This window comes from Artibeus jamaicensis, unplaced genomic scaffold (assembly GCF_021234435.1).
Source record: "Artibeus jamaicensis isolate MK-2021 breed Jamaican fruit bat unplaced genomic scaffold, CSHL_Jam_final scaffold_916, whole genome shotgun sequence".
In the NCBI taxonomy this organism is placed as follows: Eukaryota; Metazoa; Chordata; class Mammalia; order Chiroptera; family Phyllostomidae; genus Artibeus; species Artibeus jamaicensis.
The window spans coordinates 51622003-51766181 of record NW_026522059.1 but is presented as its reverse complement, the minus strand read 5'-3'; the positions used below and the strand labels follow the sequence as shown (position 1 = coordinate 51766181).

Sequence of the window (144179 nt, the reverse complement as noted above, 5' to 3'; positions counted from 1 at the left end):
CACTCCCTCTCCTCCCCACACCACCTTTCTCCTGGCCATCACCACACTATTGTCCACATCATAAATATTTTTTCCTTTTTTTCCGTTTTGCTCAATCTTTCCACTGCCCAGCCCTCCCCCACTGTGAACAGTCATCTTGCTCTCTATGAATCTGCTTCTACTTTGCTTGTTAGTTCATTTGTTCACTAGATTTCACATGAGTGAAATAATGTGGTACTTACCTTCCACTGACTGACATTTCATTTAGCATAATGCTCTCCAGGTCCATCCATGATCTAAAATGTTTAAGTATTAATTTTGCAAAATTTTAATTGAGTTTATTGGAGTGACAATGGTTAACAAAACCACATGGGTTTCAAGTATTACAACTCAACGAAACATCTGCATACTTCATTGTGCATCCATAACACAAAGTAGTCTCTTCCTTCCTCAATTATCTCCTCTTTGCCCACCTCTACCTACCTCCAGCCCCCTTCCTTCTGGCTATCATCATACTGTTGTCTGTGTCTACATGTTATACACAAACACACACATATACACACACGTGCGTGCACACACATTTGCTTAATCCCTTCATCACCTCCTTTTCACCACCCTTAATGCCCCCATCCCAGCCACCAGCCCTGAGTTTGCTCTGTGCATCTATGTATGGCATTTTTTAAATTGTCTAACATGAGCAATTTTGTAATAACTACATAAGGAAAAAGTTATAAATTGAGCCTCTGATAAAATTCACCTACAAACACCCCCACATTTATCAACTCAAACAACAACAAAAAAACCCCACACTTTCACGTACTTTAATATATACTATGGCTAAAAGGCTACTTATTTTAATCAAATAATGCATCATAAATGTTTCCTTATTTTTGATATAATTAGTTAAAACATTGTTGAGCTTTCTCTTGTGGTACATTGTAAAAGCACTGATTAAAATATTGAAATATAAAATTTTACTCATTGCATAGATACCACACTCACATCCAGACAAATGATGCTGCTTTGGAATATATGCACCTAGGTTGTTTGAACCACTTGATTACTTCTCAGCTTATAAAAGACAAAAATGATTAAGGCCTCTAACATGATATTAAGGATTAGGTCAAAAATGTTCAATAAAAGAACCTACTCCTATCTAAAAAAAAAAGAAAGAAAAACATGCATTCTGCATGTAAGAATACAGCATAATTCTTACTAAGTCCTTTATCCTCATCTCATCTAAAATTACAAAGAATGGAGAACCTCAGATAGTTTATTCAATTAAATTATAACATATTTTAAAAGTTATGTGTTATTAAAATTTAATAATATCTGTTTTTCTCAAAGTATGATCCTCAAACCACCTGTGTCAGAATTATCTGAGATGTGAATCAAAAATCCCATTTCCTAAATGTACCAGGAAATACTTGATACCCATAGTTTGGGCTCCTCTGCCATGTGACAATGTTTCTTTTGCCTCTGAGAATCTGGCCTTAAAAAACTGCCATAAGGAGCATGTGGTAGTACTATTCCAGTCTCAGGAGATAAATTCCAAAATAGGGAGAGAACAAAAGCTGGAAATGTTCTTTGATCTTTATATTTTGCTTTGGAGCATCTGTATACTTGGAACTTTGTTAAATTTTTGTTACAAAACATATATAATTCTCTTCTCAGTGCTGTTAAATAGAAAAGGTAGAGTTGCGATTTAAGGCAATTAATAGTTATAAAAGAGAGTAGCAGTTCCCTGCATCTATGGAAACTGCAGTTCACCTTTATAATAGTAAAATATAATAATTTTGAGTGGTTTTTAAATTGTTCTGCATAGATGAGAACTTCAAATTGGTGAAGGAGGGCCACACCTCATGTGAAAGTTCCTTTAAGAAGGACATAGCCTCAAAAAACTAAACTTGTGATATGTCTTTATGGTTGGATAGAAGAAATTATCTGAAAATAAAACCTAAATTTGTGTGAGATTTTTCTTTTAACATCTTATAATACCTAAATATAGTAGGAAAGTGGAAGATTGTGAGATGCAGAAACAGCGTCTACTAATAGTTTATCATATTATACATTTACCTTCTTTTTAAATGATATGAGCAATTTTAAAAATGAGTCAGTGGAGGTTCACATATTGGCTCATATATATATTACATTTTAAATGATGAAATCTTACTTATAATCCCCATATGATAAAACATAGGGCCCCTAAGAAAACTACACACACACACACACACACACACACACACGTACTCCTTTCCACACACACACACACACACACACATATGGAGAGAGAAAGAGAGAGAGAGAGATTTTGAGGAATTGGCTCATGTTATTGTGTGGGCTGGCAAGCACAAAATCTTCAAGATAGGCTATCAGGCAGAAGATTTGGGGGGAAATTTATATGGCGGTGCAAGTCCAAAGATACTCTGGAGTACAATTTCCTCTTTCTCATAGAACCTCAGTCTTTAATCTCTTAAATCCTTCAACTGACTAAATGAGGCCCACCCACATTATAAAGAATAATCTGTTTTACTTAAAAATCTACTGACTTAAATGTTAATCCTTTTTTGATAGTTTTTTTTATGATTTTAAATTTATTTATCTTTAGAGGGGAAGGGAAGGAGAGAAATATCAATGTACAGTTGCCTCTTGTGCATCCCCTCCTGGGAACTAACCTGCAACCCAGGCATGTGCCCTGACTGGGAATTGAACTGCAATCCTCTGGTTCACAGGCCTGCGCTCAATTGACTGAGCTATACCAGCCAGGGCTTAAATGTTAATCTTTAAAAAAAAAAAAAAAAAAAAAAACTTCCCAGCAATACCTAGACCAGTTATTTGGCCCAGTGGCCTAGCAACATTGAGCAAAGTTGACACATAAAATAACCATCATATATTTCAAAGTACCTTTTGATTTCTTCTTTGATCTCATTGTTAACACATTCATTATTTAGCCTTCATGTCTTTGTGAGGTTTTCAGTATTTTTCTTGAGACTTGTTTCTAGTTTTAAACCATGGTAGTCAGAGAACATGCTTGATGTGATTACAATCTCCTTAAATTTATTGAGTCTTGTTTTGTATACTGATGTGTGGTCTGTCCTAGAAAGTGTTCCATGTGCACTTGAAAAGAATGTATATTCTGATGCTTTGGGATGAAATGCTCTGAAAATATCAGTTAAATCCATCTCATCTAGTGTGTCATTTAAGACCGCAGTTTCCTTGATGATTTTCTATCTGCGAGATCTAGCCACTGGTGTCAATCAGGTGTTAAAATCTCTTTCTAAGGCCTTATTGCTGTCAATCTCTCCCTTTATGTCCATCCAAAGATTTGCTTTACATGTGTAGATGCTCCTATGTTGAGTATATAAATGTATGCAAGGGATATATCTTCTTCTTGGATTTCTTCCTTTATCATTTTGTAGGATCCTTTATTTCTCATACTATAGCCTCTTTTTAAAAGTCTATTTTGTTTGATATAAGTATAGTTATAGTAACGTTTTTCCATTTCCACTTGCATAAATATCTTTTCCATCCCTTTACTTTTATCTGTGTGTATCTTTCATTCTGAGATGGGTCTCTTGTAGGCAGCATATATATGTGGGTCTTGTTTCCTTATCCATTCGTCTACCCTATGTCTTTTGATTGGAGCATTTAAGCCATTTACATTTAAAGTATCTATTGATAGATATGTATTTATTTCCATTTTGTTCTTGTAGGTATATTTTTCTCCTTCCTCCTCCTCCTCCTTCTTCTTCCTCTCTTTCTCCTTCTTTCCTTTCCCCTTCCCCTTCCCCTTCCCCTTCTTCTTCTCCTTCCCCTTCTCCTTCTTCTCTTCTAGCAGGCCCATTTATTGTAATATTGGTTTGGTGGTAACAAACTCCTGTAGCTTTTTCTTGTTTGGAAAGTCCTTTATTTCTCCTTCAATTTTAAATGATAACCTTGCTGGATAAAGTAGTATAGGTTGTAGGTCCTTGCTTTCCATCACTTTGACTATTTCCCTGAAGTGTTTGTGTTAAGAAAATCAAATGACGGTTTTATGATGCTCCCTTGTAGGTATCTTTCTTTCTCTTGTGGCTTTTAAAATTCTCTCTTTGACTTTAAGCATTGCTATTTTAATTATGATGTGTCTTGGTTTGTGCTTCTTTTATTCCACATTATTTGGGACTCTCTATGCTTTCTGTATTTGTGTCTTTTTTCTTTACTAGGTTAGGTACATTTCCTCAGGTTTAGGGTCAGTATTTCTTCCAATTGGTTCTTGATCTTTTGCTCCCTCTTTTTTTTCTCTGGTATTTCTAGGATGCAGATGCGGCTATACTTCATGTTGTCCCAAAGTTCTCTTAAATTATCCTCATTTTTTAAAATTCTTTTTTCTCTTTGCTGCTCTAATTGGGTGTCTTTTTCTACCTTGTCTTCCAAATCACTGATTCATCCCTCTGCTTCATCCAACCTACTGTTTATATCTTTCTGTGAATTCTTCATCAGATATTGTACTATTCATTTCTGACTGGTACATTTTTATGGTTTCTTTAGTGTCATTTTCATGTTCAGCATTCTGATAACCATTGCTTGATCTCAATATCTGAAGAATTGCTTGCTTCCATATCATTTAGCTCCCTTACTGGAATTTGTTTCTATTCTTTTATTTGGGGCCTGTTTCTTTATCTATGCATTTTGGCTGTCTCTTTGTACTTATTTATATTTATTAGCTTGATGTTCTATGACCCCAGTCTTTGTGGGATGGCCTTAGGTATAGGTGTCCTGTGGGGCCCAGTGGTGCAGTCTTAGAGATCACCTGAGCTGTGTGCTCCAGGAATGTCCCTTGTGTGGGTTATGTGGGCCTTTCTGTTATAATTGAGTCTTAATTGCTATTGGCCCATTCATGGGGATTGAACCTCAGGATGACCAACTGTGAGGTTCAACACCCAACCACAGGCTATGAGCTGCTGTGCAGGTGCTGACAACATGAAGTAGAATTCACCTCAGAAGTTTTCAATGCTTTCCGAGATTTCTCTTTGGATATGCTTCTTGTAAAGCTTATTGGATCCTGCTTTGATGTTGTCTCAAGGTGGCCACTGGGGGTGTTGGTTGTGGGCCTCTTTGGAGAGACTCTGGTACGGCCTGATATAGGACACTGCCTGTGACTGGCCCTCGGCAAACTGTTTGGAGCTACATCAATCAACCATTTGTAGCTCCCTCTGCTGGGCCTGGGAGAATGCAGGAAACACCAAACTGTATACCAAGGCTGGCTTTTACCAGCACCAGGACTGGGAGCAAAAGTCCTAAAGCACCCCCCAAAAATTGTCTTCTATCAGCTCCCACAAGCCTCCACCTGCCAGCTGCCTTATAGGCTTAGTCATGGAAAGAGTCTCTGGGTATACTCCTCAATAAGGCATAACTCCACAGGGAAAAAAAGAGAGAGTACAGAGTGTGGGGCTGCTTTCCCTCAGGCAGATGCAGCATGGAGGGGAGTGCTGCATCCAAGAAAGTAGATGCTGTCTGTGGTATGAGAAATTTATTCAGCACAGGAATCCTGGTGGGTGTCCCTTCAGCTTACTCTCCAGAACCACAACCCCCAAATCATATTATTTGGTATAAAACTATACTACAAAGCCATGGTAATCAAAACAGCATGATACTGGCATAAAAACATACATAGATCAATGGAACACAGTAGAGAGCCCATTAATAAACACATGCCTTTATACTCAATATTTTACAAATGAAGCCAAAATATACAATGGGGTAAAGATACTCTATTCAATAAATAGTGTTGGGAATATAGGACAGGTTATGTGCAAAAAATGAAACTAGACCACCTTTTTACACTATACACAAGAAAACTCAAAATGAATTAAAAACCAGTATTAGAGTCATAACTATAAAATCTGAGAGGACACAATAGGCAGTAAAATCTCAAGCATTTCTTATAGCAACATTTTTTCCTGATATTTCTCCCCAGGCAGGGGAAACAAAAGAAAAAATAAATAACTGGGATTACATCAAACTAAGAAGTTTTTTCACAGCAAAGGAAACCATCATTAAAATGAAAAGACAATCCATTGGATGGTAGAACATATTCTCTGATACATCTGATAAGGGGTCAATATTCAAAATTTATGAAAACATAAAACTCAACAACAAACCCCTAAACTATCCAATTTTAAAATGGGTAAAGGACCTAAATAAACACTCCTCCAAAAGAACATACTGATGGCTGATTGGCATATGAAAAGATGTTCAACATCATTAATTATTTTAGAAATACAAATTAAAAACACAATGAGATATCACCTCATACCTGTCAGAAGGGCCGTCATTGATACAGGGTGCAGCCGGGGGGGGGGGGCAAGAAAGAGATTTGGAATGGTGTCCAGAATTCAAAGTGTATAGGAATATTGGAGAGACATATAAGATGTCCTCAAACACCCCCCCCAGGGGGAAGGGACGAATGGAGCAGGGCCATTGAGAGCTGTTTTGCATAGCAATAGTTTTGCAGCTAACCTCTGGAATGATTATTTAACATATCTATAACCTTAATTGGTTTCATAGATATGTTAAATAGGTGTGGCCAAGTTTGGAGCCAGGGAGAAGAGAAGGGCTTGGACCTAGGATGGAAACGAGGGGCTGTGCTCCAGAGTGAGGGTGCCACTGTGTGAGAGCTTGGAAAAGACTGGCTCCAGGACATGAGGTGAGAACTGCCCAGGTGAAAGGGAAAACCACGCAGCTTTGCCAGAATGGAGATCCCTGCAGCCAGGTGAAGATGAAAGCCACATGCTTTTGGTGGAGTGCGGACCCCTGCAGCTTTGGTAGAAGAGGCCCACGCAGCTTTGGGGTGCCCCCTTTGGCCGCGTGGCCTGGAAAGCAAGAGAGACTTTGACTGGAACTGGGTACAAAGAACTCTTGCCAGTGGACCATGAGAGGGTACCACAGTACTTTGGATTAACTAGAGAGAGATCCTGCCTGCACGGTGACACAGCTGATGGTGCCAGCGGCCTGCAACACAGACGTGTGCTCTTTTCCTGATTTACGGTACCCGGAGTTGGGACAGTGGGAGAAGGGGAGCCCTGTGTGTGTGTAGGTGTACACCCTAAAGGACTTTGATATTTTAGTGGAGGCATTAGGCCTGAATAGCATTAAATAAACATTTTGTTTCCTTTTCACAAATCTCTGGCATTGAGAGATGTCTTTCCAATTGGCGGCGGACAGAAGAGCCCAGTAGATATTAGTATTTTGTGTTTTGGGAGGGGCCCCTGTTGTATAGCAGTTTTGGGCATCCCTAGGTGGGTCAAATATTGTATTGCCCCTCCCTCGGACCTCTTGTTCGGTAACATTATCAATAAATCAACAAACAACAAGTGTCCATAAGGATGTGGAGGAAAGGGAACCCTCATGCACTGTTGGTGAATGCAGACTGGTACAGTCACTGTGGAAAACAGTTGAGAGTTGGTGGGGCAGCTCTACTTTGTTAGCCTTTCACATTCAGAAACTGGCTTCCTTTCATGCCATTGGCCTACTTCCCCTTGGGTATTGTTCACATCTGCCTGGCTGAAGCCAGATTATTATGGGAAAGGAAGCTGTGCCTTGCATATATACAGACACTGTGTTAAGGCCTCATCCCAGAAGGGCACAAATTACCACTGCTTATGTTTCACTAATCAACATTTAGTCATTTGACCAAATTTCACTGTGCAGCTTGTTGCAAAATGTAATCTGGACCTATGCCAGGAGGAAGAGAGAAAAGATTTTGTTACACGTCTCACCATCTTCACTAAGCCAGGCCGAGTCAGGCAGCACTCTAGCCTTCAGAAAATAGCAATGAGAGACAGAGGAAAAAAGTGCTGCTCTCCCCAGTTCACATTTTAGTAGGGTAAGGCTCACGAGTGCATAAATGGCACAATTTCACAAGGGATGAGTACTATAACATAAAATGGGGGCATGGTATAGAGAGTGACTGGGGCTGGGACAAGAAAGTTTCTCTGAGGAAGTGACGTTTCAGATGAGAAATAAGAGACAGCAAATGAGAGAGAATAAGATGTTAACTGCATAACATGTATTATGCTATATATCTATAAGAATTGTGATTATTAAGATTCAGGAGGGCAAATACACATAATTAGAAAATGAAGGCTTTCTGGATTACATAAAACAAAAATTAGGTATTTTACCTTCCTTACTGTGGAAGCAAGACAATACTAAAGATCTAATGAAATTTATTAATAGAAATTAAAATCTGGAGCAGTTAGGTGTGCAGACACTGAGAAATGCTTAATTTACCACTTGATGTTCAGTTATAAAGAAGCATTAGGCATTCAGTGCAGATAAAGCATGAAGTTAAGACCTGTTGAAGAGGGTCGACAGAATGCATAAAACACAGAGAAAAAAATCTGTTACACATAAGCCTAGCTGGCTGAAGTTTTTACTAGCTCTAACTGAAGAAATATTAAAAGCTAATTTAGGAAGCCACTTTAAGAACACTAATATGTGCTATTATTGATTTATTACATAAAAGTATGCATACCTGAAATATGAACTATGCAGTTCTCATTCTGTATTAATCCTTCTCATTAAATCCTTTTTATCATCTACATTTATAAAGTCCCAGGTTAAAGAACACTTCTAATGTAATTATAATAATAATTTTATTACAAATAATAAAAGTGATATCAATCTTGAGAACTCACAGAGAGTAGAAGCTGGAAAGGAAGAATTGAACATAGGGGAGTTAACACCATCATCTTACAAAGTGAGCAATCAAGGGTGACTATCTATGTTCACAGAGCAGGAAATGGAGGTTTATGTAAACTTTTCTAAAAATAGAAGATATGGGAGAAAAAAATAAATTCAAATGAAGAAAAAGAATAGAGCAGCAATAGTGAAGTAAGTGAATAATACCCATATTTATTATTGGAAAAGGATAATAATGTCTAAATATGATAATCAATAAATAGTAGTTTAGATAATAAACAGCAGCTTCACATGTCATTTTAGAATAACAACATAAGCACCACAAGAATTTTAAAAAGAATGTTCAGGAGTGGTGATTCTGGGGAGAGTAGGCCAGTGGTAAGGGAGGATGTGTTAAGTTCTACAGCAAGATTTGTTTTTTATTAACCATGACACACTTTACTTTGATACAATTTAAAAATATACATTTTTTAAAAGTCTTTCCAGACATCATTGTAAATAAATGTCTAGATTGGTGGAATGTGATAATAAACTATAAGTACTGTCCTATCGTTTAGATGCTCACAGCAGATAAGCAATACCCTTTGTGACACTGATTATTAATGTGCCCCCCCCCAAGAACAGCTTAGATCAGGATCACATGGGGCATGTATCACCAATCCTTGAGCTCAAGTCAGAACTATCGACTGAAATGAAGAGAGGGGAGGATGGTAAGAATCTGCATTTTCAACATTAGAGGCTCAAACCTTCTCCCATTCAAGAGTGAGTCAGAAAACTAATTATTTGGAGTATTTTTAAATAATGTATTTTATAAAAATATGAGGTGACAAAGCCACTTCTGTTTTGGATACATGATACTTCATAAGGCAACAATTTTTTAAAAATACAGAGTTTAGAGTGAATGCTTTATTCCATAGCTAGTAGAATCTGTAGCTCCTGGAGCCCCTGGGTTAGCAGTGAAATGAAAAATATGGCACTCAGAACTACATGGACAGTGACAGGAAGAAGTGACTCATTTCTAATCTGCAAGAGCAAGAGGAGCAACAGGTAAGGTCAAGAGATGACAAGAAAGAGAGTGGCACCAGGGCTCTAGCAAGTGGGCACCAGAGGCATTCACATTAGGACAAGTAAGATGAATATTTGGAAATGAGGTAGGATCTCCGGTTATTAAAATGGTAGAATCTGGGAGCGAAAGACTATTTCTTTTACCACAAGTATTTTTATTTAAAGTCTTTGATTGTCTTTGCTGGGGCTGATGTTGCTTGGGGAGGGGAAAGATATTCCATAAAGAAGGAGATGGTCAGTGTTTTATTCTTTTGCCCAGATACAGAAAATATTTTAAATGAAAGTCTGTAGTTTTAACAAACACGTATCGAACACAGTTTGTGATTCATTTAACCACAAGACAAAGAAGAGAATGTAGTTGGTCTCAAAGATTCAAGTTAGGAAAGCAAACAAGTAACCAGTTATGGAAGTGATGGGTAGGTAGTATGACTCTCTGAAAGAGTCAGGAAGGATGGTGTATTTAGAATGGAAAGTTTAAAGAGGACAGTGAATCGACCAGCAGACTCTGAAGCTACAAGCAGTTTAATATAACTGGAGAGATTGTGATGATAGAGAACTATGGAGAGGAAGACAATGGTTTCAGTGGTTCTTATCTAGGGAACTAACCAGAATCACCTTTTAAAAAACAAGAACTTTTTAAAAAATTAGGTCAGTGAAAATGAGGGAGTAGGAAACTCCAAGCACTTGTGGCTCCACAGAAACAAAAAATATCAAATGGGAACTGTCAGAACCAACTTTGCCAGAGCTCTGGAAAACAGCCTCAATGAAATGCTAAATGGAGGAAAAGCCAAATTAAAAATAATAAGAAAGCTTTGTGGCCCTGTTACTTGCCCTTGCCATGCTCCTCTCCATTTCAGCAATGGTTTTGAAAATGGCAGCCTGCATTCCCAGAGTAGAACCCTGGTCCCTCACTCTGAAGGAGCAGAGCAGGCCTTATTTGCAAAGAATGTATATATCTGTTCTAATCTGTCTAGGAGCTATTCGAAGAACTGACACAAGTATCTGTTTTGTTTCACTTCAGAACTCAGGTTAGAAAAGCAGCAGAAATCCCTTGAAAACATTGAAAGATAAACTAAAAACTTGTAGTCACCTAGAACAAAAGATTCAAGTTGAGGTGTGTAATAGAGTGCCAAAAACTAGGAGGAAAAGCTGGGGAATTTCATTATGAAATCAGAGAATTCAAAAGCTCATGCCCACTAGGAAATTAAGAAATTCATGCACATGCCCAAGACAGGATGTATGCTCACAAAATAAGTGAAAAAGACTTAAGTTTTCACTTCCAGCTGATTTCTGGGCTCAGTGCAGGTAGGAAGAGAATATGACAGTGTTGGAAAAGGCCTAAGTGTTGAAGGAGTATACTAGGACAGGACCGATATACACAGACTGGAAGAGGATTTTGTGGTTTGTTTGTTTCTTCTTTTTCTCCTTCATTTATCTTCTCTCCCTTCTTTTTCTTCTTCTTTGCTATTTTTTCTTGGTTCCTAGTGCTTAAGGAAAGCACTCTCAAAACTCTAGCTGAATGCAAGCAAAGAAACAGAGGCTTCAGAGACCACACATGATGAAGAATGCATATTTTACAAAAATATTGGGTTGGCCAAAAAGTTCATTTGTTTTTTTCCATAAGATATCTCTAGTAGTGCTTAAGCTATCTTTAACATCATTCAAAAGAATTTTGTTAGATTGTATTGTGACAACTGTCATGTCAGTGTGCACTTAAAAAATCATCAAAATTGGTGAATTTTTGTATAGTCATTTAAATATTGAAGATGAAAGAAAATAAGCAACATTTTCATATGTTATTCTTTATTGTTTCAAGAAAGGTAAAAAAGCAACACACACACAAAAAAGATTTGTGCAGTGTATGGAGAAGGTGCTGTGACTGACTGAAAGTGTCAAAAGTAGTTTTCAAAGTTTTGTGCTAGAGACTTCTAGCTGGATGATGTTCCACAGTCACATAGACCAGTTGAAATTGATAGCACTCAAACCAGGACATTAATTGAGAATAATTAATGTTGTACTATGTGGGAGATAGCTGACATACTTAAAATATCCAAATCAATAAAGTTATTGGTGAAAACGAAAAATGTGTCTTTTATTTTATGAAAAAAACCATATGGACTTTTTGGCCAACTAAATAGTTTAGAAGAAGTCACTAAATAATATAGTATAACAAAAAACAAATGCTGAGGAGAAGGAAAAAGTTGATTTGCATACTTCCTACATTATAATGTTCAAAATGTCCAGTTTCCTATAAGAAATTATGAGGCATGCAAGAAAATAAAAACAAGAAAGCATGGCACATTTACAGAAGAAATTAGCAGAAACTATCCCCAAGGGAGTATAGATTAGGACTTACTAGACAATAGCATTAAACCAACTGTCTTAAATTTGCTCAAAGATCCAAACCAGTAAAATGATGGTAGAGAAAGAATATCCATAGAAACATAGAAATTGTAAAAGAAACTAAATAGAAATTCTAAAGCTGAAAATATAATATCTGAAATGAAAATGAACTGTGAAATTTTCACTGGCCACTTTAAGTACCTCATGCCTCTAAATAAATATCCAAACAAGGAATTTACTCTACTGGCTGGAGTGATTGATTCTTACGACAAAGGAGAAACTGGGCTGATCTTGCATGATGAGGGTAAGGAAGAGTAAGTCTGGAATACATAAGATCCTTTAGAGCATTTCTTAGTACTACCATGATTTATGATTAAACTCAATGGAAAACTAGAGTAACCCAATACAAGCAGGAATACAAATGTCTCAGATCTTTCAAAAACAAAGGTTTTGGGTCACCCCACCTGCATCTCTGGAAATCCTTGTTGAATATAATGAGCAAACTAAACACAAATCAAACAAAAACAAAAAAAAGATTAAAAAATACTAACAAAAAAAAACAATGAAGTGGCAGTGGCAGTAAATGAAATAAAGAATAGAAAAACAATAGAATCAGGAACAAGACAAGGATGCCCGCTTTCACCAATCTGATTCAACATGGTACTGGAAGTCCTAGCCACAGTAATCAGATAAGAAAAAGAAATAAAAGGCATCCAAATTGAAAGGAGGAAGTGAAACTGTCATTGTTTGCAGATGACATGATAGTGTACATGGAAAATCCTATAGACTCCACCAAAAACTACTTCACCTAACAGATGAATTTGCCAAAACAGTCAGATACAAAGTCAATAGTCAGAAATCAAAGGCATTTTTATAAACCAACAGTGAAATATCAGAAACAGAAATCAGGAAAAAAATCCCATTTGATATAGCAACAAGAAAAATAAAATACCGAGAAAGAAATCTAACCAAGGAGGTAAAATACCTTTACTGAGAAAACTATACAGCACTGCAGAAAGAAATTAAGAAAGACACAAACAAATGGAAGCATGTACTATGCTCATGGATCAGAAGAATTAACATCATCAAAATGTCCATATTACCCATAGCAATTTATAGATTCAATGCAATCCCTATTAAAGTACCAATAGCATATTTCATAGATATAGAACAAACATTTCAGAAATTTATATGGAACTATAAATGGTGCTGAGTAGCTGTAGCAATTTTGAGAAAGAAGAACAAAGTATGAAGGATCATAATACCTGATATCAAACTGTATTACAAGGCCACTGTAATCAAAACAGACTAGTACTGGCATAAAAACAGGCACATAGACCAATGGAACAGAACAGAGAGCCCAGAAATAAACCCAAGTCTCTATAGTCAATTAATATTTGACAAAGGGGAAAGAAGCATAAATTGGAGTAAAAATTGCCTCTTCAACTGATGATGCTGGGAGATCTGGACAGCTACATGCAAAAAAATGAAACTTGATCACCAACTTACGCTATACACAAAAATAAATTCAAGGTGGATAAAAGACTTAAATATAAGTCATAACACCATAAAAGTCACAGAGGAGAACATAGGCAGGAAAATCTCAGATATTCCACACAGCAACACCTTCACTGATATGTCCCCTAAAGCAAGGGATATAAAGGAAAAAAAAAAAGACCTCATCAATTTAAAAAGCTTCTGCATGGGTAAATAAAACAGCACTAAAATGAAAAGAGAACAAACTATACAGGAATACATAACTGCCAATGATACTTCAAACAAGTGTTTGGTCTCCAAAACATATAAAGAACTCACATGACTCCACTCCAGGAAGATAAAAAACCCAATTAAAAAATGGACAAAAGACATGAACAGACACTTACTTATCCAAGGAGGACATATAGAGGCTTCAGAGACACATGCTCAGCATTACTAGCCATCAGAGAGATGTAAATTAAAACCACAATGAGACACCACCTCACACCAGTCACAATGGCCATCATAAACAAATCAAAAAACAAGTGTTGGAGAGGATGTGGAGAAAAGGGAACCCTAGTACACTGTTGGTGGGAAATGCAGACTGGTACAGCCACTAAGGAAAACGGTATGAACTTTTCTCAGAAAACTAAAAATGGAACTGCCTTTGACCCAGCAATTCCACCACTGAGATTATATACTAAGAGTTCTGAAACACCAATCCAAAAGAACCTATGCACCCGCAGTGTTCATTGCAGCATGATTTACAATAGCCAAGTGCTGGAAGCAACCTAAATGCCCATCAGCAAATGAGTGGATCAATAAACTATGGTACATTTAGACAATGAAATTGTACACAGCAGAGAGAAAGAAGGAGCTCCTACCCTTTGTTACAGCATGGATGGAGCTAGAGAGCATTATGCTAAGTGAAATAAGCCAGGCAGTGTGGGAAAAGTACCCATATGATCTCACCTTTAACTGCAGCATAATCAACAAAAGAAAAATGCAAAGAAAATATAACCAGAGACATTGAAATTAAGAACAATCTAGCAATAGCCAGAGTGGAGTGGGGAAGGGACAGAGGTGAGAAGGGTTTTCAGGAACTACTATAAAAGACACATGGACAAAACAAGGGGGAGGGTGGAAGCAAGGAAGGGAGGTGAGTTTGACTGGTCTGGGGGAGAGTCATGGGGGGGAAATGCAGGTAACTGTAACTGAACAACAACAAAATAATTAAAAAAAGAAAAACAATAGAATCAATACAACTAAAAATTCATTATTTGAAAACATCAACAACATTGAAAAACCTGTAGCCAGACTGACAATGAAATAAAAGAGTGAAGATGCAAATAATTAAAATCAGAAATGGAAGTACAGAATTCTTATGTCCTTACAGAAATAGAAAGGATAAGAGAATACTATAATCAAGTTATACTAATAAGCAGATAATCTGAATGAAATGAACAAATTTTTAGAAATACACAAATTACCTAAACTGAATCAGAAGGAAAAAGACTATCTAAGTTGACCCTATAACAAGTGAAGAAATTGAAATAGTAATCAAATATCTAATAACAAAGAAAAGTATACAGATAAATTGCTCTGTTGAATTCTACCATACGTTTAAACAATTAGCATCAATCCTTCTCAAACTCTTGCAAAAAATTAAGAGTAAGGAAAATTTTCTAACTCATTTTATGAAGCTGATATTATACTGATATCAAAGTCAGATAAAGACACCATAAGAAAATAAAAATAGACATTAACCCTTAAGAATATAAGTTTAAATTTTCTCAACAAAGGAAACAGAAAGCTGAATTTAGCAGCAAACAAAAATGATTATACACCAAGACAAAGTAAAATTTAACTCTGGAATACAAGGGTGGCTCAACATAAAAAAAATCAATCACTGTCATACACTACAGTAACAGAATAAAGAAAAACGCCCTAATGATCATCTCAATTGACACAAAAAATCATTTAACAAAAATCCAGCACCTTTCATGATTTAAAACCACTCAGGAAACTAGAAGCTTAAATGGGAATTTCTTCAACATGATAAAGAGCATTCATGAAAATCCATAGGTAACATTATAATTAATTTTAAAAGACTGAATCCTTTTCCACTAAGATCAGGAGTAATGAAGAATATGTACTCTAACCACTTGTAATCCACATAGTACTGGAAGTTTTAAGTAGCACAAGAAAAGAAAGGAAATAAATGCATACAAATCAAAGGGAAGAAATACACTGCCCTTATTTGCAGATAGCATGATACTCTATCAGGGGCATCCAACCTTTTGGCATCTCTGAGCCACACTGCAAGAAGAAGAGAGTCTTGGGCCACACATTACATATACAAACACTAATGAAAACCAGTGAGCAAAAAAAATTTTTTTCAGTAAATTTATGATTTTGTGTTGGGCTGCATTCATAGCCATCCTGGGCCCCATGTGACCCACCAGTTGGACATCCCTGCACATAAAAATCCCAAGAAATCTACTTACACACACAAAACTCCCCAAACTACTAAGTGAATTCAACAATGTCATAGGATACAAAATCAACATAAAAATGTCAACTGAATTTTATATACTAGCAATTAATATGTGGAAATCAAAATTAAAACTTTAATACAATTTATAATCATTCAAAAAATGAAATGAAAATTTCTGATCAAGACAGCGGCATAGGCAGACATGGCTCATCTCTTTGCACAACCACATCAAGTTACAATGAATGTATAGAAGAACCGTCACTCAGAATTGTCAGAAATTTAGTTGAATGGACATCTGATAACTGTTGAATTGGAGAGACCACACTCATCCAGACTGGTAGGAGTGGCAGAGATGCACAGTGGGCTGGTCCCTCACACATGTGTCGTGGATGAAAATTCACGAAGGATATCTTAGGAATAAGGAGTCCCAGCCTCACACAAGGCCCCCTAGCTTAGGGTTCCAGTGCCAGGAAGGTAAATCCCAACAACTTCTGGTTGCAAAATCCAGCAGGGATTGAGTCAGTGGAGGAAACTTCTGGAGCCCCAAGCAATTCCTCTTAAAGAATCCACACACAGACTCACCTAGTCAGACTCACTCCTGAGTGTCAACACCAAAGTAGAGCGTAAAAGGCACCACTGGCATACAGGGAGGAACTATAGTGTTGGCATCAAGGCAAGCAGAGCCATTGTCCCTTTTCTAAACCCTTGTCCCACAGAGTTGGTAAGCTCATGCCATATCTGAGACTCCATCTGGCTAATAGTGTTTGACCTGCTTTGAAGATCTCCAGAGACTTTTACCCACCCAATTTATGGGCTCACCCAAGGTGCTTTACCATTTGAATGCTGGTCTTTGCTCATGCTTTACAACTTCCTAAATCCTCTCAAACAAGCAACAGCTAGTTTCCATGAACCCCAGGCCCAACACTAGCAGCAGCCAGCCTGGATTCACAACTTGGCTCCACCTGGGAATCTCCATGCCCAGCACAAGCAGCAGCCATCTCAGATTGCTTTATAGCTTGGGCAGGGTGGCCCCAGGCAAAACACAAGTTGGGGCTGACCTTGGTCTGCACCACCAGGGAAAGCCCAGGGCCAGCACAGCCAGAGGACAGCTACAGACCACATCAGAACACCACCACCCTGCCACTGGACAGCTGATGCAGCCTCTCACAATAATGCCAGCTGGTAGACTGATACAGATAGGTTTCTAAAATACTTAGCAGGGGTAGCCTGTATTACAAGGGGCCCACCCTTTACAAGATAATTCCATTTTGGGGGGCTGTCTCCCCTCATATAGCAATGGTAAAAGTAAGCACATAAAATGTTTAATGTCACCATTATAAGAACAGCTAAAATAAACATAGTGACAGTAGTAAAGACTGGGGAGATGAGGAGAATATGGTTCTCTTATACATTGCTGGTGAGAATGTATAGCCACTCTTGGAAAACAGCTTGGGACACTTTTAACTGAAGAAGAAAACTGCACATACACTTACCATTCATGGCCCAGCAATTGCACTTCCAGGTAATAATACCAATGAAATGAAAGCTTGTGTCAAAAAAAAATCTGTACACAATTGTTCATAGTGGTGTTATTTGTCACAGCCCCTAGCTGAAAACAACTAAAGCATCCCTTAGTAAGTGACTAATTCATTTAACTGTGGTGCATCTATTTATACCATCTACTTGGCAATGAAAAGGGACAAACTATTGATATATGCAATAATTTGGGTGAATATCAAAGACATTATCCTAAGTGAAAAAGGACAATCTCAAATTGTTACCTATTGTGTGATTCCATTTTTATAACTTTCTTTATATGCAAAAATTATAGATATGGAAAACAGATTAGTGATTGTCAGGGATTAGGGTTAGTGAAGGGGGGGTAGGTGTGATTATAATTGGTGGCAGATGGGAGATGTTTGTGATGATAATATAGTTCTATGTTTTGAATGCAGCATGGGTTACAGGACTCTACACATGTAATAAAATTACATTGTTATACATTCAGAAGTGACGAGCTTCCCTAACCACCACCACTGCTACACATAAAAAAAAAATTAACAACTGCTCATGGAATAAAATAGCTCTGGGAAAGTTCCAGAGCACAGTTAAGAAGCTGCAGTAATCCAGTAGAGCATAAAAACCAATGATGGCCACATGGAAAAGTGAATAAAGAATTTTACTGGTATCAGCCCCATCCCCCAAACTGGCATAACTCACTCAATACTGAGAATGATCCCTTTAGTTGCAACTTCTCCCTGTGGGGAAAAGGAGAGTAGGAGGACCCCAGTAATTCTTGCCATTGCAGCAGACCCCCAAGCTTTTGCCACTGAGGAGCCCCTTAGTCTTTATGATGCTGATGAAAATCCCCCAAAACCATGCTGCTGTGCTGCATCTTCCCTAGCCAGAGCAGTCTCTGCACCTGCTGTCCCTGCCCAGATGAAGCCACCATAGAAACCCTCTTGCCAGGGCCAGAGCCTAGCCCTGGTACCACTGTGCTTCCTCCATAATCAGTGTGACCACATACATCCTCCAGAAACCAGTACTCCCATGGACCCTAAATTCTGGTGTCTCCTTATATTCCTGAAACTGGTGCTGGCCTGTGATGGTTGTATACCCCATCCAGCAAGCAACCTCATACCTACTGCAGAAAATGGTCTTTCCCCCACTAAACCCAGCCTGTGGTGAAGCCTGGAAGAGGAGACTGTGCCTTTGTTCCAACTCAAAGCTACAAGAAACACACACACACACACACACACACACACACACACACACACAACAACGACAACAAAGAAACATGACATTACCAAAGGAACCCAATAAATTTCCAGAACCAACTCCAAAGTAATGGAGATCTACAAATTACCTGATTAAATTTGAAATAAGTATGTTAAAGAAGCTCAGTGAGCTTAAGAGAACAATAAACAATACAATCAGTAAAGCAATACATTAACAAAATAAGGAAGTCTATAAAGAATTAGAAATCATAAAAAAAAGAGCCAAACAAAAATTCTGGTACAGAAGATTACAATGAATGAAATAAAAAATGCAACAGGGAGCTTCAACAGTAGACATGATCAAGCAGAAGAGTTATACATGAATATTGCACCAGTGTCAAATTTTTGGTTTTGATATAATATTATAAATACATAAAATATTAAAATGGGTAAAAGGGTACATGGGAACTTTTTGTATACTGTTGAAACCAGAAAAATAGAGGTTAAAATAGGGACTGCCTTAAAGAGATTTGGCCTGGAGAGAGAAACCACAAGGAAAGAACATAGGGAGTGGAGAAGGTGGAACTACAAAACCAATGGGGCTGAACAAGTAGAGGACCACCTGTTCAAGTGTCTAGATTAAAATTTTTCCATTACTCAAAACCCAGAAAGCTTAGGTCATGCTCGCGCCACCCGAGTAGCCAGTAGCTAACAGCCATATTTGCTTCTATACAATGCTTGCTTGCTCGCGTCTATAAAAAGACTTAGCTGTAAGCGCTTAGCGCGGCTCTCGTTTGCAGCTCTTATGAGCACCGTGTCTCCGGACACTCTGAGGGTCCGCCCCTGCGCAGGTTAAAACTTTGGCCAATAAAATAACATCTCTGAATCCTGAAAGTTTCTGACAATTTGTCTCTCGCGTTGGTGGATGCAACATATACCTTTGCAGTTTCTTGTGAATCTATAATTATTTCAAACTAAGAACTAGAAAAAAAAGGTTGAAATTATTGTTTGTCATTATTCAAATGACAAACTGATTAAGAATCTTAAAAGTACTTTGTATAATTTGGAGATTAAACCCTTGTCTGAGGTATCATTGGCAAATATGTTTTCCCATATAGTTGGTTCTCTTTTTATTTTAATACTGTTTTCTTTAGCCGTGCAAAAAGCTTTTACTTTTGATGAGATCCCAACTGTTTACTCTTCCCTTTATATCCCTGGCTTTAGGGGACATAGCAGTAAAAAAAGTTGCTGCGTGAAATATCTGAGATTTTCTTGCCAATGTTCTCCTCTAGGATTTTAATGGTGTCACGGCTTATATTTAGGTCTTTTATCCACCTTGAATTTATTTTGGTATATGGTGTAAGTTGGTGCTTACACAACTCTACTCCAAGAAGACAAGCAACCCAATTAAAAAGTGGGCAAAGGACTTGAACAGACATTTCTCCAAGGAGGACATACAAAAGATCCAGAGATATATGAAAAGATGCTCAATATTGCTAGCTATCAAAAAGATGCAAACTAAAACCACAATAAGATACCACTTTACATGGGTCAGAATGGCCATCATAAACACAAACAACAAGTGTTGGAGAGGTTGTGGAGAAGAGGGGACCCTAATCCATTGTTGGTGGGATTGCAGACTAATACAACCACTGTGGGAAACAGTATGGAATTTTCTCAGAAAAATAACAATGGACCTGATTTTTGACCCACCAATTCCACTGCTGGGATTATATCCTAAGAACCCTAAAACACCAATCCAAAAGAACCTATGCACCCCAATGTTCATAGCAGCACAATTTACAATAACCAAGAGCTGGAAGCAATCTAGGCGCCCATCTGTAAATGAATGGATCAAAAAATTATGGTACATATACACAATGGAATTCTATGCAGCAGAGAGAAAGAAGGAACTACTACCCTTTGCATCACCATGGATGGAACTGGAAAGCATTATGCTGAGTGAAATAAGCCAGGTGTTGAAAGACAAATACCATATGATCTCACCTTTAACAGGAAGCTAAACAACAAAACAAACAAGCAAGCAAAATAAAAAAAAAACCCACTGAAATAGAGAACAGGGGGGCAGTGACCAGAGGGGAGAGGGGAGGGAATTTCAGGGGAAAAAGAAGAAGGATTTATAGGAACTAGTATAAAGGACACATGGACAACAACTAAGAAGGATGGAAATGGGAGGGAGGTGGGGAGTACTGGGGGGATGGGCTGGGATGGGAGTAAAAGACAGAAAACTACTTGAACAATAATTAAATTAAAAATTTTTAAAAAAGAAAGAAAAAACCCCCCAAAGTATCTGAAAACATGTATTATAAAGTCATAGGGAACATTTAAAAACTTTATGGTAACATAATATGCTTTTCATTTGTTATTAGTATTTTCAAAAAAGAATCTTAAAAGTAAAAGAAATATATTGAAGGAATAAAGGATGGGGCAAATTAGGTTGACAGTTGTTAATATGGAAAATAATACAAGAATAAATAAGTAATAATACAAGAATAAGCCATGTTTTATGTACTCACAATTGTAAATTATTTTTGACTAACCCTGCATTTTCTCTTGTAAAACAATGGTAGTCTTCAGAAGAAAAATAACAAAAAATTGTAATAAAGCACAATGAAAACATGGGATGATTTTCAGAAAATGGTAGACTACGATGAAGCAACATCAATTTAAACATTTCTTTTTTAATGGTACAATATTTCTGCAGTGAGCAATATTTGCATAGTCATAGTAACAACTGGACTGAGATAGTAATCTTCTGGCATCATCAGACAACAGCCGGAAGATCCTTGGCAAGATTCCCAACATCACATTGAAGGTAGAAAAACAAAATAAATCAACACAAAGATCTGAAAATTTGGTAAGGACTGACGAAACGTGCAAAATAGCAGGATCCAGCCTAATTCACAGATCGATAACAAAACCGTGTATGTTACAGAGGTGAAAATAGCTCAACAACAATGGACAGGACTACAATCTAATAACCCGAAAGGGTATGCTATAGTTTTCTACTGAAACATAAAATTTCTCTCCATAGTGAAAACAAATGGTTAATTTTCACAATAGACATGCTAATAGACCATTAATGTATATGCATGAATTAGCTTATGGTTTTTACTTATGAGTACTATTTAAGTTAGGGGGCTATACAATATAAAACACACATATTTTATGAAGTGTGCATTTCTGTTTTATGACTTTTATTTTTATTGTCAATGTTCTCAAACTAAAAGATTGTGAATCATATTTTGATGTCATGTCTGCTATTGTGTTTCTTGTTTATTGATAAAACTTCAGATCCTGTTACCTTAACTGCAGAATGGGACTGGAGTTGTCAGAGAGGCACTGTTACCAAGATTGTGACTAAGCATGCATGTAGTGGCGAAGGAACTTATGTGCTCGTGTGAGAGGTTACTTTTCAGTTTCATAATACCAATTATAGTAGGCCCCTCTGTACTTGAATTCTTGTTCGAATATTTAATGGTCAGACTTTTCATGCTCACATTCTTTCCTTTTTCCTTTTTGGAAAGTGGGAGAAATTACCCAGACTTCTGCAGATAGAGTGAGCCATGTGAATAGTTTTGGCCAAGGAGATGTAGGCAGAAACGATGTCACTTCCAGGTTAGATCCTTTATTTGCTGGCATAAGACATTCTAGGAGCTCTCTTTTCTCACTGTAACAATTGTGGAACACATAGGTTAATATAGTGGTGTCTGGAATGCTAAACTAATTCGTGGAGAACAGCTACCTAGAATTTCACCTGATAAATGTTTATAGTTCTAAGCCACTGGAATTTTGTGTTATTTATTAGAACACTATAATGTAACTGATAATTGAATGAATTATGTATTGAGAAGCCATATAACTTATCATCCAAACCTGAACAATTTTGAGGGTAAACAGGTACACTATTAATATTCACAATAGAATAACATTTATAAACTGGGACTGTCCTGAGCAAACCAGGATGTATGGCCACCTTAAGTTTGTGGTAAGTAAATGTAAAAGTGTTCAGAACATCTGACCACCAGACAGCTCTTCAATAATATTTTATAGTGGCATGTTGGAATGGAGTTGAAACCACAGCAGACTGTACAAGTTTTAGATCATAAGTCATTATAGTCAAATTACCTTTTGAGTTTGATCTCATATTCTATGAAATCAATGAGAAATTTTAATTTGGATATTTTCAGGTTTTATCTCCAAGGTGATTTAAAAAATTCTGAGTTCTTATGTAAAGTTAAATCATTGAGGCTCTGCGGGCCATCAGTCATCAGTTCACAGTGATTACTGCTGAAATGCCCATTTTCCTGAAACTGGCATGGCCCCTTCACTTCTGGAAGTTCTACTGATTCCATTCTTGTTTTGCAGCATGGGAAGATGTGGTGAGGCGGGAAACTCCAAGTCTAAAAATCCAGCCTCTAAACAAACTGTGCATGCACTTCCTCTGAAGTTTTTCCCTTGCTTGAGGCACTGCTTAATAAACAGTTTAGTGTTTTATTTTTCTGCTCATTGGACCCAAGGTTGTCTGTTTCATCTCCATTATGGTGAGGCCCTCTGGGGTTGCTGTTGTGCAAGCAAGGTCCACTTTCTGCCCTGCCAATAACTTCATCTCTTCAGTAAGGCAAGGAACACATGGCTTGCCTATCTGCTAAAACAGATTATGGGAAAATAAAAAGCTGTAGAATAAAAAGATAAACTAGTATCTTAGAGACATATTTCATCTTCCAGCCATTCAATTAGAAATTGAAGGAAGCTAGGAAATCAAAAAGTCCTTCTGCCTATAACAATCTAGCTATAGCCTACTACTGAGACCAAAAATTCTCTATAATTAGTAAAATATCATTATTTAATTCCTTCATAAGAATTCTAGATTTTGAAGAGTTGTCTAAATAAAAACACAGCTGTGTATTTATTTTAAGAGTTGTCTAAATAAAAACACAGCTCTGGGGGAATCAAGCTGATTCTATCTATGATGCATCTTGGTGTGAATTTCTTTATCACACCATATGATCTTTCCAGAGTTGTTCTAGCTGAGTACTGGGTTGAAAAGGACTCATGTAGAGAAGCAAAGAAAATGTGGGGTCATAGGAAAATTCAGATGGGGAATGTGTGGATGTGACTATGAGGGTACTTACACAGCTCAGGGAGGAACATGAGGGCACTGTTAACTGAGGTTAGCCCAAAAGAGGAAAGCTGCAATACACACTGCTCATGTTACACACTAAATTACAGCTAGTCCTGGCAGCAGGGAGGAGTGGAAGCTGTGTGATCCAACCATTTGTGCTTTTTGGACTGCCTTTATCACCTAGCCATGACCTTCAAATTAGGCAACAGTTACCACTTTTTCAGAGTGTTTGGTGTGAACCAGCCTCTGTAAATATCTCTTTAAAAAGGCATGGACTTCAAATCATGTTCTTTTTAAAAAAAATTATTGATTATACTATTACAGTTGTCCCATCTTCTCCTCTATTCCCCTCTGCCCTCCACACCCTCTCCCACCCACACTCCCCCCTCCTTTAGTTCATGTCCATGGGTCATACATATAAGTTCTTTGGCTTCTACATTTCCTATACTATTCTTACCTCCCCCGTCTATGTTCTACCTACCATTTATGTTACTTATTCTCTCTACCTTTTCCCCCTCTCTGATAACCTTCCATGTGATCTCTATTTCTGTGGTACTGTTCCTGTTCTAGTTGTTTGCTTAGTTTCTTTTTGTTTTTATAATTTTTGAGGGGTTCAATGGTTGATAGTTGTGAGTTTGCTGTCCTTTCACTGTTCATCTTTTTTATCTTCTTTTTCTTAAATAAGTCCCTTTAACATTTCATATAATAAGGGCTTGGTGATGATGAACTCCTTGAACTTGACCTTATCTGAGAAGCACTTTATCTGCCCTTCCATTCAGAATGAAAGCTTTGCTGGATAGAGCAATCTTGGATGTAGGTCTTTGCCTTTCATGACTTGGAATACTTCTTTCCAGCCCCTTCTTGCCTATAAGGTTTCTTTTGAGAAATCAGCTGTCAGTCTTATGGGCACTCATTTGTAGGTAACTGTCTCCTTTTCTCTTGCTGCTTTTAAGATTCTTTCCTTATCTTTAATCTTGGTTAATGTAATTATCATGTGCCTGGGTGTGTTCTTCCTTGGATCCAATTTCTTTGGGACACTCTGAACTTCCTGGATTTCCTGGAAATCTATTTCCTTTGCCAGATTGGGGAAGTTCTCCTTCATTATTTGTTCAAGTAGGTTTTCCATTTCTTTTTCTTCCTCTTCTCCTTCTGGTACCCCTATAATTTGGATATTGGAATGTTTAAAGATGTCCTGGAGGTTCCTAAGCCTCTTCTTATTTTTTTGAATTCCTGTTTCTTCATTCTGTTCTGGTTGAAGGTTTGTCTCTTTCTCCCTTCTGGTCCACACCATTGATTTGAGTTCTGGTTTCCTCACTATCACTGTTGGTTCCCTGTACATTTTCCTTTATTTTATTTAATATAGCCTTCATTTTTTCATCTAATTTGCAGCCATACTCAAACAATTCTGTGAGCATCTTGATTACCAGTGTCTTGAACTGTGCATCTGATAGGTTGGCTATCTCTTTGTCACTTAGTTGTGTTATTTTTTTTTTGGATCTTTGATCTGTTCTTTCATTTGGTCCATTTTTTTTCTCATTCACAGCTGTAAGGGGTGGAGCCTTAAGTGTTCATAAGGGCAGGGTAATCCACGTCACTGCATTGTGGTGCTGTATGTGGGGGAGGGGTCCAAGAGGGAACAGTGCTGCTTGCTCAGCTCTCTGCCAGTTTTCAGTCACTTCCCCAGATACCCCCAATCAAATTAGGGCATTCTGGTGCTGATTCCCAGGTGGGTGGGCTTGAGTACATTCTAGGACCCTGTTGATCTCTTCCACGAACTCTCTTGTGAGGCTGAGAGTTCCTCCTGCTGCCTCAACTCCCACAGGTGTTTTCAGTCAGAGGTTTAAGGCTTTATTCCCCCACCCCCCCGCAACTGGAGCCCTGGGTTGCAAGGTCTGTCTTGCTCCCTATTTGTTCCTCCCGGTTTATCTGCACGCAAATGTGGAGCCACCCAGTCTGAAATCTGCAGCCTTGCCTGCTAGCTGCAGCCTTGCCCTCCCCAGTCCTCTAGCTGCCACCTTGCCATGAGTCCTCTTTGCCCGGTTGCCCATCTCTGCTCCTCCAGCCGGTCTGGATGAATTATTTCTTCTTTAACTCCTTGGTTGTTGGACTTCCATACAGTTCAATTTTCTGTCAGTTCTGGTTGTTTTTACACTTGTTGTTGTCCTTCTTTTGGTTGTGCAAGGAGGGACAGTGTGTCTACCTATGCCTCCAACTTGGCTGGAAGTCCCAAATCACATTCTGATTTATCTAGCATTTTTGCTAAAAGGAATAGTGTTGATTATTTACACCAAGGTTTTGTTTTAGGATTTAAAAGCTGTTGTTTTGCCCTAATAATGGATTTGTTGTTATAACTTGTATTTTTAATATTATTTTTGGCAAACTATTCCATTTACTGAAAAATCTAAAAACACTCTATTTGAAGACCATTTGGGTCTAGTCAATTTCTCATAATTACTGTGTTGAAGATTATTGTGACCTATTTAGAGCAGGAACAACCTACAAATGCTAGTTATCACTTCAGTACCTGGACTCGTTACTGTGATTCAATATCCGATCAATAAAGACAGGCTTATTGGCCAGGAAATGTATCATCTTCACTTTGGAATTCAAATGCCATAGCTCTAAAAATAAACACACATATGCACACTGAGGCAAACTTTCAGATGGTTTGATCTTATAGCAATAGTTGTATATAGTATAATTTTAGTTCTGAAATAAACCACTAGAGCCAATTAGACACAAAAATGAACACAGTTCCTCAATATCTGCTGCATGAAATCTAATGACCACCAAAATTTGGTTGCAATTTACCTTTATAGACTTAGTTCCTATTATCCTTTTTGTACCCTATATTCTAGATAAATGAGATTAATCTCTGCTTTGTAAACACATCAAGAAATAGCTATTTTAATGCTATTCTTTATGTTATTCCTTATCCTAAAATGACTATCCTCATCATCTTAGTAATGCAAAAATTCTAAATTTCAGATCTTTATTCAAATTTAATTTTTAGATGTGGCATGGAGCACATCCATGAATCAACCGCATCTTATTTGTGCCCTTTTTTAATTATGTCATGAGTCATTTTCTTTCTTATACTATTTGAATACAATTTATTAAGGAAGCAACCATGCCCCATATTGCTGTATATCTTTGATGTTTATCACAGTTTTTAAGTAAATATTCATTAAATTTTTTACATATTTAAAAAATTTAGTTACATGTAGGCAAGTTTAAAAATATTTTTATCTATAGTTTCAAGGCATCTAATTTACAAAGCAGAATTGTAATGAATGAAAAGCAACTATACAGGTTAAAAACTATATTAATTTTAGAGTTAAAGTCATTCACTATTTCCAGCCAACAATAAATTAGAAATGCTTATTTTCATAAATTCCTTTTGTTGATAATTTTTATATTTTCTTTTATTGAAACAAGTTCCAGTATTCATTCTATCAATATTAATTCTACCATAATTGCCAAGCTACAATTAATACTTAATGCATCTGCAAAACATCAGGAGCTCACCAAATGACACCTAAGATAATGTTTAGTTTTGAATTCTCTGTATTAGTATTCCATAATCTAAGCTTGTTTTAAACATGCTGCACTAAAATCTGGGCTCCAAGAAGGTCTTTTCTTACTTACTACCTACTGTATCTGCCATGGCCTGCATATTATACAACCTAATAGTTGTTGAATGAATAACTAAATCAACCAATTAAGGATGGTCTTGTCTTCTCTTGTCCAGAGGTTTCTATATTATGAAAATTCTACCCAATACTTTTTTGTGGACACCCTACCAGGAGCAGGCCACTGTGTTAGGCCCTAGGACTCTAAGTGTCTCACAGTCTATTTGGAAAGGCCTGTCAATAGCACAAATAAATATAAACACAGCTGTAATTTGAGAAAAGCAATACAAAAGGTTAAGAAAACTCAATTAATTTGGCCTCTACAAACTTTATTAAATGGAGAATGGGAGGTATAGACAGCTTTTAATTTTCTTTCTCTCTGTCCTTTTCTCTCCCCTCCCATCCCTCTTCTTTTCCTTCTTCTTAGTAGACATAATATTTTCAGAATAAAATTCTCATAGTACCATAAAATAGGATGTATAGAAATGGGTATACCTTCAATACTTTTCCACCACTAATTCATTTGTAAAAGATTAATCTTATCAAATATGAAAGTTACATGCCATTACTTTTCAAGTTTATAACAGAAGTTTTTTTTTATATGCGTCTCTCTGGAATAATCCTTAGTATAAAAAAAATCCTAAAAATGAATCTGAATCCAGATACAAGATGAAGGTTACATTTCTCTCCTCTTAAATATTACTGATCTTTGAAAATGGAATAAATTGTGATTTTTTTATGTGAATACCCATGGTAGAAAAGAGATAATCAAAACTTGAGAAAAAAGAGGAAGAATATCTAGCTAGAATATCTTAAATGCTAATTTTGTCAATAAAGTAACAATATCATTATATCTACTATTTTAGTAGCTTAAAATACATATACCTATGATACATAGTTAGCTAATTAGGGTAATTGCCTCTTTAAACTGTTACTTTAATGATATAAAAAATATATAATCATATTTGAGTTCCATAAAGCCAGTCTGTTTTGCAAAGTTTGAAACTAAGATATAAATAATCATCACAGAAAAATGATCTTAACTTATTGTACCTTTAATCTATTAGGGAGAGAGGATACCTGATATGTGAAGGTCCTAGGGGAAAAATAAAGGAGGCAAAGATACAATTATTTCAATTGTTTAAGATGAAGCAATCAAGATTATTATGTCATCACTTCCATATGGTTATTTCATAAACTTAAATGTACATAGCAATAAATTATCTAATTGATCAACTTCTTAGACTCCTGACATGAAAACATATAAACATAATTATACATGTTAAACAACCCAATCTTTCAAATTATTTTATAAATAAAAATTTCTCTGTAATAAGACTGACATGCCTTTCTTTCTCTTACTTTCAAGAAGTATCTATCAATTTACTTGTTAGTATAATGGGTATTACACAGCGCTTTAAATACTATTTGGTCAATACTGCAACAATATACAAGTATAGTGTTAGACAAATGCAACAAAAGATAAGTAACCTCAAGACTTCTCAGCTTAGGAAATCAAAGGGGCTATCTGTATAGCTTTCTTTGAGTATAATAACTTCTGCTAAGACAGCAGAAAAGAGAAGGAGTTGATGTAGGAATCTGTATTCCATTATCAAATAATCTATTTTTAAGTAAATCCTAAGAAAAGAGCAATGAGGCTTAAAACAGTCATTTAAATGTCTTTGATTCTTTTATAATATCAGATAAAATAAGGACCTATATAAATAAAATAACACATATATACATATATTATGGTTTATAATCATTAAAGAGATTAAATTTCTAACTAAAGTTCATTTCTAATTGGGTATAGTCAGAACAACAGGTTTCACTTTTAATAGTAAGTAGTATAGGAATTTCAGAAATATCCACTTAAAGAACAGGGTAAATGATTTGGGGAAAGTATAATTTTATTTGTAATTATACATATAGTCTTCTATTACTTAGATTTTAATGATTGCTGAATATGAGAAGCTAAAAGCAACTTTCCTGTTTTTCAGTATTTTGTTATGAATACTTTTCATGGAGGGAAGTGGTAGGACATAGCAAGTTATGTGCATTTACATTTGCTGTCTCATAAGAGTTGAATACTTTGATGTTCCACATTGATATTTAGATTCTTATTATAAAATAACTTTATATAAACTTTGTCATAATTTTTTTAAAAGTATTATGAAGTTTAAGAAAATATAGAATAGCTGTGATATACTGGGAAACTACTAGAGTCTACAGATTAATTTGGTATTCTGGCTGGGGTAGTTTCAGAGGGGAAGAAATAAAGATCAATTGCTAAAGGTTAAGGCCCACTAAAATAGCAGTGGTGCATAATTCTGGAAAATTTTCCAATGTGGAAATGATTTCAAGCTTGAGCAGTCTTTTTGGTTGCATCCACAATCACAAATAGCATCTCTGAATGTGAACAATGACAACAACTAAACAATATCATTTTGTGGATCAAAGGATTGAGAAAGGCTTATAAAGGAATAAATATTGGTGTAGATCCATAAACAATAAGTGTAATGTCTTTAGATAGGAGACTATTATAGACATTGGAAATACCAGGAATGGGGGATTTTTTCCTAAGAAAAGCCTATTTTTTAAAAAAAATATTCATCCAAGGATATGTTCACTGATTTTAGATAGAGAGGGAAAGAAAGAGAGCAAGACAAAGAGAGAGGGACATCGATGTGTAAAAGAAAAAATGACTGGTTGCCTTCTGCACACACCCTGACCAGGGATCAAACCCACAACCTAGATATGTGCCCTATCCAGGAATTGAACTTGCAACATTTTGGTGCACAGGACAACACTCCAACCAATTGAGCAACTTGGCTGGAGCAAAGCCTATATTTTCTACCTAATGTCATATTTATAAATTGTATGTATTTTAGAAAATAAATGTATGTACTGAAAAAGTGTATTACATGGTTTGGACCAATGGTTCTTAAACTTTAGCCCAGTATTGCTAAATCAGTATTGCCCAGAGGACTTATTAATTTGGGATGGAGCCTCATGAATTTGCCCTCTAATAAGTTTGATGCCTCTGGTCCTAGACAACATTTTGAGAATCACTGGTTTAAACAAAGTTTTTTCACTTTTCTCTAGGAGGGAAATACTTTAATGTTATCATAGAGCTCTGAATCCTTAATTTTGACTATAACTGTTTTTAATATGTGAATTATAATTGGCAATAGAGGAACACAATACAAGGAGGTATCTTGTAATTTTAAAAAGTGCTTATGGTTATAGACAAAGGTTGTAAGTTCGAAGATTCCCTGTTACCTCTGTCTCCTCTAAGACTGTTTTATATATATATTTTTCAATTTTTAAATTATATAACTCATACTTCTCTGCCAGAGAAGATACCACTTCTCTGGAATGCAGGGTCTTAAGATTTCTCCTTCATTTTCAAATTCTAGCCCTACCCCAGAAATATTACCATATTCCCAATTAACTAAATTTGTTTTCTAAAGGAAATGCTGATGTGTTGTTTTTGTTTTTCAAACAGAGAAAAGTAAGTACAGTAAAATGAATTCTCTTTTAGAGAGGATATATTTGGTTTGTTGGGGGGCAGGACAAGAGATGATGGACTTATAACTGTAATGACAATAGTACAAGGAAATAAAATTGCAAAACAAAATAGTTGCATATATAGTAGGATTTAGTTCTGGATTTTTCCCAGACATAGCAGGTCAAATGAAAGATATAAGGGAAATCTTTTAGGTCTCACAGACCAGACTTGGCACTGTAAATTATACCAAGGCCTATTATGCAATACACCTGTTTGCAAATAACTATAAATAGGTAATCTAAAGTTAACCTGGGCAATACATGGAAACCTCCAATGCTGAGGCTGAAGAAAATATGCAACAACTCTAGCATGCCTATGGGAAATGTGAAATCCTAGGATGGTGACAGTAGTTTATATGAATTTGATTTACCTTAATCAGCACTTGTTACTGACTTATGCATTGACATAACAGAGCATTTCCATATTACAAGGTTCCTGCCTACACGGTATTCTGTATTCATGAAGTATTCACTTTATGTGTTTTCTGCTTAATATTAAAATGTAAGAAATCTGGTAATGAAGAAGTGAGTTATTACAGCAAGTTGTATTATTGCTGCTGCAAGGGCCAGACTTGCTGCAACAATGAACTGAGAACTCTAGGAGTAAATTGTCTATAGGCTGTCTAAATTAAGGTCTAACTATATCTCTCAATAATTCTAGATTATGGAATAATTTTCATTCAACAAATGCAGAGTACCAACATTGTAGCAGACACTGTACTAGGTACTTGAGAACAGCAGTGAACAAATGTCCAGACTTTGTGGATTATAAATTAGTAAGAGATATACACTCAACACAAGTAAATTATACATGAAAGATGCTAAATAGAGGCATAATCATAAATGGTCTGAAGTTGGAGATGGGGTGGCACCATGAGGTTTGTGTGGCACAGAAAGATACATGGTTAATGGCATTTTTGCTGTTCAACCATTTCCCCACAAGAATAGCACTTGGTCCTATTTATTAACAAAGTACTTATTTAAAGAACCTTATTAAAAATGACCAGTGTTGAACGTTAATGCAGAGGGAGAAGAGGAAAAATGCCCCAGAACTCTGAAAAATTCCTATAGCAGAGTAAATAAAGACATTAATGAAGAAAATGGTAAAGGTTATAGCAGTTGTTTAACATTGGCTATTTTTCTCACTTAACCATTCCTACTTACTTTGCTTATGGTGAGATATTTTCATATGTTAAAATTCCTGCTTGGAATAATTGAAAGGTAATCCTATAAAATTGTTATGTGACTCCATAACAGTTAGGAGTGCCCTGGGATCAGGCAAGGAGCCAAAGAATCCATAACCACCGGCCCTAATACAGAAGGCAGATGAATAGAGATTTTGCAATTAACAGCTAAACGTCCATGGGATTTGCATTTATATTTCAAAACCAAATAAAGTTCTTGAGTTGAATGGCACTCCACCTTAACAGCAATTTTGTCTTGTTTGCAAATTATTTTGTGATTTCAGCTTTGACACTGCTTGCATGTTCTTTCATAAATATATTCAACACTTGCACATAATTAACTATGGTGGGAAACCAACCTGGGCTTCAAGGATGTTGTAACCAATTCTAATCTACCTTTTGTAACCTACAAACTCAGGTAGCCTGCCATCACTGCTAACACATGTGAAAATCAAGACTGAATAGAATTCAAGCAATGCAACCCTACCAATGGCTGGAGGGAGACATACACATAAAGAGTAGTGAATAGGAAAGCCCCAGAACATTGGCACAAAAATTACAGTAATTATGAGAACACACTTTGCCTTTTATGTATATTACCACTCACTCTTAAATGTATGAACAGCTAGTTTACTGACTAGGTTCACCGGGGCAACATTTTCCCAGCTCTCCTATCTCTTTCCCTCTTCTCAATTTTCTATCCCTGTTCCTCAAAAAGCTTTCCTTCTGGTCATGGTCTATGAGATGTTTACTCAAACCAAGAGAAGCTTCCTTGGTACACCGTCTTCACCGATCACAAGTACTCAATTTGTGGATGAACACGCGTTTGCCGTGGGACCAACAAGCCCAAACCTGGAATTAGGCCGAGAACCTGGGCTCTGGGGGCAGATATTCCCGAAGGCAGCTTAAAAGCTACGGCCACCGAGGGAAACGCGCGGAAGCATTACACGTGACGGCGAAAGCATTAACAACTGTGGTGGAGAAAATTGCTCAAGATACAGTTTTGATGAAAATCCTTGGCTTTTCACGTACATCGGTGAGCAGTCTTTACAACCGCCTCCACAGAGTTAATGGGAGGGGGGGAGGACCACGAATCTGCTCCAACACCAACAGACCGCGTCCCGGAGCGCTGCAAAAACGATCCCTCCGAGGCAAAGACTCCACCCACGCCGCAGGGCCACTACGCTGACAGCTTACAAACTCCGGGAAAGGGACTCCGAGACTAAGTTCCTGCTCTCGCGGGGTCTGTCCCAACGATCCCCGTCAAGACCTCGCGTTGTTTGGTGCTGTGGGAGGAGCTATCCCAGAGGGGGCGGAGCCGGAATGGGGCGTCCCCAGGCCTTGTTGACTTCGGTGTCCTCACGGAGAAGGCCTGAGCGGTTGTGTTTCTTTGCGCATGCCCAGGTCTCCGAAGGCTCCTCAGTCCTGTCTGTCGGACTTCCTCCGCTCCCGATCGCGGAGCCGCCCCTCAACGCGGCAGCTGCGGCGGCAGCAGCGGGCTGTGCGTCCGTGTTGTGGCGGCGGAGGCAGTCAGCTGCCGGGGAGCTTGCCAAGTCCTAGTGGCTGACCCTACGCTTTGCTGCAGCGGGCCGCCACTGCACAGGTAACACCGCCGCCGTTGGGCTCCGGGTCCTGCGGGTTAGCACGTCTCAAGTGCTCCGGTGGGGTGGGCTGCAGGGTGTTCCGGGAGGTCGGGAGCCCGGGGGCGGAGAGTTGCGGGGGTAGCGTCCAGGGAGTCCTGGGGTTCGAGGGGGCTGGGAGGTCGGGGCGGGGAGGGAGGGAGGGAGGGACGGTCCTGCAGCGCTGACTGGCTTCGGGACGCAGGCTCCGCTTGGCTGCGGTTCTCACACACCCGCGGGCCCTTTAGGGCCTGTTCAGATCCACCCCGTGACTTAACTGTTGTTTTGATTTTTGAAGGAAGAGAATCCAACCTACGTAGGCTTGGGGAAGCCTTGGGGGCTGGGGCTGGGAAGGGATTTAGAGCAGGCACCGGCGTTGTCTTACTTTCTGTTTTGTTTGTTTGCTAGAGCGTTTACTACTGTTTAAGTATGGTGCTGTTTAAGTAGGGTATTTCAAACACCGGCATAGAGAGGATCCGTGAGTAGAAAAGCCAGAGGGAGTAATTTTGCAAATCTAATGCATATTTTAACTTGTAGTATTGTTTTTGTATGTCCTTGTTTTAAAGTTAAGAAATCGTAACTATATTTAAAAAATTACAAATTAGAAGAATATGGGTACAGAGGGGGAAGTGTGGTTTTACCAACATTTATTTTTGCCCAATTATTATTACCATTCTTTAAAATACAGAAGTTGTGTGTGTGTGTGTGTGTGTGTGTGTGTGTGTGTGTGTTTTAAGGAAAACAGTCAAGCAGCCAGACAATGAAGACATCGCTTCCACCTTTTACTACCCAGGGTAACCAGTCTTCACGTGTACTGTTTAGCCATTCAGGATTTTTCTGTGCATACAAGGTTTTAAAAGCAAAATTGAGAACATGTATAGTGGTTTTTATTAGCCAACAATATTCACAGATATTCTTCCATTTTATTATGTAACTTCATTCTTTTGAAAAGCTACATAAGTAGGGTTTTTTTTATTGCTAAACATTGTCTCCAGTCTTTCTCTAATATTTTAGCTTTTAAGTAGCTTTGGAAGAGGGCTACAAACCAGTATTTTGAAACATAATGTGGTAAAACTTTCAGAATGTCTAAGGCCAGATGGGGATACTTATTGTACATATTAGGCAAGTTGAGTAATATGTTGCCACAGAGCTTAATGGTAGTTTATGTGAGGCTTGGATGACTTTGTAAAGTAGGTTACTAAAATAGTTTACTTTTTGTTCTTAAGTGTATTTTTCAAAGTAAATTTAAGTCTCATATGGTCAGTTGAAAACAGATTTAATTCCTTAAACATGAACTGGCTCGTTTGTGAAGAAGAGGTAAAGTGGAAGGCCAGAGAAGTTTGTTATATCATGCAGGTTAAAAAGAAACTCAGAAAACAGCCAGGGATTAAATATTTTTATAGTAAACCTCAGGGAGTAAGGTATAAATGGAAGAATGATAACTACACTGCTTACTATTAAATAGATAGAAAGCTAGAACTCCCTATTACATTTTGTATTTCTCCGTGCAAAAGAGCTGGGGACCTTTGTTGATTGAATCATAGAATTGTATTTATTAAAAACATACTGCGTGTTCATCTTGGTACTAGTTTTCAGGGAAAATATGAACTGTTTTTTACTAGAACTGAGTAAGGTCATCACAAAGAACAGTCTCGTTCTAACTAAACATGTGTAGCCTGAACTCTTAGGCTCATCATTGGAGCGTTCGTTTTATTATTTGGGAAACTGTTTTTAAAAGGAATCAAAAACATACATGGCATTTTAGTTATGGTTGCTGGTAATATGTTTTTCCTTATGTATTTTCACAACATTGTAGGGGATATTCTCCCTATTCTACAGATTAATAAACTAAGGCTCTAGATTCCACTGCCTTTTTAATGGTGGTGACTGCTCTAGATTGAGGCATACTTAATCCTGTGTTCTGCTCTGCCATGCTGTTGCCCATTGATGAAGACTACCTTAGAAAATTTCTTGTTTTTGGTTGGAAATGTTCTAAATAAAGACATGAATATAATCATACACATTGAAAAAGAATCCAAAGGATAGTGTGAAACTCAAATAATCCTTTTAGATGAGGTTTCTGGTGGTGTATTACTAAAATATTAAATTCCTTGAGCTGATGCCATTAGCCAAGAAGATGGAGGATTGTGTTACTTCAGTCACTCTGCTTTAAAATTGCCTTTTGTTGTTAGTCTCTTTGATAAACTCTTTAAGAGGCCTTCATTTTGTTATCCCGAACCAATAGATTAAAAATTAAACGGTTTACTTGCAAATTTAATAATTCTTCCCTCATTTCCTTATTTATATTAATGACCTTAAATATTTTCTTAGGCTAAAAATCAAAGATGATATTTACTTTTCCACCCTCCCCTTTTCTCAGAAATATTTTTTTGTCATTTATTTCATTGTGGTACCTGATTCTCCTTCCTTTTCTCCATTTTCCCATCAACTAAGTAATTTTAATCCCTTTGCCTCAATTACCATTAACAGGAGACATTGCTAATTTCTAGGTTTTGCTATTCATTATGCATACTGTTACCAAATTAATTGTTCTAAATGCAACTTTGATCATGTTTTCCCTGCCAAACAGAAACCAACAAAACAGAAAAACTCCAACACTAATTGTTTCTTATGACAGCCATTGTCCTGAATGTTTTGTTCTCATTTGGTCCTCATAATAATTCAGTGCTGTAGATACCATTATCCCACTTTACAGGGAAAAATTAAGACTTGGTGAGCCTAAAGGAATTGCTAGTAGGTAGAAGAAGTGGCAAGTGAATCCCAAGCATGTCTTAATTTCCAACTGTGTTCTTTTTTCTTTTTTTTAAGATTTAAAAAAAATTTATCTTTAGAGGGGAAGGGAAGGAGAGAAGGAGAAAAATATCAATGTATGGCTGTCTCTTATGGGTCCCCTGCTGGGAACTAGCCTGCAACCCAGGCATGTGCCCTGAGAATCGAACCATGAGCCTCTGGTTCACAGGCCCCCATGCTCAATCCACTGAGCTACACCAGCCAGGGCTTCCAACTGTGTTCTTGACCATTGTACTTCCACTGAGTAGCTTCAGATCTACTGTGGAATAAAGTCCTTGCTCCTCAGTGTTGACTTTCAAAACAGCATAATTTGTCCCCAGCACTCCTTTTCAAATTTCTTTATTTTATTCAAACTTAAGTTTATACTTGTAAAGAGCGAGCTAACTTCTATACCATATATTTTTTAGAGGTCCCTCTTCTCTGTCTCCTCTTGTGTAGTTTAACCTCTTGATAACTTTCTACTCTGAATTTGTTCTTGAGAGCTCCTAACCATAGTAATTGAATTATAAAATGCTTGAAAACAGAAACCATGTCTTACCGTTTTTGTATCTCCCAGTGGATGCTCAGGACATGTATGTGAACAGATATGAAAATAATCACTGGTCACCTGCTCCTTTAATGGCATTTAAGTAGTATTTGATTTTAGTTGCTAGATGACACACACAATTGTTTGTTGGTATTTTTAATTGTGTATATATGTAACAAAATTGGATTTTTTGTTGTAGGTTATCAGATGAGTTCTTTATTTTGAGAATGATTAGTAAGTAATTATGATAAGTTTATTTAAAATTCAGTTTTATTTTTCTATATACATACCTTGAGTTATTATATATGAAAATTCTTAATATGAATGGTTTGACATGAAATTGTTTTTTCTGCTGTTGAGTTAGACACATTTTTACATGAACTACAGTATTGTCATAAGCTCTGTGGTCTCATAGTTTCTTCTGTGCTTATATGGACGTGAAAGCGTGAAAGTATGCATACACTATAATGCCATTTTATTCTTTTTGGTGATATCAGGAAGCTCCAATTATATGGTCACCCAGAATGCCCTCACACAGATTACATGTAACTCTGCTTCCTAAAGATTCATGTGAAATTTGGACTTAACATAAATCTATAAAAGTTAATGGCTACCCTACAGAGGCTACAATTATACATTTCTCTTGTATCTGCCTTTGCAGCTTGTATTCTATTACAGTTTAGCCACTTAAAATTCTTGCTTTATTAAATAAAAATATAATCCTTGCTGTTAGGAATTGGAACTGTAGAGTATCTTGGTGATGGGGGAGACATTGGAGGGGTTTTTTTGTAATGTTAAATGCATGGTTATAAAGAAGTGAGATTGATTCTCAAGCTAATGAATTTGTCCATTTGCTCTTCACTTTATCAAGTATTGTATACTTCTGAACATAAAAGTTCTAAGCAAGTTTAAAATAATTCATTGATTTTTAAAATTAGTAATATTTTTAAAAAAGGTAATGAGGTTAAAGTGGTACAAAAAGTTTTATAAACTGAAAATGTCTCCTTAGTTTCCCACTTTCCTCACTGGGATGTAGCCATTCATCGCTGGAGTGATAGAAAAGAAACTATTTATTTGTATATAAGTAAATATGAGTAAATATCCTTTTTACACTTGTGTAAAGTTGAGGTATACTGCAAACAGTTTTTCACTTGCATTTGTCACTCACTGGGTCTCTAATATTCCATATGGGATAAAGAAATTCATTGTTTAAAAAAAATTTGTGCCTGGCTGGTGTAGCTCAGTGGATTGAGCGAGGGCCTGTGAACCAGACAATCGCGGTTCGATTCCCAGTCAGGGCACATGCCTGGGTTGCAGGCTGGTTCCCTGCAGGCCAGTTCCCAGCAGGGGATGCACGAAAGGCAACCGTACATTGATGTTTCTCTCCCTCTCTCCTTCCCTTCCCCTCTAAAGATAAATAAATAAAATCTTAAAAAAAAATTTGTGGCCTCAAAGTATTGGCTATATAATATATTATATATCTGCTGTATATAATATATTTAGCTATATTCTCTGTTGGTGGTCATTGTTTTCTGTTTTGTTTTTTGCAATTATATCCATTGAGGCAACACTGAAGGAAGAGAAGTAAAAAGTAGATCTTTCATTGTAAAGGAAAATAAAGTTTAAAGCAGAAATAGATACTTCTTGGTGGGGAATGGAATGAATTCCTTTTCTGGCCTGTTGATTAATGGGAAGTGAACAAAGAGAAGAATGGAAGATGCTTGTTAGAATCCATAGTTAGCAGTTGAATTGGAATAGTAGGGGGATGTCCATGTGGTTGGTAGTATCTCCTGTGACTAGTCAGCTGTTCTGGGCAAGGGTCAGCCGCACATGTGTTTAGACGTTCTGTGCCTAGAAGGTATACTAGCTATCTGGAAATTGGTCTCTGGGACTATAGTCTACAATATAACAGTATAATTAACCTAAGAAATCTTTTCAGGGAAGGAACTAAGATCCCTAAGTATCATCTAGAAGAAAATGTCATGACCTACAATGTCATGACCTATATTTTCTGTTAATTAATTTTTATAGTATATATTCAAAGATATGACTTAAACTATGAAATAAATGAAACTAAGAAAATTCTTCCTCTGGCAAACCTCCCCCATCCACATCTGTTCCTCCTGGTTTTCTTAGTTAATGATTTTTTAACGATGTCCTTTCAGACTTTTATATATGAACAAATATAATACATGGTAAAGATGATAAAAGAATTTTATGCAGTGAGTAGGTGATGATGGGATACGAGGTAGATAGTGAATGCTCTTTGATTCCTTCAGACCAGAGTCCTCCAAAGAGAGTATTGTATAAAGCGTAACAACTACTTAGGTTCCGGACCTGGTCTGTCAGGTCTCTTAGCAAGTCATTTCAGATTTCCCAAGCTATGCTTTTTTAAAAGTAGTTCTGTAGTGATATATTATCTTATCGTTGTCATTTTTCAGTCAGTCCTTTACAGGGGATTTGGATGGGTTTTTTTTTTGTTTTTTTTTGGTAGGTATCAAAACATAGGTTGTAGATATTTGATAGCCATGTCATTTCTTTTTATGGTGGTACTGTATATGCTGCTTAGGTCCATGTAGTGCAGGTATTTTCTTACATTGGCGTATTGGTACTAACTGGTTTCTGAACACCTGTGATTCACTTTTGGTCATTAGACCTTATTAGTCACTGTAGAAGTAATAAGTAAAAAGTTCCTTGTTTTTGCTTCTTTCCATATATAATAATAGTAGAAATTCATTGTAGAAAGACTAGAAAATATGGATTAAGAAGAAACAATATCAGGAATGTTATCACCAAGGGGTGGTATGGGGTTAGCCAAAAACGTCCATTATGTTTTTTCCCTAAAATAAGACAAATGTTTTATTTTCACCAATAACTTTATTTATTTGGGTATTTTTGAGCATGTCAGCTATTTCCTAAATTGGCTTCTAGTGGGTAGAGGCCAGGGGTGCTGCTAAACATCTTCCAATGCATAAGGCAGTCCCACAGCAAAGAATTATTTGTCCAGAATGTCAGTAGAACAAAGAAATTTTGCAAACCACTTTTGACATGTTCAGTCAGTCACAGCACCTTGTCCATACACTGAACAATTTTTTTTTGTATTTCAGTTGTGTTTTTACCTTTCTTGAAATAATAAAGTGTAATACGCTGAAAATGCTTGATTATTTTCTTCCATCTTTAATATTAAAATGACTACACAAAACTTCACCAATTTTGAAGTTTCTTTTTTTTAAATGCATGCTAACATGACAGCTGGCACAATACAGTCTAGCAAAATTATTTCCAATAAAGTTAAAGGCAAGTAAGCACTACCAGAACTATTGTACAGCAAAAAAGTGACGGAGTTCTTGGCCAACCCAGTATAACTCTAGTTAGTTCTGAGAGGTTTCTAGCCTGTTAGAAAAGGCCAGCTATATAAATCCTATTGCCATATAAGCCAAATGGATTTGGTGATAGAGGCATGGAAAATGTGAGTGCTTGAGTTTTCTCTGACTTGGATACTTTGCTAGGTAACCAAGGCTGTGGTAGGGCGTCTGTTTATTGTGTCAAGTGACTTGTACACGTGTATAGCCAGGCGCTTGGTGGTTGAGCTGGTGGTGATGGGAGCTACAAGTATGTTGGTGCATGGATCGGTTAGGACATCACTCTTTGCTCCTGGATTTATAACTCAGAGCTTTTGTTCCTGATTATGTATCATTGTATTTTTGTAGTCCATGTTTAAAATATTGACCTAAAGTTTGTTAGAAATGTTTAGGAATCCCATAGCTTAAAGAATAAACACAAATCAATTTTTGGTTTACAGTATTTAGAAAGATGGTTTATTTTACCCCTGCGACTTGTATATGGTCTGCTACTCTGTTCTTGTGTTTATCCCAGTCTCTTGATGACTAGAGTGGATTTTTAAATTCTTGGTCACCTTGATACTCAAATATAAGAGCAAATCTTGGAATGTATGATGGTAGTACTATAATTTTAGTTTTACTACCTGGAAGTGGTCTGTAATAACTTTAACATGTATTGTAAATTTCTTCCTAAAATAATTACTTTAAGTAGTTCTAAACCATTTTAATGGACTTGACTTTTTTCTGCAAATAGAATGAGTTGAATTCATTTATGAACCACAGAAATTAGAAATGAAAAAAGAAAGGTTTTTAGATTTTTCTACAGTGATTTATATAAATATATATTGTAACCATTCATGAAATTGATTTGGTTGTAAAGAAAAGGGAGGGAAATCACTGTGGACATGTGGTTGTTTATGGCTAAACAAACAAACTTTATAAGTTCTCTTTTTTTCCTTTTTCTTGTTAAGAACCTGTTCAGTTATCACTGTTTTAATAATTCCTGGTTTTATCTTGATAAGAAAATGAATGCAGTTCACACTAATAATTTATGTGTATATATATATATATATATATATATATATATATATATATGGATGTACCCACACATATATACACATATATATGGACATCTGCAGTGCATAGCTCTGGAAGGCACTGTTTACATAGAATATAGTATAATTGGTATTCCCTATACTGCTGCCGGAAAACTCACACTATTTGAGTAAATGGTGCTTCTTGGAATTGTGCAATATAAAATACTAATACCTATAGTTGCTTCAACATTTTCATATAACTTTCCATTTAATCTTCACAATCTTGTCAAAGAGATAGGTAATTATCATTATTTCCATTTTATAGATGCATGAACTAATTCAAAATTATATCCATTTTCTAAATCAACTTTCTTTTCTGTAAAATGATTTATAGTGTTTAAGGACACAGGGTTTGGTGTGAGATAGACCTAGAACTCAACCCTAGTTCTGCCTCCTAAGCAATTTAATCTCTTTCCTTAATTTCCCATCCTGGTAAATAATACTATGAGAATTTTGTTACGATTCAATTAATGTATTTAAAATAGACCAAAGATTTATGTGCATTAAGTACTCAACAGATGATAGTTGCACTAATAATAAAAGCAATATTATTTTGTGAGTCAACACTTGGCAGAGAGTGAGGTACCTAATACAATCTTGCCATCAATATTGTAGACAGGGAGAACCAGGAGTTTAAAAAAAAAAAGATACTATAGCAAGGACAGGCTGTAGAAGTACATTAGGCCCAACATAGTTTTATGTAAAATAAACTAGATTTGATTCATGTGGTCACACAATAAGAAATGAGAAATTACTGCATTGAAAGGGAAAAACAAAATTCTAAACTGTGGAGGATTTATACTGTAGCCATTGACCCTGCCGTGTGTCATCACTAATGTTCCTCATAATGATTTGTTGCCACCAAGAAATGGTTGAATTATACTGCATTTTATCTAAGACTAGAACTGTTACACTATAGAAAGACTTTCATTAATTTGTTTTTAACTTTAGAAACAGAGTTCTCTTTTTGGATATCTGTAACGTTTTTACTCTGTATAGTGCTAGGTAAACATCATTTTACTAAACTTGAATATACACATTATTTCATTTGATTCTTAAAGCTGAAATGGGGTTGATAGTAAGGTTAATGGCCAGTGGTGAGGTTAATGGTCACTGTTAAGGGCCAGTTCTGACCTCCATATGTTTGATTCTTGGCCTTTTCTCACTTAGCTCAAAGCTTATTAACAAAGTCCAATCAGTGTCTGCTTGCTTTTATATATATATATATCTGTATCTGTTAGTGCCACCTCTTGTGTAGTACATTATTCAAATCAAATCCTGCTCCTAAGTTCGTAATATTCTTCTGGCTAGTGTGTCTTTCCATTAATTTTTAGTGATGTACGGAAAGCATTTATTTACCTGCAGGGCAGTCTATTTTTAAAATAGACTCTTGAGGCCATCCTGGAAGCATACCCCATTAAGTTTTGACAATTTTGAATCTGCTACAAATATCAAAATGAAAAGTTCTGTACTATCATGTACATAATTTTACTGATGCTGAATTGAATTTTGTAAACACTGAGAATAAACTGTGTAGTAGCTTTCCACTACCCTAAAAATAAGGTAAAAAATTAAGCAGGCCTGAGCCCTAAGCATTTTTAACCTCGATGTTTATATTTAGGCCATTGTGATCTCTTACTTCTTCACTGTATTTTGAATGAAAAATAGAGATGGGATTGATTTGGGCCACAAATTAACACATTTAATTTGGATTTGTTTGATTCCCCATGGAGCAGTATTCTACTAGGGAATAAAGTGTAGGTAGCATAGTAGACAAATAATGCCCCACACAAAGATATTTATGTTTTAATTTCTGAAACCTGTGAATATTTTGCCTAATATGGCAGGAGGAGGTTAAGGTTGCTAATCAGCTGACTTTAAGAAAGGAAGTTTCCTGGATTATCCTGTTGAGCTCAGTGTAATCACAAATTTCCTTAAAAGTGGAAAGAGAACTCAACTGGATGTTGCTGGCTTTGAAAATGATGGAGGGGGTCATGAGCCAAAGAAAGATAAACACTAGATGCTCCAAAATGCAAGAGTACACCCCCGACCCCAGCCTCCAGAAAGGAACTCAGACCTGTCTGTACCTTAATCTTAGCCCAGTGAGACTTGTGTCAGACTTCTGATCTCCAGAACTATATTATTATAAACTTCTGTGGTTTTGAGCCATTAATTGTATTAATTTATTATGGCAATGATAGAAAACTAATACAGGTATGTGTATTGTGACCATTTGATTCCTTAGGCAAATGATTGCTAAGCAGTCCCTTCACCCAACAAAATAATATTAAGGTAACATTTACAAAATTGATAAAATTAGTGATACTGTGTTTAAAAAGTGGTGGCCATGAACCCTGCCAGGTAGAATTTCCTCTCCCTTTTTGCAGCATCCTCCAGGTATCTAAATTTTGGAGGCTTCTTCTTTCATAATAAAAGTGGTGTAGTGGGCGGATGACTCCAAATAGTATGAAGCAGGAGTGTCAAACTTATTTTCACCAGGGGCTACATCAGCGTTGCAGGTGCCATCAAAGGGCTGAATGTAATTTTAGAAACAAAGTGCTGAGATGCATAAAACAAGGTGGAGGGTCAGATTCAGCCTGTGGGCCTTGAGTTCGCCACCTGTGGTATAAAGGATGCCATTGAAATTAGGAGAACCACAGATATGAACACCATCATGAAGTATGTTACAGTTACAATGACCTAGTTAAAATTGATAGTGACAGAATTGGATTTTTCACTAAGAGGAAGAGAAATAATTGTAGAGACTAGCTAATTTGAAAAGTGGGGGGCTATGTAGAAGGTTTTGGTTTCAGACATACTAAATTCAAAGTGGTGTTGGGAACCTCCTCCCCTGTGAAATTAATCTGAAAATTTACTAAATGCCTTGGAAATTTCATACTAAAGGGGGATGATTTTGAATCAGAGCAGAAGAAAGGAGAAATACACAATGCCCTAAAGCCCCTGAGGCAATTTGTTGGAGGAAAATGTGGAGGCTTTGCCCACAGAGCCCCCCATCTGCCACAGATGAGAATAAGTCTACCAACACATGATCTGCTTGGGGAGGAAAGGTGGCCAATCTCTCAAAGGAGAAGGGCCAGGTGCCTGTTCTTCATTAGGCTTTTATTGGGTTCAGTTTGCACAGGAATACAGGGTATGTAGGTAAAGCTCATCAATCATTATCAGGAAGTAAGGATACTGTGCATAACATACATAGAACTATGAGGGCTTATTCTGAGTCAGGATCAGTTAGCTGAAGGGCTATAAAACTTTGGGAAACAAACTCATTTCATGGATAGACCCTTATCAGAAAATTGAGGGCTTTCTTAGCAAAGCAGGTTTCACAGGATTTTATGTGTTCTTTCTTAGGCCTGACTGCCCCCAGGAAGCTTCCTGTTCCTGCCCAGAGCTGCACTGCCCTTCTGCATTGTTTGAGGCTTAAGTCAGGTAGGGGAAGTAAGGCAGCCAAGAGATTAGGAGACTTCTTTCAAACAGAATGAGGACTCAGGCTATGTCAAAGCCGAGGGGTGAGGGTCCATCACCCCCTTTTGTGTAGCCCCCCAAGTTCTTTCCTGAGGGCCCCTTCATGACCATGCCTGTCTTAGGTTGTCCCTCCCATAAGAAATCTTACCTGTCATTTGCTAACTGGTTATCCACCTGGGGCCAAGCCGGGTGAAGTAAAAGGGGGCAGAGGTGGCACCCCTGCCAGGGAGATAAGCTTCGTCTCCTTAGTGGCTTAGGATCCCAAGATCTCTCACTCAGCCTTAGCTGTGGTGGGTTATAGCTTCTGAAACCAGGCAGAGCTGTTCCTAACAGGAAAGCAGGGACAAAATTAAGAGCTATTTAAATTGCTTTTCTGGCAAAGGGAAGTTGTTGGGGTCATTGTGCATTCACTACATGGAATCTTTGGAGAAAGAATCCTGTACTTGAAGAAGTTGTACATAACCTCTGTTCTCAGGAAAGAAAGACTATCTCTGTGCATTCACTATAAACCCCAAAATGAATTTCCACTCTAGACTCACCAGCTATAAAACAAACACACAAAAAAGGCCCTGGCTGGTGTGACTCAGTGGATTGAGTACTGGCCTGCAAACCAAAGGGTCACTGGTTTGATTCCCAATTGAGGGCACATGCCTGGGTCGCAGACCACCAGGTTCCCAGTAGGGAGAGGCACTTGAGGGTCAACCACACATTGATGTTTCTCTCCCTCTCTTTCTCCCTCCCTTCCTCTTTCTCTAAAATAAATAAGTAAAATCTCTTTTAAAATATTTGGAGAAATTACAGTTTAAGTATTGGATAAGACAAATTACTAAAAATTGCTGTCTTTGAAAGTATTTTTATTTCTGCAAGATACATATACCCCCCCCCAACCCACATTAAAATAAAACAAATGCCTTATAGAAACATAAGGCTGTATTTCTGGTAATTACCACTGTTCTTTGGTGTTCAGTGTATTTCATTTTTAGTACAGTGGCAAAGTCTGTCATTTACTGTTGCTTTCTTCCAGAATTGTTTTCTAAAGGAGTGATATAACAAGTTTATTGAATTCTTTATTGCTTGTGTATATATGGAGTTTTTCCTTTGTGTTCTGACAGGGCTAGAACGAACAGCTTTATTCCAATAAATGTTTTTTGATGGTGTTTTTCTTCTTTCAGTTTGAGATTCCGCGAATAAGAGAAAATAACCTTTAGTCTTGCTTGTTTCTGGCATTTGTTTAAAGAATTTGCTGTTTCCCTGCTCCTTGATAACGTAGGGTTCTATTTTTAGCCTGCCTACCATTCCTACATCAAATTCAACTTGTTTTTCAGTGGTTTTATTTTGTTCTTTTTCAGGCTTGCTAATAATCATAGAGGGGGAAAGGAGGCATCAGAAAGATCATGTGCTTCAGTTAGCAAGCACATGTTTAAGCTGACTTCCAGTATATGAGGCCACTGAAGCGTTCTTCTGTCTGAAAGTTTGACTCTGGTGGATTTCCTGAGCAGGACCTGCAGTGGCCAAATTGGCAACTGCTGCCCTCAGTACTTAGTCAGTATTAGCTCTCCACCTTTCTTCTGATCAGGATGGACAGTTCTCATAACAGAGAAGCTAGTGACAAGTATTTAACATTTTGCTGAGAAACTGAGATGAAATTGTTAGGATGGGTGGGGTAGGACAAAATGGCAGCTGAACTACAACTTGGAAAAGATGGCTGACCTCAAACCGGGGAGCCAAAAGGGCGGGCTTTATCTGCATAGCAACCTGAGCCCGAGGAGAACCACCAATGATATATCGCCGCTTTGTTCAAAGGGGACCAATCCCCAGCTCCCATGAAGAGAGCCAACCAAAATAAAACCCTGCCACATTCCCTGCTTGTGCAAGACTTCCCGGCCCCACTCTGTGGACCAGAGAACCTCGCCTGGGCTTGCAAACCCCAATAAAGCTCTGTACTGCCTAACTTTGTGGCTGATTGGCATTTCTTCCTCAGAGCCTAAGAAAACCTTTCAGAAATAAACCCAAATACTGAGAAGTTAAAAATAAAGGAGGGTGCTTGCAGGACATAGCAGGCCAAGTCAAATCCAAGGTATTGTGAATATTTTGGCTGGCAAAGTATCAGGATCATTGTAGTCTCAGTTCATTTTATTGCCTAACTGCTTGTCCTGCAATCCCTAATTGATGTGAGGATAGTCTTTTTTAGTTTTCAGGATTGTATTACTTTAGTCCAAACAAGAAGGAGAAATCACACAGTAATTTGAACAGGGAACGTTTACAGAATTAACAAAAATAGTATTGGCTAGCAAGTAAAGAGATCTCTAAAGAGGATAGAAATAGATGTAAGGAGCAGCCAGTACTTCTAGCACTGTAAGTGAGCACCCAAGGAAGAGGCCCATCCGGGGCCGACATCCAAACCTTGTTGAGAGGGGTGTGACTCATAGGATGGCTATGAAGTTGCTGTGGTGCCTCCTTGATCGAATTCCCCAGAAATCTGCTCTTTCGGGTACCAGGGAAAGATGTTCACAGAGGTTTCACCATAGGCTGTCTTCCACAAACTCCCCAAGAGAGGGCTCTGTGGGAGCCTGGTGCTAGGGAACCCCTGTGCTTTGTGGGAACCTGCCAAGCATTGCAGTGCACTAGGAATCAAAGCCCTTTCCTCCTGCAGTGTCTCTCTGGCACCATCTATTCACACTGGTGGAACATATACTGGTCAGTTGGAGTTGATACAGGAAGTGGAATATTTTTTTCATTAAATAAATGTGACCTGTAACATTGTGTAAGGTTAAGTTCTATAATGCATTACTTGGATACATTTATACATTGTAACATTTGCCTTTGTAATGATACTTACTACATAATTATAGTACAGTATTGCCTATATTTATTAGAGTGTATGTATATCAGAGCCCTATAGCTTGTTTACTACTTGTTGCAAGTTTGTATCCTTAAACAAAGTGAATCTCATTCCCCCCACCCCCTATTCTCTGGTAACCACTGTTTTACTATCTGGAAGTAGAATATTTCTGATTTGTAGTTAATCTCTGGTGGAATCAATGCAGCGTGCTGCTACTGTGTGCTTTTCTTAAAACATTCAGAAACTTTTTTCTAGCTGAAAAGATAGATTCCTTTTGATTTAGAGGCTAGCTCCTACTTTTGTGTTTTGTTTCCAGTCAGCTATTTCTTGCTTGCCTGTTGTATTTTCTCACATTTAGTCAAAATAAAGTCACAGTCCATGCCGCAAATATTTGAGTATTACTTTTTAATACACTGAGATTAGTGGCCCTATCTATAATTTTAGGAGATACTTTACTGTTCCCTGTTTTATTTTAACAATATAAGGATTTTGTTGTTTTAAAAACAGCAATTATTTGATCTCAAAAAGGGTCACTTTTTGAGCTTTTATTATATAATGTATTGGAAAGAAACATAACCAAGACTTGAATTATGTCAGTGTGACCTTGAACAAGTAGTTATGTCCTTTGGATAGCAGAGTCAACCAGGTAATTCCAGTTTTGTTTTTTTTTTCTTTAGAATTTTATTTTTCTAACTGGCTTTTCACAGGTATTAAAGTGCTGTATTGTGTTTGGTATTATATGCACAGGAAACAATATGGATTGTGCCTTTGCTCTAATCGATACACACTTTTAAAGTTCTGAAATGAGATTTCAAATGTCAACAATATAGTTTGTTTCTGACTTGGCCTCATTTTATTGCTGTTGCCACAGTACTGCAAGTAGAATGAAGATGCCCCCAAAAGCTCTTGTAGTCTGTAGATCAAGGAAATGATTTAGAAAATGTATTACATGCCTACTCTGCTTTCAGGTTGACTTTTTGAACCCATTTTTTAAATCTCTTGAGCATTTTACCAACCTTTGTGTACCTCCTTATACTTAGAATATTTGCAGAACTGTTTAAAATATTTGCTCTTCTGTGAAATTTACTGTGGCTTAATATTAATATTGCATTAATAATTCCCAAGAGAGACTGTTGAATTTCTTTTCTCTCCCTGTGTTTGTATGTCTGTCTGTCTGGGTGTTCCTATCTCTCTGTTTATCTATCAGTCCCCTGTGTTTTTCTGTATCTAATTTTCCTCCTAATAGTAATCTCCCCACTTCCCATCATGAGGACGCTGAAGAATCAACTCTTCTATCTTTATTGGGGACTATGGCATCTCTACTGCTGTCTTCTCTGCTTCCCAACTTAACCATAGTGACATTAATTTAAACCATTGAAAATTACATGTAAGTTTCAATATTGTGATAATACATTTTTGTATCACAGGTTTATCTTTCTTTGTAACAGTTCTTGGTATTTACTTTTATTTTTAGGTGTTTACCTTGCCCTGCTTTTTTCTAAAGTATAGTATTACCAACTAACTTGTAAGCTCCTTAAGACTTTTGTCTCTTCTTCAAAGAAATATATCCCAAAGCAGGCTATCTTAATATGCCCTAGAGTGTATAAATTGTCTAGAGCATAGCTATATTTGCTTTTTTCCCCATATCTTAAATAACTGGGAAACTAAACTAAATTATTACTGGGGCATCTTGAATTATCTCCTCTTTATAATAGGCACACCAATCTCATAGGCAAAACAATTAGCCTATGGGTTCTGTGTAACTCAAGTTCTGGTCTCACTCTTTCATTTGGATTAAATGAATTTTATGCCAGAGAATTAACTCATTTATTCAGCCTCTCTTTCATCATTTACTGATTGCTTCCTGGATGTTAGGCCCTCCGCTAAGTGGTTGAAATAAACAGGTATCCACCTGTTTATATAAATCATTCTCTTGAAGAGGCCACAGTCAAGTGGATGAGAAACAGAATATAACCTGCCAAGCGATGATACAGAGATATATCTAAGGTGTTTTGAGATCACTATTATGTGTTCCTGCAAATTTATAGGTGGGAGCCTTAACCTGTAATGTAGCTGGTTTTGGTAGTGGAGCTTCTAGGGAAGTAAAGTAAAGTGAGATCAGAAGGGGGGCTTTGATTCATTGGTGTCTTTGTTAGAGACACCAGAGAATTCTGTCTCTGCACACACTAAAGAAAGGCCATGTGGGGAGGACACATTGAGAAGGTGGCCATCTACAAGGTAGGAAGAGCGTACTCACCAGAAATTGAATGTGCTGGCGCCTTGATTTTGGATTTTCAACCTTTAGAACTGTGAGAAAATAAATTCTGTTGTTTAAGCCATCTGGTCTATGATATTTTGATATGGCATCTTGAGGTGACTAAGATAAGCACCTAAATGTTCTGGAGGAAGTCTAAAATATTTCTGGGATGTGGGGCTTCCTTCTCTTAGAGTGATAGATAATTGTAAAACTCTTGGTTGAGTGGTAGGCTTCTAATATATGTAATTATTTCAATATTTAGTAAAGTACTTAAATTCTGTTGGGCTGGCCAAAATGTTTGCGGGTTTTATTCCATAAAAAAGATTTTTCATTTTCACCAGTAACTTTATTGATTTGAATATTTTCAGTACGTTGGCTGTTTCTCCTGTATGGCATAACATTGATTGTTGTCAATCAATATTTCGATTTGCTTGCTAACAACTTAAACTGGTATGCGTGACTGTGGAGCATCATCCAGCAAGAAATCTCCAGTGTGAAACTTCGCAAACCACTTTTGACATGTTCGATCATTCACAGCACCTTCTCCATACACTGCACAAATCTTTATTTGTGTTTCAGTTGCATGCTACCTTTCTTAAAATAATAAAGCATAGCATGCTGAAAATGTTGCTTATTTTCTTCCATCTTCAATATCAAAATTTCACCTATTTTGATAAGTTTTTTAAATGCACGCTGATAAACAGTTAATCACAACAGCCTAACAGAATTGTTTCAAATGAAGTTAAAGACAACTAAGTGCTACTAGAACCATCTTATGGAAAAAACTAAATGACTTTTTTGGCCAACCCAATACTAAAGTAGATAAAACCAGGTCTATCATTCCAGAGGTTAGTTCATACACTGCCTGGAGAGGCATGTACAAATGCAGCTACATTCATAATAGTGTAAATGTCAAGTGGGGGGGCTATTATCCTGACAGTCCTGGGAAGTTGAGGCTTTTGTCTCATAACATTTTTCTGTGGAATATGAAATGTAGCTATTTGTTGAATAAGATCCGTCTTGAAAGGATAGTGGCTGTGGTAATGAGTTAGCCCTTACACACGTATTGCTGGGTGCTACTGAAATTAATTCCAGTTGAGATCGAGGAACATGAATCTTTAGTGGTGCCAGTCCAGGTAGTAGATATATTTCCTCAGTAGCTGCACAGTATAAAACACTTCCTTCCACAGAGAAGGAAGATTCTTGGATTGGTCAAGATCAGGAGTTTGCAGAGGAGTGAGGCAGAAAGTTAGAATGAGGTGTTGAGAATAATGAAGAGTTAGTGAAAAGCCATGTTGATGGCTTCTATTTGCTTTGAGTAGAAAATGGTATGGGTATGTGTCACCCATGTTCCAAACCTGGCCTACTGCCTATTTTTGCATAACCTACAAACTAAGAATGGTGTTTATATTTTTAAGTGGTTGGAACAAAAACTAAAGAGTAATATTTTATGATGCGAGAATTATATGTAATTCAGGTTTTAGTGTCCATAAATAAAAAAAAGATTGGAATACAGCCATACTCTTATGTACAAGTTGTTTGTGGCTGCTTTTGCTTTTACAGGTACAGAGTTCAGTAATTGTAACAGAAACATGGCCTGCAAATCTTAAAATATTTACTGCCTGCCCTTTTACAAAAAAAGATTGCTAGAGGACAAGTGACACTGCAAATTAAATGTAGTGGTAGAAAAAGAATGAGCAAATTAGATGTAAGATGTAATTGTATAATAAAATAAGGATTTAGAAGTTGGACAGTGGGTAAGCAGTCCTCAGAATTTAAGGAGTTGCAGTTGTTAATTTTTGAAGCTTGAATACTTGTTGAAGAAGCCCAGGATGATGCTAGGAGTTGGGAAGCAGAAAAGTCTGCAGTTGAGGTGCCAGAGTCCCCTTTAAAAATGGAAGAGCTGATACTTGAATTTCCTCCATATGGGGGCTGGGGAGATTTTTGTTGATTGATAGGTAAAATGCAATAAGAAATAATAATGCAAAGTATGTTTTCCTACATCTTTTCCAAACTTTAAAAAAAAATTACCAACCTTTTAGGGTTTTCTAAACAAGAAAGAGTATGTACGTATATGTGTTTTCTATGACTGCTTTCTTTGTATAAACATATATATGTGTATATGTATTTGTGTACATGTTGATTTTTCCCCTTAATTCATGAGTTCACATGGATTCCTCCAGTTCCATCCAATATCAAAATTTATTTTCCTGAAGTCTTTTCCTAATCTTTACATGCTTTGGTTTCCCTTAGAAACACGTGAAGCTCTTGAGATCTCATTGAAAATTACCACGTAAAATCCAAAGTATTTTACATGTATTACCTATTATTATCAGTTACAAACTTTTATAAATTTGATAAATAAGTCTTGAAATGGGAATGTGAGAGGATTAAGTAGATTTGCATTAAATAATGGGAACAAGTAGCAGTGACTATTATAAGGTATTTACATATATTATATACTTTTGACACTAATCCTGTGAGGTAATTATTATATTAATAATATTTTTACCATGTAGCAGCTGAGGCCTAGAGAGGTGAATTATGTTTCCTGAGGTCACATAGTAGGAAGTTGTAGAATTAGGATTCCATTCTAGAACCCACAGCAACCCTTAAAGTATATTTCTGTTTATGTTGAAAGAATATTTTCTGATAGAATATGACTCATAATGAACCTATAACTCAATATGATTATAATTTGACTTACTAATATTCATTTTACAAATGATCTTCCTAGGAATAGAAAATGAGTAAGTAAAATTAAATTATAGCTGTATTGATACAAACTCTGTTGACTTCTGACCAAAATTTTACATTGCTGAATGTTTATATTGTGATTCACCATCATAACTTATGTGGATTCATTCAGTCTAGATATATTTAATATGTTGTTACATAATTTATGACTGGAGATTGATAATTCATGAACTTTCCTGGGAAGAAAGTGAATAACAAGAATAAAAAAATAAAATAGTCAAATAGGAAAGCAATGATTTTAGCTATCTGACTTTTAAGTATTATGTTTAATGTATTGTAATAGTTCAGTTATTGGTATTTTTTTCTTACGGTCTCCACAAGCTCTCATAAATTAGGTTACAATACTAGTATTTACTATCTTATAACTAAAATATTGAAATTAAGAAAAAATTTAATTTTTAAGGAACATTATGTTCACTTGTTTTAAGAAATCTAACCCAAGTAGTAGATTAGGTCTTTTGCAATTATATTCGTATGTTTTAATGTTGGAATAGAATGTCTTTTGTTTAAAATTATTATATGAGTTGCAAAACTTGGGTTTCTTTCCAACTTGTATGATCTTGGTTGGACAAGGCAAGTGCTGGGGCCCAATTCTTTATCCATGAAATGGAGTAAAGAGTAAACTCTTCTGCAATTCTTAGCTCAACTCTTAAGCCTAACTCTTAAATTGAGTTTATCTTATGGAAATGGTCTCTGAATTCTGCATGCTTTTCATTGTTCTTGAGTCATGAATAAGTAATCGTTTTTATTTATTGAATTTTCAGATGAAGTCTTTGTACAGAAACACTTTAAAATGAAAATATCCAAATGTAAAATATCCAATATTAGCTTAATATAAATTACTTTGAGTAACTTTTGGTTCACAGGCCAGTGCTCAGTCCACTGAGCCACACCAGCCAGGACTTTGAGTAAGTTTTATTGAGAGAATATTCATTACTTTAGAATGTACTGTTGTTTTACTTAGGCAGTTCAACTATAATTTGAAGACCAATCTAATTAACATGAAATAATTGCTTATGTTACTGAAGATCTCTAGTTCTATGAATTCATTTAGCCAAATTCAAAGTAATTTTTAAGCTTTTTTTTTTGAAAATGCACTAACTATTTAAGAGACTAATTTCCATGAATAAAGACTGTGTGAACTGAAGCCATCTATTGGCATTCTCTCCTCAATGTGGCTGTGCCCTAATCCCTACTGGGCCAGTGGTGAACTTGTTAAAATGCAGGCTGGAGGGAGGTTCTGAGCTATAGTTTGAACAGCTTTCACGTTTTGACTATTCAATTCATACTGTTTTCACCAAATGAGTTTATTGACTCAAGGAACCATTGATGATAAATCATGTAAACTTAAGCCACTAGTACTTACTTTAGAGTAAGTAATATTCTATAGTATTATGATAATCTTGTGATGACAGGTCATTTTTAAGGATTTCTTAAATTTTCTCTGGTTCATGAGTAAAATAAGGATAAAAATTATTAGTCCTAGTAAATGAAATGAAACTGTGTGTACCAGTATGTGTGTATTGTGTGTCAATGTGTGTGTATGCATGCACACATATGCATTTCTCAGGGATCTCAGATGTAAAATTCTGTTTGTTGTGTTTTCTTATTTCTGATAATGTGAATACTAGTTGTAGTGCCTGACAGAAGATCTATGAGTAAGTTCACAATAGCTCTGTGTTATAGTGGAAATCTAGAACAAATAATTTACTGTTTCTTAATCTTTTTTTCATTTGTGTGGTACAGGAAATATCACCTGTCCTGTGTAAGTACCCTAGGTTAATTATGAAATTATAGGAGATGGTATTGAAGCACTTAGAAAAATTAAGATTAATATGTAGCTAGTTATTTTATGCAGCATTTTACTAGTGTCTGTCCATAGATAATATGGATATAGGTAAAATTTTTACCTTTGTATAGTAAATATGCTTAGATTTTCTGAAAGTTTTTAAAGGTGCCCTCAGATTAATTTGACTTTTGGGTGAAAAAAAAACAAAGTTAGAAAACATAACAACTTGCTCAAAATTACATAGTGTGACAAGACCAATCTTTGCATTTCACAGGGCAAAGGAAAAAAATCATTGATGTGAGCTCTTGTTTTCATTTACTTTATGACATACTGGGGGAAGAGAACAGATTATCTGAACTGAGAAGTAGCTTCCAAATTTTGTGATTTTTGCTTTGGAATATTTTACAATTTTTATTTGAATATTGTTCTGTGTGAGTTCATCTTTTTCAGATAAAATAAGCCCCACTTTGAAAGCCTGACCCAGGAGGAGCTGCAAATGTGTTCAGTTTTTTTTTCTCATGTTTCCCAATTGATCTCTTTATGTCCTAAGAACATTGTCACTTAACAGACTGAAACCAAAAAGCTCAAAGGCCATGTTAGTGTTTAGGTTCAGACTTTTCCTGAGTGAGAGGAGGTAAGCAGCTTTCCTATTTTATGGGCTTTTCTAGGCTGTGACTTTTACAAAAATGTTTTTTAAAAAAATGTGTTAAGGATGGTTATTATAGCACTTCTTATATTTCTGGGAAAGTTAATAGATATTAGGCAGGAATCCTGTCTGAGGATTAATTTCGTAAGTTCAAAGATACAGAAACTTGGCGTATTGAGGACATTTGTAGTATATTGCTGGGGTTGTGCTTAGGAGGAGTACCCAGGCTTGCACTTGCACAGTCCCTGCATAGTGAGATAAGGTTGGAAGAGGTCCTATATTTAGATCTTTGAATAAAGAAGAGAAGAGACTTTTGGGAGGTAACTGAAACCTTACAAACTTTCAAAATAAAACTTCAAATTGATTTGCTTCATATCTTGTTCTTTTAAAAATTTTTATATTCCTTTATCACCTTATATTCTATACCTTGAACTGACATAGAACTACCACCCACTGTTTCTCCTCCTTCTTTGAGTTCATGCTGTTCTTCACTGCCCCAGGTAAAGGAGGCTAGGAAAAGGGTGAGGGGGAAGGTACAGAGGGGAAACAAGGCATAGGAAGCAACACTGGAGTAGTGGAATTGAGAGTATGACAGAAAAGTCTGCATCTGTGAATATAGGAATCTTAAAACTTACAAACTACCAATATAGGTAACCAAAGTAGAACTTTCTTTTATTACTTTAAATTACATGTAGTAGTGAATTGAAAGTTTAGGGGAGGAGACAACCTTGAATTATTTTGAGACAGTGGTTTTGTTGCAGAATGGACCCTGGATGGGGGTGAACAATATACTATTACCAAATGAACCCCCCTTTCTGCTCCCATGGTTCTTCCCTTCCAGCCCCCCAGTACTAGGTTCATCTTGCCCACTTCCAGGGAATCTCCCAGTGCCAGAGATTGGTGAAAGGAAAAAAATTATTTATTCAAAAAGTTATACAGACTTAAGAGTAATGACTTAATGCCTTCATTAAAATACTAGAGTCCTTTAGAATGCCCACAGCTGCACACAGTCCTTCCTTCTCCTTCCGTGTAGACCAGGGTACTGTATCTCAGGAAAAGAAGAAGTCTGTGGTTCATGTAGCCCCTCGGTTCCTGGCACCATTAGCTGTGTCACCATCACAGTCTCCTGTTAATCCAAAATCATGTGGTTCCTTCTCATGGCCCACCAGCAAGCGTCCTTTAACCCCTTTTATTCCCAGCAAGGTCTCTCCTGCTTCCTAAGCCACGTGGCAAAAGGGAGTACCCCAAAGCCACATGGTCCCAGCTTTGCATGGCTCCCATGCCTGGGTTTAAATCTCAGTGCCAATCTTCCCCTTCAGCCCCATTTCTGACTCCTCCCACAATCAGTTACACCTGCCAGCATTCTCATATTCTTCCAGCTTTACTGGGCTGCCATAGTAAATCTGGGCAGGAATGGCTCCTTGGCATGTAGCCAGTCATCTCCATGTTCTCACACAGGCGCTCTAACCAAAGGGAGTTGCCTCCCAGTTGTATCATGAATTGAAGTCACTCCCATCTCCCTGGCTCAAAGCATGTCCACAGCTATTTAACATATCCATGAAACCAGTTAAAGGTTATAGCTATGTTAAATGACCATGCCAGAGGTTAGCTGCAAAACTCTTGCTATGCAAAACAGCTCTCAATGACCCTGCTCCATGTGTCCCATCCCCCAGTTCAGATTTGTGGGGGTGAGGACATCATGTGTGTGTGTGTGTGTGTGTGTGTGTGTGTGTTTGTATTTTATATTTCCTGTACACCCTGAGTTCTGGACTCTATTACAAATCCCTATTGGGGGCCTCCTGGCTGCACCCTATATCAGTTTATTAATTGATCAAATGAAGATTCCGGAGATCAAGGGAGTATAGAGGAAAAAATATACCTCACTTTGCTGTAGCCATTAGGTTAGGTATTTTCAAATTTGAAAGGGTTTTCTAAAGTAGAAAGCTAAAAGTTAACTCTCACAGTGTTTTATGTTTAGTCACCATTTATTCAATGCTTGCTAAGACCTTTACAACTGTGAGGAATGTTTTAAATATAAGATTTTATCTTTATTATTGAGTCTACAGTTTGGACAGAAAAAATGTCCAAAGAAAACTGTACAAAACCTAATTTTTGCTAAATGACATAAGAAGTGCTTCATTAGAGAAAATTAGCATGGGCAGAAGTTTGCTAGTGAGCTACCAAAGAGATTCATTCCCTCACTGCTGCTTGAACCCAGGTAAACGAGCAAAGAAGGGGCATCTGGTCCCGATCAAAGCCTCTGAGACTAGTTACAGCCCAGAGCATGACAGAAAGCACTGCATTATTCTTTTTTTCTTATTACTCTCTCTCTATTTGCGTCAACTGTTGTATGAATGTGTATCTTGTTCCGTTTGGCTTCCTTTGTTTTTCTGGACATCCCTAACTTTGAAGTTAACACTTTATAGTTCTGTCTTAAGGAGTTCACTAGGTGATGACTTCACTAAATTTTAGAATGACCACATCTTTGTTTTCCCTTTTTAGTATCTTGGGCATGTCTTTGTTTTCCCTTTTCAATGTCTTTTGTATTTAAAAATTAAAGTTTTGAAGATGGATTTTTTTCGTCCTAGAGGTGAAAGAAAGTATTGGGTATGTGTATGTCAGGAGCTTTATATACAGTGCACTATTTCCTCTTCACAAATTTATGATGTTTTTTTCCTCCAGTTTATAGATGAGGAAACTTAAGGTCACTGATTAAGTAATTTGTGTGAGACTGTACCATCAGTAAATGACATCATATGCTTTATTTCCCACTATTCCATTCTTTCTTTGCAACCGAGAGTACCAAAAGGAGGAACAGAAGAAGAAATAAGAGGTTGAGAGGGAAGAAAAGAGATCTGAGTTGAACATCTTTTTAACTAAGAGAATTAAAAGTTTAGCTGTTTAAATTTATATTTATTGGTTTTAGAGAGAGAGATAGACATTGATTTGTTGTTCCGCTTATTTATGCATACATTGGTTGATTCTTGTATGTACCCTGACTGGGGGTTGAACCCACAATGTTGGTGCATCGGGACAATGCTCTAACCAACTGACCTAGCCAGCCAGGGCAAAAGTTTACTTTTTAATTATGGGCCAAGAGCTTCTGTGCATGTTGTTTTGTTTCTGAAGATTTTAAGGCTTGCCAGACTTGATTTGAGTTGTGCTTCAGCTACTCATGCACTGTGAGGTTGTCTCACAGTTTCTCTGAACTTTGGTAATCTCTTTGGTAAAAATGAGTTAGTGCATTTTGATAGGGATATGGTGAGGAAATAGAGCCCAGTGCCAGGTGTGCAGTAGGTATGTAGGAAATTGCATGTATATGTTATCACTACTTAAAAAATGTTTGTTTTTATAATTAGATGTGGGGTTAATTAGTCTTGGCAGCTTATTTTTCCTTTGGAAATCTGTTTATTTATTTTTAAAATAATGTTTTAAATTACAGTTAACATACAATTTAAATTAGTTTCAGGTGTATACTGCGATGATTGGACATTATATAATTTATTAAGTGATCATCTCAATAAATCTCATACTGGTCTGACACCATACATCAGGGCTGGCCAACCTGCAGTGGATGACTTACATGTGGCCCAACACAAAATTGTAAATTTACTTAAAACATTATGAGATGTTTTTGTGATTATGTGTCACAATGTCATGAAGGTTCACTCTCGCTATTTATACGCATGTGTGGCTTTGGTTTTATGGCGGTGGGCAGTTTCCAGTGTGTTGTGTTTCAGGCACAGACAGTAGAATTGACACCATCAGACATTACATGTGCTCGTGGTAACTTAGTGAGGCAGCTAAGTGATAATATTGAAATATTATTAGTAATATTTCAACCTACCTTTGCAACATTAGGCATTTAATGTTATTTAGCAGTCAGGTAAGCATTATTAATTTGATTATTAAGGCTACTTCCACATCTTAGCAGCACCTCAATCATCACATGCCACTCTTTGTGATCAGCTCTCTGCTTTGCCCTGCACCTGCAGCTGAGAGGACTGTGGAAGGGCCTAAGCCTTGCTTTCTATTTCTCTGTCAATTAACTTTCATAATAGAAGTAAATAAGGTTCCTTAGTTATTATTATTTTTTAATCCCAGTATAGCTTCTACATTTCAAAAGATAAAAGAACCCAAAAACACAAAAATTGGGAATGAAGGAAGATTGTTCAATGAAAAGTGGACAGATGAATACTTCTTTGTCAAGGCAAATAGTAAGGCACTCTGCTTAATTTATAGGAAATTTTGCAAGTTTTCAAAAACTACAATTTGAAAAGGCATTATATGCAAAAACATGCTGCCAAATTCAAAGCATATGAGTGATTGTGTTGTAAGGACAAAATAGAGGAACTGAAAAAAGTTTGTCTTCTCAACAAAAAATTTTTCAGAAAGTTACAACTCAGGTGGATCCCATTGTAAAACCTAGTTATGTGGTAGCATGTTTAATAGCAAAAAAAAAAATCAAAATCATTTACTAGTGGTGAGTTTACTACACTATGTATAGAAAGTGTGTTAGGTATAATTTGCCCTGAAAAAAGGGGAGATATTTTTAAAACCAGTTTGTTTCACCAGACTATAGCCAGGTGAATTGAAGAAATTGGAGAATCTATCAAAAGAAGTTGGAGAATAAAGCTGCTAATTTTAAATTTTATGCTTTGGTATAATGGATGATAGTACTGATGCTACAGATATGGCTCAACTTGCTATTTTTATTAGAGTTATTGATGACAAATCAAATGTCACTGAAGAGATGACTTCTGTGCCATTAAAAGATACAACTAAATCAAGAGATTATATGAAGCAGTAAAAAATATGTTAAAGTGATTTTCTTTGTCCATTGTCAACATTTGGTATCGTTACTAATGGTGCCTCGAGAATGGTAGATGAGAGAGAGACTTGTAAAATTAATAAAAGATGATGCAGTTGCTACCCAAAACTTGCATGTGATGAAGTGACATTGCATAGTACATGAAGAAAAATTATGCACGGAAGCTTTAAAAAGGGAAAACATCATGCAAGTTATCATCAAGATTGTGCATTTCATAAGAGCTAAGGGATTGAATCATCACCAATTCCAGGAATTCCTTAAAAGTATTTATACTGAGTATGATGACATCATTTACTTTTCAGAAGTAAGCTAAGTTGAGGCCAAATGTTGAAAAACTTTTATGGCTTGTGACATGTTATCAAGCTGTCATGTTATCAAAAACCAAATTTGAGCTGGAATTTGATGATGCAAACTGATGTATAGATTTAACATTTTTAGTGGATTTAACCACTCATTTAAATGAATTAAACATGTGTCTTTAAGGTGAAAACCACCTCATCAAATACCATATTTCAAACCATAACAGCATCTCAATTGAAACTGAAATTATGGCAAGCTCAAATTAAGATCTCTTGAATTTGACATGTGGGCTAAAGACAATCAGTCCTGAAAAGTATGCAGCCTTGCTTTTTGATTTGATAAAAAGAATTTGAAAACAGGTTTAAAGATTTCTGGGAAAATAATATTTTGCTATATGTGTGACTCCATTTTCAGTTCACATAAATATGTTACCTGCTGGTTTTCAAGTGGAATTCATAGAGTTGTAGACTTACACTCACCTTAAAGAAAAAAAAATTATTGTGTCCCTCTATCTTTCCAGAGACAAACATCCCTTGGGTCACAATCATGCCTTATTCATGTCATTAGTATTTGGCAGCACCAACATTTATGAGCAATTATTTTCAAGAATGGGACATGTTAAGAATAAAAGTAGAACCCAGATATCTAATGAGCACCTTGAGAACTCACTGCAACTACTATCAAACCAGATATTGATGCACAATTTTCTCAAATACAGTGTCAAACATCCCACTAATTTGATGTTGCCCTATTTTCTTTTACTTTTTTAATGAAAAAATATTTTAAAAAGTCAATGATGTTTTACTACTTAGGTATGCACATTTTCTGTATTCATGATCACAAACTTGGCACTTGCTTGACGATTTTAAAAGATTTTTGAAAGGGCTGCAGCAACTTAGGGTCATTATGTGAGGACTTTTTTGCTTATCTGTGGTGGTGGATATCACAAAAATTATGCACAGACTTTTTTTGCTCATCAGTTTTTGTTACTGTTTGTGTATTTAATGTGTGGCCCAAGGTAGCACTTCTTCCATTGTGGCCCAGAGATGCCAAAAGGTTTGACACCCCTGCCATACATAGTTATTAGAATATTTTCTATACTGTACTTTATATCCTCATCATTATTCTATAACAACTAATTTGTACTTCTTAATCCCATTTTATAACACATCTCCCCAATGTCCCCTCCTTTATGGCAACTGTCAAAATTTCTCTGTTGCAAGTCTGTTTCTGTTCTGCTTATTTATTTTGTTTTTCAGATTTAATTATTATTATTATTTTTTTAAGATTTTATTTATTTATCTTTAGAAGGGAAGGGAAGGAGAGAGGGAGAGAAACATCAATGTATGGTTGCCTTTTGTGCATCCCCTGCTGGGAACTGGCCTGCAGGGAACCAGCCTGCAACCCAGGCATGTGCCCTGACTGGGAATCGAACCGCGATCCTTTGATTCGCAGGCCTGTGCTCAATCCACTGAGCTACACCAGCCAGGGCTTGTTTTTCAGATTTAATTATTGATAAATATGATTTATTGCCATTTTACTGTTCATATTTTTTATCTTAAATAAGACTAACATTTCATGTAATATTCCTTTGGTGGTAATGAATTCCTTTAGCTTTTTTTTTAATCTGGGAAGTTCTTTATCTGTCCTTTGATTCTAAATGATAGCATTTTTGTGTAGAACAACCTTGGCTGTAGATCCTTGCTTTTCATCACTTTGAATATTTCTTGCCAATTCCTTCTGGCCTGCAGAGTTTCTATTGAGAAATCAGATGACAGTCTTATGGGAGCTCCCCTGTAGGTAATTAACTGATTTTCCTTTGCTGCTTATAAGATTTTCTCTTTGTCTTTAACATTTTGCATTTTGATTATAATGTGTCCTGATGTGGGCCTCTTTGGGTTCATCTTGTTTGGGACTCTCTACTTCCTGGACTTGTATGTCTATTTCCTTCACCTGATAAGGGAAGTACTTTGTTATTTTTTTCAAATAAATTTTCAATTTCTTGATCTCTCTCTCCTCCTGGAATCCCCATGATGCGAATGTTGGTAAATTTGAAGTTTTCCCTGAGGCTCCTTACACAGTCTTTATTATTTTGGGTTTTTTTTGTTTTGTTTGGGTGTTTTTGATTTCTTATGTTACAAATTACTGATATGATTCTTGGCTTCATATACTCTACTGTTGATTCCCTGTAAATTATTCTTCATTTCAGTTAGTGTATCCTTCATTTCTGACTGGTTCTTTTTTATGGTTTTCATATCCTTTTTTCGCTTTTGAAGCTCTTAAGTTTATTAAGTGTCTTCGTAACCAGTGTTTTGAATTCTATATCTAGTAGATTGCTTGTTTCCATTTTATTTAGTTCTTTTACTGGAGTTCTGTTGTTTAATTGGGGACGTGTTTGTCTTCTCATTTTGGTAGCTGCCCTGGTTTGTTTCTCTGTATTAGGTATAGCTGCTATGTCTTGAGGCTTGATAGAGTAGCATTATGTAGTGGGTGTTCTGTAGAGTCCAGTGGCACTAATCACACAGTCTGGGTAATCCAGGTGTCCTGTTTCCTCCACTCCCAATTTTCTGCCATGTTGGCTGTGTACACTCTACTGTTGTAGTTGAGCATTGATTGCTGTTGGCATTTCAGTAGGGGAATTTACTCTCATGCCAGTCAGTTGCAAGGACTGGCTGTGGCCACTGACCACTGTGGAGAATCAGCTGTGTAGGGGCAATTGTTGGGAACCTCTCTTCATGGTTTCAGGAATTGTAACTGACCCCTATGGCTGAGGATGAGTGAACGACCTCTGGAATGTGAGCCACAAAGTAGACAAAGGAGTCTCTGCTTCATCCGCTTGGTCAGTTAGTCTGTGACAGGTACGACCCCTCAGAGGAGGAGCAACCTAAGCCAGATACAATCACTTGGGAGGCCATCATGGAAAGACTCAGGGGGCTACAACAAAGAGGGAGTGATGGACCTTCGCCCCCCAGCTATTCTGACATATCTCGAGTCCCCATTTCTGTCTGGGAGAAGCGCTTCCTGGCTCTAATCCACTTAAACCTGAAAACCTATGATGGGGAAGGCAGTGCAACCCTGTGCTGGAAAGGGCGGGTTCCCCGGGTGATTAGGCCTAAGAAAGAATATGTAAAATCCTGTGAAACCTGCTTTGTTTAGAATGCTCTTATTTAAATGATAAGGGTCCAAGCAAGAAGTTTGTTCCTTAAAGTTTTATGGCTCTTTAGCTACCTGACCCTGACTGAGAAAAAGCCCTCATAGTTCTTTGAATGCTATCTATTATTTGATCCTTACCTGTATTCTTGTGCAAACGAACCCAATAAAAGCCTCTTGAGGAACTCTTGGCCCTTCCCCTTTGAGGGATTGGCCACCTTTCCTCCCCAAGCAGATCATGTCTTGGTAGTCTCACTTTCACTGGTGATGGATGGGGGACTTTGTCCCCACAGACAATCCCACAGAGCAGTACTTATTTTGGAGGGGCTCTGATGCCCACCGAGTTTCCCCTTGAGTGTGTTACTTGTAGAGGGCATTGGGTGGTGCTTCAATATAGTTTGAAGCTGTGTGTTGTCTCTGGCGCCTTCTGGGAGGTGCAGACCCATGTCATCCACCACCTGTATTCTACCTGACATGAGCTACAAAGTGATCTGCAGACGGCTGTTACTTGTGCTGGTCTTGGAGATGTCCAGCCAAGGCTAAGCTGCTAACCAAGTGTGGCATCTGCTACTGCTGGGCCTGTGGCCACTTTAGCCCGAGATATGGGGCATGCTGAGGCCAGATGCTGCTAACTTGAGTGATTCTAGCTGAGTCTAGAGCATGGGCCAAGACAAGCCATTCATATTGAAAGCTACTGGAAACAGTTTGTGTGCGTCCACAAGTTGGGTGGGACAAGGTGTCAGGGAATCACTAGGGTAGGGTAAACAGTGTGAGCCAGGTTGATGGAGACTCGATATGGTGCCTGCCTACTGTCTATGGGTGGGGTGGGGGACCAGTCTTAGAAAAGGAACAGTAGCATCTGCCATCACTGTCTGCAGAAAGCTGCCCCCCAAGCTCTCACCCTGATGTTTACACAACTCGGTTCCTCTCCATACGCCCCTGGTTCCTTTCAAGCTGCTTCCCCATTGCTGGAGCTCAGAGGCAGTGAATGTAAGTTTGTGGGCCAGCCTTTAAGATGAACTGCCTGGGACTTAGAAGCCCTGCTTCTCACTCGGCCACAATCCCCTCCAGTTTTGACAGCCAGAAGTTTCTGGAATATCTCTTTCTGGCATTGGAACACTGGGCAGGGGGGTTTGGTGTAAGGCTGGGACCCCTTGCTCCTGATTTTTATCTGTCACACATAGGTATGGGACCACCCCGTTTTGAGTTTTATGCCCCTCCTACCAGTCTCTGTGTGGCTTTTTCTTTAAATCCCTAGTTGTAGGACTTTTCTTTTGCTGAATATCAGTCTGTTCTGAATGATGAATGATGGCCAATTTGTAGTTTATAGTCAAACCTCGGTTCTTGAACATTTCCTATCTTGAACAATTTGGTTCCTAACCCGAGTTCTTCACAGAAAAAAGTAACTCAGTTTTCAAAAAAAAACCCCTTGGTTCTTAACCTGACAATTCTTCCAGTAAGTATGTATGATCAGTCACATGTATGATTTGGTTTCTGAACAAATCACTTCTTGAGCAGCTTCTGGAATGATTAAGTTTGAGATTTGATGTTCCACTGTAGTAATTTTAGTGTGCTGTTGAGAGGATTTGAGTATTGCATTTACCTACACTACGATGTTGACTATAAATAAGAAGTCTTGGCAGCTTTTGGCTCATAAGTAGTGAACCTTAGCTCAACCTCTTGTTTTTTCATTATTCTATACAGATCACCCTTGAACAAAATGGGTTTGAAGTGTGTGGGTCCACTTACATGCAGATATTTTTTCAGTAAATGTGTATAATGTTGTAAATGTATTTTCTCTTATATTTTTTTAAAATATTTTCTCAGTCTTACCTTTTAAGAATATAGTATATAATACACATAACATACAAAATATGTGTTAATTGATTGTTATTGGTAAGTCTTCTGGTTAGCAGTTAGTTATTAGCAGTTAATTTGGGGGGAAGCCAAAGTTATATGTGAAATTTTGATTGTGAGAGCTAGTGAGGGATGTGTCAGCACCCCTAGCCTGTGTGTTGTTCAAGAGTCAAATGTATTTATATTTCATCTTACCTATTTGTCATCATTGAGAATTTTCCCTACTGTAGTTGCCTTCGCACTCAGTGCAGCCTTGGTCCATGACTCCCATGACAAAGTGTGGGGGGCTCTGCCCTGCCCACCACAGATGAGAATAAGTCTACTAAGACATGATCTTCTTGGGGAGGAAAGGTGGCCAGTCTCTCAAAGAAGGGCCAGGAGCCTGTGCCTCAGTGGGCTTTTTTATTGGGTTCACTTTGCACAGGAATACAGGTGAAGCTCGTCAGTCATTGTCAGGCAGTAAGGATACTGTGCATAATATACAAAGAACTATGAGGGCCTATTCCGAGTCAAGGTCAGTTAGCCGAAGGGCTATAAAACTTTGGGAAACAAACTCATTTCATGGATAGACCCTTATCAGAAAATTGAAGGCATTCTTAACAAAACAGGTTTCACAGGATTTTATGTGTTCTTTCTTAGGCCTGACTGCCCCCAGGGAACTTCCTGTTCCTGCCCAGAGCTGCACTGCCCTTCTGCATTGTTTGAGACTTAAGTCAGGTAGGGGAAGTAAGGCAGCCAAGAGATTAGGAGACTTCTTTCAAACAGAATGAGGACTCAGGCTATGTCAAAGCCGGGGGGGGGGGGTGAGGGTCCATCACCCCCTTTTTCTGTAGCCCCCCAAGTTCTTCCCTGAGGGCCCCTTCATGACCATGCCTGTCTTAAGTTATCCCTCCTTTAAGAAATCCTACCTGTCATTTGCTAACTGGTCATCCACCTGGGGCCAAGCAGGGTGAAGTAAAAGGGGGCAGAGGTAGCACCCCTGCCAGGGAGCTTTGCCTCCTTAGTGGCTTAGGATCCCAAGGTCTCTCACTCAGCCTTAGCTGTGGTGGGTTACAGCTTCTGAAACCAGGCAGGGCGGTTCCCAACAACAAAGGTCATTGAGGGATGAGAAACAAAGGTCCTTTGTTCATGCCCTTTAATGGTGTGTATTCCTTGGTGTCACTCATTTCTTCTTCCCAGAGCTGGGTGAGCTTTGTTCTCATCTCTGCAGAAAGAGGAGCAGTCAGAAACAATTGTCTGCTTGCTATTGGTTGCTGGTAGGTAAGGAAAGTGAATCAGCATTTACTCTGTTCTTCTGTTCTGCAACATCTGTCTACCGTCTGTGTGCTTCCCAAGCCCTTTCACTTGTGTTTAACCTTCTATAACATCCCTAAGCTGCTGGAAAGACATCATCATATTGAACTGGGCCTTCAGTAGTTCTCCTAAATCAAATTCTTTGAAGCCACACATCTCATTTTCAAAGAATAGCAAGCAGTTTTTAGAGCACGTCGCATCATTTCAGGTGAGCTTATATGAATACGCTCTTTGTTTGACACCCCCATCCCAAACAGACATAGAAGCGAGAAAATGCCATGGTATGAAATTGTGTTCTATGAATAAATATGAAAATAACATTCTTGGATGCAACTGCTTAAGCTTTTCTGTCCTTTATTCTGATACTTTTTCTTATTCTGCATTTACCTTTTCTTGTTTTTCTGATTCTTTATTTTTCATTTATTGCTTAATGCAGGACTTGAACACTTCTGAAAATTTCTTCTTTTCTGTTAGAGAAAATGGCAGGAGTGGGGCAGAAAAAATTGAGGCAAAAGTAACAGAAATGCCAGTGCTATTCCTAGATAACTAAAACTCAGCTGTATTCAAATGTGGATTTGGCTAATGCTAAAATAGCAGGTAAATTAGAGCTCTGGGGAACTTACATAATAAGAATTTTACCTCTTCATTTCACAGGGTTGGAAATGACATTGTAAAGAGTTGTCCAGAGCTAAACAGTAAAGTTATCAGTGGGAGCTAGACCTAGGTCTCTTGACTTTATTTGGTACTTTTCTGTGATTGAGATGGTATTATCTCAGAATTCACAAATGGCAAACCCTTTTATGTCCTAATGATGTGATTGCTTGTTACATAACTGTTTGCTTTACTTTCATAGAAAATGAAGTGTATTTCAAGATGGGGGGATTGTTGAATTGTCAAAGTATTCACTATAGATTTTAACTTTCAAACTCTTCGCATATACTAATTATATATCAACTCAAACTCTCATTGTCTATCAGTCAGGAGACTGGTTATGTGATTCTGGAGCATCCATGTGGTAGGATATCATGCCTCTGGATTTTGGAAGAATTTCTGATGGCATGAAGGAATGCATATGACATACAAAGTGAAAGTTTTGTACAGTGTAATACCAGTATTGAGATTAAAAAAAACAAGCATAGAAAGTTAACAGTGGTACTTTGAATGTCAGGATTATGAATAATTTTTATTTTACTGCATTTTCAAATTTCCTACAAATATACATAATATTTATTCAAATCAGTGAATATTGTGCAAATGTAATTTATAGTTTATTTTCCATGTAATTTTAGGAACAATGTATATGGTAAAATGGCATATTTTTGAAGCTTTGTAGTGTAAATTATAGTACCTCTTTCTTCCTTCCTTTTTCTACTATAGACTATTTTATTTTTTAAAATGTATTTTTATTTTTTAGGAAATTACTCTCCATATGTCCTTATTGTAATTGATATATATGCCCCTTAAATTTACCTTGTCAGTTTTGTTCAAATAATGCATATACACAGTTTAGAAAGTCAAGCCTTGAAGACAAAGTATAACAGTTATTGTATTCACTGTTTTCTACCCTGTGGCTCACACTCCAGAGGAAATTGAACACCTTTAGCTATTTCGTCGGGAAGTTATCTCCAGTTGTTAGAACTAAGATGCTTCTACTGTTTCTTTTAATTATTAATTTTAGACAGCATTTACTTTGTGTTATCACAGGTGAGGTGTTATTTCTCATTCCATTTCTTCTTCCGTCTGCTTCTCTCAGTGTGGTTGGATAATTATTCAGATTTAAAGCGATAGTGGCCTTGGCTGGTGTGGCTTATTGAATTGAGCACAGGCCTGAAGGGTCACCAGTTCAGTTCCTGGTCAGTGCACATGCTAGGGTTGCAGGCTAAGTCCCAGGTTGGAGGTGTTTGAGATGCAACCAATAAAATGTTTGATTTAGACATCAATGTTTCTCCCTCTCTCATTTTCCCTCCCTTACCCCCTCACCGAAAATAAAAATAAATAAAAAAAATCCTAAAATAATATGAAACAATTATAATTTTACTATTACAACTAAATAAACATTACCCCCCAACCAAATAATGTAATTCTATTTTCTTTATTTTACATTAAGATTAGTCATACAGTATGCCTCTCATTCTCTAAAAGCCTTCCCTGGCTCCCATTGTCTGCAGGAGGGAGTTCAAGTTCAGTTTATGTGAGGCCTGTGAGCTTACCTAGCTTCTCTTCATTCTTGTAGCCTTGCCAACCACTGTTTTCTTTCCTTGTGCTTAACTCTGTGGTGCTATTTGTAGTGTCTTGAATGGGCACATTGCCGCTTTCTTCCATGACTCTTCTACATCCCAGAACATCTTTCTTTCTGCTTTCTGTGCTTACCAAGACTTTATTTTCTCTAGGAAAGTCTTTTAATTCTTCCATTCCCACTCCAAATAGGTCTGGGCTAGGTGCCCCATAACACCCGTATATAATTCTTCCTTGGCTCTACTCCTCTGAATTTGTAATTGTTTCTACTGTTATTCAGATGTGGTCTGGGGTCCCCGAGGCCTTCTAAAATAAAAGAGGTCAAGTACTGGGTTTTTTGTAGTGTAACATCTGAAAACAACTGATATGTTGCAAAACATTAGGGATTGTGGGGAAAATTGCCTTGAGGCATACCACTCAAACCTGCGCAACTGTGTAACCAGTTTAGCAGCTAAAACAGTAGCAAGCCTAATGAAATTTTTAGCACAGCTATTGGGATTTGCTGGGAATTTCACAGTCAGTCAGTCCTTCACAGCCTTAAACCCTAGGTTCGTTTTTCTCATTTAAGATTTAGGCGCTGGAATAGTTTGCCTACAGGTATCATTTTACTTCGAAATGATTGTCATTTTTACAAAAAAATTAAAAAATCTGAACCTGGATATAACCTTCATTAGTCTGTTTTAATTCAGGAAAAATGTCTTAGCATTTTTTTAAAAATTTGCATGCACAGCTTCTCCAGATTACTCAAAGACACTGTACCATATAATTGCCCCCCCCCCCACACACACACATATACTTTTTTTCCTTGAAGTCTTCATAAGCTGCTAAGGTATCTCTTTAATATGTGGAAGCTTATACCTTTCTATCACTTTAACACATGGACATGTATTGTGAAACACCACAACTTCCTTGTTATCTGCACATCATTACTCTAATTACTAAATGTATGAGCTAATTCCTGTTAAAAGAAACATGCATTGTAGCCTATTCTAGGCTACAATGACCACCCCCCTCTTGATGTCCTTACAGCTTTCTGTTCAGATCTGTTTGTCTTTCCTATCAGACTGGAGAGAAAGGAGTTGGGAAAACTGGTTTTGCACGAGTCCTTGTTGACAAGGTGATGGTTTTTTCCAGTCTTCTGCATGCCTGGTATCAGGTCTGTGGCAGTAGGTCTAAAACCAATGTAGCACTGTGTTTTCTTAAATAGAAATGTAATCCCCTCCCTTGTTAATATCTGTGACTAACTCTCTTGCCCATAGTGGATGTTCTTAAATTAGAGTGGACTCTTGGTCTCTAAGAACTCAGGAACCTTTAGAAATTATATGCTGGACTTCTGATTTATTTTTTAATAGAGGGACAATAAATATCAGATTCTTGAAAGGGTCCAGACCAAAAATAAATATATAGCAGGCCTACAGGATAAAGGTTTTATGATGCTGAAAAATACCCAACTGCATGTAATTTCTCAAAAGTATCATCCACTCTCTTGCTTTATTACCAGTTGCTTCCTGAGCCAATCATTCACTTTTTGCTTAATAGTATTATTACGCAAAACATGCCTTTAAGAAAGTTTTCCTTGGTCCCTGTATTCAGTTTCCACTTCGGGTTTCTCTGGGCTCCTGTAGCAGTGGTCACATGCATTGTAGCACTCTATCCATTTACAGATGGTTTCTCAGTTGAAAGTTGGCATGAGAGTACTTACCTTTATAGGCTTAGTATGGTGTCTGTCAGCAAATGGTGGTAGTTCTGATTTGCTTGATTCTTCCTTTTACTTTTCTCACCAGGAGTGTGAGCTTCTGTGTAGTTAAAGTCAGTGTTTGTTTTGCTGTGATACTTTTAGATAGGTTAGAGTTCAGTAGGACCTGAGAATGGTCAGATCATTCTTGAGCCTTAGAACCAAACAAGAAGGATAATTTTTTAAACCAGTAATTATGGTGTTGCCAGTAGAGCCATTTGTTTAATGTTTATGCGTAGTCAGAATTGCATTGTTATAAAATCCTCAGGCATGTGCCACTCAGGAGATTGACAGGAATCAATCTAATGTAGCCTCTTTTTCTTTCACCTTGGGAAGATACTCATTGTTTGAGTACCAGATGAAAAAGTTAGCCTGTGCTTAGAGGCCATGTCATTAAAAAAATCTTTAAATGCCAGAATTGCACTCAGTGAGTTGACGTGCTTGAGTTATAAAAGGATGCCAAAACTAAGCCCCTTGAAGGAGCAGCAGATTGACATCTCCCATTATGTTATAGAACAGGCGGGGGCGGGAGGCAATTATTGGCTAACCCAAGGATGCCAAAAACTGTTACAGAACAGACCCCCACACATAAAGGGCCAAGGGGGGGGGGTCACAATATATGATTTACTGAAAGAACCCCCCAGGTTTGTTATGTCTGCCACCAGATATGAAAGAGGTCTCTCAATGCCAGAGATTTGTGAAAAGGAAAGGAAATGTTTATTTAATGCTATACAGACTTAAAGTAGTGACCTAACGTCTTCATTAAAATATCAAAGTCCTTTTTGGATACCCACAGACATACACAGTCCTTCCTTTTCCCCCCTGCCCTAATTCGGGGTACCATAGCTCTGGAAAGGAAGTAAACGACTGTGTTTCAGGTCACTGGTACCGTCAGCTGTGTCATTGTCTAGGCAGGATCTCTAATTACTCCAAAGCCATGTGGCACCTTCTCATAGCCTCCCAGCAACAGTTCTTTCACCCTTCTTCCAGGCAAAGTCTCTCCTGCTTCCCAGGCCACCTAGCCAAAGGGAGCATCCCAAAGCCGGATGGTCCTCTTCTACCAAAGCTGCAGGGGTCTCCTCTCTGCCAAAGCCAGGTGGCTCCCCTGACAAAGCTGTGGGAGGGGGTTCACCACTCTGGCAAAGCCAAGTGGCAGTTCTCTGCTAAAGCTGCATGGTGGTTCCCCCTACTAAAGCTGCTGGAGTCCTCACTCTGGTGAAGCTGTGTGGCACTTTCCTACTCACTGCCACAGCTGTGTGGTCCTCTCTTCTACCAAAACTGCACATGGCTCACCCCTCAATGGCTGCCAAGTCTGGGTTTAAATGCTGGAGCCGGTCCTCCTCTGCACCCCCATTTCCGACTCCTCCCACAATCGGCTACACTTGCTAGCACTCGTGTGTCCTTCCAGCTTTACTGGGCTGCCATAGTGAGTCTGGGCAGGCGTGGCCCCATGGCATGGAGACAGTCATCTCCAAGCTCTCACACAGGGGCTGTAAATAAGGGGAGTTGCCTCTCAGTTACATCATGGGTGGAAGTTACTCCCTTCTCCCTGGCTCAAAGCATGGCCACAGCTATTTAACATAACTATGCACCAGTTAAAAGTTGTAGATATGTTAAATGGCCATGCCAGAGGTTAGTTGCAGAGCTGTTGCTACACAAAACAGCTCTGCATGTTCCTGCTCCATGTTCCCTTCCCCCAACTTACACCTGTCTGGGAAGGGGTAAGGACATCCTAATATTTCCTGGACACCTTGAGTTCTGGACCCAACGCCAAATCCCTATTTGCCCTCCCCCTACACTGTTTCAGTTACACTACATACTGTGAAATAATACTCATGGAGGAGAATGGTGCTGTAAATAAACTCTTGTTCTATTAAAATTATTTCTTTCTTTGTGGGGATTATTGGAGTCAGCCAAGTTTGTGTGAGTTGAGTAAGTTAAATAAAAATGTGATGTGAATTCGCAGTATTTCCTCTACTTAAAATATTTAAGAAAATCATAAGAAAAATCAGTAGAGGACATAAATAGACAAGCTCCAGTAAGGAAGCTGCCCTATGAGTGTTGGAGCTGCCTGGTACCAGGGGTCTGAGGATCCTGATGAAGTTTGAGACCTTTTTGCTTTTCTTCTCTAAAATCAAGAGTGGGGGTGCAGCTTTGCCAGACTTGACCTCATAACTCTTAAGTTTTTGGCCATGATGTGGTATTTCATTTCTTGCTTTTCCTGTCTCCTGATTCTTTAATTTGGAAATTGACATATGAATTTAGTTATTAATTATTGCATAAAGCTTAAATTGTGTATTTAGTATTATGTATTGACAGTCTAGTTTATCAGGTGCACTTATGTTCATTCAAAGATGCTGAGTTTGACTTGTTAAAGAATTTTATTTAGTGGGTCTGTGTGTGTAAAATGTACTAGTTCTTAAACTATTAAAGTTGTTAATAAAATTTCTTGTGGTATTTATCACAACAAGGTTACCAAACAAAACAATGTATATATACACACATACACACTTTAAAAATGTGGGTCTATTTTTGTTTTTACATTTTATAATTACTATTGGGTAATATGTTTTTTTTCTTAACGCTTTAAATTTATGGTACATTTGGGAATTGTTAGCAGATTTTTAAGTTTAGGAATTTTGTATCAGTCAAGCAATGCATGCATATCAGAGTGGACTGACAGTGCTGTCAAGAAGGCAGCGTGGCATTAAGTGCATGGTTTCTGGCTTCTGAGAGACCTGGGGTCGTGTCCTAGCAGTGTCTCTTTGTACTGCAGCCCTGTCTAGGATGGCAGCTACTGGTCGCACATAGTTATTACACCCTTGAAATGTGGCTGGTATGACTGACTGAATTTTAGATCCTATTTAACTTTAATTAGTTTAGGTCTAGGTAACCACATGTGACTGGTGCCTACCACATCAGGCCTCGTAGTATGAGGTGACTTAAATTGCAGTTCCCAATTTCTTGTGTGTACAGATGAGGTCATACTTAAGGTACCTTTTGTGGTTGTTACAAGAATAAATAAAATAATGTATTTAAGGAGCTTAAAACTATACCTGAAACAGAATATGTCCTTGAGAAATGGTAGTTATAATGACAGTTACATATTTAATAAACTAGAATTGCTTTCCTTTTGAGTATTAATTTAAATCTCTTTATTTTTATTTTTCCCTTTCAGGATTAACTTATTTTTGGAAATCAAGTGCAATATTAAAAGGAAAACAAACCATACTGAACATTATTGGAAGCCATTTCTGCTAATTTTATTTCATTTTAAAATTTATGATTTGACTTGAATACTATCATGGGAGGAGCTGTGAGTGCTGGGGAAGATAATGATGACTTAATTGATAATTTAAAAGAAGCTCAGTATATCCGCACTGAAAGAGTGGAGCAAGCCTTCAGAGCAATTGATCGCGGAGATTACTATTTGGAAGGCTACCGAGACAATGCTTACAAAGACTTAGCCTGGAAGCATGGGAACATACACTTGTCAGCACCTTGCATTTATTCTGAAGTTATGGAAGCATTGAAACTTCAACCAGGATTGTCTTTTCTTAACCTGGGAAGTGGAACCGGATATCTAAGTACAATGGTGGGCTTAATTTTAGGTAATTTTATTTTTGTAAAATTCCTTTTAAAGTAAGCTGAGTTTGCATTACTGTTCATGATTTACAGGATTTGTAACTTTGTGTATAGTGTATATTTGAATGTATATACTCAAAGTAGTTATTGTCCTTAAAAGGAGACATAAAGTAATAGAAATCTTTTCTTATTCTTAGTCCTGACTCTGATAGTTAGCTTCTGTATTTGGTCCTAGTCCTGAAAAGCTCTTGAAATCATTTTCCAACACCCAGTCATTCTCTGTACTTAAAATTGAGCAACCGATAGGCAGGAGACTGAGGAGTATAATGTAATCTATTTCAGGTAAATTGTTCTGACTGCCGGCATAGAGTTTGATAGTTATCAGTGTCCCATTTTAAAGGGAATTGTGCCAGGTTTTGTTAAAGATACAGTAGTATGTGGGATACAGAGGATGTGGCACTGTGGGGGGACAAAGCCAGGGATTGGGAAAAAAACACATAAGTAGCATACATCAGTAAGCTTTCAGCGTACTAAGTAAGTAAGCGTCTGATCTGCCAGGAGTTATTTCTGGTGTGAGTATACAGCGGTGATGAAAAGGAACAAATATCTTTGCCTTCAAGAAACTTACTGTGTGCTTACTATGAGGGCTAGACATTGTCTAAAGCACCTTATGTACAGTAACTCATTTAGTATCCCTAATAATCTTGTGAAATGCAAACTATGATAGTTTCCACATATATAGGTAAGTTAAACCGAAGCACAAAGAGATTAAATAACGCCTAAAGTCACATAGCTGGCGAGTTCCAGTTGGATGATATGGAATGTGGGCAGAAGAAGCATGACTAAAAATCTGTAAGATATTATAATGTTGGATGAGAATGAACCACCATGAATTTTACTAACCCACGCAGTATTTACTGAGTGCTGCTGTGTGGCAAGGATTAAGGTAGAGCATGAACCTAATTCACACACTGGTTGGGGTGGAGAGACAAAAACCAGTACTTCTCATTCAATATGGTGTTTTATAGTTGAGGTATATGCCCAAGTTGTAGGGAGAAAACTGGCTTAAAATTTACTGTAGGCCTGGCTAGTGTGGCTGTGGATTGAGCCAAGTTTGATTCCCAGTCAGGGCACATGCCAGGGTTACAGGCCAGGCCTCCAGTAGGGGGCATGCAAGGGACAACCACACATTGATATTTCCTTCCCTTTCTTTCTCTCTTCCTTCTCCTCTCTCTAAAAATAAAGAAATAAAATCTTTTAAAAAATGGATAAAATAAAATTTACTGTAAAGTGATGGGGAATCATTGAAAGATTTTAAATAGAAGATATTTGACTGTTCTCAAGGGTAAGTATGCCCCGGTATGCTGGGACAGTCCTAATTTATCCCTGTGGTCCTAGAATCAGTATTATTAATCTCTTTTCCCAAAGTATCGCAGTTTGGGCAGTAAATTATGTGGTCACACATGACATTTAAGGCATATAAGGCATATTTTTGTCCTAAAATTTCTCTTGGCTACGTATTTGCCAGCTCTTTGCTTTCTTAATTGCTCAAAAATGATAGCAAATTAATAATTTTTACCAAGAAAGAAATTTAGTATCTTACATTTAATTTGGTTCTCCTGCCATCCTGAGACAGGAGTTCCTCAGCCGATCGGGAACATCAGATATCTTTCACTCCTACTACTAGTACTTTTTTGAAAAAGGCATCATCTCCTGGGTTTGAGACAGTCTCCAAATCAAAGGAAGTTAATGGGAAAAGTAGGTAGAGCTTCTTTTCAGAAGTTACTCTTCTTGAACCAGTTCATTTCTTAATTATATCAGGCAACTTTAAACTGGAGTCCAAACCTCATACTGTGTCCTGCCAGACTCAAAGCACTTGTTATCCTTTCACTTCTCCAACACTGTCAGTTGGCTCCTTCTGAGGGAAGTCAGTATCGCAGAGGGTCTGGTCAGGGAGGGGGTTTAATAATTAGCAACCTTGCTAGGAGTGAGGCTCCTTGCTAGGAGTCTCTTAAACTCCATTTCTTAGTCCCAGTCTCCAAGAGATTAGATACTGATGGCCAGGGCATTTGTAGGGCAACCTTGAACTTCATTTTATCTTAAACATGTCTTAATCCATACCAGAGACCATAATGGGGAAACAGACCCTTGTGTGAATGATTTACAATGCACTAGATATTTTTCTTCTGTTACAAGACTCCAGGTCTTTGGTTACGTGTATGAATATGGTTCATAGATATTCCATGATTTACCGAGTGTGATCTTGCACAGACAAGTCCAAAAAATGTTTTTTCTCCTTTGAAATGGAATTGAATGGAAAATAATTTATTTTGCAAGAAAGAGGAAATAAAAGCATTTTAAAGAAGTAAAGGAAGAAAAAACAGTCTGTAAGACTATGATTACAGCCAATAGATCTTAGATCTCTCCAGCTTCTGAGGAAGCTTCATCTTTTTTAACCCCATTCCACTTTTTATGTGGTTTGTATTTTTTTGAGATCATTTAAATCAAGGAAGGGAAGATGCATCCATAAAAATCACTTAGAACTAGATCCAAAGAAGGATGCATATGTGCTCCCTATAATTATATCTGGGTATAGTGAATCAGATTGGGCTCTCTTGCTTCACAATTACCTTATTAACAGAAATTCTCTCCTTATTAACACCATGGCTCTCAGCCATGCTTATCTCTGAGTCACAAGATGGGGGTGACAGGTGCTCACTGTCGGCAGTCATCTTCTGTATCTGAGGGCATACTCTTGTAATCTGGGGGAATCCTGGATGGGCAGGGAGAGCAGGGCATTTGTGCTTTGACAGTACAGATAAGAAGAAGATCCCCTGAAGAATTGCCATTGGCACTCCAGAAATACACCTGTAGAGGCTGGGTTACCATCTTGAGAGAGCTTTTGTTGTTCAGTGAGGGAAAGTTAGATTTATCTTAACTTATAGAACTTTCTTGTGCTTAAATTTCACTTAAAGCAGTTATTCATAAATGGAATTTATTTTTGCCCCAGATCTGGAGAATGGATCCCCTCATTTTGACAGCTTGTTTAGTTTCAGATTATTATTTTTATTTCCACTTACTTCTCATTGAGTTTTCCCAGAACTAAAAAATTTCACACCGAATCTTGTATTTGATTGATCCTCTCAGTACTATTTTATCATACCTAGAGAATCCCATTGAAAAATAGAATACAAGAAAAGCTGCCCAAGTTCTTTGCTTCCCAGAGTTGAGTTAAATATCAGAACTATGAAGGCAAGTTATTCTAATAATCTTTCTGATTCAGGTAGCTGTGGATCTCCATTCTGATCTTTTTTGCTTAGGGATTCACTGTGATATCAAAGTTCATGCAACTTTTAATGACTTTATTAATCTCTTGCGTAGTTGCTAATAGAAGTGACTGTGGAGAGACTGCCAGAATCATTCTGCCAGATTTCACCACCTTCGCACTGTAACATTAGTTCCAAAAGGGGAAACAATTGATAAGCTTATGTGCTAAACAGGAAACTTACTGCCAAGTCATATGAATCCAAAACAGCTAATTAGTTGAATTAATGTTGCCATTATGTTTGGTCTTTATACTCTTCTCTTTTTTTAACCACTGGACTTTACATGGTCTTCCTTCAGCTACCCCTATATATTACCCTTGACCTCAAGTACTTATGTTTTCTCTTTCATCTTAGCCCTAGTCAATTCAGTGAGCTTTAGTGAGAGTTGGGCAAGCATTACTATAATCCAGTTTGAGAACACTTCCATCACTCCAGAAAGACACCCAAGGCCCAGCTGCATCCAGTTCCTGTCCCTATCCCAGCCCCTGGCAAACACTCATTTACTTTTCATCTCTATAGATTTTCCTTTTCTGCATATTTCTTATAAATGGAATCATATAGTATGTGGTCTTTTGTGTATGATTTCTTTACTCAGCGTTAGGTTTTCAAGGTTCATCCATGCTGTCGCATGTGTTAGTGCTCCATTTCTCTCATGGCTGAATGACGTGTCATTGTATGGGCATAGCACATTTTGTTTGCCCATCTTAATGGAAATTTGGGTTACCACTTTTTCACTGTTATGAATGATGCTGCTGTGAATATTTATGTACAAGTTTTTTGGTGGACATCTAGTTTCTCTTGTGGATTCCTGAAAGTGGAATTGCTGGTCTATATGGTAAGTTTATGTTAAATTTTTTAAAGAGATTGCCAACCTTTTTTTTAAAGTTGCTACACCATTTTTATAGTCCCACCAATGATTCACGAAGTCCCATTTTCTCTATATTGTCACTGATGCTTTTAAAAAATTTTTTCATTATTTTTAATAGCCATCTTAGTGGGTATTAAGTTGTATTTTGTGGTTTTAACTTGTACTTCTCTAATGAACAGATGTAGATCATCTGTTCCTGGTCATTTTTATATTTTCTTCAGTGAAATGCCTATTTAGATCTTTTCTTCACTTTAAAAAAACATTTTTATCGAATTTATTGGGATGCCATGGTTAATAAAATTATGTAGGTTTCAGGTGTACAGTTCTATAATACATCATCTATAAGTTGTGTTATGTGTTCACCACCCCAAGTCTAGTCTCCTTTCATTTGTTTCCCCTTTATCTTCTACCTCCCCGCACACCCCTTGTCCTGTGGTAATCACCGTAGTGTTGTCTGTGCCTGTCAGATTTTTTTCTCAATTGCTTCACGTTTTTTTATCCAGCTCCACAACCCTCCTCTCCTCTGACTACTGTCAGTCTGTTCTCTATGAGTCTGTTTCTATTTTGCTTGTTAGTTTATTTAATTAGAGTCTGTGTGTGAGTGAAATCATGTGGTACTTGTCTTTCTTTGTCTTCACTTAGCATAATGCTCTCCAGGTCCATCTGTGGTATCACAAAAGGTGAGATTTTCCTCATTTTTAAAAATTTAGTTGTTAATATCATTGAGTTGTAAGTGTTCTTTATATATTTTGGGTGTAATCCCCTGTCAGAAATATAATTTTCAAATATCCATGCTCTTTTGGAAAACTCTCCTGGCTCACTTTAGGCCAGAGAATCAGGGACATCCATTTTTATTGGTAAGACAAAACACATTCTTCAAGTTTCCAGGGCTTTCCTTAAGGTAGATTATATTTTTTACATTAAATGAAATTTGTTTTTCCCCCATCCTCCTTTTTGGGTTTGGGAAGGGAGAAGTGATTTTATTTTTTACTTTGCATTTATTTTATTTCATTTTTTAAAATTTTGGAATTACAAATGCTGTTCTTGGTTTGTATTTTATCTGGGGCTCTGAGCTTGTCTGTTTTTAAAAACAAACAAACAAACAAAAAAACCTTTTTAGCCTGCTGGTGTAGCTCAGTGGATTGGGTGCAGCCTGTGAACCAAAGGATCTGGGAACCAAAGGATTGCTGGTTAGATTCCCAGTCAGGGCACATGCCTGGGTTGCAGGCCAGGTCCCCAGTGGGGGATGCATGAGAGGCAACCACACAGTGATGTTTTTCTTCCTCTCTTTTTACTTCCCTTCTCCTTGTTCTAAGAAAATAAATAAACAAAATCTTAAAAAAACCCAAAACACCTTTTCATTTGAGCTACTCAACATTTTTGGAAATTAGTAAAGCTCCTCACTGTTTAAACTATTACTCTTCAGTCATAGTTAGGTCTTTGCATCTTTTTTCTGGATGTATACCCCGTATTGAGTTGCCACCACTATTCTGTATCTTAAAGGTTTTTTTCCTCTCTTCACCATTGGTTGTGGAGTGGAAATCATTGCATTCAACCAGCTCCTTCATTGCTGTTACTACTGAAAGTCAATACTCAGGTGATTTTGTGTTTATGGATATTATTGCTAATTATTGCAGAGCAGTAACATAGTAAATTAAAGTATATTAGGAAACAGTATATGTTTTGGAAATTTTACAAAGTTTTCATAGTAATTTTTTTCTGGTGATATTTCCACGTACTATTATTAGAAGTTCTAAGGCATTCCCCTCAATGATGTAAAAATTCTTGGATAGTTCTCTGTGCATCTTGAGTTTTTACCTTACAGGTAACTCACCCCAATTTGGATCATCCATGTACCAAATACAGTAGATCAGTATTTGTGAATTTACCCACTCACTAAAACTTATTTGTAATACTCAAGTTGATACTTGTGAAGCTTTTGAGGCACATTCACAAAAGAGTGAACAGTTTGAGTCTCTGTGAGCACATTTCTTCCTAGCAGGAGTGGAACAAGGTGAAGCTTGGCCGTCTTCTTGGCCTGTCTCTTACAGAGGTAGTCACAGAGTGGAAAAGGAGTGAGCAGTGCAGTGCAAGCGGCTCTGGCTCTGGGGTCCATTCTGGACCTGTTAGTGGGGCAACCTCATGCAAATCACATAACACTTCTGACATTCATTTTCTCTTCTTTAAAACAAAGAAGATAGACTACCCAGATGAGGTTTTAGGATTTAAGATTATGGTCTGTTTCAGGTATGTATACATGTACATATTCCCCTAGTAGCAATGATTTAGCATTTGCTGGACTTTATAGAATATAAAACACCAGAGATAATGAGTATCAGTTGTGTGTTTTAGAAAATTATTGACTCTTTCTGAAATTGTCTATATGTAAAATAATTTGTGATTCTCTATCTCCCAGTGTAAGAGCTTGGTGCCTACAGAATTTTCTTTTTCTTCTCATACAGACTTACCTATGCTGGCTTGCATATTGGATTGAATGTGACTTGAGTCTGCAGGCCTCTTGGAGTTCTTGGTCCCTTCTGAAACCTGCCTTTACATTCTCTTTATGTGGCTCCTAAAGGGTTAGGTTAGCCCATCTATGGTCCCACACCTTTGACTTTCAGAGATTCTTTTCTAGGATTTCAAATCTCTCTGAATTGTCTTTGTAAACAGTTTTTCTGCTCTTTTATGGAAGCTTCTTTGGTTTTAGCCTGCAGTGAAGAATGGCTCTTTTCGTCTTCCAGCAGAGGATTCACAGGTTTCTAGCACCAAGGTCTGTCTGCCAGGCTCGGACACTCTTGACTCTTCCAAGCTGCACTAACAAAGTGGGTATTTAAATGTGTGGCACTTACTACATAGTTCTTCAGTGTACACAAGATTCTGAAAGTTCATCCTGTCTGCAAGTTATCTATTCTTAACTTAGCCCACAGAAAACAAAGCAATTCAGATTTTCTGCTTCCTCCTGTGTTTCCCATCTTTAGTAAGTGGTATTTTTTTATCCAAAAATTACTTAAGGGAGAAACTTGAATATCAGTTTTTTCTTCTTTCTCTTTAATTATATTTTGTGGAATAGGTAATATATTCGTAGGGTTAAAGAAATAAAAAATAATCAAAAGTCATACTTCAAAAGAAAGATTTTTCTTCTTTCTCCCTCTTCCATTTTGTCTAGTTGCCTTTCCATTTCAGGAATAACTTCATAGAGCCCTGAGAATGCCTTCATTTTTGCATAATGCAATTGACTCTTGAACAACGTGGTAGTAAAGGCACTGACCCCCTATGCAATCGAAAACCCACATATAACTTTTAACTCCCCCAAAACTTAACTGTAGTCACTGGGTATCTGCAGGCAGTTGGTTCAAGGACCCCACAAAGACCAAAGTCTGTGGATGCTCCGAGTCCCTTATAAAATGGTGTAGAACAATACAAACAGTTGGCCTTCCTCATCTCAGGATTTGCAACTGTGTATTGAAAATACTGCTTCCAATTTGGGGTTGATCAGATCCACAGATGTGAAACCCAGGGATACAGAAGGCTGAGTGTGTGTTTATTTTAAAAAACCATGTGTAACTGGACCCATACAGTTCAACCCTGTGTTTTTCAAGGATCAGTGGTACATGATGATTCTTGAAGTCAGAAGAATTATCTTAGGTACATAAAGGAAAACACATATTACATTTTAGAAGATTTCTGTTAAACAGCTAAAATTAATAATCTTTTTTTAATGTAATATACTAATCTGTAAGATATACTTCTGTGGACTGTCTCATTTCATGATAGTATTAATAAAATAGATTTGACATATACTTAATGACTTTTTGCTACTATACTGTATTTTTAAATCAAGGCATGAATGTACATTGTTATGCTTTTATGTATGATTTGTCTCAGTCTTGTGAGTCTTTTAAACTTGGGACCATTGCTACATTTATATACTTTTTTATTCTTTCAAAAAGTATTTGCTGCTGAAGTAATTGCATAAAGATGTATTCCACACCCTTGAAATTGTGTATGTCTTTTCCGAACTAGCAGCAGAAGTGTTGCATCAGTTATATTGATGGTTCTTCATTTAGTTCAGTAAATAGTTGTTGAGTATTATATGAATTGATCACTCTGCTGGCCCTAGAGGCTCTTCAGGTACTTCACAAATAAGTATGCAGTAGAATGAAAGAGCTGGTAAAAATGGCTTCTAGGGGAAATGACTGCATTAAAATGAAATTTGGATCAAGATCTAAAGCCGTTTAAATCAGCTTTTAAACCTATTCTCTATTACGTTATAGTTGAGCACATTTTTCTTCTTATTTTATTGAATTTACTTGGTAGAGACTTAATCTTTATTAAAGTTCTAATGTAGATGTGTGAGATGTGTAGGTGTGTGAGATAGTCATAAATTGCTCTGACATAGTGGTTCCAGTATTTTCATCCTGTTGGGTGGAAATAAGTAGATTAACTGATTGTCATGTCTGTTCTCAGTATTTCAACATTTTTGACATTTAGTTTACAAAGGGGTTTGGATGCATTCTTTGTAGCTGTTCAACACTTAGAGTTTGTGTAAACATATTTCTAAGATTCAGCTATATTAAAAATAGCACTTATGTATCCGTAAGTTGAGAGGAGCTCTAGGGAATGGGACCTGAACTTTTGGGAAAATTTCAAGACTTGCTTCATGAGGCCTTTCCTAAACCTTCAGAGAAGAGAACAATTTCTAGTCTTAGGTCTTTCCAGCCAGCTTCAGGTTGGTTAAGCTGAATGGCAAGATGCAGTAACCATTTGGCAGTGTTTGTCTTTCTGTAATAATGTATTTTTAGTGTGATATAATAGGATAGAGAAACCATAATATATTAATTATATCTTAATAAGTGGCACTACATTAGATCAATTTCTCTCTATCTCATTAATGATTATACTTAATCTTCTGCTGGTTCCTAGTTCTCACCTTTCCTTTGTCTGCCTGTGTACTATTTTGTTTCTACATTTTACTCCAGGATGGTCATGGGAAAAAAAGAGTCAAACCTATTCTTGTCCACTTTTTATCTATTAACTTGTCTCTAAATTCTTGTAATGTTATTTATAAATCTTCCCAAAGATGCTTAATTTTATACAACTAAAATTAGTAATAAAATGATTGTTACTTTTACCATGTGTATTTTAGTTTTTACTGAAAAACTTTGTATTGCATTCATAGAAAGCAAATAATTGATTGACCTACTCCCTCTTGTGGTAAAAAAAATTAGTTTTTATCCAAAATGATTTATTTTGGTAGTTACTAACTTTTGATATCACTTTACCAATGAGAACAGAGATTTGGATAGTCCAGAGATACTTTAAAAATCTTTTAGATTGGGTTTTATAATTAGGAGGGTGTAACAGTTGTGTTCCAGTCACCACCAGAGCCTGGGCCACACACACCCTGAGAGATTTGTCCTTCCTGTTTGGGGTGGGACTGAAGCATTTACACTTTAAGTCAAATTAAATTTAATCTTCTTTTAAATTTAATTTTAAAATTCCTAGGTTATTCTAATATAAAGTCAGGGTTGAGAACCACTTTTACAGGTTATATGGTTTTGGTTCTACAGTTTACCAGTTCTCTGTGCAAGGAGAGGACACATTATAAGTTCCAACGATCTGTACCCATTTCGTACTTTATAATATGTGAAGCACTTTGACATAATTTACATGATTTTCCTAGGCACCCCTTTTATACAGTAGGAAAGACTAAGGTAAGTGCCCAATCTCAGATTTTGCACCTGTTAAGAGGAGGAACCAAGGTTGGATGCTAAAACATCTGCCTCTCAGTATTTAGATTTGAGTCCTCAGTTGAACTGGTGAATCTTGAATTAGTTCATCTTTAGTGCTCTTCCAATTATGTATTATGGAGTACTTTTTAAATTGTGGCTATTCGTTCTGTAAATTAGCTTGACACAGAATTCTGAAGATACTAAGAACTGCATTCAAATGTCCTATGAAGCTCACAGATTACTTGGCCTGCCTCATGAAGACTTCTACTCTTAACACCACACTCTTTAACAGCCTTTCAGGGTACTTCAGAGTAGGGGGAAGTTGGCGTATTTTGTGTTACTTGGGGTCAACATAGATGTAAATAAGAAATGTAAATGTAGCATGGACACTTCATACCTCTACCTAATAATTACTGACCTTTATGTATAAGCTTTGACTATTGACTAACTGGTAGGTGATAAATGAGTTAGATTAGATCCAACTACTACAAAAGAAAAACAATCACTAAATTTTGTTATATTGGAATTTTTTCATATTTGTTATTGTTTTTAAGGAGTGGGATATTGCCAACCTTAAAAATCATTTCTAACATAAGATATCCAAGTCTTTTTAGTAAGTGTATTTTTCTTAATAAACTTTGACTTCTGTTATGTTTCTATTTTTTCTTCAATATTAGCCTTAAAGATAGTGGTCAACTGTTACAAGTTTCATTTTTTTAAAAATATGCATTACAAAAAATAAGCATTTACTCTTTCATAGGAAAAAATTCTACATTGGCAAATACAAAATAACATTGGGATCCATTGAATACAAAGTCAAATCTATGCTTCATCTGTTAGATGATGTTAGAAAGTGTGAACATTTTTGGATGCCATTTCATTTTTTTCTCTTGACAGTTTGTACTTTCTATTAGAATCCTTTTATATAGTTTATTTTAAAATATGGTACTTTTTTGCTCATTTTTTTTTTTGGTTGAAAAAGTTATACCTGCACAGTTAAGACACACTTTAGACAAAGGGTATGATGATGAAAATGTCCTCTTTCCACCCTAGACCTCCTAGTCCTCTTCCTCTGAAGCAGCTGTATATACTTTTTTTACATATCTGTGTTTGATTTCTGTTCTATTGAATACAGATGTCAAATATGAGTTGTAATTAACTACACTACATTTTTATCATACATTTGATGTATTGTACATTGCATTTCTCAATAAATGATATATTGGTGGCATTTCTAGTTCTGCCTTTTATTAATACATCTTTTTTTAAAAAAATATTTTATTTATTAATTTATTCAAGAGAGGGGAAGGGAAGGAGAAAGAGTGGGAGAGAAATATCAATGTATGGTTGCCTCTCATGCGCTCCCTGCTGGGAACTGGCCTGCAACCCAGGCATGTGCCCTGACTGGGAATCGAACCGCGATACTCTGGTTCGCAGGCCCGCGCTCAATCCACTGAGCTACGCCAGCCAGGGCTATTAATACATCTTAATTATTAATAGTCAGTATATCAATTTTAGGTTTATTAGTGATACTTACAGATACATATCCATGTTTTAAAATTAAACAATTATATCCATTAAAATCAAAATGGTGTTTTCATTATAGATTAATGCATAATATATTCTATGTTTGTGTTTACAGTATTGTCAGATATTTTGTATGTTAATGAACTTGTCTTTATCCTGCATTACAGTGATGTGGAAAAGTTTTATGGAAACATTCTTAAGATATTTTAACAAATTTTAAAACTTATTTCCAAAAGTTGCCATTTTGCTTTCAAAAATTTCTTAAAGATTTTATTTATTTTTAGAGAGGGAGGGTAGGGAAGAAGAAAGAGAGGGAGAGAAACATCAATGTGTGTTTGTCTCTCACCTGCTCCCTATTGGGGACCTGGCCCACAACCTAGGCATGTGACCTTACTGGGCATCAAACCAGCAACCCTTTGGTTTGCAGGCTAGCGCTCAGTCCACTGAGCCACACAAGCCAGGGCCCATTTTGCTTTTAGACAATAAGCAGAAAGCAAGAAAAGAAAACAAGAGATCATTGGTGCTTTAAGTGATGAATAGCCAGTATAATCCCTTTTGACCTAGAACTCTGTTAATAAGGCAGTTTGAAATATTGAATAGGAGCCATGCTTTCTGGATTTTTTTACTTGACATCTTTAGTATAGTGATTATGTATTCACTCTAGCCAGAAACCTCATATTTTAGCAATATTGACCTTTGTTATTCTTCTCTTAATCTTTGTTATATTTTACTTTCAATTGGTCTCCTTAAAAAGGATGAAAAGAAAAATAGGTTAATTTCATAGAATAGTATTTTCCTTACTATGTACCTAATGTTAAGTAATTGTAGTTTAATTTGAGTATTTAAATGAAGAAAACTTTATTCAATTTTTCCTAATATACTTTTTAATGAAAATTCATGTTTTTAAAATATTTAGGTTCAATACTAAATCAAAGTGACATTACTGTGCTTTAAATTTGATTTTTTGCCAACTTTATCTCTCGATAAATTTTATTTTTAATTAATTTATCTATGGTAATAATAAGGAATTACAAGACGTGTCAAATGATATTGGATGACTATTCCAGGTTTCTGATAAGACCAACAAACAGTATGATAGTAAGGAAACAAAAAAAAATGAGAAGTAAAATGTTTAAGTTTGCACCCATCAGAATAACTTATTTTTTAAAACTATAAAAGCATTGCAAAGGAAATTCTATCTGTTGTAGTTTATTGGATCAAGTACTTTTTATTTAATGTTTTTATCTGAATATATATTTAAAATATAATAAATTGTTCTTAAATAATAAAATAAATACAATAAGTTAAAGTATTATCTTTATTTTATTTTGGCTTGAAGATAGCATCTGAATTTTTTGTTTTAATTTTTGTAGTTTAGTTTCTAGACCACAAACTATTAATAAGGCTTTTGAACATTTGAACTTGATAATTGGTGACTGATTTTTTTTGGTTGTTACTTTAAAATTCCAATATATACTGTATTTTTAATGACATTCAGTAAGGGGCACATCCAGTTAAGCAGTTCATAAAATAGATACAAGACACAGTGAATAAATCCATAAAAGATACAAAAACCAAGTAACAGACACAAGGATCCACACTTGTTTCTTAGGGGACCAATCAATCTCTCAAAGTAAAACAAACCTGTAGAGGAGAAAACCTGGTTGACTCAATTTCAGAAATTGCATCTATTAAGCTAGATGCAATTGTGTGTTATACTTTCCTCTGGGTCATGGGGCAGGCAGCATGCACAGTAGCCTTAGGAAGTGTGAATCCAGTTAAGTCATATTGTAAGTTGGTGCTGGAGTGGGGAAAGGAGCCATCCCAAAATCATCTGGAGCTAAGAAGGCTCTCCTGCCCTTTTTACTCATTCCTGGTATGTTACTTATCCTTGGCTTTGTGTAAAAAGATACACCAAGTCTGAGTGTGAACATGAGAGTATAAAATCAGCCCTGCCAGAAGTGACTAATAGCCCCGTTCTGCTAGACAGTGGAGCTCTCAAAGGCATAGAATGTGTTCTTGGTCCTTGAAGTTAGCATTTACTAGGTATTGATGAGGTAGTGTGAGATACTTACATAATACATATGTCAGCTCATGGCTTCAAGATTTCAGAATTACCAAATTTTTAACCAATGATAAAATCTAATAAAGAACTTAAACTTTATGTAGTCTCAGGATTCTAAACCATATTTTTAACCAGTGATATAATAGTAAAGAACTAAAACTTCATGTAGTTAGTATATGACTGTTTCTTTGGCACCATTGTCTTGGCAGATAAACTTTTTTTTTAAAGCAGTGTAATTCTGAAATTTTTATTTAGCTCTTTAAATCTGTAGCTAGCAGATATTCACATATTTCAAGCCCTCTTTAAGTGTTCCTGTGATGAATGAGCAGAAATTAAATAAGCTCTGTAATGACTTACTATTTTTTTTTTTATAAAAATGCTGCTACGATTGCAGGTCCTTTTGGAATAAATCATGGGATTGAGCTTCATTCAGATGTGGTCGAATATGCCAAGGAAAAACTGGAGAGCTTCATCAAAAATAGTGATAGCTTTGATAAGTAAGTATTTATATCAATAGTTTTGGTTTTAAAGCATTTGATAAATAGGTATGTGGCATGTCTCTTCCTCAGTAATATTAGTTTATTGACCCTGAATTGCTCAATTGAATGCAGCAAAAATCAGTGTGATATGAGAAAAATTAACAATTTTATGGTATTTTATTCTGTGTAAGCCTGTAGTAAATTATAAATCAATTAAGTAACTTATTTTTTAATTTTATGCTCCTGTCACTTTATTAGTAGGGTAATGGCTTATTCATTAAACACAAGTATCTTTTCTGAAGATATAAAGATGCTTGGATTAGAATATTTTTCTGGAACTAAGATTTATGCCTTTGGGGTATTCATTTATTAGTTCTGCCCTCTTCATTTGTAACATAAGAATGATACCTGTTGGCATACAAGGGACTTTTGACTTTTCTTTAAAGCATTCAGTTACTTTGTAATACATCTGGAGGAAATTATGAGAGAAATACATTGATATATCTTGTGATAGGATTGTGTTTGAGAAATTTGTTTATAAAACCATTGTTTTGAACTCATACTTTCCCTTTGAAGAAACACTGCAGTCTTTGGTTCTCAGCTGGCAGGGAAGTCTTTTTGGTGTGTAATATTTCTAAAATTCAGCTGTGATAATACCTTTGAGCAAGGGCTTCTTATGCAAAAGTCTATTAACTTTAAAGTTATGTAAAATTTGGAGAGTGTTTATATCTCTCAACTAGTAATATTTTCAGTGAATGATTTTAAAACGATAGGAATCATAAGCTTGCAACTTAGTCCTTTTATACAACTAAGTTTTAATGCAAAACTATTCAGAGTTCCAACTTGGCTTTTTGGGAATGAGCCTTCCTCGCTCATCTCCAGCCCCTGCCCATGACTATGGAGGTGAGAAACTTGGAGGAGCTGTTTTCTATAGAGTTTAGAGTTGGGGAAAGTGCCAGGAAGACACTTTGGAAGGAAGACAAGAAGGCCCTTTGGTTGTGGGCTGGAGTGTATTTTTCTTTCTGTTCTCTTTCTGTGCTCCTCCTCCCCTTCTCCTTGTCCTTTTTCTTTTCATTCCCCTTTGCATTAATAATCTGGCAAGACGCATTTGATTGAAGAACAGAAAACTGATACGTTGAAGTAAAAGTCTCAGTGTTGCAGAGGAATGGGGAAGTTTTGGGTCTGCTTAGCTGTGATTGTAACTTGATGATTAAAGACTTCAGTCAGGCAAACTTGGGAGAGTTAGGAAATGCTCAGGTTTTATTTTGTTCTGTAATTTAATGGATTCGAGCAAGCCACTTGAATTTTCTGCATCAGTTTGCTGAATAGCACTCTTTAGCTTACTTATGCTTGTCTTTATAAATAATTAACATTTAATTCACATTTTGAATTATTTCTCAAATGCTTACTGTGTTGGTTCATATTCTTTTTCAAAGAATAACATTGTTTAAAACAAAATTGCTTTTAACCCAAGTAATTTTATAAAAAATTGGGGTTCAATTTCAGCATCCTTTCACATTTCTGTTTTATGATTAGATTAGTAGCATGTAAAGTGCTTAAGCTGTGGGCATAATTTTATATTGTTTATTAGAACTATAGAATTTTGTTACACTTAATTGAACATCTATTCTGTTTGTTTTGATGTGGAAAGTATGTATACATGAGGACCTTTTGAACACTTTGAATGTAGAAAATAAAAAAGGAATGTTAGTAAAACTAAATGTTTAAAGTCTATTATAAGGTGTTTTATTATATGTATGTAAGATAGTAATACGTTTTATGTTTTAATAACATGGTGGCAAGCATAATTCAGTTTTGGGTTATCAGTCAAGCAGAACAAACTCAAGGAAGAATCTTGAGTCACTGAAGCATCTCTATACAAGGATCTGTGGGGCTCAATTTGATCATTGACAAGTGGGCATAGTTCTAGAAAACAGTAAAATATGTCATTATTTAAAGCATTTTTCTATGTTGATGTAATTTAAATATTAAATAATCCATAACATAGATAAGTTTGAAGACTCTATGTATTTGTGTCTCAATTTTTAAAACTTTTCTAATATTTTTTGTAATTGTAAAACAACGATATTTTCTTGGTATTTCATATACTGCATTATGCAGATTTGTTATTCATAAAACGATGAGTCATAAAGTATGGTAATATGACTGATCTAAATGTTTCTTTATAATTTTTAAGGTCTAGTTATTTTAATTAAAATGTCAGGGGGAAAAGGGGAGGGATTTAGAGGAACTAGTATAAAGGATGAATGAACAAAAACTAACAAGGGTGGAAATGGGAGGGAGGTGGGGAGCATGGGGGGGGGCCTGGATGGGAGTAAAAGGCAGAAAACTGTACTTGAAAAATAATTAAAGGAAAAAATAACCAGTCAGATTTTATAATAATAGTTGTTTCTGAAGTGTTGCCATGAATTTTTAAAACAGATTCTTATATAAATAAAGTGGTCTGGAAAAATTCTGGAAGTGTTACCTCTTTTGGTTTTCAAGTAGTTTTCTGAAATACTAGTTATATATTTTTGATTATAGAAGTATCTTTCCTACAAGAATAGTAGGTACTGGGAAAATGTTTCATAAAGTAGTTGGAGGTTAAATAACCAGTTACTGAGTCATTCATTGGCTTTTTCCTCGTTTTATGTCACTTGATTTTAGTGACAGAAATTATAAAGATATAGTAGTTTTCCTATCTAATTTGTGTTTGATGATTTCCTTGCAGTTTTTCATGATGTTTTTTAGATAATAATTCTTTCAATTTTTTTAATTAAAAAAGCTTGCCATGCAAAGTGATTTTAGAACTCTCATTTTCAAGCAGTTTTATTATATTTAATTGTACCCTGGCCATCAAAATACATATTTTATTTTTTAAAAGATTTAAAGCAACTCAGGAAAGTTAATTGCTATTTATGCATTCCTTAGTACCAGATTATCCTTGATTATGTATAAAACAGAGAGAATAGGTAGCTCAGACATAAGACTAATCTTCCAATCTTGTTTATCCTGTTGGTTTGGATCTTTTTTATCAGTTCCCTTTTCAAAAGTATTGTCATGTCACTTAAGATGATCTAAACTGCATCTTTAAAGTTCTCTTAGATACATCTTTTCGAGTTCATAGTAATCTTCCAAATATAATAGGTGAGAAGAAAAATCAGCAAACTACTCAACAATAGAATATGTAATGTCAGATGGCCTTTTAAAAGACACTACTAGTGTATGTTTTTGTGTGTGATCTATAAAGCAAGCTTGGTTCCTGAGCCTTGGAAGTAATATTTCTTCTTTTAGAAACAAGTAACTTTATAATAATGCATGCATTTTCAAACTTTTTTCCTATACCTTAATCCTCTATCAGCAGATGAAATAATTTGAAGAAGCTAGTCTGAATTTACTGTACTTTGAGATAGGAGGGACGGCAGGGATCTCTTGTATGGTTTATTCCTTTGCTCTATCTAAGGTTTCCCCAGATTCACTGAAATTTTCTTATAAAACTGACATTTGATTTCAAGCATCCTCTAAAATATTGGCAAATTTTTCCAGTAAAGGACTGACAACTTTGTCAAAATTTAGGTTTCCTGGGCTGAATGGTCTCTGTGTAGTTAGTTGCTCAGTTCTTCTGTTACAGAGCATAAGCAGGCATAGACACTGTGGAAAGAAATGGGGAAGGGACACTCTCTGTGTTATGTGCTGTTATGAGTCAGTCCCCACTCCTAGCAACCTTCTGAATCACTTGATGTCCGCAATGTCCTGTTATAAAGAGCCTGGCTCTGTTCCTGTAAACAGCCTATTGCTTCTTTTACAAAGTTAGTCCATCTCATATTTGGTCCTGCTCTTTTCCTGCTGCCTTCTATTTGCCCCAGCATCATTATCTTTTCCAAAAGAACCTTGCCTTGTCACTATGTACCCAAAGTAGAACAGCTTCAGTTTTGTCATTTTTTTTCCTCCATCAGTGTTTCAGGCTTAATTTGCTCTGGGATCCACTTGTTCATCTTTGTGGTGGTCCAGGGTATCTAGTGTAGACACTTTATTTATTCAAAAAAGTGGCAGGCAGGATTTGGCCTCTTACCCATAGTTTGCTGACCCCACTGTATCCTTCACACAGGCGTTCTAGAACATCTTTATTTTAGCCCTCTCTGGTCTAGACAAGTCTTTGGGCCTAGGATTTAATGGCCCTTAGGTGTCTGCCTTTCATGAGGGAAGGAGAAGGTTGGGAAAGGTCAAAATTTATGACCTATGAACATGTATAGTAAGCAAAATAATTTCTCTAGCTGTGGGCTTGGAAGAGTAAGGCAGTTAAAGGAGCCTGAATTCTAAACCTTTATTCTGTAAATATTTTGCAAATGAGGTATGAATTGGCATAGAATTTATTTGTAGTTACATCTATATATTTATATAATATGTAAACATGTGCATGTACTTGACTTGGCTTCCTAGAGTGCGTGCTTTGGAGAGTGCCATTTCCTTGTAAGGTGATAGATCCTATTACCTCTCTTCTCCAAGGATATTGTAGCTGATTTGGAAGTATTTTAATATCAGTGTCCAAATGAGTACGGCATAGTTTGATTTATTGAAGATTTTCTCTCTCTTTGAATAAATTTGTTTTGATGTAGTTTGTCATATAAATGAATTATAATTTGAGTACTAATACAGTAATGAGATGAGGAAAATAATAGTGCCTAATTATGTACTGTGTATTCATTGAGTACCAGATACCAATCTGACTTGCTTTATACACAATCCTAGAGGCAGTATTAGTGTACACATTTCCCAAAGTGGAATAATAGAGTTAGACAAACTGTAACCTCAGCTAGGCCACTCTTTATTTAGTTCTGATTTAGCTGTGACTGTGTAAGCACTGATTTATTCCCATATTTTCCCCAGCAATAAGCTGCTACTAATGAATTATAGCCTAGCAACTTAGCTCCAGATAAAATCATGAAGCAGCACTTTAATTTTCATCATTTGTGTTCTTCAGATTAGAATTAAGGAGTGCTGTTAACGTGGTTAAAGGCACCATAGTATATTTATTCCAAAGCAGACCTACCCTGTTCATTACTGAGACCTATGGTGTGAATTACTATTGGGGGCAGAGATGAATGGAAGAGAAAATGCATTCCTCAAACTTGGTTGAGATGTAAGTTTTAAATTAAATTTAGAGATAGTGTAGTCTTGTATTATGGGAGATTTAGTTGATTTATGGTAATGTGTGGTGTCTGATTTTGTTTTTAATGATAGGTTTTTATTTTCATGTGATTTGATTTGCAATGGAAAAATTAAATTTTGTATTTTGTCAGCTTTATCACTAGAGTAGTCTTGCCTTTCCTTTAAGAGATTTATAGCATACTTGAAGTAGTTTTGCTATCTATAAATATGTATTCAACATTGCAGAATATTTCACAGCTATTTGAAGATTTTTATATGCCAGTAATGTTCATATGGTACCTTTGTAACAATTATTATAGATTGTAAACAGTTTTTAATCATAACAAACCTTCATAGGGTGTGACAGAAATTGTTAACAAGTCCTCAGGGCTGTCAGTTACATATTTAAACATCAGTTAGAAATGGCATGGGAGAAAGTTGAATGGCTTCAAACACATTGTTAGGAGAAAAAGTTATTGAAATACGTGAAGGCTCTTGTTTGTATGAGGTACCTGTCCTATTTCCTATAAAAAGTTTAAAGATTATTTTTGAACTTTAAGCTTCATTTAATGAAAAATTACAGTATTTACTTTTAATACTTTGCTTTACAAAATGCTTATTCTGAGATGGGTTTGATGCAATTGGAAGGGAAACACTAAAAAAGGTAAAGTCATTGGTTTTTTAAAATCTTTAAAAATTCAGTACTTTAGTTATTGATTGTAAGAGTTTTTGAATGGTTTAACTGTATTTGGAGATCAAAAGATTAACATTTCCCCGGTTTTTCTTCTTAATGGAAAGTTCTGAAGTTTTATCTTATTTTAATGAAATAGTCATAGCTCTTAAAACTCAAAATGTGTACTTTGACATAGTGTTTTACGACAAAGAAGTTTCTGTGATTCATTTGGCAGGTTGTTTTGGATGAGGTATGAGAACAAGGTAGGATTTTTTCCTATATCCTTTATATCCTATATGCCATTGGAATAATTGTCTAAAACTTCAGTGACAGCATCCTGTGGCACATGATAAACTAGGTGTGCAAATTGTCAGCCCCCACTCAACAGTGTATTGAAGGGGAATGTTGTTTTTTCTACTCTCAGTCAGCTCCTAGACCTAGACTATCCGTCTAAGAGGGAAGCTACAGGGCAAGGCTAGGTCACCCTGATCTCCTAGCAGCTTATCAAAAGAATTATATGGGAGGCAAGGTCCCTGCTGTGAATGAAGTCATCTATCCATCTCAAGATGAAGATACTCCAGTGTGCACCTACAAAGAAAACCACTGCCAAGGTAAGTGATTAGAATCCTGGTGTTATTTTGGGCAAGTATTCATGTTGTAAACCAAGATATATGTGTGTTCCCTGTTTTCTCACAAAAGATTTTCAGTGTACATTCTAGTAAGAATATATCAAATATTTTTCCATCTTTGCATAAGAACATCTAAAAATCTTTCAGTTGATTTTAAGATATAAATCAATGTGTAAATTAAGTGAATTTGTAGTTATGCACACTTGAGGACTATATTTTTAAATACTGATAACGTTGTTGGGAGAAATAATTTAATGTAATTTCAGAATGTGAGTCATCTCTATCTGGAAAACTTTGTTTTAGAAATGTTTTTCAAAGAATGAAAAATGATTGCTGGTTTTCATTTTAATAACACATTAAATTTTAATGAACTCCCCTAAATTAAACATAAACTAGGGAGGGAATGTGTAAACCATACTTTTATGAGTAAAATTAGAACCCCACAGGGAGTCATTTTGGTAGATCCCTTGCCATTTTTATTTTTTTCTTTTCCTCTTACTTAGGTTTCATTTAGTGTGTGGTTGATATGAAAAGGTGGGATTTGGATTTTTCCTCAGTATTTTTAGCTTAGATTTTATGTGTAACTATATAAGTAATGTAGTACTATTTTGTAATGAGCTGGAAATTTCTGGTTAGTTTATTGCTACAGTTTTCCGTATTATACAGAAAATATATTTGTAGTTTAAACTGTGTCCTTTGCCTGTAGATGTCTATGGAAACTTAGGTGAGGTGCAACTTTCAGAAGATAGTAAAAGCCTAAGGGAGAAAACGTTTATTTTCTTCTCTACATTGAAAGAATTAATAGGAGTTGCAGTTTGCTCTGATAAAATGGTAGTCATCATCTGTGTCCTAAAAGAATCATTGATTCTTCATATATGTGATACAGACATATGATGTGGACATGAGCACGTCTTTAAACATTTGTCTAAGTTTCAGGCTTAGAAGAGTGTATTCATTGTAGATTTTTTGCAAAAATTATTCAATTGGTATGAATTTATTTATATTTAATGCTGTTATAAACCACAATTTTAGTATCAGAATAAAAAATATCTCAACAATATTTTCAACTATATACCTGGTCAAAAATACAGAGCTCATCTAAAAGTTTTTTTTATTAGGAAGAATGATCCATAGCTCATTTACATATGAAAAAATAATGTAAATATGTACAATTTGAGAGTTGTTTTCTTTACTGATGTGAAGGATTCTTGTATTATTTGGTGAAAAAGGTCATAGTTGTAAGTATAACAGATAATCCCTACAGAGGATACTCTCTGGTAGACACTTTTTAAATAACTACTGAATTAATAGTGTTACAACTCCTTTGTAATGTGTTTGGTGTATGAATTCGCTACTATGTTCTAGATATTTTAGTGACAACATTTAAAAATAATACACTTTTCTACCCAATTTTACTATCCTTGAATTTTTACTATGTTGGACCTAGAAATATTGGGTTGGCCAAAAAGCTCGTGTTTTGTTTTGTTTTGTTTTGTTTTTCTGTAAAATAAAAGACACAATTTTTCATTTTCATCAATAACTTTATTGATTAGGATATTTTGAGGAAGCAGACTATCCCTGGAGTGTTATAGCATTGATTGTTCTCATTTAATGTCTCAATTTGATTGCTACCAACTTCAACTGGTCTAGCCAACTGTGGAGCATTGTCCAGTGAGAAATCTGTAGCACAAATCTTCTCAAAACACTTTTGACACATTCGATCAGTCACAGCACCTTCACCATCACTGTACAAATCTTTTTTTTTTTTTGCGTTTCAGTTGTTTTTACCTTTCTTGAAATAATAAAGCATAATACACAGAAAATGTTGCATATTTTCTGTCATCGTCAGTATTAAAATGGCTACACAAATATTCACCAATTTTGATAGTTTCTTTAAATGCAAACTGATATGCCGTCACAATACAATCTAACAAAATTGTTTTGAATGAAGATAAAGACAGTTTAAGTGCTGCTATAGCCATCTTACGGAGAAAAAAACAAAGGAACGTTTAGGCCAATCCAGTAGTTCAGTCCTTTTGAAATATTGGCTTGCGTTCCACTAAACTTTCAAATTTGAGTATTATAGTAAAGGAATTAATATAAATATGTCAAATGAAAGTCTAAAGACCCCATATGTATATGTTAGAAGTATATGTTCTGTTTGTTCTAGTAGAAATTATTTATAAATTTAGAGCTCTAGTTTTTCTCAAATGATCCTTTGTAATACTTTCTACGTTGAAGCAGATATACTTGTTTTCATCTGTATCATAAGCAAAAACATTAAGTTGCTTCCTAGAATAAAGGTGGCTTATTTAAAATCTTGGGAAAGGCATCCAAAAAGTGCCTTTCAGTTATGCAGAATAGTTGATTCACTCATAAAAGGAAAGGGTTTGTTTTGTTTTACTATATGAGTTTTGCTTTTTCCTCCCCTTTTTGGCATTTTTTTGAAAACAAACATGCATTCTGTAATATGAAGCTACAGTTATCTATAGTAACCAGTTTAGTTAAAAAACAGTCATGTTGATTCACAGAGAGTGCTACAGGCACATACTTTTTCTCTGTATCTACTTCTGGGCAAGTTTCCTTTTAGTTCTGAGATTTTTGTGATTAACATATTTAATTTGTCAACTTCGGGTTCATATTCAACTTTGGTAAGTCAAAAGTTGATAAAACATTTATGCTTCTTACATGGTTTGCTTATTCAGTAAATATTTTTTAAGGACTGGAATAGGTAGATGATGGAAACCAATTAATTTAGAAGAAATATTCAAAGATAGCAGGAGAACCAGGAGTATGTTTCAAAGGGGTGAATGTGTTAAGGAGAAAATCTTTAAAGTTCCTATTTACGTGTGATAAGTAGGGCAGTTGCTTAAATTTATGTGGCTATTCAAACATGTATGTCATATATAAATACATATACACACATAAAAGAAATGAGATTTTACCTTTTTTGTATTGAATCTTTGAAATCTCAGGTTAGTTTCATGCTTATAATATAGCTCACACTTCAGAGGGCTCAATATCCACATGTTGCTAGTGGCACCACCTTGGATATTGTGGCTCTAGATTGTCTTGTCTCATTGTTAAGATCATAGCTTCTCATTTCTCAGGGAACCCTTCTCTGACTCCCCAGGTCTGTTTTCTTTCATCCTCAGTCTTATAGAATCATATGTCTTTGCTTTAGAGCATTTACCGTAGTTGTAAATTAGTCTTTACTTAGATTGTTTGGTGCTAGTCTCTTCACAAATGTAGGCATGGTGGCTTCCCAGTGTATTTCCAATCTTTGTATACAACTGGTGCTCAATAAGTAGTATTTGACAGAATGAATTTTGCTAATTACTAGTATAAGGTAACTTGACCATAGTCACACATCTCATTTTAGATCAGGCACTACATTCTTGCTAATTCATTTTGCTGGGATGAAAATATATAATATCATTAATATGAGAAGTCATTTTAATTGTAAGTAGTTCACTTATAATAGTGTTTTTCTAGGTGTGAGTTCCTCTATAAGCTATCATGTATTTTTAAATAGAAAACTTAAAATTAAGAATATTTTCAACTTGATTTAACAGGCTTGATGGTAAAAAGGGTTTACTAAGACAAATTTTTATTTCCTGTTCACATCCTGAAAATTATGACCTACTTAAATTATTTTTAAAATTTTTAAATGAAAATTTTTAGATAGACTTCATTGAAAATAATTTAACCTTTTCCTTTTAAAGAATGCTTACTGTGTGTTTGATAAAATTATTAAACCACCTGGTCCACAGTATCTCATTACTTAAAAGTCAGGAAATTACATTTTGGCCATATTTTAGATAGTGGTAAGTTATGCCATAGTGTTGAATATAAAAAAAAAGTTAAACATGGTCCCCGATGTAGGTAAATTTACATTTTTGTGTGGTATGCAAGTGGAGAAAATGAGATACTATTAAAAAGTTGGATAAGGTTTCATTGCAAAGCTGTAAACTCTATCTTGAAGGGATAGTACACATTTATCAAAAGAACAGCAAGCACATCCAAAGGTACAGTGTTTCAACACACTTTATAATAGTTCCTCTAGCAATTAGAAGCAAATAATGCAATCTAGCTACAACTTCGTGTTGTATCTGTGGGCAAAGGCAGAGCCAGGAAATGAGTTTGGAAGGACAACTTGAGAGTAGAATCAAAGAGCCCACATGACATTTTATAGAGCTTGAACCTAACTGCCTTGTAGGTAGCAAAATGATGGAAAGGAGATCGAAAAGTGTGAGCAGTGAGGTGGCAGTTAGAGTGAAAGAAATAATGGGGCATAGTCTACCTTAGCGTGGAGAAATGTAGAAGAGATTATATATGGAGGGCGTACACTGTTTACTCATCCCTTCCAATCTCCTCAACCCTTCCCATACAACTCTCACCCTGCTCCCACCAAGAAGACAGGAAATTGAGGACAGGGTGTGATTCTGGTAAACTCTTCTTTAACTGATGGGGATTATAATGTGTCTATGTTTTAACGAATTTTAATGGAAACTTACTGTATAATAAGTCTATTAACTACCAAAGGACAGGAAATGTTTTACAAGCAAAAATGACTGTGATTCAATCAGTGTCATTTTTCACTGCATGCTGAAACTTTTAATGTGAATTATTTGGTCCTCAAATGATGGCCTGATTTTGCTGTAGGGTCATATATGTAAAAGTGAAAGGATATTTCATTAATTAATTTAACAAATGATTACATGTCTTATTAGGTTCTAATTATGTTAGAGGCGATTTTCAGGTTTGTCAGAATTTAAGAAATAAAGCAGAAGTTGAAATAGGAAAGTTTGTAAAAATCACAATTCTCTCTCTATGTGTGTGTGTGTGTGTGTACACACACACACACACACACACATATATATATACACACCATGAACCAACACTGTAACCAGGAACAAGTGGCCAGGGTAAAAATGCCTTTGCTTTGCAACCATCTCTCTTATTTTGCTGCACAGGGAGATCATAGGAGCCCAAACAGCAGAAAGAAAAATTACTCTTTATTCTGCTTTCTGTCCCACTCCTGTCACACAGCTCTGCTAAAATTAGTAAAATCTCCCTTGCAAGGGTATATGGTCACAGCGGTGTCCTGACAAAGCTTTGCTATTGTTAATGCAGCAAAAATGTCACACGCAGACGAATACTGCACCAGCACTTCCCATTTCCAGTTTTTTTTAAAGGGCAATGGAAAGTGAAGCCTTTTCTCATTCTTTTTCATTTTTGACCTTTGTGATTCTTATGCTTATCTAATATCATTTGTGTGGTGTCACGAGATTGGTGTCGTGATGGGCTTTTCATTTGATACTCACTTTTTAAGCCTCAAGCTATGTTTCAGTGTGGCAAAAAAATAGAATATTTTTTAAATATTGTATTTATACTACATTGATAATAAAGTAATACATATAATCAGTGTTAAATTTCATAAGTGTTGTATTTAAATCAAATTGTATTATAACGTTTTATCCTTAGAATTAATTTTGATAACTTCACTATTTCAAAGGACTGGATAATATTAAATTTTTTACATCTATTCTTTTTTTGTTTAAATGAATTAAAACATATTTGTTTTTCAATGCAGATTTGAGTTCTGTGAACCTGCATTTGTGGTTGGCAATTGCCTCCAGATAGCATCTGACAGTCATCAGTATGATCGAATTTATTGTGGAGCTGGAGTCCAGAAAGATCATGAAAACTACATGAAAATATTGCTCAAAGTTGGAGGCATTCTAGTCATGCCTATAGAAGATCAGGTAACTTCACTGTCTTTTTGCTTAATGGCACAGGAGACAGATACATTAGTTTAAGATGGGAAATGTAACACCAGTAGAGGTACATACAATTTTTAAAGAAGATACTGTTTATAGATCTATGTACATTAAAAAAAAAATGGAATGGACTCAGCTATTTAACCAAAACAGATACAGAAAAGATCCCTGTACTGCTGTTAGAAGAAACTTAGTCTTTCACCCAAGCTTAGCTACTATCTGTGGTACAGTCATCTCCCTTAAGCTTGGTTTCACTCTTCATAGTCTCAGTTACCTGTGGCAACCATGGCTCAAAATATTAAAGGGAAATTCTGGAAATAGATAATTCCTAAATTTTAAGTTGTGCCACATTCTGAGTAGCATGAGGAAATCTTGAGCCTTCCCACTCTGTCCTGCCTGGGACATGAATGATCCCTTTGTCCAGCATATATATTCTCACTGTATATACAACCTACCCTGGAGTCACTTAGTAGCCATCTCAGTTATCAGATTGACTATTTGAGTATTGCCTGTGTTCCACTTATTTTACTTAATAATGGCTCCTAAATGTAAGACAGTGCTGCCGGCAATTTTGATAGGCCAAAGAGAAGCCATAAAGAACTTCCATTAGGTGTAAAGGTGAAGGTTCTCAACTTAGTAAGATGTATTATCTCACACTATCACAAGAATAAGGGTGAGTATAGTATAATAAGGTACTTTGAAAGAAAGACCACATTTATATAACTCTTATTACAGGATGTTGTTATAATTCTGTTTTATTAGTATTGTTAATCTGTTACTATGAATATAGATTAAACTTTGTCATAGTTATGTATGTATAGGAAAAAAATAGTGTGTATGAGTTTACTATCCGTGGTTTCAAGCATCATCTGGGAGTATCAGAACTATCCCCTGTGGATAAGGGGGGATTATGACATTGGCCAAGCTGCTCCCTCCTTTACTTTTCTCACCTGGAGGTGTTCAGTTGAATGTGATGCTCTCTAATAGCTGCTCAGTTTCCAGTGTTTTTTAATGTATTTGAAGATCTAATAAAAGAAATCCTATTGGGGGTTTGGTTTGGATTGCTTAACTCTATTAAAGAAACAAATCTTTCAGTTCTCATTTAGTACTACATGGACTCATCTTAACATATTTTTCAGCTCTTTGCCTGCCTGTAATTTGAAATTATGAGGTAAAACAAATGTATGAAATACTAATTTATTTAGAAAATAGCTGGATCTTTCAAAAGCCAATTACTTTAAAAATTTATAAAAATGCATTTCAAAAAATTCATAGATTAATGCAAAATTGAAATGTTTAAAACATCATGTGGTTTGTATGGTAGAAGATAGATCGTCTAAGATAATTAGGACTTAGCATGACATTTTAGAGTTTATGTGTCTTGTACGTTCCTTATTATTTGCATCTCAGTGGATTTTTCCATTAGTATGCACTGTGCAAATTTTTTGTCAGTTATTAAGAGAGCAAAATATAAAAACACATATAGGAAAATATTCCTGGAAAAATGTTGTTACTTGAATGTTTCCGGAATTGAGACTCCAGATGAACAAACTTTTTCTGTTTTCCCTTAAAGCTACATTTTCAGATATTTAAATTATTGCTTCCCATTGGTGTTTTATCAAATATTTATTATATACTATTATACTAATATAAAATAAAATGATTTTTATAATATAAATTCAAGATACTAATTTGATTAAGCCATGTACTGGGCTATTAATACTTTGCCAAGGAATGGTGATGGGTGTTTCCTGAGGGAGCACAACTTCTAGTCCCTTTATGACTAATTACATTTAACAGTGACATACCAAGTTGAGATTAGTATTAGAATTTATATTTTATTACCATCCTGGAAGATCATGAAGTTGACTCATTGGTACAATAATCAAAACATAGTTTTATTAATATAATGCATTAACCAAACAACTGAATCTATGTTAGACATACAAGATCTGTCCAGAAGGTATCTAGCCATGTAATATGAAAAAGACATTTATTGAAGAAGATATAAGATACACAAAACATTGTACATAGGACAGTGACACCTCAGTCCCCTTCAAGGTAGGCAGGCACCTTGGGACCTCACGCAGTTCTCAGTCGCCATCAGCTGCCTGTCCTAGTTTCCCAAATCTCATTGATAGTCTGAAATTTCTTCCATTTCAAAGGTGATTTTAGTTTTGGGAAAAGCTAGAAGTTGCAGGCCACCAAATCTGGGTTGTAGGGGGCTGAGTCACCTGGGTGATTTGATGTTTTGCCAAAAAAATCTGCATAGGATGTGATGTGTGAGCAGGTGCGTTGCCTCATGATGAAGCTGCCAGTCACCAGTTGCCCATAACTGTGGCCTTCTAAAACACCCGAATAGTTTCTGCAGAAAAATGTTCAAGTTTAAGGCAAAATTTGATACAGATTCATTGCTACACTCACTCAGTCATTTTGAATGTGATGGCCACACAGTATACATGCTCACTCAGTGGTATCTACCACCCCCACTGACTACTACGGTCGTCATTGTTCATGTACGCTCCTTCCAGTCCAATCTCCTTGGCTGCCAGGTTACGTTGATGTTGTGCGGGTGTGTTCTAGTTTTATTAACAATGGCGGGACTTTTTCCAGGCATTGTATTTTGGGAACCATTGGCAAGTGTTGATTGGAATTAATATACCTAGAAACCATGAGACCCCAGATGTAATATGCAGAGATGCTTGGCCAATTTGGATATTCCATTTTCATTGAAATAATCTATCTTGAACAGCCACAATTTGTGATTCCTTCTCTATTATTTCATAGTAAATATTTAAATGAAAGTAATTCGGTTGTATTTATATAAAATAATCATATAGTAATCACTGGCAATTATTTAAAACAAAATTGTGACTGTAAGGCAGTCACATTTATCGAATTAAGCTATTTTGTTTCTTCTTTCCTCTAAATAGTTAACACAGATTATGCGAACTGGACAAAATACTTGGGAAAGTAAAAATATACTTGCTGTTTCATTTGCTCCACTTGTGCAGCCAAGTAAGAATGATAATGGCAAACCAGATTCTGTGGGACTCCGTAAGTAACTGTTAGTCTTTTCAAATTGAACTGTGACTTCACCTCTGGTGCTTGGGATTTAGTGGACTGTACAATTATGAAAAATTAAATAAATATGCAGAAATGGATTCAATGGATTTATTCACTTTTTTAACTTTTATTTTTTAATATATTTTCTTGATTATGCTCTTACAGTTGTCCCATTTTCCCCTTTTTTCCTCTCTGCCCTATATACCCCTCCCACTTGCAATCCCCCCACTTTAGTTCATGTCCATGGGTCATACATATAAGTTCTTTGGCTTCTACATTGCCTATACTTTCTTAACCTCCTCCTGTCTATTTTGTACCTACCATTTATGCTACTTATTCCCTCTACCTATTCTCCCTTTCTCCCCCTCTCCTTCCCTTGCTGATAACCCCCCATGTGATCTCTATTTCTGTGATTCTGTTCCTGATCTAGTTGTTTGCTTAGTTTGTTTTTGGTTTTGATTTTTAGGTTCATTTGTTGATAGCTGTGAGTTTGTTGCTATTTTACTGTTCATATTTTTTTATCTTTTTCTTAAATAAATCCCTTTAACGTTTCACATAATAAGGACTTAGTGATGATGAACTCCTTTAACTTGACCTTATACAGGAAACACTTTATCTTCCCTTCCATTATAAATGATAGCTTTGCTGGATAGAGTAATCTGGGGTGTAGGTCCTTGCCTTTCATGACTTGGAATATTTCTTTCTAGCCCCTTCTTCACTGCAAGGTTTCTTTTGAGAAATCAGCTGATGGTCTTATGCGAACTCCTTTATAGATAATTGTATCCTTTTTCTTGCTGCTTTTAAGAGTCTCTCCTTATCTTTAGTCTTGACTAATGTAATTATGATGTGCCTTGGGGAGTGCTTCCTTGGGTCCAACTTCTTTGGGACTCTCTGAGCTTCCTGGACTTTCTGGAAGTCCATTTCCTTTGCCATGTTGGGGAAGTTCTTCTTTATTATGTTTTCAAATAAGTTTTCAATTTCTTGCTCTTCCTGTCCTCCTTCTGTCACATCTATGATTCTGATGTTGGAACATTTAAAGTTGCCCTGGGGGTTACTAAGCCTCTCCTCATTTTTTTCGAATTGTTGTTTCTTCATTCTCTTCTGGCTGAATGTTTATTTCTTCCCTCTGGTCCAGTCCATTGATTGGAGTCCTGGTTTCTTTCCTGTTGGTTTCCTTCACTCTTGGTTCCCTGTACGTTTTTCTTTATTTCACTCTTCATAACCTTCACTTTTTCCTCTATTTTGCAACCATACTCAACCAATTCTTTGACCATCCTAATTACCGGTATTTTGGACTCTGCATCTGATAGGTTGGCTGTCTCTTCGTTGTTTAGTTGTATTTTTTTCTATAGCTTTGATCTGTTCTTTCATTTGGCCCACTTTTTTTTTTTTAATAAAGGCCCTACCTTGTATCAGACACTGTTAGCTGCCTTCATGAAAACATGAAAAGAGGCAAGTCAGACAAATGAACTTATTAATCTTAGTTGTAAAATTATTAATTATTGTTATTTAGTGGCATTCTTTTCCCTACAGAGGGAGAGCAAACATAGGAGCCTTTATTTAGACTAAAAAGAGCTTGGTTATATTAAGACCAGAAGTAAGTTTTAGTTAAAGCTCATTGGCTATGCTGTAAAACAGTGATTTTTCAACCAGTGTGCTGCAAGAATTTTTTAAAACATGCAAAACTTGACTGTTTATTCAGGGGCACTGACCTGTTATTCCTTAGATTGTCAAATAAAAAAAATAACAAGAGCCAGCACCATTGCCATCTGTTGTGAATGAGTCAGAATTATACCTAATATTTTTTTGTCAGATTGGGAAAAAAATATATTTTTTGGTGTGCTGCAGAAATTTAGTTACTGGTTTATATGTGCTATGAGAATCACTGCTGTAGAGGATAGATTATACAAGACTTTTGGGGGGGTGAGGGGAGAAAAACAGTCTCTTTATTAATGTACAAAAACATTGAGCTTTACTACCCAATACTATGTTGCTTTTATCTTCAAGTCAGAGATGGAGGTGGGTGCTAATGTACACTTTTCCTTTTGCTTTTTTTATGTGTGTATACTTCATTCATTCATTCATTCATTTTTTATTATTATTTTAAACATTTTTTAATTGTTGTTCAAGTACAGTTTTCTGCCTTTTCCCTCCACTCCTCTCTACTGCCCCGGCCCTCCCCACCTCTCTTCCCTGTTTCCACCCACCCTTGTTATTGTCCGTGTGTCCTTTATAATTTTCTGCAAACCCTTCACCCTTTTTCCCTATAATCCCCTCCCCTCTGGTCACTGTCAGCCTGTTCTCAATTTCAATGATGACAACAAGAAGTGTTGGAAGAGTTGTGGAGAAAAGGGAACCCTAGTGCACTTTTTGGTGGGATTTCAGACTGGTACAACCACTATGGAAAACAGTATGGAATTTTCTCAGAAAACAAAAGGATCTGCCTTTTGACCCAGCAGTTCCACAGCTGGGATTATAGCCTAAGAACCCTGAAACACCAATCCAAAAGAACCTTTGCACCCCAATGTTCATAGCAGCACAATGTACAATAGCCAAATGCTGTAATAGCTAAGTGCTATTTACAATAACTAAGTGTCCGTTAGTAAATGAATAGATCAAAAAACTATGGTACATTTACACCTTGCTATTCTATGCAGCAGAAAGAAAGAAGGAGCTCTTAGGACAGCATGAAAGGAACTGGAGAGCATTATGCTAAGTGAAATAAGCTAGGCTGTAAAAGACAAATACCATATGATCTCACCATTAACAGGAACTTAATCAACAAAACAAACAAGCAATCAAAATATAACCAAAGACATTGAAATATACAAGGCTTTTATACTTGAGGAGAGAGTCGGTGTTGATGTGGTTAGAGTTAGGTAGGAAAATAGTAGATTATATAGATGTTGGTGAAGAAAAAAGATAATAAGGTTTTTTTAAGCAGCTAGCTAAGTGATAATACCATTTATTGGTGTTTGGAAAACTGGAGGTAGAATAATTTGGAACTAGGTGGAGGAAGATCAGACATTTTATTTTGGCCATGTCTGAGTTTGTGTTAGCATTATAAATGTCAGATAGTCAAGTGGGTGTATACCTACTGCATGAAGGAGGTATTGAGTTGAGCATCCTGAACAGAAAGATGGCATTTTAAGCTATGAGAATGAATGAGAAAAGTTAGGGGGAATAGAGATATAGAGAGGAGGTGTTAAGATTGGACCTGAGTCAACCAAATTCAGAGATAAAACAGAGAAAGATGTATTGGCAAAGGAGGGGTCAAAGGGAGGACATGGTGTCCACAGTGTGTTGAAAACCAAGAAAGCAAAATATTTCAAAAAGGAGGGAGTGATCAACTTGATGAAGGTTACTGAAACCTTGAGATAGAAGGCACCATTAAGTCAAGTTTTTTATTGTAAATGAACTTTACCATAGCAGACTTATTGCTTTAATTTGATTTTTAAATGAATTTATTATATAGGAATCTGGTTTTATAGAGAGGTTCAATTTTATTTTCAGTGTGTATTTTACCGTCTTTTGAGCTATGTGATTTTTGTGTCCCTTTGGGTTGGTTTTAAGATTTATATGCAGTAGTCTTTATAAAGGGTTTGACATGTAATAATTACTTAATAAAGAGTAGTGTTGCGAGTTTGGGAGGGTCAGTAAATTACCCTTGTTTTTTCCTGCTCAAGTTTTTACCAACGGAGAGATGAATTTGGGGTCATATAGCTGAGAATTGAATTGCCAGCTTTATTTATTTACCAACCAAAGTATTTGGAAGATACAGTTTTGATCTGCCCCCTTAAATAAGAGACAGACTTACCCTTTCCATTATAGGCAGCACTGGCCAAACCTCCACCAGGTGAGCTCACCCTGTAAACAGGTGGGTGAGCAGAGCCCAATGTTTTCATTTGTAAGTACGTATCCTAATGGGAACGGGAAGGGAAAGAATGGGGCCACATATGGCCAGCTGCTTCTTACACATTCACAAACTATATACAAGCCACTCCTCCTGCTCTGGGGAGAAATGAATGTGGTGGTACAGAGAGACCCACACCGCTCTTTGGTGCCGCATTCTGGGAGTGTCACTGGCATGGGGGTCTCGTCTGGGAGAGGGCTCAGCAGCAATTCTCCTGCAGCAGGAGCTGCCAGCAGAGGAGGCACATTGAACATTGTATGGAGTTGTACAATTCATAAATTCTGACACAGTGCTCTTATTTTGATCTGATTTAGAAAGAAATTAGGCAGTTCTAAAAAACTAAATTTTTTATAATTCAGAAAGTTATCAACTCTTGTTTTCAAATATATTTCTTAACGTATTCTACTTACAAAAAGGGTTTGAGTCAACTTATACAGCAAATTGCATTAAACTATTATATATGGAAAATTAAAAATAAAATAAGCATGATTAAGAATAAAAAAAAGGATTATCAAAAAGACTCATTGTATTAGAAATATGAACTTACTCTACTGGGATGTTACATTTAAACTTCACCCCAGTCTAAAATCAGAAAGAAATACATTTTAGATGTGCACTGACACCAAAAGGGACTTCTTTCTTTCTGGCACCAGAATCAAATAATTGTCACTTACATGCACATGCATTATTCAGTTATTTCACTGAAGTCTACATTTCTGGTTGACTGTATACAGCCCTCCCTACACACACACACACACACACACACACACACACATGTACATATGTGTAAATGTATATGTATAATATATACTACTATAGTTTATAGTAAACTATACTATAATTATTGAATACTTAAACTCCTTGCTAAAAGCAACAATAGTAACAAAATAAAACTATTTTTTCTATTCTGTTTTTTAAACATTGGAATTACAGTTTATAACAGTTTTGTGTAACTTACGGTAACTATTTGGAGAGTCGTAAAAAGAAGTAATGAAACAATTATCTGACATAATTTAGTTTTACAGTGGCCTAATGATAAACACAATGTGCATCATATATGACTCTACTTACATAGTTACCAGTAGATTGATTTCTACAACAATTTTTTTATTGTTCAGGTACAGTTGTCTTTGTTTTTCCTCCACCACTCCCCCCACCCCAGCCATTCCCATCTCCCATTCTTGATCCTACCCTCCTTTGGTTTTGTCCATGTGTCCTTTATATATGTTCCTGAAAAGCCTTCCCCACTTCCTCCCCACCTTAATCCCCTCCCACCTCCCCTCTGGTTACTGTTAGTTTGTTCTTAATTTCCCTGTTTTTGGTTCTATTTTGCTTGCTTGTTTGTTTTGTTGAGTAGATTCCACTTAGAGATGAGGTCATATGGTATTTGTCTTTCACTGCCTGGCTTATTTCACTTAGTATAATGCTCTCTAGATCCATCCATGTGTTGCAAAGGGTAGGAGCTCCTTTCTTTCTGCTGCATAGTATTCCATCATGCAAATGTACCATACTTTTTTGATCCATTCATTTACTGATGGGCACCTAGGTTGCTTCCAACACTTGGCTATTGTAAATCTACAACAACTATTGAAGTGTTTTACTTTGTAACTGACACTACTATAACCCTCAGTATTTCTGTTTTTATCTGACAGTTTTTCTAGTTTAGTTTCCTTTAGAAGAGTCTTGGTTGTAAATGTGGTTTTATAGTAACGTATTTTATAAATACATAGATGATGATATTCTTTAAATGAGCAATTTTATTCTTCATTTTTAAGGTTATCAACACAAAAATACACCTATATAGTTGATAAGATCTGCTGGTTGGGCTGACATTTGTAACTACTAATGTAAAGTAAGAATAAATTTGATGAAAATAAGATAGGGGAAGAGTGTAAACTTTAAAAAAAAGTCCATCATACCTCTGAAATAATTTTGGATTAAATGATCTATATAAATTTATCGAGATAATTTGGGTGGGAATGGGAAGAGGAAATGGATGATGAAGTAATATCAGCCATAAAGGATAATTGTTGAAGCTGACTGGCCAGGTATGTGTGGTTCATTATACAATTGCCTCTCTTTTTATGTATACTTGAAAGTCTAAAATAAAGAGAAAAAAGTCATCAGCTACCAAGAGCAACTTATAAACATGAATCAAAAATTAAAAAAACTTCATATAGTAATATGCACAGAATGAAAAAAAATGAAAATTGCTTATCAAAGTTTAATAAGATATATGGAGAATATGAACAAGTTTTACTTTTGTTTAAATAGCTTCTAACCCTGAATGGTGTGGCTCAATGTCCTGTAATTAAAGGGTTGTGGGTTTGATTCTTGGTGAGGGTACATACCCTACATTGTGGGTTTGGTCACCCATCCCAGAGTGTATGATCTCTGGTCTGGGCGCATATGGGAGGCAACCAATCAGTGCTTTTCTCTAGCATCTATGTTTCTCCCTTCCTCTCTTTCCAAACACAATGAAAAAACGTCCTCTGGTGAAGATAAAAATAAATAAATAAATAGTTTTCTGTTCAGAGAACATTTTATAATTATAGAGAGTTAAATTATGAAAGAATGTTAGTACAAACAATAACTTTAAAAAGTACATGTGCAAATCCTTTACCAAATGTATTTTGTAGCTGTGAAATTGCTCGTATGGAAAGTTAACTAAAATGTAGTAGTTATAACTGTTCTCAAATTCATCACTGATTTTTATTCAAATTAAAATCATATATATACATTTATATGTATGTTATATGTACAAATATATAAATATATGCTTTTAATATGGATATTACATATTTATGTATAATATATAAAACAAAATATGTGTTAAATTTATATATGTTTATATAGATTTGTATGTATACATTTAATATGTATTTTTATGTATGCAAGTACATATAAATATTTTTGGTATAAGATATTTTATGAATAATGATACACCACTTAAGGTTCAGGGCAGGCCTGTCAGAAGAGGTAAAGGAGAAAAATGGTACACCAGCCCACTAATGGTAAACCCTATTTTCTCTATATACCACTTGCCAATCCTTCTTGCAGGTGCAGGTTGTCACCCATGTTTCTGACAGCCTGGCTGTAAATTAGAGGTTCCCATGACCCCCTCCTAGAGTTTGATCATTTGTTAGAGTGGCTCACAGAGCCCAGGAAAACAGTTTACTTATTAGATTATTGGATTTATAAAAAGATCCAACGTAGGAACAGCCAGATGGAATCCGTGTGTAAGGCAAGGTGTGTGAAAATGACTTAGAGTTCCACGCCTTCCCAGAGTGTGCCACTCTCGTTGCACCTTCACGTGTTCATCAGCCCAGAAGCTTTCTAGGTAGTTGGTTTCCCCTGGCAACCAGCTCAGCATCCTTACGGGTTTATCAAAAGGCACGTTATAAATGTAAATTCAGGTGGAACTTTTTATGAACAACAAAAGATACTTTTTTCACCTTTATGATCTTATCATTTAGGAAATTTCAATTGTTTTAGAAGTTCTGTGTCAGGAATGGAAAGCTAAATGTACAATTCTTATAAATCACAGTATCACAAGGCACAAAATTGACTTTGTAAATTATGGTACTATACTACATTGAGTCGTAGAAGTTGTTTTTATAGGTGTAAAATGGCAAAAAGTAATTGGTTTGGGGGTTTGACCTAAATATAAAATGCCTTTTTCAATCTTTGCTTACCAATGAAGATGAAAGTGCTGACTGCTAGGTTCTTATAAAATCTGTATAGAGGATGTCTTTTGGGAAACAAGTGGAGAGTACCTGTGAATATTAGAGATAACCTTAATTGTGATTACAGAGTGAAAGCTTCAATTCAAAATAAGATTTTATGGCACTCACAATTAGTATTGTTTGGTTCATTAAATCTTTATAACTGGAAGCATTAGAAACAAGGGAGTGTCAAAGAGTAGAAAATTTGGGGGATTTTTGAATAGGTAAGGTTGAAAGTTATTTAAAAGTTACTGTTCCGTGCAGAATGACTTAGAGATGAAGCAGTTGTGGATGCTATTTTAATACTTCTGAGTTTTAAAAACTGTTAAAGTTAAGTCTGAATCCTTTTCTACTCTGGATCTACTTGTTTCTTTATGAAGTTCAGGTATTCTGACAGTTTAGGATTGAAAGGTTCATCATTATAAGAGTGTCCCTGGAATAGCAGCCAGTGTTGGCAAGGGAGGAACATAATTAAGGTGTCAAAAGAGAACATCAGTTGTAACGTGAGAGAGGCTGAAGAGTGAAGACCAGCTGAGGAGACTAATTATAGCTTCTGTTTCTTAGCTCCTTTATTAGCATCCTAAACTCTGAAGAGATTTTTTCCCATCCTCGCCTTCTGCAGAGCTCCCTCAAGCTTATGCCTTTCTTCTCTGTTTATACAGTCCCTTGGGTGCTATCTGGTCATTGTCTGTCATGGTGGGCTGATGACTCCCAGATTTCTGTCTCCAGCCCTGACCTTGCCCCTGAGTCCCACAGTCATCATTTTTTTCCTGTTACCATTTAGTCCTCTTACACCCCACTTCCCCTCACAATCACTTTTTTCCTCATTCTCTTTGTCCCTTATCCCCCCCTTAGATGTCATCCTGCTCTCTATGAATCTTTCACTGTTTTGCTTGTTAGTTTAGTTTGTTCATTAGATTCCACATGGGAATGAAATTATATGGTATTTGTCTTTCTCTGACTGGCTTAGTTCACTTAGCATAATGTTCTCTGGGTCCATCCATGCTGAGTAGTATTCCATTGTGTAAATGCCCTATAGTTGTTTTATCAGCTCACTTACTGATGGACACTTGGCTGCTTCCATATCTTGGCAATTGTAAATAATGCTGCAGTGAACATAGGGGTGCTCATGCTCTTTTGAATCAGTGGTGGTAGGAAAGGAGCATAGCCTTTGCAGTCAAATGCTTGCATTCAGGTTCTAACTCATGTCACTTAGGCTCTCCATGATCTTGAGCAAGTTATTTAACCTCTCCTCTACTTCACTTTCCTCATTTAGCCTTGAGTTATTACATAGAAAACATTGAAATGGTAACTGATATATCATTGTTGTTACTATTCCTAAAATTTCCATTTTGGATTTCAGATTTAACAAAAATAAAACAAACCTTTTATTTTCTTCTTCCCAAATTATGCTTCATCTTTGTTATGTTAATAATTGGCATTAGCGTCTTCTAGTTGGTCAAAAATCTCTCACAATCAGCCTCTGTTCATCCTGTCTTCAAAATATATTCTAAATTTGTCCACTTCTCTCCATCTTTATTGCCACTCTCCCCTACTCCCATGTCCATTGAAGTGTGGTCACATTTCACAGGATTATTGGAGTGTTCCAGATGACCTCCTGCCCCTTCTCTTTACAGTCTACTCCACAGAGGAACCATAGTGTCAGTTTCATTGCATTATAACTTTTGCCCTCTTAAAATCCTTTAATAGCTGCATGGCAAATACATTGCACATTCTTTACCAAGGCCTTCAAGACCACGCATGATCATATCTCTTACTCTTTTCTTCCTGCTCCAAACTAGCCTTTATTCAGCTCTTTGAACATGCTAAGCTCATTTACCTCTAAGGGCTTTGATGTTCACTTTGCTCTCAGATATTTACATGGTTGTTTCCTGATGTCATTTAGATCCTAGCTCAAACATGACTTCCTCAGGGAGATTATTTTCAACTACTTTCGTAGTAGAAGGTAGCTATACTCCATATTATTTTCTACATCATTGGTGGTTTTTTCATATTTCCTAGGCTTTGTTTTTAATAATTATTTTAATCTACTCATCCCCCAAATATATACTCTCCATAAGACTAAAGAGTTTCTTAGTCTAAATCATCCTCTCTATGTACCTCTCTATGTATTAAATAAATGAATTCTTTACTAATACCTGGCATATATTTTAACACATAGTTGTTACATGAAAAGTAACTTGATGGACAGTTTTGGGAGGTAGAGTGGTATTTTATACATTTTAACATATAAGGGAGCACATTTCATACCTGTTGTTACTTAACCATGTTCACAAAACTAGTCATTGGCAGAAATAGGACTTGAACTCAAAAATTTTATGCTCTTTCAGTTTTCACCTCATATAGTTGGTGGCAGGTCCAAACAAGAAAAAGAAAAGTAAAAAAAAAGGTTTCTAGCTGAACATACCCAATATAGCTCTCTGGAATTTCTTTTTCATTTCAGGTTTCAGAAGAGAGTTGAAAAAAGACAATTTAAAAAAAATATTATTTCTTCACATATAATAGGTATATGCTAAGGGATCTTTGAATCAGTTAGGTCTCGTCATACCCTTGGGTTTTTGAAAAAACATAGCTGCTATTACAGGGTGTATCTAGTTGGTCATTGGGCATAGGCCAGGGCATAAAGGGCATGGTGTGAAGAACACAGGAAGCCATCTATACTACTTATTCTCTGTACCTTCCCCCCTCTCCTTTGTTGCTAACCCTTCAGAGGGAGGGCAAGAATAGTATGGGAAATGTAAAAGCTAAAGAACTTAAGACACATGGACATGAACTAAAGGAGGGGAATGTGGGAGGGAGAGGATGTGCAGGGTCGAGGGGAAAGAAGGGGTAAATGGGACAACTCCAATAACAATCAATAAAATATATTTAAAAATTAATAAAAATAAATCTTAACAAAAACAAAACAAAAAAGAACATGAAACATACTGTGAGCCATGTGTAGGATGATGTACAATGCAAAGCTGGTGCTACAGGGCTTCTTGGGGGCCACAAAGAGGATATGCGAGAGCTCCTCCCCTTCTAGAGCTCACAGAATGATGACAAAGACAGACAATATATGAATAACTAAACACAGCAGCATTTCAAATGCTGTAACAAAAAGCTTTGGATGGGAGGCATTGAAAAAAGAGAACCAGAAGTAAAGAAATGAAAAACGAATGATGACTGGCTGGTGTAGCTCAGTGAATTGAGCACGGGCCTGCGAACCAGACAGTCGTTGTTCGATTCCCAGTCAGGGCACATGCCTGGGTTGCAGACCAGTTCCCTGCAGGCCAGTTCCCAGCAGGGGACACATGAAAGGCAACCATACACTGATGTTTCTCTCCCTCTCTCTTTCCCTTCCCCTCTAAAGATAAATAAATAAAATCTTAAAAACGAATGATGAAGATTTTTTAATGCTGTTCAACTGTGGAAGATTATGTTTTATTTAGTTTAGGTATTTGAGAAGTATCCTTGATAATAGTTTTATTTTTACAGGAATGGAAACTAGGAGAAAAGAATTTTAGGTGGGGACTAGAGAATTTATTTATGTATAAGATGTTGGAGCAGGCTTCCAAGAAGAGAGTATATGGTTCTAGGGCTTATGCGTTTATAGATCTGTGAAAGATGGGAGTGAAGCAGAAAGGGTATGTTCCAATTCTGATGCATTTGGTAGAAGTAAACATCAATAACTTACAGAAATCTTTAATGTTTCTTCAAATTAACAAGTGTTTCTTTACAGCATTTCTGGTGGCCCTTTCCATATGAACCAGTTCTAATTGTTGACTTACAGAAAGATAGAAACTCTGTGTGTACGTGCACACACCAGCTTTAGAGCTTATACATGGGCATCTGTTCAAATATGCCTTTATTTGGGTTTTCTAAATAGATTTTTTTCAACATCAAAAAATATAGAACATATGTAGGGTAAAATCTCTCTACTATTCTTGTCACCTAGCTAGTTAATTCTCAGGTACTCTGTTTATAAGTTCTTATTTTCCCTTCCAAAGAATTTTTATGAAGATACAAAGAGTCACATTCAAATCTATACATATAAACCTCTGCACTGTCCACTGTCCTCAGTGCTTAGAATGGTGCTTGGCATAGTAAACACCTTGAAATCTTTGTTAGTTTGAAAGTCAGAGTTTTTAAACCTGCTGTTCTCTAACATTGCCAGGAAATGCATGTTTTGTTTTGTGAAGAAATTAATAATATGTTTTTTTTGTGTGTATGTGTTTTATAGCCCCCTGTGCAGTGAGGAATCTACAGGACTTGGCTCGTATTTACATTCGACGCACGCTTAGAAATTTCATAAATGATGAGATGCAAGCCAAGGGGATTCCTCAGAGGGCTCCACCCAAAAGGAAAAGAAAGAGAGTTAAACAGAGAATTAACACTTATGTATTTGTTGGTAATCAGCTTATTCCTCAGCCTCTAGACAGTGAAGAGGATGAAAAAATGGAAGAAGATAGCAAAGAAGAGGAAGAGAAAGACCACACTGAAGCCATGAAACCAGAGGAACCACCTCAGAATTTACTGAGAGAAAAAATCATGAAGCTCCCCCTTCCTGAATCTTTAAAAGCTTACTTGACATATTTTAGAGATAAATAACTTAAATCACAAAGAAAGAATGCCTACTGATAATTCCTTTAGTCTTGAAAGTGTAGCTTTTGTTAGAAGTTAGAAGAGAGAGAAATCTTTCTTTTATCAGAGTGAATTATAGTGGGGGGAAAAAGTATAACTTGTTTCTGTCTTAGTAATAAAAATTATGTATTCAGTGATTAAAAAGAATCCCTTTTATAAAATATATTTTTCTTTAAATCTTGGAAAAATTGCTGTTTTAACTCAGAGTGACTTCAAGAGTGGAATGCAACAGTAGTCAAGGCTTTGTGTACTGTGCATCTTTTTCTGATTCATTACAGATTTGTAGTAGTGAGAGTTAGACTTAATTTTATATAAGGTTAAATGATTATTAAGCATATATAATCATATTTGAATTACAGTTATTTGCCTTTCCTCTATGAAAACTTTCTTATCGAATAAAGAAATTAAATGCTTTGTAGACCCACTTACCTTCCTTTTTTTTGCATTCACTGTTGCTGAGTTACTATAGATGTATTCCGGGCAGATTATGAGTGCAATAACAATACAGCTATTGAATAATTTAGCTTTAAAAAAAAGTTCCATGGAATTCAACAGCACTGCTACTTTTGCTTTTGAATCTATTGCCAAAAGACATGGGGAAAATACCTGCTTCTCTCATAGAGATTTGAAGAGCACACGTCAAGTGACTATTAAAGTAACAAGTATATGCTTAATACAATTCTTAATTTGTATGGACCCTTTACATTTTCAGTATTTAAAAACAATGAAGTTATATTACTCTCTGGAGTTTTAGAAGATAGCATATTTAGGATTGTTGTTTCTATAGTCCACTGTATAAAGAATTCGGTTTTAAAAAAAATCCATTGTTCTATATGACTGTTGATAGCACAGTGAGTGAATGAATAGGCATGAGTGATGGCCAGTTCTGGACCATGCTTAGTAGCAGGACCAGAGCAGATTTGGTTAGCTGGTGCACTTTAGCAAATGGAACTTCTCGTTCATCTGAGTATTTATCTTTGACTGAGCTAGGCTACATCTGCTTCGAGATTTACTTTCACAGTATAAGAAATATTCACAGGAATTATATGTAGATTGCCTTTCGCTTTGATAATCTAGTTCAGAGTCATAGTATAATCTTTGGGACCTACTTTGTGCTCATTTAATTTCTTCCCGTTGTCTGTTGTTTCTTTTGATAAAATGATTTCTCTCTTTTTTTTTTTTTTGCTTAATGTCACATACTTAAAACTATCATTTGTGTTATAGCTTCTCAGTGATGATACAGGTATTTGATGCAATTTTTAGTGTCTTCATTATACCGGGGCCTGAAAGGAGTCATTCCTTATTAAGAAAGTATATAATGTAACATAGTTAGTAATTAATGTTACAAGGATTATGTATTTTTTTTAAAGGAAAAATTGAGAATATCACTATTTCCACCAGCATCACTGCTAATAGTTGATCAAATATGCTTAAGGAAACCCAATCAGTATATAGTGAAATGTTTCTTATCTCTGCAAATAGTCGACTATTAGTAATACATACATGTTTCAAAAAACTCAGTTCTGGTAATTCCAGATGTCTAAAAACAGTGTTTAAAATCAAAACATAAATTATCCCAAGTAAATTAGAATATTGTAGTCACATAAAAGATAATTTCATGGAAAGTGTTTTTATATCAGTGATTGAGACTGGGGTTACTCCACTATTTATCTCAGATGATTACTAAGCTGTTATTGTAAGGAAATGCCACATCTGATTTCTATCAAGAAAAATAGTTTCATACAATTGTCATCAATTAGAAATGTTCATCTTATTTTGAATTGAATATTAGTTTTTAGAAGTTTAATCTTGAGTTCCTGTTGCCCATGTATTTTTATCTAGCATCTGTACACACACACACACACACGCACACTCATTTTGGGAGCAGATGTTCAGATATGTAAATGTACATATTCTTAATGAGAATTTTTGTTAAGGCTAAATTTGAAGATTGACTTCAACATTTTTTATTCTGTCAACCTTGGCAAAGTATACAGTAGATTTTCATGGTTGCTTATTTTTGTCATTTAAATGTATCGTTTGTTTTTAAAACATGACTTTAAAACAAACAAATAGAAATAAAAAAGGAAAATTCAAGTGAAAAACCTTTTATGCATTAATGGGAATATAGTCAGACCTCAGTTCTCAAACATCACGGTTCTTGAACAATTTGATTCTTAAACCAGGTTGTTCACAGAAAAAATGTCTCAGTTGTCGAACAAAAGTTGGAGTCTCAATTCTCTACCTGACAACCCTTTCATGCTGATACTGGTATAATCAGTTACATGTCTCTCAGATGACAAAGGAGATAACATTTTTGAACAAATCACTTCTTGAACAGTGTTCCAGAATGAATTAAGTTCAAGAACCAAGATTCCACTGTATATTAGAGTGATTAAGAATATGTTAAGCTTGTATTTATTTTTTAATGCTTTCATATTTGAGTATAGGTAATCATGCTTTATAAGTGAAGTAGCAGCAAATAAACTCAGTTGGAAATGATGAGGAATATATTCATGTGATGTTATAGCCAGATGAAACTATAGAATTACTCTAATCCTGTCAATTATTTTGCAAGAGAAAGTAAGCCTGGGGAAGTAGCATGATTTTCCTAAATCAACTAGTTGAAGATGGCTCAAAATAGCATCCAGCACCTGATAAATCCCAAGAAATTTGTCAGTAGCACTATACTAAGAAAATAATCAAATCTATACTGCTTATTGGTCAATATATTTGGTTCTAGTAATGATAAAGGATATTGTTGCTAAAATGGCATATGTGGTGATTAAAATTAAAAACTGTAAAGGTTGGTTTCTAGCTGCCTGAGGGGAGAAAAGAAAAAAATCTCCTATGTAAAGACTTGGAAATTATTTTAAATAAACAATTGCATATAATTAAACATTTTTCAGTGGCCTGGCTTTTTTTTTTTTTTGCTTTAGAAAAGTTCAGTACACCTATAGCTATGTGCTGAGTTATGGTTGTCTGTATTTGGATATCTAATTTCCTTTTGGCTATTGCCACATCTGGAGACTTGGGTTTTGAAATTTTTTTAAGTATTCAGTAGATATGAAGGGTACTTATGGATTTAAAGTACAAGGATAATCCCAAGACATTATAATGTTGAGCATTGAAACAAATGTGAGTTACACATACATTTAAGAAAGATGAATAAAAGCAGTTCAGGGCTGTGGGTAGCCAGGCAGGTAGGAGCCAGGGTCAGGACACCCTTCCATTGTGCATACACATGTACACACGCACACACACGGGTAATGTAGACACACCATTTCACCTGGTGCGTATCTTTTGGATGTAGAGAAAAAAAGCAAGAGTGCCCAGAGAAAATCTACATGGACATGGGAAGAGCATACCAAGTACACAGTCGGTGGCCTTGCCAGGAACCTTTCCTCTTACCAACTTCATGAAATGATGTTGAAGAAAATGTTGTCATTCAAGGACCTACTGTGTGTGTTCCTACCATTAGATTTGACTGCTTGATTTATGATCATCTGTGTGTACCTTCCCAGTGTTGATCCCTCTCCTCTCATGGGTAACCCTTTTGTGTTTATCATGGCCTTACTTTTGCTATGGTAGCTTTATGACATGTTCACATATCTGTAAACTACATTATTGGGTTGCCCAAAAAGTCTATAGAGATTTTTCCACAAGATTAAAGACATTTTTCATTTTCACCAATAACATCATTGATTTGGGTATTTTAAGTATGTAGGTATCTCCTGTGTGCTGTAATGGTTGTAATGTCTCAGTGTGATTGCTATCAGTGTCAACTGGCCTACCTGACCGTGGAGCCTCACCCAGTGAGGAATCTCCAGCAGGACACTTTGCAGACCACTTCAGACATGTTCAGTCAGTCACAGCACCTTCTCCATACACTGCACAAATCTTTTGCTTCACTTGTGTTTTTACCTTTCCTGGAATAATAAAATGTAATATGCCAAAAATTTCTGTCTTCAACAGTAAAGTGGCTACATAAAAATTCACCAATTCTGGTAAGTTTCTTAAAATGCACCCTGATATGACAGCTCTCACAATACAGTCTAACAAAATTATTTCAAACAAAGTTTTAAAAGACAGCTAATTGCTACCAGAGCCATCTTACAGAAAAAAAACAAATGAACTTTTTGACCAACCCAGTATTGAACTTCATGCATGCTTAACTTTTTAAGTGGAATCATGCTGTATGTATCCTTTTACAATGCAGTTTTCCACTCATTACCCTTCTGAGTTTAGACCATGTTGTATATAGTTAGGTTAGTTTCATTCACAACTCACATTTTAACTCTACATTGATGGACGTTTGTTGTGCCCTCAGCTCAGTTGTGAACATTCCCCATCGTGTTTTGTAACTGTGTGCAAGAGTCTTAGTGTACATATGCAGGAGAATTACTGGGCCATGGAACATGTTTAGTAGATGGTACAAATTTGTTCCCCAAAATAGTATAACAATATATATTCCTTCTAGCAATGTTTAAATATTCCATGTTCCAGTTTTTCCATCTCCTTACCCTACAGTTGGTAGTGATTTTTACCTATTTCATAGGGGCTTATTAAGGTTTTTAAAAAATATGTATAATAATTACACTTTTATATTACCATTTAGTCCCTTATACCCTCCTGCCCACCAGCAATCACCACCCTATTGTGTATGTCCTTGAGTCCTTTTTGTGTTCAATCCCTCCATCGCCTAACCTCCCCTCCACTGGCTGTCATCTGTGAGCCTCTGTTTTGCAGTTAGTTTGTTAGATTCCACATGTGAGTGAAATCCTATGGTATTTGCATTTTTCTGACTGGCTTATTCCACTTAGCATAATGTCTCACCCATACTGTAGCAAAGGGTAAAATTTTAATTTTTACAGCTGAGTAGAATTTCATTATGTAAATATCCCATAGTTTTATCCACTCATCTATTGATGGACACTTGGGCTACTTCCATATCTTAGCAATTACAAACAATGTTGCAATGACCATGGGGGTTCTTATGTTCTTTTGAAGTAGTTCCTCCAGATATATTCCCAGAGCTGGGATTGCTGGGTCAAAAAGGAGATCCATTTTTTTAAGATTTTATTTATTTTATACAGAGGGGAAGGAAAGAAAAAAGAGGAAGAGAAATATCAATGTGTAGTTGCCCCTCAAGAGCCCCCCACTGGGGACCTGGCCTGAAACCTAGGCAAATACCCTGACTGGGAATCAAACCAGTGACCCTTTGGTTCACAGGCCAGTGCTCAGTCCACTGAGTCACACCAGCCAGGATGGCAGATTTATTTGTAATTTTTGTAGATATCTGTATACTGCTTTCCACAGTGGATGCACCAGTCTGCATTTACACCAACAGTGCAGAAGAGTTCCTCTTTCTCTATATCCTCACTAGCATGTTGTTGGATTAATTGATGATAGCCATTCTGACAGGTGTGAGATGATATCTCATTGTGGTTTTTATTTGTATCTCTCTGGTGATTAGTGATGTATGTCCTATTTGGAGAAGTGTCTATTCAGGTCCTTTGTCTTTTTACATTTTTTTCTTTATCGTCTATCTTTTAAGTACATCTCCTTATCTTTAATCTTGGGCAATTTAATCATGATGTGTCTTGGTGTGTTCCTCCTTGGATCCATCCTCGTTGGGACTTTCTGAGCTTCATGGTCTCGCATGTCTTAGTTCCTTTGCCAGACTGGGGAAGTTTTCCTTCATTATTTTGTCAAACAAGTTTTCCATTTTTTGCTCTTCCTCTTCTACTTCTGGAATCCCTATAATTTGGATGTTGGAACATTTAAAGTTGTCCCAGAGGTTCCTAAGCCTCTCTTCATTTTTCTGAATTTTTGATTCTTCATTCTGTTCCTGTTAAATGTTTATTTCTTCCTTTTGTTCCAAATCATTGATTTGAGCACTGGTTTCCTTTCCTTCACTGCTGGTTTCCTGTATGTTTTTCTTTATTTTACTTTTCATACCCTTCCCTTCTTCCTTTATTTTGTGACCATACACAATTGTTTCTGTGATCATTCAGATTACCACCAATGTTTTGAACTCTGTATCTGATATGTTGGCTATCTCCTCATCTCTTCGTTCTTTTTCGGGAGTTTTGCTCTCTTCTTTCATTTGGGCCATATTTCTTTGTCTTGGCACACCTGTTAAACATTGTAAGGGGCAGAGCCTTAGATATTCACAAGAGCAGGGTAGCCCACTTTGTTGCATTGTGGCACTGTATGTGGGAGAGGGGTTAGAGAGAGAACAATGCCACTTCCTGGGCTCTTGCCCCACTTTCAGTCTCTTCCCTGGCTTTCCACAAGCAGACCGTGCCCTTTCTGGTGCTATTTCCTGGGTGGGTGAGCTTGTGTACATCTAGGATTCTGTAGGCCCCTGCAACAGACTCTCCTGTGAGACTGGGACTTTCTCCTGCTGCCTCGACCCCTGCAGCCAGAGGTTTCAAAGCTTTATTTCCCTGGGCTGGAACCCTGTTTTGCGTGGTCTGTCTTGATCCCAAGTTGTTTCTCCTAGCTGATCCGCTCACAGATGTGGGACCTCCCAGTCTCCAGCCATGGTCCTGCCTGACCCAGTCTGCTAGCTGCCACCTTGTTGGGTGTCCTTGCCACCCAGGCTTACCATCTCTGCCCCCCCTAACATTCTGGATGAATGTTTCTTTAACTCCTTAGCTGTGTCACTTCTGGTTGTTTTTTGTTTTTAAATTGGTTGTTATCCTTTTGGTTGTGTGAGGAAGTGAAGCATATCTACCTACTCGTCAATCTTGGCCAGAAGCCTACTAGCCTTTTGTTCTTTGCCCATTATTTTATTGGGTTGTTTGTTTTTTTGGTGTTGAGTTTTGTAAATACTTTATAAATTTTGGATATTAACCCCACATCAGATGTATTTGGTGAAAATGTACTTTCAGTCTGTGGGTTGTCTTTTTATTTTGCTGATGATTCCCTGTGCTGTGTAAAAACATTTTAGTTTGATGAAGTACCATTTGTTTATTGTTTATTTTGTTTTCCTTGCCTAGGGAAATATATCCGATAAAAAATTTCCATAAGCAATGGCTGAGATTTTGCTGCCCATGATTTCCTCTAGGATTTTTATAGTTTGGGATCTAACATTTGTCTTTGATCCATTTTGAATTTATTCTTGTGTGCGGTGTAATAAGCTGGTTTAGCTTCATTTTTCTGCATGTATTTGAACATTTTTCTCAACACTATTTATTGAATAAACTATCTTTAGCCCATTGTATGTGCTTGCTTCCTCTGTCCACTATTAACTATATAGGTATGGATTTATTTCTGTGCTCTCTATTCTGTATCATTGATCTATGTGTCTGTTTTTATGCCAGTACCAGAGTGTTTTGATTACTATAGCCTTATAGTATAGTTTAATATTAGGTAGTATGATTCCTTCAACTTTGTTCTTCTCAGGATAGCTGTTACTATGTGAGGCCTTTTGTGGTTCCATATAAATGTTAGAAATATTTGTTTTAATTTTGTGAAATATATAACTGGAATCTTAATAGGAATGCATTGAATTTATAGATTGCTTTGGGAAGTATGGGCACTTTGATAGTGTTAATTTGGCTTGTCCATGAACACAGTATGTGCTTCCACTTATTTGTATCTTCTTCAATTTCTTCCTTCAATGTCTTATAATTTTCTGAGTACAGGTCTTTTATATAGTTGGTTAGGTTTATTCCTAGGTATTTTATTCTTTCTGAAGCAATTGTGAATGGGATTTTTCCCTTAATTTTCATTTCTGTTAATTCATTATTGGCATATAAAAGTGCAACTGATTTCTGAATATTAATTTTGTATCGTACTTTGCTGAATTCATTTATCAGTTCTAGTAGTTTCTTGATGGAATCTTTTGGGTTTTGTATGTACAGTATCATGTCATCTGCAAATAAAGACAGTTTTACTCCTTTCCAATTTGGATGCCTTTTATTTCTTCTTGTCTGATTGCTATGGCTAGGACTTCCAGTAGTATGTTGAGCAGGAGAGGTGAAAGTGGATATCCCTGTCTTGTTCCCATTCTTAAGAGGAACACTTGTAGTTTTCACCCATTTAGTACAATGCTGGCAGTGGGCTTGTTGTATATGGCCTTTATTATGTTTAGGTATGTTCCCTCTATTTCCACTTTGCTGAGAGTTTTTATTGTAGATAGGTGCTGGGTTTCATCAAGAGTTTTTCCGCATCTATTGATGTAATCATCTATTTTCTATCCTTTTGTTTTTGTGGTGAATCACATTTATTGATTTATGAATGGTGTTTTTAAAATTTGTTTGAAGTGTTTCTTGTTTTTTGGTTTTCTTTCTGCAGTTTCATTTCAAGAATTTTGTAATTTTTTTATTTTATAGTTTCTTTAAAAAATTATCTTGTAGGAGTTTTTTTTTTTTTTGTAGTCTGAATGTATTAATCCATTGTGACTTACATGTATTGCAGATTTTTTTTCTCAGTTTGTGGTGTTCTTACTCTGTTTTGGTGTATTGATGAATTTGCATTTTCAATTTTAATTGTGTTTGATTTATTTTCCCATACCGTCAGTTTCAAAATTATTAAAAACCAGCTTACATTTTGTCTTTCACATTTAAGTCTATAGTATACCTGCTATTGATCTTTGTATAAGGTGAGAAGTAATAGTTCAGTTTTTTTTCATTTTACCTTTTGACCAATTGTTTTAGCACCATTTTTAAAAATTACTTTATTGTTCAATTACAGTTGTCTGCATTTCTCTCCAACCATTCCCCTCAAACTCAGCCAAACCCACCTCCCTTCCTTTCTTCCATCCTCCTTCTTGGTTTTGTCCATGTGTCCTTTATAGTAGTTACTGAAAATCCTTACCCCCGTTGTCTCCTCCCCCCTCCCCTCTGGTTATTGTTAGATTTTTCTTAATTTCAGTGTCTCTGGTTATATTTTGTTTGCTTTCTGTTGTTGATTATGTTCCAGTTAATGGTGAGATCATATGGTATTTTTCTCTCACTGCCTGGCTTATTTCACTTAGCATAATATTCTCCAGCTCCACCCATGCTGTCACAAAGAATAGGAGCTCCTTTTTTCTCTCTGCTGTGTAGTATTCCATTGTGTAAATGTACCATTGTTTATTGATCCACTCATTTACTGATGGGCGCTTAGGTTTCTTCCAGCACTTGGCTATTGTAAATTGTTAGCACCATTTTTGAAAAGTTCTGTCTTCTTCCTCTGATCCTCAGTATTAATATTGTTATAAATTAAGTTTTTATATATTTGTACTCTATATATTTAGGCTTTCTTTTTTATCAGTCAATTTATGGATTCCTGTGCTGACATTATACTATCTTATGTACTGTAAGTTTATAATATATCTTGATTTAGTAAGAAAGGTCCTTTTGATTTATATTTCAGGAATTTCTTGGCTATTCTTGGACCATTAGACTTTGATAGAAATTTTAGAGTCAACCTCTCAGATTACACACGTAATCATTTGGGGGTTTCCTTTGGAATGATATTGAATTTATAGATCAATTTGTGTGCCAGTTAACATGTTTATGATATGGAGTTCTACAGTCTATGAATATGGTACTACTATGCTTTTATTTAAGTCTTATTAAATATCTTAATAAGGTTATACAATTTTGTCTCTAATATATTTTGTTAGATTTATTTGTATTTTTCAATGCTTTGTATTTATTAAATTATTCTCTCATTGAATTTTATTACTTAAATCTAACACTGTCTTATGATTCTTATAAGTTTCCTACACGGACAATCAAGTCACCTTTAAATAAAGACAGTTTATCTTTTCCTTTATATTTTATTTTATTTTTCCAGATGTGTTTGTTGGTGCCTCCAGTATAGTGCTGAGTGGAAATGATGAGCAGGAAGAGCAGCCTTATTTCTTGTTGTATTGCCCCTATATAGCCATTTTTAATAAAAGGTTTGGTGTCCTTAAAAAGTATAAATATCCTACAGTTCAGTGTAATGTTCTATAAATGTTAGCTGGATCAAGTGTTTAATTATATTTTTAAATCTAATATGGTCTGAACATCTCTGTGTGTGTGTATGTGTGTGCTTACACTATATCAATTTTTAGCAAAATCTCTTGCTTTGAAGATAAAGTCCATTTTTTGTAGTTCCTTCATTTTTGCTCTGTTTATTTTGATGTAGTGATATTATACTTTAGGTTTGCTATGTCTGGTGATTTGAACCTTTGACTTGTAGACACTCTCTTTATGTTCTTTGTTTACTGTAGTTTTCATATGGTTAGTAGTCATCTACTGTATCTTTATGTTTATTTTCTGTATCCTTATGTTTTAGATGTGTTTTTTATTAATGACATAGCTGAGTTTCTTAAAACATTTTTGACAGTGTTTAAATTTTACTTGAAGCATTATATTCATATATACCATTTTAAATATTACTACAGAATCATTTTGTTATACATCTTTTTCCATTTTTTTGTAAAGGATTGATTATTTTTTCTCCCTTTTTTGGTCATTACTCTTCTTTTTTTTGTTATTTTATTGGTTAGTCTCAACATTTTAATACATTCACCCAACTTACCCAAGTCTAAAGTTGTTCACACTCCTATCTTCCTCCTAAGTGATACAAGTGCTTTAGTACACTAGACCCCTGAAGTCATCACCTCAAAATTATTTGTTAGTGAGTCATGTGTTTTACTTCTAATTTTTAAGCCCCAATAATGCATTGTTGCTACTATTTATAAAAATCACTGCTTAATTAGCTGTACTCTCACATTTATACTTTTTTCCTGCTCATTATTTCTTCTTTAATCATGTATCATTTCAATAATCTTTTGCCTGTAGTATAGCCTTTTGAATATTTTTAAATGAAAGACTGTTTGTAGTTAACTTTTAGTTTTGTCTGTCTGAAAAATATATTCACTTGTACATACTTCTAGATAAACAGTATTCTCTTGAAAAATGGAGTTACTTGTTTACATTTTGGGTTTTATTATGGCTAGAAAAGTCAACTCAACAGGTAGCCATTCCTTTGAAGGTTATCTGTCTTTTATCTCTGCTTTAAAGAATTTGCTTTGACATTGTTAATGTTCATGTCTTGGCATTGCTAATTATCTGTAGTTTTGTATATTGTGCCTAGATATGATTTTTTAAAAATTTATCTTACCCACTATTTTATTTTTCTTGTATCAGTGTGGGTTGGTCTCTTTCAGCAGTTCTGGAAATTCTTGGCCTTCTTTTTTCCCTTACAAATATGCCTCAACTTTTTTGTCTCTCAGTATTGAATTCTAAATAATTTGTTCAAATCCAATGAAATCTGTCCAGAATTTATCCATCCCTATAATATGAAAATAAAGATATTTATCGAAGAAGATACAAGATACAGGAAGCATGGTAGATAGGACAAGGATGCCTCAATCCCCTTCAAAGAAGGTACCTTGGACTTTACATAGTTCTCCCAATCACCATCAGTTGCCCTGTTGCATTTTCCTGAATCTCATCAAAGGTCTGAGATCTCTTCCCCTTGAAAGGTGATTACAGTTTTGTGAAAAGCCAGAAGTTGCAGGCCCACAAATCTGGGCTATAGGAGGGCTGAGTCACCTGGGTGATTTGATGTTTTGCCAGAAAACTTTGCATAAGATGTGATGTATAAGTGGGCATATTGTCATGATAAGGCTGCCAATCACCAGTTGCCCATAGCTGTGGCCTTCTCAATCATCCAAATAGTTTCGTGGAGGAATATTCATCTTAATGTAACATTTGGTGTAGATTTGTTGCTCTACTCGCTCAGTCATTTTGAATGCAATGGCCACGCAGTACACATGCTCACTCAATGGCATTTACCACCCCCAGTGACTCGTACAGTGAAGTCATCATTGTTTACAAATGTGCAATGTAGTGTACTCTCCTTGGCTGCCATGTTACATCAATGTCATGTAAATGGTTCTTGGTATATTAACAATGTTGAGGCCAAAATGAAGGTGTAGGTAGATACACTTTGCCTCCTCACACAATGAAAAGGACAACAATCAATTTAAAAACAAAAAATAACCAGGACTACTGGAAAACCAAACTGTATGCAAGTCTGACAACCAAGGAGTTAAAGAAACATTCATCCAGACTGGTAGGAGGGGAAGAGTTAGACAGCTGGGGGAGGAGAGGACTCTTGGAAAGGTGGTGTCTGGTGGAGTGGACAGTCCCACATTTGTGTATGGATAAACCGGGAGGAGCAACTTGGAAGCGAGACAGGCTGCATAACCCAGGGTTCCAGTGCAGGGAAGTAAAGTCTCAAAACCTCTGACTGAAAAAATCTGTGGGGGTTGCAGCAGTGGGAGGAACTCTCAACCTCACAGGAGAGTTCATTGGAGAGACCCATAGGGTCCTAAAACATACACAAAACCACCCACCTGGGAATCAGCACCAGAAGGGCCCAATTTAATTGTGGGGGTAGTGATGGAAGTGACTGAATAACAGTGGAGAGCAGAGCATGTGATATTGTTCCCTCTCAGACCTCTCCTCCACGTTCAGCACCGCAATGCAGAGAAGTGGGTTGCCCTGCCCTGGCAAATACATAAGGCTCCACCCCTTACTATGTAACAGGTGCACCAAGATGAAAATATGGCCCAAATGAAAGAACAAATCAAAGTTCCAGAAAAAATACAATTAAGTGATGAAGAGATAGCCAATCTATCAGATGCAGAGTTCAAGACACTTGTAATCAGGATGCTCACAGAACTGGTTGAGTATGGTCACAAAATAGAGGAAAAAGTGAAGGTTATGAACAGTGAAACAAAGAAAAATGTACAGAGAACTAACAGTGAAAGGAAGGAACCTGGGGCTCAGATCAGCAGTTTGGACCAGGAAGAAGAAATAAACATTTAACCAAAACAGGACGGAGAAACAAGAATTCAAAAACAGTGAGGAGAGGAACCTCTGAGACAACTTTAAATGTTCTAACATTGGAGTCATAGGGGTGCCAGAAATAGAAGAGGAAGAGCAAGAAACTGAAAACTTATTTGAAAAAATCATGAAGGAGAAGTTCACCAACCTGCCAAAGGAAATAGACTTCCAAGAAGTCCAGGAAGCTCACAGAGTCCCAAAGAATTTGGACCCAAGGAAGCACTCTCCAAGGCACGTCATAATTCTATTACCCAAGATTAAACATAAAGAGAGAATCTTAAAAGCAGCAAGAGAAAAGGAGATAGTTACCTACAAAGGAGTTCCTATCAGACTATCAGCTGATTTCTCAAAAGAAACCTTGCAGTCAAGAAAGGGCTGGAAAGAAGTATTCAAAGTCATGAATGGCAAGGACCTACATCCAAGATTACCCTATCCAGCAAAGCTATCATTTTGAATGGAAGGGCAGATAAAGTGCTTCCCATATAAGGTCTAGTTAAATGAGTTCATCATCACCAAGCCCTTATTATGTGAAATTTTAAAGGGATTTATCTAAGAAAAAGATTAAGAATTTGAACAGTAAAATGACAAAAACTCACAACTATCAACAACTGAAACCCCCCCCCAAAACAAAAACAGACTAAGAAAACAACTGGAACAGGAACAGATTCACAGAAATAGAGATCATGCGGAGGGTTATCAGTGGGGAGGGTGAGTAGGGAGAATGGGTGAAAAGGTACAGGGAATAAGAAGCATAAATGTAGGTACAAATTAGACAGGGTGGGGTTAAGCATAGTGTGGCAAATGGAGAAGCCAAAGAACTTATATGTACAACCCATGGACATCAACTAAAGTGGGGGAATGATGGTGGGATGTGCAGTGTGGAGGAGAATAAAAGGGAGAGAAAAATGGGACAACTTTAATAGTATAATCAATAAGATACATTAGAAAAAACAATGGACTTTTTGGGCAGACTTTGTGTATCTTTCAATCACTAATTCTCCCTTCAATTGCTTTAAATTTGCTGTTAAATGCTTACATCGAATGTTGATGCATGTTACATTTTTATTTCTTTTTTCTTATCAATTACAGTTGTTTCCATTTTTTCCCTTTGCTATCTCCTGCCCCACCCCTCTTCCTCTGTCAATCCCCACCCTGATGTCCATTACCATGGGTCCTTTATACCTGTTCCTTGACTAGACTCTTCTCCTTCTTTCCCCTGCTATTCCCCTGCTCCCTCCTCTCTGGTCACTGTCAGTTTGTTCCTTACTTCTATGTCTCTGGTTCTGTTTTGCTTGCTTGTTTGTCTTGTTCATTAGGTTCCACTTGTAGCTGAGATCATATGGCATTTGACTTTTGCCATCTGGCCTTTTCTAATTCTGCTTTTTCAAATCTGCTTGATTGTTTTTTTTATAATTTTCTGTTCGTTTTTAATACATTCAATTGTCTTAACATATAGAGCTCTGTAAGGTGTTTCCAATGCTTAGCTTTCATAACTCTGTTTCTCTTATATTTTGTGGGTTTGGACAGAGCTTGTATTGCAGAACTGGATCTGTGAGGACTATTAGAGGCCTGGGTTGTTTTTGCCAGAAGCACTACTAGCTTGTGACCTCTTTAAATCCTTGATTTAAGGTTTACACACCACTCAGGTAAAGTGGCCTGAAACTTCTTATGATAACTAATCTGGAGATATTCCATCTCCCAGGAGATTTCACTCCCTTGCAGCAAATTTTGAAATAGGCAGTTTCCCTTGTATTTCTCCAGGTGATTGTGGGGAAGGGTAGGTGGATTCTTTTTAACTCATTCATAATAAACTTGATGGAAATGCAGATTTTCCAATTAAGACTTTGCAATTCAGAAAGAGGCTTTTCTTCTCCTTCCTGTATCTCTGCTACCCTGAAATCTGAAGTTAATTTTAGTTGGTTAAATAAATATTCTGAACCAGACTTTAGTGTTTACTTAAACTTTCTGGCTTCTCACTTGCACTTCATTTTTCGACTCTTTGTATATTTTTTACTAACTTCCTCACTCAGCACGTTGACACATTTAAAAATGTTTATAATATCTTATCTAGCACATGAAGTAGCTTTCTGTGGGAGAGTTGTCCTAAGGCATTGTGGAAAGAACCCACAGCCTCCACAGCATCTGTGCCAAGAGTGCATTTCTCTGTACCTTGTACTTCTTACCCCATTTATACCCATAGTAAGTGAGATGATTTTTTTTTCTCATTGAATGTCAGCTTATGTTCCTAAAGTAGAAAGTTTTTAGTCTTTCCTTCTGGAAAAAATGCTTTATGAATACAAACTTTATTGTATTTCAAACTAAAAATATAAACACCAATTTGGATGTCTCGTCCCAGTCCTTCCAAGCTGCAAAGATGGGAGAGGGCGTACATAGTGAGTAAGGGTGCCATTGAAGGAAGGAAATTGGCCTCATTGGTTTACTGCTATACAGTACTTAGACAATAAAAGGCAGGAACAGTGTCAAGAATACTTAAAGTTTAATTTATTTAAAAATAAATCATTCTTGTTCATGGAAATTGACTTTTTTCTTCTGATTTTCATATTTTAATAAAAACCCCACACATATTTAAGTTTGAACACGTTGCCAAAAGAGGGCAGTATTCACCTACAGAATGAAGTAAAATGTGAAGGAAGAAGAAAATTACTGGAGACAGTCCAATGAATTTATTTTTCTTATAGGGCTGATAAAGTTTGACAAACTAGCTCTCCACTCAAAAGATTCATCTCCCAGTCTGCTCATTTGGGATTTTGTCTAAACTGGACCATCTAAGTTTTACTTCGTTGTTCTACTCCTTTTGCATTTCCTAAAGTGCCAGTTTAAGATAAGATTTGTTTGAAATTTTAGTTTTTAAAGATAAAACCACAAACGTTCCTTAAATATCTATGTACACAATGACCAAAAATACACTTTTAATTGCAAGGTATATTTACTGAACGAGTCTGCTATTTTCACCAGTGTGTCCTCAAAAGTGGGGCCTCTTCCCTCAGTGAAATGAAGCCAAAGCTATTCTTGAAAAACTAGAGACTCAGGCCAGCGGTGCTGCCCCCGGGGTCCAGAGGTGGCTTGGCCTGGTTCTGCTTTGTATACTCAACACACGTTTGTCTACCAGTTTATTTCCTCTACATGCAGGTATATGAGTTGGTGGTTTAAACATAGTTTTAAACATTAAAAGAAGAAATTAGATATAGCTGTTTTGAATCGTACATGAGTGGAATGCTCTGGGCTTCAGGAGTAGAATATATAAGAGGGAATGAAACCATTTTCTGAGAGCATACTTTGGAGTAGGGAAGGAGTATGTGCCCCTAATTCAACAAATTAGAACTCTGCCTGCCATTTAGGATTTGGTAATGTTACCAGATAAAAAGAAGAAAAGCTATTCTCATGGATTCAATAAGTAATTAATCAACTGCGCTTCAAAAGGACAGCTAGGGGCTAAGGAGTCGGGATTCCCTAAAATGTGCAATGAAAGCAAACTTGGAAACCTTTCTATTTGCATTATGCTGCCTAACCAGCACGAGTGTTTCGAAAAACAGGCTTTGCACCCACAAGCTTCTCCTGATCTCCGGGAGTCTAGCGCCCCCTAGAGCCACCTGGTGCCCTAGGCCCTGCAATGTGATGCTGGACTGGGGAGGGGCTGCGTTTTACCAGGGAAGCACTAGCTCGGACTTCAAACTCAGCTCAGCCCAGTAGCAACCACCAGCGCTGCGGCTGTTCCTCTTGCTGCTTGGCTCCAGCGGCGGTGGAGCACAGATTCCTCTGCTGCACCACTTGCTTTCTTCTGTCCGTGTGGTGCCTGCCAGTATTTCCCTACCCCAGCCAGTGCCTTTGCGTGAAAAGCACCTTCCGCTGTGTGCACTTGATACTGGATTACATTCATCAGGTGCCCCATAGTCCTATAAGTACACGCAGCTCCCGGTTCAGCAGTGTGACCTTTCGCTCCACTGAGACTCAGCGCCATTCTTTTAATGTGGGATTCCTGGTGCTCTCCCTGCTTGCATGATTGGAAGAGATTTTTTCACTTTTCAAGTAACTTCATGTTTCTGCCCTGTTAGAGTGCAATGAGGATTTGAAATAAATATATTTCCTCTAGGTGAGATTCTGTTTTCTGACATCTTCTGGAGCTCACCATTGAAAATTTTGATCTTCATTCTCCTCTCAATAATTTTCTTGAGTAGGTTCTCAATTTACTCCCTTTCACTCTCTGCTCCCAAATCTTTCTGTATTAATGGGGTCAGCATGTTTCTCTGTCCCATTTGGAAAGAACTAATTTAAGTCTGGAGAATGACTCTGATTTTTATCATGTGCTGGAAAATTGCATTTCTTCTGTTCATTGTTGGGGTTTGTCCTGTGTGTGCCTCCCAGTCTGTTGATGTCCTCAGCCTGTACCAGGGGTGTCCAACCCATAGCCTGTGGGCCACATGTGGCCCGGGTTGTCTATGCATGCAGCCCAACACAAAACCCTAAATTTACTTAAAACCTTTTTTTTTCCTCATCAGTTTCCGTTAGTGTCAATGTATTAATTGTATGGCCTAAGACAACTTTTTGTTTTACAGTGTGGCTCAGAGACACCAAAAGGTTGGACACCCCTGGTATCCCATGAAACAATATTGGTTTCCCAAAGCAGACCCCCCAGTGTTCCAGTAGAACAGCGGGTGCAGAGAAGCCTTAGTGAGCAATGACTAAAAACTGGTCATTGCCCAGGAGGCATTATGGGATGGTAGAGTAAACCAGAATGTAGCAAGCAAACGGGCATGAGTTCGAATGGTGCTTCTTCGTCTTTAATATGGGATAATGAATCTGTATCATTGAACAGCCATTTAGATTAAGTTAATTAAAATGTATGAAGTGAAAAATTTTACTCTCATAATTTTCAAGCTTTACCCACCAAAGAAAGAGTAAAAATGCCAAGGGGATATGCTGACTCATACGGTTCATGCATGCTCCAAGATAAAGTTTTTGCAGATTATGTCATGTCCATGGACAAGAGTATATATAGATGACCAGTTTGCATGGCAATGGCAAATATAGCTCAGCCCTGGTTCGGAAAACCGACAGGCACAAGGTGGCACACAGGAGTCAAGCCCACAGATCAGCTTTCCCATGGGGAACCAGGCCTACATTGTACCTAGGCTGCTTTGAGACTAGCTTTTGCTAAAACTCCCTCACCCTGAGTTAAGGCAGAAAATGTTTATTGTGTATCTTTGAAGTAACTTCCTGAAGTCTGTGCTAAACCTCCCAAGGATGAATTGTTACTAGTTCAACCACCTTTCCTCTTGTATTTGCAACATCTTTTTCTTTGTTATCTATAAGAATTAATCACCTAAAGCAAACTGAGTGTAATGAATGAGAACCTTCTCTGATGCAGTGCTCCCGGAAAGCAATAAAAGCCTGTCCATGCAAGTGTCAGGGCATTCTCTTACTCAGAGAGTGGCCATGCCATCCCTTTTCTCCACAGGACTCTGCAGTTCATGTGAATTTGTTCATCGCATCCACAACACCTCGGATACCGCTGGTCAGAGTCAACATCACGAGAGAATTGCTTTCATTCTCTCAAGTCCATTTTGGATCTGAGGAAAATAGCCTTGGTTTCCTAGAACTTTGAGGTATGAGATGATAAGAGGATCAGCACTGTATAATTTTGGTCATAATGAGGATTTAGCTTGGTAATGAGAAGTTAAAGTTGCATAGAAAATGGCATACATATGGTCTATCAACTTCCTTGTGATTTTTATTAAGCATTTGGTTAAGTTTTATGCTTGAAAATATCAAAAGTCTCTCTGAAAACTAACAAGACAGTTTCTTGAACCTTCGACCATTACTTTGCATTGTCAGAGTACAGCTCTAGAGGGCCCTTCCTACTACTAAACACTCTCTTTTTCATTTTGTAACAATAGTTTCAGGAAGAGGGCAGCAAAGCCTTAGAGATGAGACAGCATGTCTAATCAAGTGCGTGGACTTGAATAAAATAAAATCCTATCTAAGGTCTAATCTGGGTTAAGATTTTGCATTTTAGGTGTTTCAAAGAAAAAATTAACACTCAATAGACACTTTCTTATGGAGGTAATGAACAGACTCGGAGGGACATTGTCAATGTCATCATGGAGAATAAAGCCTAATGCCCGTCTGTGCGCCTGATGGTCCTACAGACAAAATGTGTGGGGTCTTGGGCGATTTCTCAGTTTTTCGGTGTCTCAGTTTCCTAACCTGTAAAGTTGGGTACTGAGAGTGTTTACCCTATTTATTCTGAAGAGTAAATGAGTTAATGCATGTTAAGAATTTAGGAAGGTATCTGGTTCTACTAAGCATTATGAAAGAGTTCACTATTATTATTGCATTTATAACTAAGAAACAGAGCTACAAACTCAAATACTACAGGACATGGCTAGTGAATAATTTGAGGGAACTGGGGTGGATGGAAGCCGAACTACTCTGTAAATGGAATGATGGACAACTGACCTTGAGCTTGGCATTTGAGGGACAATGAGGACAAGGAGGCATTTTAGCTTCATGGGCTAGCCAGCTACTGAGTTGATTGCTGTCCTGCAGAAATTTGGGCCCGTTGCTAATAAACTTGCCAATTTTTTTTGTGAAACTATGAATACAAAAAATAAAAAAAGTTAACTTTTAAATATTAGCAGCTCATTAAATTTTTTTAAAGTGAAAGGCCCAGGACCTTCAGTTTGTGACTTTTACTAAAGAGGTGTTATAAAGCTGAGAAATATATGTAGAGTCTATAAAAATTGATCCTGTGCTTCTAAGGAACCAAATATCCTTATCAGGTAAGCAAAATAATGAAGGACCACCACTAATTGCATTATGATAAAAAATCGAAAAAAAGAAAAAGCCAACCAATCTTTAAAAGGCGAATGGAGCCTGGCAAAATTTCAGCAAAATCAAGAGTTTTTGTTAAACCAAACTTGAGTACCAAGGTCTATCTGGAAAAAGTCCAGCCATTTCTACTATAACAAGAACAGGCCCACATTACATTGATATAACCTGGCAGCCAAAGATAGTGGACTGGAATGCACATGTGTGAACAATGATGACTTCACTCTACTAGTGAGTGGGGGTGGTAGACACCATTGAATGAGCATGTGTACTATGTGGCTGTCACATTCAAAATGACTGAATGAGTAGAGCAACAAATCTGCACCAAATTTTGTGTGACGTTGATCATTCCTCCATGGAAACTATTTATATTATTCAGGAGGCTACGGCTATGGGGAACTGGTGATTGGCATCTTTGTCATGCATCACATCTCATGCAGTGTTTTTGCAAAACATCAAATCACCTAGGTGACTCAGTTCCCCTACAGCCCAGATTTGGCACCTGCAACTTCTGGCTTTTCACAAAACTACAATCACCTTTGAAAGGGAAGAGATCTCAGATCTTTGATGAGATTCAGGAAACTATAATGGGGTAGCTGATGGCAACTGGGAGAACTGCATGAGGTCCCAAGGTGCCTACTATGAAGGGGACTGAGGTGTCCTTGTACAATGTACAATGTACAGTGTTTCTTGCATCTTGTATCTTTTTCAGTAAATGTCTCTATTTTTCATCTTATAGGGGTGGATACCATCTGGACAGTCCTCATATATGTGTATTGTCCCTATAAGAGTGGAAACAATGTAAATAGCACATTTAACACTATAAAGATTAATTGGTATTGTTATAGTTTCCTTTATTTTTTCTGTACATGATTTTGAAAAATTTTAACCTTAATACAGAAAATACTTTACTCAACCATAGAAAAGAAAACTTTACTATACATAAAGATTGATTACAGTTAATCAGTTTCTAACTTTAGAAAAATGCAAAACTACTCCCCCATATTAATTTGATTCTATCTATAAAGATATCATTGTGTATTCAAAGCAAATATAAATCACTAAATAGTATCCTACCATTTAGAAACTCCAACTCTTCATACTGCGTGGTTAATCAAATCTTTCAGAATTAGAACTAGCAAGTGAAAATTTTCTAGTAATGAACACTAAATTGTTAGGGAGCCTGTCAAACAGTCAGAAGCACTGCTTAGTTTTAGTGATTCCGTTTTGTCCCAAGATCATTAGGTTGTACTTGAAGAATCTTAGTTGCTGGTTAAGAAATGGGATATTCTTAGAATTTCCAGGAGTGGGGAGATTGAAGCTCAGATGGACTCTGGGACTGTAAGGGAACATACTTTGAAAACCATCTTGAATGCATTAGAAAAATGTATAAGCTTAGCAATGTTTTGATGATTGAGGATTTCCCTAAAGTTTTAAATTCATAAGTATGTATAGTATGAAGTGTTAAATATTTAGATTTTGTGGGGGTGACTTTTGCCTCAAGTCCCCGTGTCCGCCACGGATGAAAGTAAACACTACCGAGTCATGATCTGCTTGGGAAGGAGAGGTGGCCAGTTTCTTGGAGGAAAAAGGCCTTGAGCCCCTTCCTCCAGCAGCTTTTATTGGGTTGTAAAACACAGGAATACAAGGCAACAAGGATCAAACAGTAGATAACATTTCAAAGAAATCTGAGGGCTTAGTCTGAGTCAGAGTCTGTCAGGAAGTGGGTTTGCAGAAACTTTAGGGTTCCCTGCTTGGACCCTTTGTTACAGAAAACAACTCAGCTGCTTTTTGGTGTACAGAGTGGGACTTTATTTACACATGCGGACCCAGAGGAGGCAGTCTCCAGATTCTGGGTCCTGAGCTTGGGCAGGGGCTTGTTTTTATAGTGTGGCATGGGGAAGCAATTTTACTAAGCCTACCGGGCAGAAGCAGGTTTACAGAAGCAAGAAATCAGGGCTGCTGATAGGGCCATACAATGTTCTTTTGTTCTTACTTCTTAGTTACTTAGTTGCTCACCCCTCCTTAGCTTAGTGGCTCAGCAAAGGGACCATGTCCTTCTGACTTGTCTGGGCTTGTCTAAGCAGGTCTCCTGCTACACCTTAACATATGAATGAAATCTCTCTTAGCAAAGCAGGTTTCACAGAATTTTTAGGAATTTTTGTGATACCAGATTTTCCCCAGGGATCTGCTCTAGCAGGGTAAGGAGCTGCACCCCTCCCCAACAGGTTTTCAGGCTTAAGTAGATTAGAGCCAGGAAGGACTTCTCCCAGAGGACACAGAGACTCAGGCTATGTCAGAATAGCCGGGGGGCAAGGGTCTTTTGTTCCCTCTTTGTTGCAGCGCCTGGAGTCCTTCCATGAAGGCCTCCCAAGTGATTGAGTCTGGCTTAGGTTGCCCCTGGCTGTGAGGAGACTTACCCATCATTGACTTCCGACCATGCCTTGGGGGCAGGGAGGAAACTAAGGCAGCATTTGGTACCAGAGACAAGCTTTTCTCCTGTGGCTCACATTCCAGAGGTTGCTTACTCTTCCTTAGCCATGGGGGGTAGTTACAATTCCTGAAACCAGGCAGAGCAGTCCACAACAAGATTTAAAGGCATTTCCCTTAGGTACAAAGCTGGGTTTGTGCTCCAAATAATACAAAACTAGAGCAAAATGCTGGCAGTAAGCAATGGGAAAATGATTTAAGCTCATCATAAAAAAAAATGTATCCAACTGATAAAAATGTCATCTTATTGAAAAAGAAAATAGGATTATTTCAGTTCTTTCTAATTTCTATTTCAGCTAGGTTTCTTTTTTTCTTTAATTTAACCCTCAGGGGTTACTTTGACCTCTGAAACATAGTTTTTCATAACTTCTTTATAACTGACATGGTTGGCTTTGAATCATCCCTTAGCTGTAGTGACCAGGCTTGAACAGTGTAAACATTCCCCTCACTTGGTATCACTGAAGCAAAGCGTGAGGGGACCCACAGCTGAACTACATGCAAATTCAAACCTTCTCCAGTCGTTGACCTGTCAGGGAGGGAAATGGAACTGAAAGTTGAAATGCATTTCTTGTTTATGCCTACTTAACAAGTCAGGGTGGACTATTTCAACCACATCCCCAGTCTTGGGGTCTTAACATCAGACAGCCTCATGGTACTCATGATGTGCTTATCTGAGAGGAGCCTGAAGAGGCTGGTCCGGAAGGCCAGGTGAGCGAGCGTGAAAACCAACTTAGAAGAATGCGTGAAAGGACATTGAGGAGAGGCCCGTCCAGGGGTGCAGAGAAGTGAACGCCGTGGACTGTTGACACCATTATCCAGGGTGTGACTCTGTCCTGATATCTGGGAGTCATCCTTCAATCAAACCAACTTACAGGACAATTAGATTAGGAGACAATGGATTCCACTTGGGACGTGTTGAATTTGGGGTCCCGCTGTGGGACACAGTTGAAGATACCCAGCAGGCAGTTCTAGGAACCTGCAGCTATGGGTCTGTGATGCTGAGCCCTGCTAAAGAGTGTGTGCTGGGGGGCGGGGGGTGCAGGGAGACAGGAGTGGGACCAGAACACCATCTCTAGGAACACACCTTTGAAGCAGAGAAAGTGAGCCCACGAATGAGATCAGAAAGGAACAGTCTGAGAAGGCCAAGGGTGGGAGGAGGCGTGGAGCAGGATGTTTCCCAGAGTGAAGTCTGACCCAGGTGCAGCTGAGCACAACTTGGACAAGGAGAGACAACCTGGTAATCAGGGTGGTTGGATGGCACAGCAAATGCAGCTTCAGCAGGAGGTGGGAACAGAAGCCAGATTGCAAATGTTAAGGAATAACAGGTTTGCTTTTTCAGATTTCAGAACTTGGCTCCCCTGAAGAGGTGATCTTTAGCATCTCCATCGCTGCGCCTCAGTAGCCTCATGTGCACGACAGGGATGAATAATTGCCTCAGTGATGCCAGCATCTGTGTTGGTCTTGTCTCTGCAGTTCCTCCAACAGCCTGTACTTAGGTGGGGAAAGCTGATTAAGTTAGTAAAATAGAACAGTGTTTTGTACGCTGATCTCTACATTTCAATCCCTGCTGTAGATTCTACAAATGAGATGAAGGAAAATAACACAATAACAGATTTTGAGGAGGTAATTACAATGAGGCAGCAAAGCCATGTTCGCCACTCTTGTTTGAGAGCTAGTGCCCACATAAAAATTTGAAGTACCATTCTGGGGCAAGAAAGACCAGTCTGTTTTGCACTGTGGGGTAAGAAGGGATGGTGAATGTCTTGGTTTGCCATATGCATAGGAAATGCAAATAGTGGAAATCAATGACAAAAAAGGAGGGAAAAGTGTGAAAAATAGAGAAAATGTGTTGAGTTTTACCCAGACATCCCAGTGGAGAGTATGGTGGTTCAGAAATATAGGCAAGGGATGCAGTTCTGAGAGAAGCTGGGGTAAGAGTGTGCACTGTGTCGAAGGGAGGAAACGAGATTTCCCAGCAGGTCCTTGTCGAAGGAGAAAGGGCTGCACACGCTACAATTCTGAAAAACCCCAGGGTCAAAGAAACAAAAATGTAGACACGAGTCTGGACTGTTACCTGTGGTTCTGTAGGCTGTGCGCTGCACAACTCCGCCCTGTGCTGAGAGCCGTGACCCCCCGCCCCCAGCTGTGCAACATGGTGACTCTGGGAGAAAAGAAGGAAGAGTTAGAGGAGAACACAGCAACCCAGGCAGGAGGAGGGGTACCAGGAAGGTAGTTCCAAGTGGGAAGAGGGTCAAATCGGGCAGACGTTGAGGGAGCAGAATGAAAATTTTGCCTTCAAGAAGTTGAAAAAGGAGAACGTTTTCTGTGGTTTATTTTCTTTTTAAAAAGTTCTTACCCCAGAACATGTTTATTGATGAGAGGGTAAAGAGACAGGGTGGGTGGAGAGAGAGGGGGTGGGAGAGAGAGAGAGAAACATCAACTGGCTGTCTCCAGTACCTGCCTGAGACATGGATCAAATTTGCAACCTAGGTATGTGCTCTGACAGGGAATCAGACCCGCAACCTTTGGGTGTATGGGATGACGCTCCAATGAACTATGTGTGTGGTAGGCAAAGGGAATGAAAATTGTATAGGAAGAGTGAGAATATGAAAGAAGAGATATGGGCATGTTTCCACTGGACCTTACAATTTCAAGATGTGTTAGATGGCGTGTTTTTGTCGCAAGTAGCTGAGAGCTTGATGGTGAGATGGATCAGGCAGGATACAGAGCTCTCATTTGAGAAGCAGAAAATGCAGCAGGACAGCGAGCCAAGGTGTCTGTTGGCCATCGCTGCTGTAATGAGTTCCCAGACCAGGCTCTACAGGAGTCTAACACCGATGATTCTGGCTCCAAATGGGGAGAGAAGCATCACAATAATGTTGAGAATAACAGAATAACAGAAATTCAGTTAAGAAGAACACAGTGGAAATTAAGAAAACACATATCCTCGTTAATTTATTTTATTGCTTCAATGGCATCTTTCACAAATAACTTTTGTAAGGTATTTTATTCAAAGTAGTAAATATATTTAGGGCAATTGTCTCGGTCAGCTCAGGCTGCTGTACTACATGACGCAGACTGAATAACTTAAACACATTTATTTCTCACAGTTCTGGAGGATGGCAGGCCCAAGATCAAAGTACCAGCTAATTTGTTGCCTGGTGAAGGCTGTCTTCCTTGTCCAATGAGGTGGCTGCCCTCACCGCATCCTCAGTGGAGGAGAGAACCAGCTCTGGGGCTTTGCCCTCACGCACTACTTACCTCCCACAGGCCTCACCTCCAAATACCATCCTACGGGAGGCTTCAACATATGAATTTTGAGGAAGATCAAGCATTTAGTCCATAGCAGTGATTGAGGTTGTGGTTACCTAAACATTTGTTAAAAACAAATAACTTAGTCATATAACTGAAACATCCTGACGTGTTCCTTCTGGCTCTGAGATACAGTAAACTCAGACACATGGAATGCATGTGCTACACAATTCTCCTTCCTGTTATTGCATAAAATAGACCACGTATGACCAGAATTCAAATCACAGGACCTTTTCCAAATGCAAAATAAAAACACTTAATTAAATATCCTGCTTTCCTTTCAGGCAACAGGTTAACCACAACAAATGATACAACACGGATTCATTGTCAAACTCCACACTATGTAGGAAAAAACTAATTTATGTTTAAAAACCATCTTGTTTTACTTCCCCTATTGAAAAATTTTTGGTAACTTTGTCGGTCCTCTTCACTGGTTCTTCATCTGAGTAGCCAAAAACAAAGCAAAACAAAAACCATGCCATTCTGACTTATTTATGGACATTATTTCAGCTGAAGATAATTTTTTTTAAATTCCAAAGAATACTAAGTTCATTTAAAAAGAAAATCAAACAGAACCCAAAAACCTTCATTTGACCTCAAAAGCTGTAAATTGCTAATGATTAGATATTATATGATCATATACACAATATTTTTTGTAAATGATTTTCAAGAGTAAGGACATAGATCTTAAGAATCATCCACCATTGTCACCGGGGGCGTGAGTCCCAAGAGCAATTAAAAGGCACGACCACCTGAACATAGGGTTTGAAGGCAACCTAAGTGTCTCCCAAAGACAGCTTCCCCAGCAGCTTACCAGATCCTGACATTCTCGGTGATCTGTCTGTGGGTAAGCTCTCCTAAGACTGCAGTGAAGAGTATTCATTTTATCTTGCTGGAATGCGGTACCCTTGCCAATAAACTAGGGCTCCCTAACCAGTTCATTAACTTCATACCTAACCAGAGTCTATCTGCAATGAGCAGCTGATACAATGAGCATGAGTGGATCATGTTTCCATGTAGATGCAGCAGAAAGCCCAGAGATGCACGAAGCTGAGTGGGCTTTGTACATGCTGCTCTCTCTGTCTGGAACGCATGCCGCTCCCTGTCCCTCTAGCTTATTCTTTGAAAGTCTGCTTGAAGCTCACCTCTAGGAAGTTTTCCAGATCTCCTTTACCTTACTCCCCATGCGTGTGAAATGGCTTTCCTGTTTTATTTGAGTCAGGGAACTTGCCACATGGGATCCGGGTTGTTAATTTGCCTTTTCAATGGAAGAAGACTCCCAGGGGCAGAGAAGATAGCTATCTTTTTCTCTTCAAACTTCTAGGGCAGGGCCTGCCAATATAAGATATATGGAATGCATAAATGAACCATCTGAAAAAATAAAACTTGAGGGGTGCAGAAAAGGTCACCCATTTGGTGGTTTTGTGCAGGGAAGGCCCTGAATTCTAAAAAAGCCACGGATGAGTCTGTGTTTGGCAGGAAAGGGGCCTGGATGGAAGTGGTTTCTCAGCTGTGTACCTTACCCAAGCCTTACCTGTGCTGGTGATGACCACTCTTGTAGAAAGAGTATGTGACATTTAACTGCAAGCTTAGAGAAGAAAATAGATTCCCAGAGATAAGCATCTCTAGGAAAATGAGGTAAGGGAGAAAAAAGAATTCCCAGATTTCAACATGTAATTAGAGGATTCTGAGATTTTCGCTGTGGGAAAATGCTTTCCTCACCTTTCCCTTGGGAGATATTTTAGGGAATTAACCTTAAGGGTTATTTAGAAAAAAATTTAAGGTGCATGTTTGTGCACAGCTGTAGGAGTGCAGAGCTTTAGAGTTCTTAGAAAGAAAAGATGATGGGGACAGTACAAAGATCGGTGGTTGTCAGAGGCTGCGGGGAGGAAGCACAGATAGGCAGAGCACAGATTTTTAGGCCAGTGAAACTATTCTATATGATACTATACATGTCATTATACATCTGGCCAACGCCATAGAATGTACAACACCAAAGTGTGAACTATGGATTCTGAGTAATTACTGTCATTGAAGGTCCATCAGTTGTAATTGCGCCCTCTGGTGGGGAATGTTGATAATGGAGGAAGGTGTACATGTGTACCTACAGGAAGGTGTACTTTGAGGGAGGGCTGGTGTATATGACAATTCTCTGTTCTTTCTGTTCAATTTTGATGGGAACATAATACTATTATAAAAATAGAGTTTAATTAAACATCAGTATAAGAAGATCCTTGGGGAGGTACGCTGTGGTGGTATAGAAAGAACCAGAAAGGTTTGGAAATATAGAAAGTACTCAGAAGGAAGGGGGAAGGCGCAAGTTGGAAAAACAAACTACTTTTGGATTAAAATATCTTGGGTTAAAATAGAGTCCCCAGTGAAACCTGCTTTAGTGTTTAGAGAGGGAGCCTTGTGACAAGTCTACAGGAAACCAGGCATCCTGGGTGGGTCTCTATAAATGTGAGCAGTAGCCATCAAGATTTGATATTTGAGTAAAGCATGCATAAATGTATTTTAAACGGTTAGGTTCTGCTGCTATCTCCTTCTCCAAAGGCATACTGCACTTGCTTCTTGACAACTTTACTCAATACTGATATTTACTTACTTAATGCCTTTGCCATGTACTTTTTAAAAAATTAATTTATTTTTAGAGAGAGGGGAAG

At 36.8% G+C, this 144179-nt stretch overlaps 1 protein-coding gene across 3 annotated transcripts; it reads left to right on the top strand.

The window, feature by feature from the left end:
* Positions 1–33636: 33636 nt before the first annotated feature.
* On the top strand, positions 33637–118924 carry PCMTD1 (protein-L-isoaspartate (D-aspartate) O-methyltransferase domain containing 1). 3 transcript variants are annotated; one of them, XM_053660825.1, is made up of 7 exons: positions 33637–33894; positions 45052–45129; positions 74036–74468; positions 88355–88457; positions 100486–100657; positions 103606–103729; positions 115620–118924. In XM_053660825.1, the coding sequence occupies exons 3-7, from the start codon at positions 74162–74164 to the stop codon at positions 115985–115987; spliced, it is 1074 nt and encodes a 357-aa protein (XP_053516800.1). In that variant the 5' UTR covers positions 33637–33894; positions 45052–45129; positions 74036–74161; the 3' UTR covers positions 115988–118924. The 3 variants fall into 3 exon arrangements, with proteins under 3 accessions (XP_053516800.1, XP_053516799.1, XP_036989439.1); XM_053660824.1 differs by lacking the exon at positions 45052–45129; XM_037133544.2 differs by lacking the exons at positions 33637–33894; positions 45052–45129; positions 74036–74468 and adding an exon at positions 94685–94871 and having other exon boundaries at positions 88393–88457.
* Positions 118925–144179: the final 25255 nt, after the last annotated feature.

What these genes read in the sequence shown, in the direction of transcription:
- PCMTD1 (XM_053660824.1), top strand. Translation starts at nt 74,162, where the DNA reads ATGGGAGGAGCTGTGAGTGCTGGGGAAGATAATGATGACTTAATTGAT. An exon ending in AATGGTGGGCTTAATTTTAG is followed by an intron (nt 74,469 to 88,354) that starts GTAATTTTATTT and finishes CTACGATTGCAG; the next exon opens with GTCCTTTTGGAATAAATCAT. An exon ending in AATAGTGATAGCTTTGATAA is followed by an intron (nt 88,458 to 100,485) that starts GTAAGTATTTAT and finishes TTTTCAATGCAG; the next exon opens with ATTTGAGTTCTGTGAACCTG.